At 38.2% G+C, this 125,071-nt stretch overlaps 2 protein-coding genes across 4 annotated transcripts in view; both read left to right on the forward strand.

Annotated features, from left to right (window-relative positions):
- Positions 1–6,420: 6,420 nt before the first annotated feature.
- odad2.S (outer dynein arm docking complex subunit 2 S homeolog) lies at positions 6,421–97,282 on the forward strand. The gene is made up of 20 exons (XM_041567398.1): positions 6,421–6,522; positions 11,628–11,918; positions 14,360–14,517; positions 19,352–19,547; positions 24,016–24,122; positions 27,526–27,662; positions 28,589–28,705; positions 33,765–33,982; positions 36,999–37,115; positions 40,466–40,613; positions 51,143–51,289; positions 52,540–52,749; positions 56,236–56,472; positions 62,183–62,293; positions 63,082–63,236; positions 64,844–65,086; positions 67,928–68,042; positions 85,948–86,136; positions 87,490–87,711; positions 97,110–97,282. Exons 2-20 carry the CDS (start codon positions 11,695–11,697, stop codon positions 97,221–97,223), a joined length of 3,165 nt encoding a protein of 1,054 aa, XP_041423332.1. The 5' UTR covers positions 6,421–6,522; positions 11,628–11,694; the 3' UTR covers positions 97,224–97,282.
- A 17,720-nt stretch (positions 97,283–115,002) lies between these two features.
- mkx.S (mohawk homeobox S homeolog) overlaps positions 115,003–125,071 on the forward strand; it is a 97,983-nt gene continuing 87,914 nt past the window's right edge. The window contains exon 1 of one of the 3 annotated variants that reach the window (XM_018268724.2): positions 115,003–115,357. In XM_018268724.2, the coding sequence (XP_018124213.1) occupies positions 115,102–115,357 (256 nt within the window). In that variant the 5' untranslated portion in view covers positions 115,003–115,101. 3 annotated transcript variants of the gene reach the window in all.

Below are 125,071 nucleotides of genomic sequence, written 5' to 3' on the forward strand. Positions count from 1 at the left end.
CATAACGGCACAGTCAGTGCATAATTGTTTCCCTTTTGCTTCTACAGTTATACTTTCGTTAGAAAATTTAAATGGGAATGTCATAACAGGAGTAAAGTTCGCTATAGTTTTAGGAACCCATAACAACAAATCAGCAGGTTTTATATTTGAAAGAAACCGCCTAATTGGTTGAACTACTGTATATACCTAGCCAATGTGGTCTCATGTCACTGAGGTTGTGGAAGTAAAAAGGTATTTGCCTGTTCCAATTCTGCAGGGTAACTTAATTAATCACATAACTTTGTATTTAAATATACACTGCATTAAGGAGTTTTTGATTTAGAAAAAAAATGTGGGGCGGCACATATATCAAGGGTCAAATTTCAAATTCTTGTGAGTTTTTTTAAAACTTCCATAAACTCGAAATCCAACAAATCGAAATCTATTAATAAAATTTAATTTCATCAGCTCAGACGAATTGAATGGACCCGAAAACTCGAATCTAATTTGATTCAAATTAGAAAACCTTTAATCAAAATTAACTCTGAAAAAAACTCGAATATCAGGAAGGCTGCAAACATCACCAAATTGATCCCTGGACCTCTCCCATTGACTTATACAGCAATTCGGCAGGTTTAACATGGCGAATAGTCAAATTTGAGTTCTTAAAGGGCCAGAGTATGATAAATCTCAAATTTAAAACTCGAATCCAATGTGGATAATTCAAATTTGAGTGTTTTGACCAAAAAAAAATTGAAAATTGGAATTTTCACTCCGACCCATAATAAATCTGCCCCTAACTGTACTGGTTTTCACACAAGGCAATTAATGTTCCCTACTGCTTATGTTTTTTTTTTTAGAAATAGGTATTTACAGATAATACCCTACCAGTCAGCAACATCCACTATTTGTTCAGCCAGGGCCGCCATTAGAAATCACGGGGCCCCGTACAACAACATTTTCGGGGCCCCACCCACCCCACCCACCCTGGCGCCCAAGCCCTGCTCACTCCACATCACAGTTAAAAGACCACACAGACATCAGCGCTAAATAAAGTAACCCCCCTACAAGTTTTTAAAAAAACATTGGTGCCAGAGTCGCCCATAAAAGATTTTTGTAAAAAGCATTGGTGCCAGGGCCCCCCTTACAAGTAAAAAAAAAATTGGGGCCCCAAAAAAATATTTTTTTAAAAAAACATTGGCACCAGGGCCCCCCTTACAAGTTAAAAAAAATTGGGGCTCCAAAAAAATATTTTTTTAAAAAAACATTGGCGCCAGGGCCCCCCTTACAAGTTAAAAAAAATTGGAGCCCCAAAAAATGTTGGCAGGGGCCTATAGAATATTAAAATAATACATTGGTGGCCAGGGGATTAAAAAAAAAAAAAAAAACACAAATTGGTGTTCAGTGGAATCGAACTCATGGCTTCAGGACTTCAACTTCGTCTCCTTTCGTGACTTTGTGTCTTTTCGCCTCTTCAGGACTTCAATTTCGTGACTTCGGGTCTTTTTGCGGCTTTGGGAGTTCGGCTTTTCGGCACCTCCTCATTTTAGGCTGTTCGGGATGGCCGCAAATCTTCAGCTCTGGCAAGGGGGGCCCGGCTCTTTCTAAACTGCAGCACTGCCAGGCCCCCCTTCATGCAGGGCCCAGGACACTTGTCCCCCCTGATGGTGGCCCTGTGTTCAGCATGCTACTCTTACCAGCATTTCTATATATATTCAATATTGAGCTTAATTTTGTACAATGTGGAATTAAGATATCCTCAACAATTATAGGGTAACGCCATCCAAATAAAGTAAATTTTGCGAAATCCAAAGAAAAATAATTTCTTAAATCTAAGCAGGAGACACAGTGCAATATCAGGAGAAGCAATGCAGATAATAGTAAGGGACAGGCCAATACTGCATCCAATAGCTATTACATTTCTAAATAACTTCAAAAACACTGAATATGTGTGATTAAAATATTATGGAAAGCTGCTTAAAATTACATAATCTTTCACTATGCAAAATGTATTTATTTTTTATGTTTATGTGGAGCTCTCTTTTGTGAGACCGTCGTCCCCACACAAGGAAACTTCTTTTAGTTCAAGGCACTGTTATTTCCCCTATGAACCCCTAGGGTGAGAGAAGTGATGGATCTACACAATCCCATTCCCAGTATAACTTGAATGCTGGCCCAGATTGTCTCCAGGGTTGAATAGTAAAATTAATTTATTTGAATATAAAGTGATTATTACCAGATATTTACTTTGCGAAAGTGATCAGCCAGCTGGCATTGGGTTGTATCTGCTCTTCTACATAATAGGTTTGTGATAAATAGAAACATGATTATTTAAAAGTGGTTTAATGTGAACAACTAACTTTAGAGAGTAGAGAGTTATATTCTGAAATAATTTGCAATTTGTTTTCATTTCTTCTTAATTGTGGTTTTTGAGCTATTTAGCTTTTTATTCAGCAACTCTTGGTTTAACAAAAAGTAGCAATGACAATAAGGGGCACATTTAGTAAGGGTTGAATTTCGAAGTTAAAAAACCTTGAAATTTGAATTTGATACTTCGATAGGGATGCACCGATTTTGGATTCGGCCGAACCCCTGAATCCTTTGCGAAAGATTCGGCTGAATACTGAACCGAATCCAAATCCCAATTAGAATATGCAAATTAGGGGTGGGAAGGGGAAACATTTTACTTTCTTGTTTTGTGACAAAAAGTCACGTGCTTTCCCTCCCCACCCATATGCAAATTAGGATTCGGCCGAATGCGAATCCTGTTGAAAAAGGCCGAATCCTGGCCGAATCCCGAACCGAATCCTGGATTCGGTGCATCCCTATCGAAAACTGCTGTTTTCGAGGGAAGTCAAAATCGTTTGATCGAACGATTCGAAGGATCGTACAAAAAAAAAATTTGACTTCTAAAAACTTAGCCAAAGACTCAAAGAGGTTCTAGGAGGTCCCCCATAGGCTAAACAGCAATTCGGCAGGTTTAAGGTGGCAAATTCGAATGGTCGAAATTGTGAAGTATTTTCAATTCGAATTGAATTTTGGCCTATTCGATGGTCGAAGTACCCAAAAATTACTTCGAAATTCAAAGTTTTTGAATTTGAAAATTCAGTAAATGGGCCCCTAAATGTGTAGTCTTATAGAGCATTTGTTTTTTACATGGGGTCAGTGACCCCTATTTCAAAGAGTCAGAAGAAGGAGGCATTTCAATTTTGAAATAATTCAAAAAGTATAAAAAAGAAATAATGAAGGCCAATTAAAGTTAAACACATTTTAACCCATATTTTGTCTTCCTGCCAAAACAGCAATACTTTGTTCCACATTGCCCAAGATAATTCTTTAGTTTCTAATTAAATAGTAAATTCACTACAAATGTTTTGTGTGACTGGCAAGGATTTCTCTGATCCCCATGTGTGTGTCACTATCTAGTATCTGGATCTTGCATTTGGTGGCTTTCTTTATACTTCTCATGCATCTTAAACTCCCTTCCATCTCTGTTCCTCATCACTGCCAGATATATTTTCACTCTATTTTAGCACTATCACAGTTTATTGTGCAATGCTTAACAAGAGCAATCATGAGACTTTTGGCATTTTGCACTTTTATATTATGGGGCAAGTTCATATTACCGTATACATTAGTAAGAAAACGATATTCACTGACACTGGAGGAGAACAGTTTCATAATCAGAAAATAAATATTTAATTTTATTGTAAGGGCACTATTGTTATTGATTTCCTGACTTTCCTGAGATGTGATTGAAGTGGTTCAAAATGGAACGGATGTCTCTCTCAGGCTAGAAATGGCATATAACCTAATCAAGGTTAGATAGCAGTTTAGAGGCCAAACAAGTGGTCCTGTGTTTTCTCTTATCAAGACTAACTTTCACATTTGTACTTAACTGATGTATTTTTTTTTTTTTTAAAAAAAAAAGTAACCTAGCTATTGAGTATTATAGTGAGTATTGGACTGCTGTCTGCAGGGTACCATGAGGTTGCTTTTGGAGACTCGTTCTAACCAATGTATCTATTTCCCTAGAGAGTATACAGCATTTCCCCTTTGCCTATGATAAAATCAACCCTGCACTGCAGTAAAGCTTTAAGGGCTTATAATGCTGGATATATCACTTGATGATATCAGAGAGGTCAACCTCTCAAGTTGGATTAAGACTAAATGGTACCACAGGCAAGGTGGTGTTTTCGGGCCTCCCTTCCACTGGGCCCCAACTTCACCGACTTTGTGGTCACACACCCACAAATAACATGTCCATTATACAAAAATCCTTTTCAAGTTTGGAATGTCAGTATAAGAAGCACAGAGCGCACCAGAAGACCGTGACATATACCGTGCTCCCACCACCATTTCATAAAATATGGTGGCCCAAAGAATTCTACAACACACTGTGGCACTTGCATGACAGTAAGATCACTGCAGAGAAGGAACTCCCTCTCCTCTCCTTCCTTCTCTGAACCTGGTCCCGCTGATGCGCTGGAAAGAGGTGCGTTCGCACTTGGGGGGCCCCTTAGGCTGCAGGGCTGTGGGCCCCTCAATCCAACGCTGCCAGGAAGATCATTTTTGTTCTGCTCAGTTCAGCTGTAGGCTTGGCCCTGCCATCTGCCTGCACTCCTTCCTAGAGCTAGTCAGCTAGTCCCACTTTCAGAGAACCATTACAATAATTTTGCACCCAGATGAGAATCAAATTGTGTTTTGTTCAGCTGTATTCTTGGTTGGTACTGCAGCCTGTCTGCCCCCTTCTTGCAGTCCCAATCCCAGAGACCCTTTACAATTATTTTGTACCCAGTCCAGAGAATAGTTTTGCTCAGTAGCAGCCTTGGTTGGTCCTGCCTGTCCCCTTCCTGCACGCCCAGATGGACATTCCCACTCCCAGACACCCTATACCAGAGGTCAGCAACCTTTACTATCAAAAGAGCTATTTTTGCCCCCACTTCCACTAAAAAATAATAATCTGGAGCCGCAAAACTTAACACAGCTTTTGAAAGTTTTAACCTTCCTTTAATTTTAACTGCTACAATACCAGAATACAACAAACAGAAGCGCAGTGTGTATGTGTAGGCCTATTTTGAAATAAATTAAAAACTGAATAGCCTATTTTAAATGCTAGTGTTCTCATCTGTTTAATGTGACTTCTGTTTCTGAAGCTCCATGTTTATCTTCCCTCTATTGTCTTGAGTGTGTGACCGTGGTAAGGACCATGGTGAATCATCTTGCTGCGGCTCAGTCTTGCCTGTCACTCCTGGGATGTCTATACAGCCCTCACACCTGCTGGTGGCTTCCTGAGTGTGGGACCCTGGTAAGCTAACCATTAGCTAACAGTGGCCGCACACTCAAGAAGCCGCCAGCAGGTGCAAGGGCTGTATAGACAACATGACGGGCAAAGCAGCCAGACCGAGCTTCAGCAAGCAGGATGAAGAGCCGCGGGTTGCCTACCCCTGCCCTATACAATTATTTTCCACTCAGCCAGATCACAGAATCCATTTTTGTTTTGTTCAGGCAGAGTGAAGCATTAAAGCTCGCCATAGACGTGCAGATTTTAGCCCTGTATCCCATTAAACGTCACAATCTTCCAAATTGCCACTAACAATTCATTCTAAATACAGTAGTAAAATAACAAAATACCGGCCAGGTGGCAACCCTACCCCCTTGTCAAGCACAGGGGCTGTATGGGCCCGTGTGGGATGTATAGGCCCCTATGTGGGCTGTATGGGACTCTGTGTGGGCTGTATCCTGTATGGGATCCTGTGTAGACTGTATGGGACTCTGTGTGGGTTGTATCCTGTATGGGCCCCTGTTAAACTGTATGGGACTCTGTATGGGCCCCTGTGTGGGCTGTATGGGACTCTGTGTGGGCTGTATAATGTATGGGCCCCTGTGTAGACTGTATGGGACTCTGAGTGGGTTGTATCCTGTGTGGGCCCCTGTGTAGACTGTATGGGACTCTGTGTGGGCTGTATCCTGTATGGGCCCCTGTGTAGACTGTATGTAGACTCTGTATGGGCCCCTGTGTAGACTGTATGGGACTCTGTGTAGACTGTATGGGACTATGTGTGGGTTGTATGGGTCTCTATTTACCCAAAATGCCAAGGCCTTTTATTGAATGTCAGTCCAGACCTGCTCTAGTTCCCCTAAATTGTCAGCAACACTAATTGTTTCAACTAAATGGGTATTTGGCCCTTCTTACAGGGACGTCCCTTCTGAAACTCCGTCAAAGCCCCGGACAGCCAAACGTGGCTGGAAGGCTGCGCGTCTGTTTTATGTTAATCCACCTCCCAAAACCGGCTTCCCTGACTTTGAGTATTGCCAGGGTCCCCCATCCGCCAAAAAAACCCCTTATCGTCTGTCTAAATAACTACAGAAGCTTAACATACTTCCGGCCCAAAACCCACGTGAAAAAAGCAGCTCCATGTCGGCGTCTGTTGCCTAGCAACCACATAGGCGCATTGCGCACGCGCCCCCGAATCTCCATAGCAACCAGCAACATTCAGACGGCGGATGTTCCAGGCGCTGAGTGAGGAGAGCGCAGCAACGGTGGGTAGAAACTCGGGGGGTAAAGTTATAATTTAGGGTTCCCGGTGATTCAAGTGAAGCGATATAGGGGGGGGTAGCAGCAATCTCACCATCCAGCTACGTGAGACTTGTAGTTGTACAATTGCCAGACTTTAGCTCCTACTCTGCGCAGGTTTCCCTACGTCTGAATGGCGCAAATGTGAGTGATAATCTGGCCCCTTCATTCAGTTCATCTCTGTTAGCTGCTGCAGAACCTCTTTGTTTATAGATAACTTTGTTGGGTAAACTGGTGGCAGGTACAGCCAATGAGGTGTGAGGCTAGTGACTGGCAGTTCCTTACAGCTTGTGCAGCAGCAGTCATGTCCTTATTTATTTATTCATTATTATATTCATTATTTAATCCTGCCCCCCCCAGGGGATTCGGCCGGGCAGAAGGATTCTGCCGAATCCGAATCCTGCTGAAAAAGGCAGAATCCTGGCCGAATCCCGAACCGAATCCTGGATTCGATGCATCCCTAAATAAAACACATCATTTGTCATTGTACCCGGCTTTTCCCACCAATGAGCCCCTGCAATGCTGGGGGGGGAGGGTTCAGGTAAATTCCCATCACCTGGGGGGCAGGATTAAATAATTCATATAATAATTAATAAATAATTATTATGAGAGAACCCTAATTTGCATATGCAAATTAGCGGCAGGGAGGGAAGTTGCATGACTTTTTGTCACAAAACAAGGAAGTAAACAATGTTTTCCATATATATATATATATATATATAGATAGAAGAATGAAGCAGCACACGATTCTTTGCAAAAGTGTATATTACAGATATAGCATCAATACAGCGACGTTTCGGGCAAGCTATATGCCCTTTATCAAGCCATAATAAAATGAGCATTACACAAGTGATTTTTAAAAGCAACACACAGGAAATGACTTCATAATTTGCATAATGGTTAGTCCACATCCATCACCATTTCATTTTAACCCTATACGCGTTTTCAGTGGATTTAAAGGAATAGAAATAGATCATAGTCCCTATTGAGACCTGAGGGATATAGAGATCCAAGTTTTTTAATCCACCACACCTCTCTCTGTTTTAATTTTAATTCTCTATCACCCCCTCTTTTCAGAGGCGGTATTGTTTCCAACACCATGAATTTCAATTGGTCTGCAGTGTGTCCTTTTTCTAGGAAATGTTTGGATACAGGATACCCTCTGAAAAGAGGGGGTGATAGAGAATTAAAATTAAAACAGAGAGAGGTGTGGTGGATTAAAAAACTTGGATCTCTATATCCCTCAGGTCTCAATAGGGACTATGATCTATTTCTATTCCTTTAAATCCACTGAAAACGCGTATAGGGTTAAAATGAAATGGTGATGGATGTGGACTAACCATTATGCAAATTATGAAGTCATTTCCTGTGTGTTGCTTTTAAAAATCACTTGTGTAATGCTCATTTTATTATGGCTTGATAAAGGGCATATAGCTTGCCCAAAACGTCGCTGTATTGATGCTATATCTGTAATATACACTTTTGCAAAGAATCGTGTGCTGCTTCATTCTTCTATCTGAATATTTCTAGTGGGGACGTGACGGGGTCCCCCACAGGAGCGTGCACCGAGGTCAACGCTGACTACACTATTGAGAGTGCTGGGGCGCATTTCGATACTATATATATATATATATATATATATATATATATATATATATATATATATATATATATATATATACATTAAACCAGTAGAACTCCAGCACAACTGCAGCTCCCCACATCCCTCTGATTAGTGCCATTATGGGTGTTGTAGTATAATAATAAATGAAGCTACAGGTTAGACATCCTTGCTATATGTAGTTCCCAGGGCCGCTTCTGCCACGAGGCAAGGTGAGACCCATGCCTCAGGCAGCAGCGAGCGGCCAGATACAAGGGGCGGCAAAAAGCCGCCTCTTGTAACTTTAAGAGCCGAATTTCTGGGGTTTAACCGGGAAATTCGGCTCCACTAGTGCAGAGAGCGCCATTGCGCTTACTGCACTAGCGATACTGCCCCATTAGACCCGCTCCGACGCTAATTTTTAAGCGCGGAGCTCAGTGTCGGACTGGGACACCAGGGGCCCACCCAAAAGTCTTAGACCAGGGGCCCACACTCAGTACTATTATTCTTTCTCTTCTCAATCAACTCAACACCTGGGCCCACAGGGAGTTTTCCTGATATCCCAGTGGGCCAGTCCAACACTGTAGTTCCCCACACCTGCAGAAGGGGGCAAAGTTTTTTTTTTGTATTTATATGGTCAGTGGTGTAACTAGATATTACAGGGCCCCAAAGGAAATTATTTTCCAGGCCCCCAAAATGTTTAGAGGTTGACCTGTTATACCAATATTTATTGAAACTGTATAGGAAATAGAGCCTTGTGGGGCCCCTATACTTCCTGGGCCTCCATTGGCCTGCACTGGAAAAACTGGTTTGTTTGCTTCAGCAGAAGCTGCTAGGGGTAGCCATTCAAACAGGATTGGACCCGGGGCCCATGGGACTGCTGTCCATGGCCCCCCCTCTGGCCCCCCTAATGTGACACGCTGGCTCAGCTTCAACTGAAAATGTCTGGTTGTTAGGGTTGCTGACCTTGGCAACAAAAAAAATACACATTAACTGTTGGGCTTTAATTTAATTGTTATTCTAATTTTTAATTGCTTATTTGTATTCAGTTCCTTTTCTGTTCGGCTTTCATTCTCACAGCCCAACTGGTTGCTAAGGCTTCTAAGCCACAGCAGCTAAATAGCTGTTAACATTTCAAGCCTAAGGGCTGCACAGCAACATAAATAAAAACAAAAACATAAAGGCCAGTTTAAAATACCACTATCTATATTAGTGTGGGACAACTGTTTCCATATAGTGGGCCAATCATTTACTATAATGCATTTCTTGGGGCCAAAATAAAAGTCATCCAAATAGATCAGTGGAGCTCTTAAGCATTTTTATGGCTATACAATCTCTTGGAGGGTCACAACCAGCCCATGGGACCCTAGTTGGACAGGCTTGATCTATATCATGCTCCAGTTGAATTTTAAGGTGACCTATACCTTTAGGGGCAGATTTATCAAGGGTCGAATTAAAAATTCTTATTAGAATTTTCAAATTTTTTTATGCTCGAAACGCCCAAATTCGACTAGGGAGTTATTCAAATTCGATTCGAGTTTTTAAAAAAATTCTTATTTGATTTATTTTCGAGATTTATTATACTCTGGCCTTTTAAGAACTCAAATTCGACTATTCACCTCCTAAAACCTGCCGAATTGCTGTTTAAGTGAACGGGAGAGGTCCAGGGATCTATTTGGAGTTGTCTGCAGTCTTCCTGACATTCAAGTTTTTTTTTTGGGAGAAAAAAACTTGAATCAAATTTGATTAGAATTCTACTAGAGTTTTCGGGTTTATTTAATTCATCCATGTTAAAAAAATTGATTTTGTTAATAAATTTAGAATAGTCAAATTTATGGGAGTTTTGGGGCATTTTAAAAAAACTCACATGAATTCAAAATTTGACCTTTGATAAATGTGCCTCCCAGTGTTCTGGGCATTATCCACCTTTTTGCAAAGTCCTACCAAGCCGGTTCTATTTTATAAAATAAACACATTTCCCAATGCACCTGTTTAAAAAAAAAAATGCCTCCTTTATGTAGCACAATTTTTTGCCAACCAATGCTGGGGAACCCTTGGAAGGTGTCACTGTATAGGGAAAAAGACTTCGCAAAAAGACAGACAATACCTTTAAGGCATTTTCTCTCATTGTTTTTGAAATCTTCACAATCTGGGTCATTTCTGGAACCATGCTTCCATTTACATAGTCACAATCCTACATTGGTTGTGACACATAAGATTTTAACAATTATTACAGGCATGGGATCCGTTATCCGGAAACCCCTTATCCAGAAAGATCCAATTACAGAAAGGATAGTTTCCCATAGACTTAATTTCATCCAAATAATCCAAAAAATTTTTAGAAGGTTTTTATTTAACATTTTCCTAACACAACAACACATTTACACGAACTTGCATTGCTATGACTGTCTACATGTTAAATAATCCAAAATTTTAAACATGATATCCTTTTTTCTCTGTAATAATAAAACAGTACCTTGTACTTGATCCAAACTAATTAAAGGGGTGGTTCACCTTTTAGGTAACTTTTAGTATGTTATAGAATGGCCAATTCTAAGCAACTTGTCAATTGGCCTTCATTGTTTATTTTCTATAGTTTTGTAATTATTAGCCTTTTTCGTCTGACGCTTTCCGGCTTTCAAATGGGCGTCGCTGACCCCATCTAAAAAACAAATGCTCTGTAAAGCTACAAATGTATTGTTATTTGCTACTTTTTATTTATCATCTTTCTAGTAAGGTCCTATCCTGTTCATATTCCAGCCTCTTATTCAAATCAATGAATGGTTGCTAGGGTAATTTGGAACTTAGTTACCAGATTGCTTAAAATGCAGATTGAAGAGCTGCTGAATAAAAAGCAAAATAAAGCAAAAACCTTAAATAATAAAAAATTTAAATCAATTGCAAATTGTCTCAGAATATCACCCTCTACATTATACTAAAAGTTAACGCAAAGGTGAGTAACCCCTTTAACTAAGTAATTAATCCTTATTGGAAGCAAAACCAATCTATTGGGTTTATTTAACGTTTACATGATTTTCTAGTAGCTTTAAATGAAGAGGTAAATTACGGAAAGATCCATTATCTGGAAACCACCAGGTCCCGAACATTCTGGATAACAGGTCCCATACCTGTACTCATGTTGAGGTTGATCCATTGTGTCTTTATCTTTGTTAAATGTTTGCAAATCCTTTTCAGTATCAGTTAAAGGTAAAAGTTTGCCCGGCTGAAAATATAAATGACGGACATTGTAAAAGTTTAATTAAGGAATCTTCGCAGGAGAAAAGAAATGGAATTTGAGAAAAGGAATAAAAAAAAAGAAAATCTCTGCCATTTTAGACCTTCCATAAAATGTTTATTATATGAACATTCTTACATTCTGGCCATATGATATAATAATACATTTTTATGTGTTCCCCAGTGGTAGGCAGCATAATTGACTATAACCATTGTTTATCTTTTTAAACATCTTAGGTGGATCCACTTACTGTGATCGTACTCTTATTTTAAAAGGTGACATCCTTGTAAAACAGCTGTTACAATGGGAGTGGCCCTAACGAGAGCGGCTCAGTGGACAACGGCGGGCTCGGGAACTGGCAAGTTGGAAATCACACCTCTGAATGAGTCTCTGCTAAACGACATTATAAAGTATGCCGAGGCTTTTAGCTCCAGGCATCCAGAGGAGGCCCAGTTTGTCTTCCAAGAACCTCTGGAATGGAAAACCAATTTGGAGCCATCAGCATTTGTATCTGGTTATGATATTAGGTGAGGAAAAAAAAAAAAAAGAAATGATATTGCAAATGTAAACTAATAAACCCAAATTACAGCTTTTTCTTGTGGTGAGAAATGGCACATTCTTGAGCTCAAAGAGATATTTATATTCTGTAAAAGTCTAATTAATCTTTATCAAGATGGTATAATAATGATAATAATTATTATTGTCTATTGCCAGCGTTATACAATAGACAAGTATAATACATTGAACATATAAATTACATTAAAATATTGACCAATACAGAAGGTAAAAAAGGCACTGCTCAATAGAGCTTGCAATCTAAAGGATGCTGATTCCAAAAGGTGTTGCATTATGGTTGATCCAAAGTGTAACCATAATGTTCTTTCATTATTTTTTTGTTTGATTTTGCTCCATTCCATTAATACAAGCTGCTACATTCATTCACCTTCTTATGGTTTTGCCTAGACCCTGGCTAGATCTCTCCAATTGTCAATCACAAGGGATTTTTTTATAGCCAAATCCCAGCATCTTTTTCAAGATTCAGGGCCTTATTTATCAAAATCCGAGTATTTAAATAAAAAAAGTCAGACCAAAAAAGCACGATTTAATCGGATCGGGGACAAACTCGATAAAATCGTGCGAAAATTCTATTCATATGATTTTTTCCCCTGAATTGCTCGGTTTCTCCGGCTTTTTCCCAAAAAGTCCAAATCTTTCAGATTTTGGCCGAAAAAGACCAAAATAATCTGTATTTTCAAGATAAATCCAGCTCTGTCCACAGAAACGTCCACATAGGATAGAGACCTCTCCCATTGACATATATACACCCTCTAAATCCAGCACAGACCACAGAAACGTCCAAAATAGGAAAGGGACCTCTCCCACTAACTTATATACAACTTCGGCAGGTCGGAGATGGAGGATTTTTCCGATCCTCGGGGTATAATAAATTTCGAAAAGTTCAAGTTTTTTTCCAATAAAAAATGTGGATTTTATATTAAAAAACACACAAATTTTTCACGTTTTTTGCATTCAGACTTTAGTAAATAACCCCTCAAACACAGTCTTATCTTTGGTAATCAGCCGATTACCAAATGTAACATATTTTTGTTGTTAATATGTAATAGTCTTCCGTTTTAACTTTTAATTGGCCTTCATTTCGTAAAAATTATTTGCCTTCCAATTCTACCAGTTTTATTGTTAATTGTTACTATTGAGCCACTTTTCTAAAGTTTTCAACTGTCATTGAAACCGCTGACTGGTTGCCTGGCTAAATGGGACCCTAGCAACCAGATAGCTGAAATTCCAAGCTGAAAAGCTTCTGAAAAGCAGTTTTTTTAAAACTCTAATGAACTTGAAATTCAACCACTCGAAATTTATTATAAAAATCTAATTTTTTAAACTCAGGTGAATAGGATCGACCTGAAAACTCGAATCAAATTAGATTTAAATTTTAAGAACTCGATTCAAGTTTTTTTCTCCCAAAAAACTTGAATGTCAGGAAGGCTGCAAACAACTCCAAATTTATCCCTGGATGTGTCTCATTCACTTAAACAGCAATTCGGCAGGTTTTAGGTGGCGAATAGTCAAATTTGAGTTCTTAAATAGTCAGAGTATGATAAGGTGGGAGTGGCTAACACAAGGTAGGCAGACTGGGGGGGGAGAGACTGTGGAGTCTTTTTTGAATGTATTGACATAAATTTTTGCTGTGAATAAAATGCACAAATAAATGTTTTAAAAGTAAGAATCTGTGCATGTTTCTAATTCATATGTATTATTTGGAAGTGGACCCGTGCACAGTTCCTGCTATAAAGATAGCTTATACCCCAAAATTCTATAATTAAATTCAGAATATGATAAATCTCAAAAATCTATATTCTACGTTTTTGAAAAACTCGAATTAAATTTGAATAACTCCCTAGTCGAATTTGAAAAAAACGTGAAATTTTGAATTTCGAATTCAAATTTTAAATTCGACCCTTGATAAATCTGCCCATAATGTAAGTGAAAATATTTTCACTTTCTGGTTTAAAAGGCCCTTTAATTTAACATTCATACCCACCAATACTATAATAGTTTCTAATGTTTGTAACGTTTGAGACAAACAGTAGAAAAAGCTTCATCCCTTGTTGTATATTTGCAAAAAACTTCTTAAATGGAGACACAGTGTTTACAAATGTCTGTGTTTAGACTGAGTATTATATTGGGATTATTAATGTGGCAGGAAAAGCTTTATTTGTAACTGAAAGTAGATGAACATAAAAAGCACATGGGAGAAATCAGTTGCTTAGAATTACATTTTCTTTCACTGGGCAAAGACTGTTTTTGGGTGGAGGACCTTCAGGCTGCCTGTTTCCAGTCTGACACAGATTCCTCCCTTGGGAGAGTTTGGGATATTCCCCGGTGTTGTTAATATTCATAACTTTGTTGTTTTTGAAACGAAACATTTTGCTTTGTTCTCTTGTTTTAGCGGCTCTACTGTGAAATCACAAGAAACAGACCATGATGGGCATCCCCTGCTTCTCCTTTCATCATCTTCAGTAAAGATTTCTAGCTTTGGTCAGATATCCCACTTTCTCCAGCTTGCCAGAGACAAAAAACTGAAAGAAGCCCAGGCTTGTTTGGAAGGTAAGTTAGGTTTAATTAAACAAAAATGTGCTTTTAAAGGAAAACTATGCTGCTAAAACAATGTAGGTCTCTATGATATTGCATAAAACAACTCATATGTAGAACGCTGCTTCATGTAAATAAACCATTTTCATAATAATATGCATTTTTAGTAGTATGTGCCATTTGGTAATCCTAAATAGAAAATTGCCATTTTAAGAGCTGCCCCCTGGGATCCTTTGATTCACGGTGCACATAAACATACCAAACAAACTATACTTGTTGAGTGATATGAGCCAATTAACAGACAGAGTTCTATCTTTTGCTCCGACTCTTCTTCCTGTTACAGTTAGAGCTGTGTTATTTCTGGTCAGGTGATCTCTGAGGCAGCACACAGACCATCACAAAATGGTGGTTCAAGGCAAGAGATGTAAAAGGGCAATATTTACTTAAATATATAGACCAGTTTGATAAGATTCTTTAATAAGCCACTTAATTTGATATAAACTATCTGTTGCTCAAGTATTCATATTGGGGGTATAGTTTTCCTTTAACAAAAATTGTAAGAGTTTATGGCACGTTAGATAATTTGTCTGTAGTATGAATTCCACCAAATCTAGCATTTGGTTTGGTATTCAGCCAAATCCCAGAACTTTTTGAAGGATTTTTCACTTTTTGAAGGATTGCGCCAATCCTAACTGATCTAAACCATTAGGGGCAGCTTTCTGACATTCAAGAGAATCCTTTGTTTTTGTTTAATTCAATTTATTTAATTCAATAAGAACAGCTTACCTCATAATTCAATTGCAAATGTTTTTATAGACCTCAATAAAATTTTAGGGGATTAGTTATCAAAATCCGAAAATAACTCATTATTTTCTAAAAGCTACTCCGAACCAGATCCTCACGGGTTTTTTCCCCTTATTTATGATTACGTTTTTCTGAAAATTTTCTGTGCGGGAAAAACTTGACAAAATTGGGAAAGATTCAAATGTACGAATTTTTGGATATAACACCCGAAAACTCAGATTTTTTTAAAATTTTTGCCAGAAAACCGCAAATCTTCATATTATTGCCAGCACAGATCAGGATATCTTCCGGACTTCTCCCACTGACTACTACATGAACTCGGCAGGTCTGAGTTGGAGTACTTTTTTATACTTAACAACCTCGGGTTTAATGCATTCCGAAAAAAAATCAAGTTCTTTTTTTCCACTAAAAATTTGGATTTTACAGTAAAAAAACCCTCAAATTTTTCACGTTTTTGGCATATGAACTTTAATAAATAACCCCCTTAAAGGGGTGGTTCACCTTTATGGTAACTTTTATTATGTTATAGAATGGCCAATTCTAAGCAACTTTTCAATTGGTTTTCGTTATTTATTTTTTATAGTTATTTGCCTTTTTCTTCTGACTCTTTGCAGCTTTCAAATAGGCATCGCTGACTCCCTTCTAAAAAACAAATGCTCTGTAAGGCTACAAATGTATTGTTATTGTTAATTTTTATTATTGATCCTTCTATTCAGGCCCCCTCCTATACATATTCCAGTCTCTTATTCAAATCAATGCATGGTTGCTAGGGTCATTTGGACCATAGCTACCAAATTGCTTAAGATGCAAATTGAAGAACTTCTGAATAAAAAGCTGAATAACTCAAAAACCTTCAATAATAAAAAAATTAAAACAAATTGCAAATAGTCTCAGAATATCACTCTCTACATCATACTAAAAGTTATCTGAAAGGTGAACAACCCCTTTAAAGTCTTTGGTTTTTTCTGAGCTCTTTTTTATCATTTATAGCTGGGATTTTCTCATGGATGAACAATTTTTATTGCAATGTATAAAGTTACCATGACATTAATTAATGGTAAAGCCACTCAAGAGTTCTTGAGATATGTTGAGAATTCTTCAGTAAATAAAGTATCACTGGATTTAACAGTTCTACAATTTTTTAGCCAAAAAAAGTTTTTTATTGGAAATTCTGTTTGTATTATCTTACAGAAGGCAAACAATTTTAAAGAAGATTGCTTTCTCTCTCTTACATGTGTATTTACTTATGCTGCAAATTATGTATTTTCCCTATCAGGTCTTTAAATAGCTTAATTACATTTTGTAATTCCTTACCTTTAAATAATTTAGCATTTTTAATATAATTTTGTTTTCATTATATTCTGGTTTAATTCAAAAGTGTAGGACAGCTGGATTCTTGCTTTTTTTTCTACAGCATGTTCAATAAATGTACCTTTTAAACACATACACACTCTACTGTCCAGGGATGCACCGAATCCACTATTTGGGATTTGGCCGAATCCCCAAATCCTTGGTGAACGATTTGGCCGAATACCGAACAGAATCCAAGTTTTAATTTGCATATGCAAGTTAGGGAAGGGAAAGGAAAAAAATGTTTTGCTTCCATGTTTTGCGACGAAAAGTCACGTGATTTCCCTTCCTGACCCTAATTTACATATGCAAATTAGGATTTGGTTCAGCCAGGCACAAGGATTCGGCTGAAAACTGCTGAAAAGTTCGAGTCCTGGCTGGATCCCGAAACAAATCCTGGATTCAATGCATCCCTACTACTGTCACACTTGTTTTATTAGTAATGGGTCACATGGATTTTCGTTTAAAGAATAATATTGCACTGAGCTTTATTTTGTCACAACTCCCTAATGATATTTTATGAAATGTCTACACTTTTCTAACTGATGTGAAATATAGTGAATGTGTATGCCAAGGAATTTGAATGCCAGACTATTTTAATAGACACGCTGTAGTCCATACACATCAGCACATTTTTCCTTAATTTTCCCAGCAGTCAGCTCATTTAATGCAAGTTTTATGTGCTACAAGTCTCCAGTTTTATACAGCCACTGGTATATAGAATTGTCCATGTAATATTCAATATACATTAAATACAGGATTCAGCTCGGAATTCAGTCAAATCCCAGCACTTTTTGCCTTTGTAGGGTTTGAATTCACATTAGCTGAAAACTTAAAATCGTGTTACTTTAAAGCTCTGGGTAACTGACTGTCACAACAGTTTTTCCAAAAATGATGCCATTTTTAAATGTATCTTAAATTCAAATATGCAAATTAGGGTTCCGATTCAGTTCAATGTTTTGGACATTTTTTAAAAGGATTCTGTATTCTTTTTTTTTTCTTAATCTAAAAAATATGCATTTGGCATGTCCCTAAAATATATGATAATCATATCATTTTTAATATCGCTCCGATATACAATTTGAAAATAGAATACAGTGATTTTTAAAGATCCAATGTTTATTGTCCTAAGGGCAAATTTACTAAGGGTCAAATATCGAGGGTTAATAAACTCTCGTATTCGACCCTCGAATTTAAATCCTTCGAATATTGAATTCGAAGGATTTAGCACAAATCCTACGATCGATCGATCAAAGTCAAAATCATTCGGTCAAACGATAAAATCCTTCGAATCAAACGTTTTTAAGCGATCGATCGAAGGATTTTTCTCCGATCAAAAAAAGCTTAGAGAAGTGATGGGGAAGGTCCCCATAGGCTAACATTGTACCTCGGTAGGTTTAAACTACCGAAGTATGTAGTCAAAGTTTTTTTTAAAGAGACAGTATTCCGACTATTGAATGGTTGAATAGTCGAACGATTTTTAGTTTGAATCGAAGTCGAAGGTCGTAGTAGCCAATGCGATGGTCGAAGTACCCAATAAAATACTTTGAAATTCGAAGTTTTTTTCATTCAAACCCTTCACTCGAGCTTAGTAAATGTGCCCCCAAGTGTTAACCTTATTCACCTTTCTCTATACAATTAATTGTTTCATCCCATGCATGGGTTTATGATAGGGATGCACCGAATCCACTATTTTGGATTCGGCAGAACCCCCGAATCCTTCTCGAAAAATTCAGATGAATAACAAACCTAATCTGAATCCTAATTTGCATATGCAAATTAAAGGTGAGAAGGTGCAAATTTTGATTCAGATTCGGTTTGGCCGGGCAGAATCCGAATCCTGCTGAAAAAAGGCAGAATCCAGAACTGAATCCTGGATTCGGTGCATCCCTAGTTTTTAATAATTGTGATGTGTAATATTTAACTAATGGAATATTGCAGCTTATCACACTGTATAAAATGAATGGAGAAATTCTCAAATTCCACCACAGAGTTCCCCACAGATTTCAATTCGGTTAATTGACTAAAAAGATAAGTTTTTCTCATTAAAGGGGACTGTCACCCAATTATTCAAAATCCTATTTTATCACATTAGTCAAGTAAAATGAACTTTAATTACACTGTATAAATTATTTGAATCTTCAGTCTGGGAATTAATAATTATAACAAGCAGGCAGGAGCCATTTTGTGGACACTGTTATTAAGGCAAGCCTTGTATCATCTCATAATCTTGTTCTAGTAATTGCCTAGACATAGAGGAGGGGCAGACAATATTTGATTGACAGCTAGGATTTTTAATTGAGCTTGCAACAGCTATGAATGCTTTAATAAAAAAATAGAAATCGGATTTCATGTTTAATTTAAAAAGTACTTTCATTATACAGCTTTTTTGTGTCTGGGTGACAGGTCCCCTTTAAAGCTAATCTGGCCATTATCCTTGAGGCATGTGTTCTAAGTCCCCTGAACAGTTGGTGTAGAGCGATATAGGTTAAGGCTATCTAACTATGGTTGGCTGCATTTGGGAAGAGCTGACTGATCAGCAGCTGAACTATACATCTTCAGATGTTTTTCTCAGAAAAGTAAAGCATTTTATGATGTGTGAAGCCTTGACAAACATGTAGCACTTTGGAACAATTCTGAAGAATCACACCCGTCTCAGTCTCATTTCTACAGTGTCTTTACTGTGTCCTTTCAGCAAACAGGGATCCGGTTGCATGTATCCTTGGTCCTGGATTCGCTACCGTGGAAGGAGAGGACATGTCATTGCTACGGCTGTTGGATAAAATGCGCCAAGATGATAGCGGCAACACAGAAATAAAAATGAAAATCTTTCTCCTTCTCCAGCAACTTGATATGCAGCTGCTTAACAGCTCTTTAAAACAGGTTTCACAGTAAGTACATTTACAAACTGCAAAAAAATGTCCAGTTCTTTCTTTCTTTTCTTTTTTTTTTTTAATGAGCATCAACATCTGCTTTTTATGTGCTAGGAAAAAATAATGAAGCGAAGGTGAAAGATATGAAAATCATTATATTTATTGATTTTAAACTGTAGAACCAGGGAAAACTAATTGAAGTGGAAAAAAAGATGTTTTCCAACTCTTCTGTGGGATGCAGGCATTGTACATATGTTTCACATTTCTGGTGAGGTTTTAAAATATTTCACTTGACATAGTCAATTGCCAGATGCTAAAAAAAGAATCGGTTTCCAGTTGTTAAATTGATGCTACCATCTACAATGATCATGAAAATGCCACACATACCCCAAGATGCAGCTGGTCGTCCTGTTGTGGATGGAATTCAATTCCCAGTATCCTTGTGCCAATTTGCCACAAGGGCTAGTCCTTTTTTTTTATTGTGTATCTTGGGCACAAGACATGATGCCAGCCTTGCACCCTGGAGTTCCTGTTTATTCCCGTAACTGATCACATATGTGATAATATAAACGGAGGTTGTTCCTGTGTATGAAGAAAATACTTTCCATAGTTTAACCCGTGTAAATTAGTGTAAATAACGGCCTGCAATCAATTCATTCAAATGCATCAGTTGTTCTTAAATGTTTAACCTCTTCTGTCCAGTAGGACATGTGCCACATTCTCTGTTTCATTTAGGTGTACTGGGGGCTTCCAGTTGGTTAACTGGATCATCGGGTGCAGGCTCAGAATAGGGGACTCTCTATACTGCTCATACCTGTTAATAAAATGCTGAGTTATTTTCCCAGCTCTCTGGTGGCCAAGAACTATTTAAATTGCTTATCTGGTTGTCACATAATTGTGCATGTTTCTAATCAGCAATCACTGCCATATATCTAAGATAAGATGTTATACACCGCCATGGAGGGAGGCCTCTGCAGTTATATAAATGGGTTTTTCATTCTCAGTTTATTGCCAACAAATTAGTGCTAAGTGTAAGACTATATTTATTCTGCAGAATGCTTTACCATACCTGAGTAAACAGCTCTAGAAGCTCTCTCTGTTTATTTAGTATAGCAGCTGCCATATTAGCTTGGTGTGACATCACTTCCTGCCTGAGTCTCTCCCTGCTCACTCACAGCTCTAAACTCAGATTACAGCAGAGAGGGGAGGGGGGAAAGGGAGGGAGAGAGGAGTTTACTGAGCATGCTTAAAGGAGAACTAAAGCCTAACTAAAGCCTAACTTAAGAAGTAGGCTAGAAATGTTGTACATTATGTTTTTGGGTTTCTGTACCAGCCCAAGGCAACCACAGCCCTTTAGCAGTAAAGATCTGTGTCTCCAAAGATGCCCCAGTAGCTCCCCATCTTCTTTTCTGCTTATTCACTGCACATGCTCTGTGCTGCTGTCACTTACTGAGTTTAGGGACCCACTCACAATACACAGTACACATAGAATAGAAATGTCACCATATAAGGCTGATTAGTAATTAATACAGATAATTACTACATGGCAGCACAGAAACCAGTGCAACTAGCATCAGAATTTAATAATCAGTCCTGTAGCATCAGCTTATATTGCAGACCAACCTCATTTTCTGCTGGATAATTAGTGACGAGCCCTAAGCTTAGCTTCTCAACAGCTGCTCAGAGCCCACTGAGCATGTGAGTGTCACAGACACTTTCCAAGATGGTGACCCCCTGTGACAAGTTTGAAGTCCTGGATCATTGCTGCTATTGACAAGCTGAAACTTAGGGCTGGTGCAATGAGTTCAGTATATAACATATGGCATTTTGGCCTTATCTATTTTTAGGGTTTAGTTCTCCTTTAAGCCCCAGCCCTGGAGGTTTATGCTGAAAACAGGGAGCCTGATACAGAAGTCCAAGTGTACACAACAGAAGGAAATAAATGCTGTGTTTCTTTTGACAGAGCAGCATTACTTTGAGGGTTTACTGGTATATTCAAATAGACCTTTCTTAGCTTACTTCGTTTGGGCCTTTCCTTCTCCTTTAAGTAAGAATGCATTGTGTCACAGCACAGTGATATGTAAGTAAAAGGTTTGAGTTACAAGATTAATAAAGGCAATGTCAAGACTGCTTATTCCAACAGTTCCTTTTACAGATGCCAAGGAACTGGATCATATTGATACATGCGGTAGGATTTAGGACCTATTTATAGTGCCTTGAAGTCAGGAAATTGGTTCAGGTTTTCCAGCTTTGCCCATATGTCAACGGAAATACAATTACAGTGCAACACTGACCATTATTTTTCACTTTAACCTACTTTTAGAGAACATGCTCTTCAAACAATATTTCACTGACATGTATTCACCATCTCAGTCATGGCAAAATTCCACTGTTTCCTACGTGAGCATGAATTATATCTTTTTGGTGTAAAGAGAGAAATCAGTATTTTACTACTTGACAACCATTTTTTTCAAAGCTGTTAAAATGCCATTGTAATAATGGAAGCTGAGTTATATTTCAAAACCTTGATTAATTTCAGGCAAATTTTCTCTCAGGCAAACGATCGTTACTCATCGTTACAAATTCAGTAAAGTGCGAATTTTCCAGAACGTTACCCCTTTCGCCAGAATTTCCTTCGCCAGCTGGCGAACTGATAAGATAAAGCTACATCCTCCTCAATCTTATGTCAGTGACATTATATCCTGTATGCAGAAAAGGTTTAAAAACAATAAAAAAACGCTGGCGTTTTTTTCATATTTTAAAGTGGGATTGTCTTTAAAAGTTGTAACTGTTAAAAATTTTTGTTATAACATTTTTTTCCCAAACATTTGAGTGGCATGCCACATTTGTTTTAGGATGAGCTCATGTCTAGGATATTAGAGGATCTCTTTTGTTTTTATTTTGCTTCCTTGGACATTTGTAATAATAAGTGGCCACTTCAAGCAATTTCCACAACATCACTAATAAAGACGTCTATACGATCTCTATGTACCCTCCCTGTTCAAATTGACCTAAACGTAAGAGCACTAACGAAGTTTCGCTAGGCAGAAATGAACGTTAGCGAAAGTTCGCTATGAAATGCTCGTGCTGAAGAATTTACAAAACTTTTAGAGACTCAACTTTGCATTTAGTGAATTAGCGTAGTGATAGCGAATTAACATCTGATGCGAAGCCTTCGCAAGAGAAAATTTGCCTTTTCGTGAATTTGCCACATGATGTGCAAGTAGCGTCAGATTCGTCATGAATTTAAGCTGATAAATGAACATTTAATTTTCTTAAAACCAGAAATGAGAGATTTCAACTCTCACTTAAAGGAACAGTAACACCAAAGTGTTTTAAAGTAATGAAAATATTATGTAGTGTTGCCCTGCACTGGTAAATCTGATCTGTTTGCTTCAGAAACACTATTATAGTTCATATAAACAAGCTGCTGTGTAGCAATGGCGGAAATTGAAAAAAGACTATACGGCACAGGTTAAATAGTGGATAACAGATAACACCATTATGTTCTACAGAGCTTATCTGCTTTGTAACTTGAGCCTTTTCTCATTTGAATGGCTGCCCCCATTGCTACACAGCAGCTTATTTATATAAACAATAGTAGTGTTTCTGAAGCAAACACAGCAGTTTCACTAGTGCAGGGCAACACTGCATTATATTTGTATTACTTTATAACACTTTTTATTTTTTATGATGTTTAGTGATGCACCGAACCCAGGATTCAGTTCGGGATTCGGGCTTCTTCAGCATGATTCGGATTCAGGCGAATCCTTCTGCCCAGCCGAACCGAATACTAATTTACATATGCAAATTAGGGACGGGGAGGGAAATCGCATGAATTTATGTCACAAAACAAGGAAGTAAAAAATTGTTCCCGTTCCCACCCATGATTTGCATATGCAAATTAGGATTCGGAGGTTCAGTCAAATCTTTTGCGAAGGATTCGCAGGTTCGGCCGAATCCAAAATAATGTATTGACTTGCAGAATGCCTCTGTGCATATAGAACCAGAGAAGATGGGGTGCTAAAAAGAGACAGAAAGTAATTTTCTGCACTTTGGCATAATTAGTAAGTGCATCCTAATGTATTTTAGTTTTTTCCAGGAAGGCTGCAAATAGAAAAGAAAATTTGCAAATAGGTTTCAAGTAAAGTTCTTTGTTCCTTGTTAGCCAGTTGAAAAAGTTATAGGGTAGATCTTTTGATATGAAGCATAACAAAAGTAGTGTAAAGGCGGTGAAAGCTTGCTATTATTAGCCAATAAAGGTATAGTCTTTACACTGCTTTTGTTATACTTCATATCAAAAGTTCTACCCTATAACTAATAGAATTAGCAAAGCTAATCTTTAGGTGAGTATTCTCTTTAACAAGTCAGCCTTATCACAGCTGTTGCAGACACATCCGGTGGTTCCAATCAGTTATATAAACTGTGGTAAGAGAAATAGGTCCTTTGAGGTGAAGGTGACTTTCATTTCTGTTATTAATTTCAGGGAAGTACGTGTAACCCCGACTGCTGTTAAGAATGAGGTTGATCTGCTACGTCGGTTCAGCGGTCCCGAAGAAATATCTGTGTTAAAATCAATTGAATACACATCAGGTTTCTATTTTAACTTACTCTTTCATTTACAAAATACTGTCCTTTTAAAAATAAACGTTGCTAACCACCTGAATAAATTGCACTCAATAAAATGCAGTATTTGGCAACTTACAGAGGGACACTAAAATCCCTGAGCGGTAGAGGAATTTATTCTCCTTAAATTATTCTCCTTATTTTCTTTAAAGGAATACTAAACTTGAATTCTCTCTGTTTGTCCTTTAGTGCTCAGAAATGCTGTACATTTTTTTCAGAACATTTTTGTTTGAGAAGGCTACCAATAAAAGGCTTTCTAATGGATAACCAATGGTGAATACAGTCAAACCCCGATTTTATGTTTGTTTGTATAAGGGACTGTACAAAAATAAAAAACGCAAAATCTGGGGAAAAAAAATATCGGGGTGTAAAATTGGGATTTGACTGTAATTACAATATATATGGATTTGCAGCAGTTAAAGGGGTTGTTCACCTTAGTTTTCAAGCTAGTTTCTAGTATGTTATAGAATGGTCAATTATAAACAACTTTTCAATTGGTCAATTTCAGCTGTCAAATGGGGATCACTGTCCTGCAGCGGGTCGTGTACCCGCGGGTTACCCGCAAAAAAAAACGGGTACCCTGTGGAATGAGGGAAGGCTTTTCAGGTGAGGGTATAGATGCGGGGTCGTGGATCTGCGGGACGTGGGTCGAGTTGCGGGTCCCTTCCTGCTGCACCTCTCTCCCTGCAACTTTCCCTCCATTCATCTCCCCCTCCCATCTGACTTCCGGCACGGCTCTCTTACATCACGTGCTTCTCTCCCTCTCGACTATCCTCCCTGTTTACAGCAACATCACTTTGATGGTGGTCGGCGGGTTGGGTGGCGGATGAGGCAGTTGCGGGTCTGGGTCGGGTAGCGGTTCAAATTGGGTAAATATGCGGGTTGCGGTTCAGGTTGCGGGTTTCGGGTCTTAGAAATTGGTTCCATGCAGGGCTCTATCACTGACCCCATCTAAAATACAAATGCTCTTTAATTTTACAGATGAATTGTTATTGCTACTTTTTATTACTCATTTATTACTATTCTGGTTGTTTTATCATCATCTGGACCAATGAGGGTAGTTGTAATTCAAGCAATTGCTGCCTAAAAAAGCAGTAGTCATTGTTATTGAGGCCGGACCTGTGAGTGCCACCATAGGTCCAAACAAATGGAAATCAATGGGGAGGGCAATTCCAAAATATATGTATTTTGCTTGAGCAACAAAATGCCTCAATTTTCCCCATATACCATTTGCCTGGGAGCTACAGGACAAACCAAACCTGGCACACAGATGCAATTTAGCAAGGGAAATCCAAGGTGTTTATTGCGTCAAAACCAGATACATAGGGGGTTTATTTATCAAAAAGGGAAGCTAGAGATCACCATAGTCCACTAGAGTGAAATACTGCCTTTCTCCATTCATTTCTATTGGATTTTTAAAGGCGTATTTATGAAAATTTATGAAAACTTTCATTTTCACCCTTTGATAAATACGCCTTTAAAAATCCTGTAGAAATGAATAGAGAGCGGCTGAATTTCACTCTGGGACTGTAGTGATCTCTAACTTCCCTTTTTTGATAAATATACCCAATAAACACAACATTTTAGGGGTATGCTCTGTATCAAGATGCCTAATGTATATGGTTCCCTTTTTATTACTGAGGGATCACAAGAGGGAGAGGCTTCCAAGGTGTGCATGTACATAAGGAGTGTTCATAAGGTAGATCGGGATCTACCAGTAGACCTTTAGATGGTGATCAGTAGATCTCAAGACACTCAACAAACCACTACTTCAGATATGTTTTATGTTATGGTTACATAATAAATAGATGTTTAAATATAAGAATATACATTTTCTTATAAATCAATATTTAAGTAATACTTTTCACTGAACAGAATGCTAACCATGCTTTTATAGATATAGATTATTATAGGACAATATCACTAAGGGGCAGATTTATCAAGGGTCAAATTAAAAAATCAAATTAAAATTTTCTATTATTTTTATGGCCAAAACTGTCAAATTCGACTTGGGAATTGTTCAAATTTTATTCGAGTTTTTTTTAAAAATTTGAATTTGATTTTTGAGATTTATCATACACTGGCCCTTTAAGAAATCAAATTCGACTATTCGCCACCTAAAACCTGCCAAATGGCTGTTTAAGTCAATATGAGAGGTCCAGGGATCAATTTTGAGTTGTCTGCAACCTTCCTGACATTTAAGTTTTTTGGAGAAAAAACACAAATTGAGTTTTTAAAACGGATTCAAATTCAAATTTTCGGGTGGATCGTATTCACCCAAGTTTTGGAAATTCGTATTTTTTTTAGGGATGCACCGAATCCACTATTTGAGATTCGAGCCAAGTCCCCAAATCCTTTGTGAAAGATTCGGCCGAATACTGAACCCAATCCGAATCCTAATTAGCATATACAAATTAGGGGAGGGAAAGGAAAAAGTGTTAACATTTTTTTCACTTCCTTTTTTTGTGATGAAAAGTCACAGGATTTCCTTCCTTGCCCCGAATTTAAATATGCAAATTAGGATTCGGCCAGACTCAAGGATTCAGCTGAATTCGAATCCTGCTGAAAAAGGCTGAATCCTGAACCAAATCCTGGATTCGGTTTTTTAAATACATTTCGATTGGTCAAATTTCGAGCTCATGGGAGTTTATGGGAGTTTTTAAAAACTCACATGAATTCGAAATTCGACCTTTGATAAATGTGTAGGGATGCACCAAATCCAGGAATCGGTTCGGGATTCGGCCTTTTTCAGCACGATTCGGATTCGGCCGAATCCTTCTGCCAGGCTGAACCGAAAATGAATCCTAATTTGCATATGCATATTAGGGCCAGGGAGGGAAATCGCATGTCTTTTTATCACAAAACAAGGAAGTAAAATGTTTTCTCTTTCCCACCCCTAATTTCCATAAAAAAATTAGGATTTAGTTTGGTATTCGGCCGAATCTTTCACTAAGGATTCTGGGGTTCGGCCAATCGAAAATAGTGGATTCGGTGTTTCCCGATAAATGTGCCTCTAAAAGTAGACCCCGCATTCATAAAGTATGGGCACTCGTGCTGTACATGGAATGCATACAGCAACTCAAAAACACAAAGAAAGAATCAAAAACAACAAAAAAAAAAGTATGTATAAAACTACTGTGCGGCTCATTTACTCAGTTTGTTTCTTCACGTTGCAATGATGTAATGCAAGCATGAGTGATGCCCATCTTACTCCACATATGGTGTAATGGAGTGTAACTTGGACAATGTAACTCAGATTCACATATATACATGTTGTATGCATAGGCATAAGCATATTTCTTCATAATCATTTCTTTTGTGTGACGTCTTATGAGTATTGTGACACAGAAGTCTTGTATATTCATTACAGAGTACGAGTTCTCAAATGGTTGCCGCGCTCCACCCTGGAGACAGGTTCATGGAGAAATCTGCTATTTGCTGGCTACACCTCATGACACCGATCCTCTCTCTATCACGTGCAGCACCTCAGGGGCATTTTTAAATGCAGTAAGTTATTTAAAGGTACAGTAAAACCAAAAAAATGAAAGTGTTTTAAAGGAATGATAATATAATGTAGTGTTGCCCTGCACTGGTAAAACTGACGTGTTTGCTTCAGAAACGCTATTATAATTCATATAAACAAGCTGCTGTGTAGCCATGGGGGCAGCCATTCAAGCACAGGACACACAGTAGTTCTGAAGAATCCCATTGTTTACTATAGCACTCATCTGTTATCTGCTGTGTATCCTGTGCCTTTTCTACCTTTTCAGCTTTGAATGGCTGCCCCCATTGCTACACAGCAGCTTGTTTATATAAACTATAGTAGTACTTATCTGTTATCTACAGTGTATCCTGTGCTTGAATGGCTGCCCCCATGGCTACACAGCAGCTTGTTTATATAAACTATAGTAGTACTTATCTGTTATCTACAGTGTATCCTGTGCTTGAATGGCTGCCCCCATGGCTACACAGCAGCTTGTTTATATAAAATATAGTAGTACTTATCTGTTATCTACTATGTATCCTGTGCTTGAATGACTGCCCCCATGGCTCACAGCAGCTTGTTTATATAAACTATAGTAGTACTTATCTGTCATCTACTGTGTATCCTGTGCTTGAATGGCTGCCCCCATGGCTACGCAGCAGCTTGTTTATATAAACTATAGTAGTACTTATCTGTCATCTACTGTGTATCCTGTGCTTGAATGGCTGCCCCCATGGCTACGCAGCAGCTTGTTTATATAAACTATAGTAGAGTTTCTAAAGCAAACACACCAGTTTTTCCAGTGCAGCACAACAGTACATTAAATTTTTATAACTTTAAAATACTTGAATTTTTTGGTCTTACTGTTTCTTTAACAGCCTGTTTCTATTTTCTGTCTACTCAGTGAGTTTGTGTTGCAATTTGATAACGCACGTTTATGCATTTTTAGGGTAAACAAAAGGAGAATGATGAAATGAATTACGAGAGAAAAAGTGAGATATATAAAGACCTCGGAACACTTTTGAAGGCAAAATCGCACACATTTGCAGAAAATATCACAAAACAGGTATGATTATGTTCAAGTTCTAAATCCACTATTTTGAATTTGACCGAAACCTTTGTGAAAGATTCGGCCAAGTACCGAACTGATTTTGATTCCTAATTCGCATATGCAAATTACAGGCAGGAAAGTTAAAAGTGGAAAACACTTTCTTGCTTAGTGACAAAAAGTCACGTGATTTCATTTTCAAGTAAATGTAACAAATATTACAAAGAATTCCATTTTCTTTTATTAGACAAAAACAGTTTTTGGTTAAAGATCCACTTCAACAACATAATTCTTTAAGGTGCAGATGTGAATGTCTTTCTCTCCTTTCTGCGTATTTTTCTGTGTGCCTCAGTACTGTTTGTGTGTAGCCTTTCCTGCAATGACAGACTTGTTTATAGTCACAAGGACTAGAAGCCTTTCTCAGCTGGAGCACACGCTTTTTTAAACTGACACATCATTTGTCATGTAAAATAGCATTTTAGAACCAGTTTTTCTCTCTGTATTAAATTGCTGTAAACATATGTCCAAGTTTTAATAACCAAGTGGTGTTTAGATTGAAAGTATTATGGCCCATTAGGCTGCTTCTAATAATGTAAAAGAAATACAGGTATGGGACCTGTTATCCTGAATGCTTGAGACCTGGGGCTTTCTGGAAAATGGATCTTTCCGTAATTTCGATCTTCATACCTTAAGTCTACTAGAAAATCATGTAAACATTAAGTGCGGTTATTTATCAAGGTCCGAATTTATCTCAGTATTTCTAATATCAAACTTCGAGCAACTCTTAATTCCGGAATGGACCTTATTTATGAAAAAAAAGCCGGAAGGGGCAAACTTCTGAGCTTTGCCTGAAAAGTAGGGATGCACCGAATCCAGGATTCGGGGACGGGATGGAAATCGTGTGACTTTTTGCCACAGAACAAGGAAGTAAAAAATGTTTTCCCCTTCCCACCCCCAATATGCAAATAAGGATTTGGTTCGGTATTCGGCCAAATCTTTCGTGAAAATCTTTCGTGAAGGATTCGGGGGTTCGGCCGAATCCAAAATAGTAGATTCAGTGCATACCTACCGAAAACTCTGAATTGTTCGGAGATTTCCTCAAAAACTATGATTTTTTCTGGGTTTTCTGAGTTTTTTGAGTCGAAACCCCCGAAATCATCGGATATCAGTACAGACATCAGCGCTGACACTGGGACCTTCCCCATTGACTTATACAGGACCTCGAGAGTTTTTAGATGCCGGGTTTCGGATTCAGAGATTTTAGACCATCGGACCTTAATAAATTTTTTGTTTTTGCTCTGAAAACTACGAATTATTCAAAGGTCGGATATTCGGACCTTGATAAATAACCCCTTTATAAACCCAATAGGCTGGTTTTGCTTCCAATAAGGATTAATTATTTCTTAGTTGGAATCAAGTACAAGCTACTGTTTTATTGTTACAGAAAAAAAGGAAATCATTTTTAAAAATTTGGGTTATTTGATTATAATGGCGTCTATGGGACAGATTATTTCTGTTATTCAGAGTTTTCTGGATCTCTGGTTTCCGGATAATGGATCCCATACCTGCTTAGAAGAATGGAGGGTGCTGGAAAGTTGAGAAAGGGCATGTATTTGATTTGATATTTTTTTACATAGTGCTACTGTACATATGAACACATAAGCGGCTGTGTGTGCTTAGATTTACACAATCAGACCTGACATATTGTTACCCAAATCTCAGGCAAACTGACTGTCAAAATCTTAACCCTACTGGCATTCAGTCTTGGGTCTCCAGGCCACTTCTTCAGACCCCTATAGTTTTAGAACCGCTTGCTTAGGGGCATGTCACTTCCACTATTTTTGATACCCAATCCTTTGTGAAAGATTCATCCGAATACCGAATCTGAATCCTAATTTGCATATGCAAATTAGGGTGGGAAGGGGAAACATTTTTATAATTGTTTTGTGACAAAAAGTAACACGATTTACCTCCCGCCCCTAATTTGCATATGCAAATTAGGATTCAGATTTGATTAGGCCAGGCAGAAGCATTCAGCCGAACCCTAATCCTGCTGAAAAAGGCTGAATCCAGGCCGAATCTCTAAACCGAATCCCTGTATATATGCATCTTTCTGCTGACACAGAGTCCTAAATATCTGCTACATTACTAGAATTCTGCATTTCCCCATGAACATTCTTTTTGCTGTTTAAAGGATTTTCATTTGCAGAATTAATTCGAAATGAGTCATTTATTAAGCTCAAAAATTTTCTAGTCTGACTTTTAAAGGGGAAAGTAAAAGATTTTCGGAGAAAAAAAATCTTGATTTTTCCGGGATTTATTAAATTCAGATGGTGTTAAAAATCAGTACCCCAACTCAGACCTGCCCGAGAACATGTAAAAGTCCATGGCAGATGTCCTGTTAAAAATTGCGCTAGGTTTCTGAAAAAAATCGTAGCTTTCTGGTGCAAAATCCTAAAAAGGATTCTGTTTTTTTATGGGAAAAAATGTATTGTAAAATACAGTAGGGGGAAAGAGGTTTCAGAAAATAGTGAGAACTTTTCGGATTTTGATAATTAACCTCCTACCAGACAATCAAAACTTACATATTGAAGGAATGATTCACTACCCATGTTTCTAAATCTAGCTTTAGAAATATTTCTCATATCATAACTGATACTGTTACGATACCTACAGGATCAGGCAAATTGTACCTATTGATCTCTCTCTCTCTGTTCCCCCTGCTAACATTGCTTACCTGTTTTGACTTCAACACTCACCACATATTTTATCCATCATAAATTCCCTTCCCATGCAAAGAATCTGTTTCATACATCACAAGTTTAATTGAGAACAGGAACTTTTAGAACGGAATGAGCCATTCTCCCTGATCTCTGGCTAAAATACTGGCATCTCAAGTTTCAGATGAACAGATTGGCTTCTTGCTGGGAATATTACACTGCAGTTTAGATGCAAAGTGATGCCTTCTGGAATCAGAAGGTATTTACTTGTCTCATGCCATACACACAGCACTGCCTAGATACCAAAAATGAGAGTTTTAATTCTCCCATAAGGCATCATGGGTGGAGACATGCAAATCACTCCTTTGTGTCCCTTTGGCCAACTATTCATCCAGAACCGCTGGTTTATGGCACAGATACAGCCTAATGGTTCAGAACCATATATCCAAACTTGCAGACAGCCTGTTTTGGTCTTGTTAGATCTCATCAGTGCAAGATATTGGAACATGGCTTCTGAGAGGTAGGACTTGGAGAGTAGCACAATGGTGAAACAAATCTGGTTATTGTGAGAAGGGATGAAAGGAGCCAAAAAGCCCTTAGCTAGCAATTATATGAAAAGTGATGCCTTCTGGAATCAGAAGGTATTTACTTGTATCATGCCATACACACAGCACTGCCTAGATACCAAAAATGAGAGTTTGAATTCTGGATTCTGGACACTGGTTCTGGATGCATAGTTGGCCAAAGGGACACAAAGGAGTGATTTGCATAGCTCCGCCCATGATGCATTATGGGAGAATTAAAACTCTCATTTTTGGTATCTAGGCAGTGCTGTGTGTATGGCATGAGACAAGTAAGTACCTTCTGATTCCAGAAGGCATCACTTTGCATATAATTGCTAGCTAAGGACTTTTTGGCTCCTTTCATTCCTTCTCACTGCAGTTTAGATAAATCCAAATTGAAGGAAAGTCTTGCTCCTTTGTAATTGTTTGAGATTGCTCTTTCATTTAAAAATATCTTGGTTGTAAGCTTTACTGATTCAGCAAATGCGTAACATGGGAATCTACTTCAGATATGAAACCATGAAAGTCGGTCATCTAAAGTGGTTATCTAAGACATGTAACAAACACAGTGTTAGGGCTTATTTATCAAATTCTGAATGTATCTCATTTTCTGAAATATAATCCAACCAAATCCGCACAGGTTATTTCCCCTTATTTATCAATACATTTTCCCCAAAAATTCCAGTTCTGGTAAAAACTAAAATAAAAACGTGAAAATCGTACTAAAATTCAGATAGTACGAATTCAGATTCAGATTTTTGCCCGAAAATCATGAAATCTTTGGATTATTGCACAAAACCCAACGCAGATCAGGATATCTTTGGGACTTCTCCCATTGTCTTATATACAACCTCGGCAGGTCTGAGATTCCAAATATTTGGATTCAGACTTTTTCCATCCTCGGGTATAATGAATCCCAAAAAATGTGAGGGTTTTTTTTTCGCAAAAAATTGGGATCTTACAAGTCAAAAAAACTAAAATTTTTAGAGTTTTTGGCATTCTGACTTAAATAAATAACCCCATTAGTGTTATGATGCAAATAAGAAAGAGCTAATGCAGTTTCCTGAACTGGGACCCACTACTTGTCAAATATCGTGTAGCTTTATTTATAGGGATGCACAGAATCCACTTTTTTGGATTCAACTGAATCCCCAAATCCTTTGTGAAAGATTCAGCTGAATACCGAACCGAATCTGAATCCTAATTTGCATATGTAAATAAGGGATGGGAAAGGGAAAACATTTTTTTACTTCCTTGTTTTGTGACAAAAGGTCATGCAATTTCCCTCCCCTCCCATAATTTACATATGCAAATTAGGATTCAGATTCAGTTCAGCTGGGCAGAAGGATCCAGACCGAATCCTGGATTCGGTGCATCCATAGTTATTTATGAAAATCCGAAAAGTTCTCAGTATTTTCTGAAAACTACTCTGACCAAATCTGCACTGACTTTTCCCCTACTTATCAATACATTTTCATGAAAATTACTTGTGCGGAGAAAACTCAGATTTTTCCGGATTATCGTCCGAAACCCAAAAAATCTTCGGATTATTGTATGAAGCCCAGATCAGGATATCTTCAAAATGTCAACAGGACACCTGCCATTGACTTCTACATGAACTTGACACGTCTGAGTTGGAGAACTTCTTTATTCAGACTTTTTACTTTGATAAATAACCTCTTGAATGGTCCATACAGAGGGCAGTGTGACTCAGGGACAGACCTAACCTCGTGCTAGATGTGTTTGTACAAATATGGCAGTATAACTGATTAAAATACTTTTTCTCTTGTGTAGGATTTTCAGTTTTCTGAAGAGCCAAAAGTCACTCATAAAACTCATTATGTGGATGTTATCGATGCAGAGGAGCATAGCCAAAACCATCGGTCTAATGGGCATCCAGAAAAGAAAGCAGAGGAAAAGACAAGACAGCCCCTTGTGAAAAGGAAGCCTAATAAGCAGAAATTAGAACCGTCTCCTAAATGGAAGAATTTTAGCCTTAATGATCACCAGGCGTATGTTGTCTTCTTACATATTATTATGATTCGCATGGTTTATGGACATTTTAAACGAGCTAGAAATGTACACAGAACTTAGATTATTTCAGCCAGGCTTGGCATTTTGGAAATGGAAACATTTAGTGGAAACTTTCTATTGAGTCTTGTCATGTGTTACTGCAGAGCTCCACTGTGAAAGGAGCCAGTCACACACAGCCTCTCTAGTTATGTATACTATGCTCTAGAATTCAGTAGTACATTTTTTTGCTAATTACCCTGCAAGATTAGATCTTGCCTTTTTGTGGGTTTGTGCTGTGTACTCAAATTCTAAAAAGGTCACGGCAGTAAGAAATCATAGAATTAAACATTCTCATATATTTCATCTGTGTGTGTGGAAGTCCATGATTCAAGCACTCTGCTTTATCAATGGCCCACTCATTCTTATATTGGTGCTCTGAGATCTATACTCTTTGGGGGTTATATATCAAGGTCCAAATTTATCTCAGTATTTCTTTTTTTTTTTTTTTTTTTAAACTTTTTTATTGTATTTTCAAAAAACAAAACAAACAAATAGCATTATTTAGCAAAGAAACTGTGCATAATATGGTATGTTCGTTATGACAGATTGGGTATACAAATATCATTGTTCCATGAGTGTACCAGTCAAATTCAATCACTGTCAACAAGGTTTCTTGATATCTGTATAACACAATAAAATTTGAGAATAGACAGTTGGAGTAGGAAACAGAATAGAAAGAAAGATGGGAAAAGGAAAGAGTAAGAAACATTGGAGAGAGGGAAAGGAGGGGGTAGAGGGAGCTTCTTTATCATGTCATTTGCGACAGTTAGGAGGTAGTTGTCTTCAATACAGATACATGAGTTGGGAAGAGAGAGGAGGAGGAGGGGGCGAGTATCTTTTTCTTTTTTCATTTCGCCTTCTTGCTTTGGAGGTGCTAGTTAAGTTCACCTCTGAGGGAGCTTTCTGCCCACCATTTGGTACATCTGAAGGGGGCCAGAAATTTTTGCTGTTTTTGTCCTTCCAATGTGTCTAGGTATTTGCTCCAAATATCAAAGAAAAGTGAGCCTTTGAGTTCCTTATCTTGTAATGCCAAGACCCATTGGAGTTGCATTGTATACAGTAATTTGCGGTTCCAAAGTTGTGTTGGAGGTGGTTGCGTGTTAGTCCAATATTCCAAGATGGTCTTAACTGTTGTTAGTACCATTATATCTGCGAGTCTGAGGTTACCTTTGAAGGTGTTGTCAATGGGTGTGGGATATAAACCCAACAGAATTCGTGGGTCTGCTCGGGTTACTATGATTCCACACCAACTTGCAATATGTTATCTCAGTATTTCTAATATCCAACTCCGAATTCCCGAATGGACCTTATTTATGAAGAAAAAAAGCCGGGTCGGGCAAAACTCCCAAAACTTCAGCGCTTTCCACAAGTTTTTTTGCACCGAAACCCCGAAATCATCAAATGACAGTACGGACATCAGCACAGACACTGAGAGCTTTTAGATGCTGGGGTTTCGGATTCAGAGTTTTTAGACTATTGGACTTAAATAAATCTCGAAAATTGCGTGGTTTTTTTTTTTTGCTCCGAAAACTACGAATTATTTGAGGTTTGGATATTTGGAGCATGATAAATAACTCCCTTCATGTTCACATTTGCTTTATTCATATGATAAACCTTTTCCTTATTGTATTTCAGTCATTTTGTACATTTGGGGCATTATTTATCAAAATCCGAGTACTTATATTAAAAAATGACTGACCAAACTAGAATCCACGATTGGACCTTATTTATTATTAAAAAAGCATGATTTAATTGGAATTGGATTGTGCAATACCACAAAGTTTTTGAGCAAAAATCAAGCAACATTTTTTGGGGGTTATTCCGCGAAAAGCCAGAATTTTTCGGATTGTTGCCCAAAAAGTCCAAAATAGTAGGATAGGGTATAGGTATATACAACCTCGGATTTTCAGATTTGGACTGTTTCCATCATCGGGGTATAAACTATCTCGAAAAATTTGAATTTTTCAGGTTTTTGGCAGTTAGACTTTAATAAATCCCCATTGGTGCTCCTGTAGGGATTTATTAGTTATCCTTAATATACATTTTTTTGCTGTCATTTACTAGTAGGGATGCACCGAATCCACTATTTGGGATTCGGGCGAATCCCCAAATCCTTGGTGAAAGATTCGTCTGAATATTGAACCGAATCCGAATCCTAATTTGCAGGGTCAGGAAGAAAAAGTGGAAATAATTATTCTTTTGTGATGAAAAGTCAATGATTTCCCTACCCGTCCCTAATTTACATATGCAAGTTAGGATTCGGATTTGGTACGGCCAGGCACAAGGATTCCCGAACTGAATCCTGGATTCGGTACATCCCTATTTACTAGTGAATAACTATTATTCACCATGTTTCTATGTGACAGACCATTTTATACAGGCAGAATTTGATGGTATGGTTACTGATTTTTTGATGTGTGCTGGGTTTCGTGCAATACCGCAAAGTTTTTGGGCAAAAATCTGAGTTTTCGGGTGAAAAATCATGAAAATCAGATTTTTTTTCCCCCCGCAAGGCTAATTTTTGGGAACATGTAATAATAAATAAGTGTAAAAAACCCGAGTGGATTTGATCGGAGTTTGTAGCAGAAAATATTGAGGTGAATTCGCACTTTGATAAATAACCCCCTAAATTTCATAGACAAAAAAAAAGAGAAATGAAACAGTCCATTTGGATTACAGTGCTGACCATTGTCATCTTCAGCATACGGAACATGAATTTAAAGCTGAATTTCACCCTTAACTGATATTATTACTGAGGCTGTAGAGATGCCCATCATGACAATATCTGTCTATCCTTCATATGCCAATTATTTCTTATATTAAATTGCAAACTGGTTTGACTTTCCTTTTGGGAAGCAATAAGGAACAATCAAAATCACACTGGATTTGGCTAAAATATGATTTTGCTTTTTTTAAGTGTCCAAGTGGCTTACTTTGCCTATTTGCTTGTTTTAGAATTCAGAAGAATTCCAAGGATGATAAAAAGGAGCAATTCAAATCAAAACCCACCAGTTCGCAGAGCAGACAGAGAACAAATGCAAATGTTTTTGCAAGACACTCAGCCTTGAAAAGGTAAGAATTTAGTTCAGTTCCAACAAACCATATATACTATGGTCTGTGTGTGTAGGAGGGATTCCATAAACAATTGCTATGGCTGACCAATTGAACTGTTTTCCAACGACCCCTATGAGCTTATGTATGGGGTTGCCAACTTGAAACTTCACTGGTCACACTTCTTTGTAGCAATTCACTTGCTGCTCACATGTGTTCATCCAGATGTGTTAGTTTATGTTTTAGTTTACAGAGCCGATATCTCACGATACAGAGCTGATATCTCATGATTTTTTCAGATTTTTCATTAAAATTTCAAGATTTTTTCTGAATTTTCACCCGAAAACTTCGGGGTATTGCACGAAACCCAGCACACATCAAAAAATCATTGGGACTTCTCCCATTGACTTATTATATGCAACCTCGACAGGTCAGAGATGCCGGATTTTCAGATTCAGACTTATTCATCCTCTGGGTTTAATAATTTCAAAAAAATTGTGAATTTATAAAAAAAATTTTCGCAATTTTTGCATTCAGAGTTTAGTAAATAACCCCCATAGTGTTTCAAAATGTTCCCTATTAAGCACCCACTGCAAAGTAACATATTGGCTGCAGTTTCCATTACTGATCTCTAAATGGTTTCTCATGAGAAATATGTTGCTCTACCCTATGCTTTGTTGCTTTAAACAGATTCACAGCAAGTGCTCATTTTTTAAGTGCCAGGAGCACACAATTAATTTTCATGCTTGGATACCCAAACACACGTATAGCTAATCAGATGATGCCGCAAGCTGATAGTTTCATGGGACCAGTACATTATAACATTTCTTAGACAATAATAAGAGAAGGTGTTGAACAACATGTTGCCTGGGAGCCACCAAACTAGAGCAATGGTTCTTAAACTGTCGGGTGTGAAGCAGTGGTAGGGGGGCTCAACCTAAAGGCCAGTTATGGTAAATTCTGGGGATAATCTCCATTTGCTGTTCAAGATAACCCTGAAAGCCCAGCAAGAAGATCAACTAAGACAACATTTGGAACTGAAATATTAAAGGAACAGGTCAGTATAAAAATAAAAACTGGGTAAATAGATAGGCTTGTCAAAATAAAAAATGTTTCTAATATAGTTAGCCAAAAATGTAATGTATAAAGGCTGGAGTGACTGGATGTGTTACATAATAGCCAGAACACTACTTCTTGCTTTTCAGCTCTATAACTCTGAGTTAGTCAGCGACTTGAAGGGGGGCCACATGGTACATTTCTGTTCAGTGAGTTTGTAATTGATCCTCAGCATTCAGCTCAGATTCAAAAGCAAGTTATGTCCCATTTGCCCCCCGAACACTCCAGCCTCTATAGATGACATTTTTTATAATTAACTATATTAGAAACATTTCTTATTTTGCACAGCCTATCTATTTACCCAGTTTTTATTTTAATACTAAACAATTCCTTTAAGGAAGCCCTGAATATACACTGGAGCTCCATTTTTACAACCACTGAGCTAGAGTATTGCAATAGGCACGCCTCTTCCTGAAAACTGCCAAAAGTTAGTCAAACAGTGAGTACAATGTTTTAAGTCCAAAAACTCTTGGACCATCTTGAATTTTATCATATATAACGTCTAGCACAAAGTTACCAGACAAAAATAAATAGGTCTGATTATTGCTGATAGATTAACATTGAAGTGAAACAAAAACAGATGTTCTTATATTGAACAGATAATGAGCTCCAGTCTGGGCTTTGTTTAATTCTTTTACAAGAGTATTTTGGTTCTCCATAATGAAAATTGGGAGTTTTTTTTATAATTTGGAAGATTCAAAAATACACTTATTTTTCGTAGACATCTTGCAAAAGATTCATGCTGGTTTCAACTCTAAAACTGATTTAAATGTAACTTAAAGCAGATGTGACACACGATGGCACGTTTTCACTAGTCGGCATTCACATCATTATGTTTTCTTTTATTTAATTTCTCATGTAAACATTTGATTCTTCCAGTCACGTTTTGCAACCCAGGAATACTGAGTTTCCCAGAGCAGCAGTTCACAGTATTCAATTCAGAGAATATTAGTTACAAAAGGAGTATTGTCATTTTATAGCCAACATATTAAAAATTGATTGGATCTGATGAAATAATTATAATAAAGTGAATTTCTAAGCATGACAGACCTGCTCAGCTGCTTTAATTTCTGTAAGTTTATTAGCTTTACTAGTGCATTTATTTTATATATGCAAGAATGGTTATTTTCTAGATACAGTACATTTTGATCTATGAGCATACCCATAGGGTATATGGTTCTTTGTCAGGTTCAGAATAAGTATAAAAATAACTATTTATTATTGTTGATCTTATATACAGGTATGGGATTCGTTATCTGGAAACCCATTATTCAGAAAGCTCCGAATTACAGAAAGGCCGTCTCCCATAGACTCCATTTTATCCAAATAATCCAAATTTATCCAAAATGATTTCCTTTTTCTCTGTAATATTAAAACAGTATCTTGTACTTGATCCCAACTGAGATATAATTAATCCTTATTGGAAGCAAAACATCCCTATTGTATTTATTTAATGTTGCTTGATTTTCTAGTAGATTTAGGGGGTTATTTACTAAACTCCGAATGCAAAAATCACGAATTCTTCGGAATTTATTAAACCCCGAGGACCTCAGACCTGTCGAGGTTGCATATAAATCAATGGGAGAAGTCCCAATGATTTTTTGATGTGTGCTGGTTTTTGTGCAATACCCAAAGTTTTTGGGTGAAATCTCTGAAAAAAATTGTGAAATTCGTGAAAAACGAATGAAAAAAACGAAAAAAATTTGGGAAAATGTAATAATAAATAAGTGGAAAAAACCCAAGCGGATTTGATCGGAGTTTGTAGCAGAAAATATTAACATAAATTTGGACTTTGATAAATAATCCCCTTAACATATGAAGATCCAAATTACAGAAAGATTCATTATCCGGAATACCCCAGGTCCCGAGCATTCTGGATAATAGGTCCCAAACCTGTATTAAGCTGTCATTACACAGCTAAATCTGTGGCCAGGCCACCAAACATGTGGATCTTTGCGAATGTTGCAATCGTAGTAGTGGGCCAATTGGGTTGAGCCAAATAGGTTTGATTCTTGGGACCTGCCTTCTTCAGTCCTTGGCTCATGGGATTGTCTTCCCATTCATATAAAATCTGATGGAACCCCGATCGAACATTAATTAGGTACAGGAGAGATGTTCTGGTTTTCACATGTGATAGTGGACTGCTGACTTGGAGGCGTCTTGGCAATAAAAGGTGTGAAATGTATTATTGTATCTGCCTTGTCACTTTTTAAAATGCTTAAATTCACAGAAATATATTGTGTTCTTTTTTCAAGTAAAACACCTGGTGCAAAATCCGATGAATTTAGTGAAAGTTCAACAGAGAGTGAAGAGGATGAAGAGCAACCAGAGAGACGCCAAGAGGGCAACACTGATTTACCATCAGAATACTGGCAGATTCAGAAATTGGTAAAATATTTAAAGGTAAAAGAAAAGGCACTATTATATTTCAGATATTAAATCATGGTTAGGAAATATAACAAAAATGAGTAACTATGCAGGCAGAGATTTTATGGCGCCTTTCTGTACAGGCTTTAAAGACATGTAAACCCTCCTCACAAAAAAATTAACCAGTGAACAGCTTCTTCAGATAACTGCCACTCTGATTGTTAAATTTTGACAGTAAGACTGCAGCATCCCCATAATCACTTAAAAATCCTCCTCCTCCTCTAACCCACTCTGCCCCCTCCCTCAGGAATTTACTTTGGCTATTAGCTCATGAGCATGCTCAGATCTTCTCAGCTTAGATTAATAAACACACCCTCCAGTCTAACAGCCAATGAAGAGATAGCATTGCTGGTTGCCATAGAAACTCATCTGATCCTATTTTTTTTCTCCTAGCCACCTCTCCTTAGCTCAGCTTAACCATTACAGTGCTGAACCCCAGCAGAACTTTTTATCAAAGTATTTTGTGCCTGTGTAAACCTTCATTCTGTATTGCATGAACAGCATACATGTCTCAATGTGATGATGTGTCAGTGGGAAAATGACGCCGGGTGAAAGCTGCTATTTGTTTTAGGAAAATGTGATGGCGCTGTCAAATGGAGGGGATATATGCAGTACAATAATGTGACTTGTGTGGGGATGATATGTCCAACTTATATACATGGTAGAAAATGTAGGCTTTACATGTCCTTTTTCCTACCCCTAGTTCTAACCCTGGGCTAATATTTCATGCTGAGCAGGTAATTAAGTAATTGTATATTTGCCTTATACTATTTCCATATAATACAAAGGGGATATATGAGGCATAGTGGCCCATTTAGCCACTAATAAATAATGTAATGTTAATATTTGGGAATAAAGTTAGTACAACATATCTAGGATCTAGTAGAATTTGGACAAAAACTTTCAAATCAGCATTATAATTGAACTGAAACAAATATTTCTCTTGTGTAGAAGATCAAACATTTTATCAAAGGAAAGTATTATTTGCCCTGGGGACTTCTAACTGACCCATTTCCTCTCATGTGCGTTAAAAGTCTGCTTTCTGTGCTGTTACACAACCTATTAGTCCAAATGAGTCACTTGCGTAGGTATTTTGTAATTAGGATTTAATGCATTTAGCTTTAGATGATTACAAAATCAAAAGTTTTGTGGAGAATGGTCTTGACTTGTAATGAAATTATGCATTATGTTGATGGAAAAGTCTATAAAGAATGGCTTCAGTATTTAGCTGATTCCATCAGTCTCATTTTGTGAATATGTGTATGCTTTGTAATTAGATACTGTAATAACACAATGCGATGGCCAAGAATGGTAGAACATTTTCAGGATACCATACAGCATTTACAAATGCCTATGGGGCCATTGTTGTTGAACTAAACCAGGCAAACCAAAGGCACACATGGCTGCCGCAGCATGGTTCTTTTTGTTTGCCAATGGCTGGAACAAAGGGTCCCTTGGCTGCAGTGTCCCAGGTTCCGAGCATTCTGGATAAGAGGTCCTATACCTGTACCACTATTTTCGCCAACAGTATTTTTGGCTTATCCAGGCTACTGAAATACCCTTATAAAGATACAGCAGACACTTTAGCATCTCATAGCTTCCATGACAATATGCTACATACCCGTCTTACTTTAACGCATTCATTTTCTAGCATTATTGCCCATTACTCCCATTTTCTTCTTCAATCAATATATAGTATAATTGCCTAAAATAGTTTTTATGCCTATATATTGCTATATAAGTAAAGCATAAACATGCATACTGTACATACATACTTCAAGGATTAGGCCAGACAACAACACTCTTATTTCAGTGCAGGTATGGGATCCGTTATCCGGAATCCGTTATCCAGAAAGCTACGAACTACGGAAAGGCGGTCTCCCTTAGGGGCAGATTTACTAAAGGGTAAATTGACTAACGTTAGCGAGAATTCACCAGCGTGGCGTCATTTTGTTACTTAGCCGATTTACTAACGGTCACTGTCATAACTTTGCTAGCGTAGGAGATAGACTCTAGCGGTACTTCGCTCCCTTACGCCTGGCTTAGTTGTGCTCTGTCGAAGGGACTTAACTGCGCAAATTCACTGAGATGCGGATTTTACTGAACGTTACCTCTTGCGCCAGACTTGCCTTTGCCACCTCAGACCAGGCGAAGTGCAATAGAGTAGATAGGACTTCCTCAAAAAATAGTTGAAAATTTTTCTAAGTGCCAAAAAACACTGGCGACTTTTCATTTTTTAGGATGATAGGCTGCAAAAGATTGTAATTTTTTTCTGGGGTACCCTCCTTCCTCCTACATTTTTATAACTTAAGGCACATAAACTATACACTGGGCACATGTGTAGGGCAGTAACGCTAGCGCTACTTCACCAGCGTTTGGCGCCCTGGACCCAGTGGCTTAACTACCGGAGGAGCAGGGGGTGCGATTGTGCCAGGGCCCGAACCCCCTCAGGGCCCCCCCGGCAGCTCACGCGCCACGATTGGTTCTGGGTGTACGGAGGGGGTCAGGGGGGCCCGGCAGCGCATCACGCACCAGGGCCCGCCCCCCTCTAGTTACATCACTGCCTTTGGATTCTAGTGAATTAGCGTTGTCCTGGCGAATCTGTGACTGGCGAAGTGTTGCGATGTGAGCAAAGCCGTCGCTGGCAAATTTTCGGAGGTTAGTGACTTTGCCCCATAGACTCCATTATAAAATTATTCAAATTTTTCAAAAAGATTTCCCTTTTCTCTGTAATAATAAGCCAGTAGCTTGTACTTGATCCCAACTAAGATATAATTAATCCTTATTGGAAGCAAAACAAGCCTATTGGGTTTATTTAATGTTTACATGGTTTTCTAGTAGACTTAAAGTATGAAGATCTAAATTATGGAAAGATCTGGATCTGGAAAACCCCAGGTTCTGAGCCTTCTGGATAACAGGTCCCATACCTGTATACAATGTGGTGGCAATTAGGTATAGGAGTCTTCAACAATCAAAAAACTGGTGTTCCTATTCCCTAGCGTACTGTTCTGCAAGTGAAAGATTTGCTTCTCTTTTGTTAGTCCATTGTCACAGAGCCCTTTCTCAGATTATATCACAATTTTCTTTAAATAGCAGCCATTACATTTGCTTGTGTAAAGACCTTGCTTATGCATTTGGTAATTTATGAATGTGGAAATGAATAAATGTAAAAAAACGTGTGTATGGTTGGAAAGAGATAGTGCCATACCACAAGCTATCAAGCAAGGCGTATTGATGAACTGCTATATCAGCGTGCATATGTTTCTCGTTATGTATGGAAGACTAAGTGGTGTAACTTTGCCCAAGCTAACAAAAAGATTTGGCTCGCTTTTCTCCAGCAAACAAGTTCTTTTGAAATATGGAGTTAAAAATACATTTTTCAAAAACGATGATATTTTTTTAGTACCCATTGACACAACATTTTTCCAAACTGTGTTTCCCAGTTTTGTGGTCATACATTTTAGAGGAGTGTTTGCGGCACGGTGATGCAAATAATACCTAAAGTTTAATAACAAATACATCAACCAGCAGGTCATAATAATGTCTCCTCTAAGCCTTTAGGGTCAGGGCACACAGGTAGATTCGGGGGCAACAAATATCCTCTTCTTTGTGGCAATTGATCTCCCCGAACTGCCTCCCCTTTCTTCCCGCCGGGTAAAATGCAAATCGCTGGTGGGATGGCACTGGAAGCAATTCGTTTTCTGAAGTGGCCCGAAGTTTCCTTGTGTGGCAACTTCAGGCGACTTTGGGAAATTAATATCCAAGTGTCATTCCGCCTGCAATTTGCATTTTAGCCGGCGGGAAGGCAGGGGAGGCAGTTTGGGGAGATTAGTCGCCCTGAAGAATAGGATATTTGTCGCCGGGCAACTAATCTCCCCGAATCTGCCTGTGTGCCCTGAACCTTAGGGACAAATTCCCTAAGAAGCGAGAATTCGCTAACGACCGATTCGCCCACTTTGCAAGGTGTAAATTCGCCAGGACAACACTAATTCCCTATAATGCAAAGTGGCGTCCAGGGTGCCGAACACTGACGAAGTTGCACTAGCGTTGGCTAATTTGCATACGACTGGAAGTGAAAGTTGTATGTTGCAGCAAATACATTACAGAAGTCCAGGGAACCTTAATAAAATAAAATAAAGTTGTTATAATGCCCTACACATGAGCCCAGTGTATAGTTTATGTGCCATATGTTAGGAAATGAAGGGGGAACCCCAAAAAAAAAAAAAAAAAAAGACGGTCTTTTGCAGGCTATCACCCTGAAAAAAGCAAAAGACGCCAGTGTTTTTTGTGACTTAGAAAATTTTTCAACAAAAAATTGAGTAGGTCCTATCCACTCCATTGCACTTCGCCTGGTCTGTGGTGGCAAAGGCAAGTCTGGCGAATGAGTTAACCTTCAGTAAAATCCGCATCTTAGTGAATTTGCGGAGTTACGTCCATTCGCCAGAGTGAAATTTCGCCTGGCGTTAGAGTGCGAAGTAGCGCTAGCTTCTATCTCCTTTGCTAGCGAAGTGACACCTGTGCCCTTTAGGAAATCGGTGTAGTTACGAAATGACGTTGTGCTGGCGAGTGTTCCCCATAGAAGCGACGATTCTTCTTGCCGAACGACCGATTTTAGGGAAGTCCGACCAATCCTTCGAAATTATCGTGCGGTTAGTGGGATTGGAACGATCGTACATCTTACGATTTTTAGGCCGACATCTGTCAGGAAATTGATCGGCCAGGTCAAAAAATCTTTGTCGGCCCCAGTGCAATCTATCTATGTTTGCAGGGCCAAGCAGGCAGCTCCCCTTTGTTTTCCTGGCAAATTGGTCTTTTTAGTTGATGGTAAATTCGTACGATCGTACGATCGTTCTGAGAAGATCGTGGTCTCACGATCAGGATCTGATCTTTTAAAAATCTCAACAACTATGGCCAGCTTTAGTCTCTTCACCCTTTAGCAATCTGCCCCTTAGAGTCCAAGGTTTGCTTGTGACGTTCTTGAAGATTTTGTATGCACACAAATAATTAAACACTGTGCATTAATGTTAATGGGGGTTTTTCTTGTGATGACTTTTTTGTCTTGCCAATTTTTTTGTCCAAATTGGATTTTTTTTTCTTATGGTCATTTTTTTGTTTCAGCTGCAATTTTGTCTTGGGGACTTTTTTGTAGCAGTAAAATTTTTCATGGCAGATTTTTGCAGCAAAAAAATTCTCAGATGGTGAAATGCTGGAATTTCAACATAAATCCATACCTTCATCGCTAAAAATAATCATATATTTAATATTTACCATGTACAAGTTAATTAGTGGTTATGGTAGTCATGTATTCAGGTATTTTTGCCTGGGGTATATAGGATCTGCCTCTCTGGACCCATTATTCATATCCTAAATGAAGGGGCAGATTTATTAAGGTTCGAATGGCAAATTTGAAATCAAATTTTCAGATATTTTTGTTGGTAAAAACTTACAAATCCGAATTTAAAAGCACCAATTTGAATTTGAATGTGAGATTTATTACACCTCGACCCTGAAAACATTTCTGATTTGAATATTCGCCACCTAAAACCTGCTGAGTTTATTTATAAATCAGTGGCAGAGGTCTATTGAACCATTTGAATATGTTAATTTCCTTCCTGACATTGAGGTTTTTTTTGGAGGAAAAGACGATTTGATTAAAATTCAATTTGAATTTTTGGGTCATTGGTATTCGATCAAATATAAGAAGTTAAATTTTTTTCATAAATAATCTCCCATTTGAGTGGTGAGTACATTTGAATTTATTAATGGCAGAGGTCTGGTGAACCATTTGAAAATGTTAATTTCTTTCCTGACATTGAGGTTTTTTTTTGGAGGAAAAGACGATTTGATTCAAATTCAATTTGAATTTTTGGGTCATTGGTATTCGATCAAATATAAGAAGTTCGATTTTTTCATAAATAATCTCCCATTTGAGTGATGAGTACATTTGAATTTATTGAAGTTAAAAAAATTCACATAACTTCGAAATTCGACCTTTGATAAATCTGCCCCGAAGTGTTTGCTGTTGATGCTAACTTTTAAGCACGTATGTACATTGCAGTCAATCTACTTGATCAAGATTTTTCTGTGATTGAGTTTTTTTAAAACTCAAACATGCATATTTACAAAAAAAATGAAATTTGAAAATTGAATACATTTAATTGCTGGTAAAAACTGGATCAACTCAAAAATCACATTATTTCACATATTTGTATTAAAAAATGACTGAATTCTGAAAACACACACCTTCCATGGACATCCTTAGAAGCTCCCTGGGTTTTAGCTGCCAAATTCTTTCATTCGAGTTTTCAAGATCTTTTTGATACATAAACCTTAAAAATTTGTGTTCAGAAAACATTTGACTCAGATCAGTTTCTCAGTATTCAGTTAGGGCCAAAACGATATAATGATGATACTAAGTGGTCCATGTAAGATTGCTCGAGTCATCATAAATGATAGAAATGTAGTCCGACCTATCCCCCATAGACATGAATGGTATATTTTGTCATCAGATAGATATCACAACCATTTCAGATTTCACACCATTTTTTCTATATTTTAATCCATATGTTTTTACCACTTTTTTTCCTTATTGCCTAAAAAAACTGCAAACGTAATATAGGACAGAATTAGTACTTTGCTTGTTAGAAAACAAATTGTGATCAGCTGGGTTTTCACTGATCAAATTTCAAGCAACATATTGTTCATACTGTGTGAATTTAATACGGATCTAACTATTTCCATGTTTAGTACATGTGCAACTGGCAGAAACAGTCCATTAAGCTGTTCCGTAGAGACATGGCTTTTCTGACAGTTGCAGTAATGTCTTCGATGTAGACCCCATCTTGGAACACATGCAACTGTTTTATTGTGGTTTGAGTCAAAGAGGAATTCTAAGCTGCATAAACTATTTGTAGCAGAAGACGAAAGTATTAGATTATTTTTATATTTTGGATTTGAAGTAGGGATGCCCCGAATCCAGGATTCGATTCGGAATTCAGCCAGGATTCGGCCTTTTTCAGCAGGATTCGGATTTGGCCAAATCCTTGTGTTCAAACCTATAATCCCCCCTGTATTGTTCACACCGGTAAAGCCCTGTACTGCCCACACCACAGACCAGTGTCGGGCTGGCCCACCGGGATACCAGGAAAACTCCTGTTGGGCCTAGGAGTGGGCCCTCTTGCTTCTAACCACATGTCCTATTTAATGGTCATTCCCTATTTCTTTATGGATGAAAAGTAAAGTAATGGAAGAATATAGTAAGTAGATATAAAAGACTGGGAGAATAAAGAGGTTGAGTGAGGAGAGGAGGAATAATAGTTTGGAAAGTGGGCCCACGGTCTAAGGTTCTTTGGTGGGCCGACAGTCTAAGGTTTTCTTTTGGGCCCCTGGCATCCCAGTCCAACACTGCCTCAGACCAAAACTGTAAGGGCGTTATTTATTAAAGTCCAATTGCTAAAAACTAAATTTTTTGTTTTTTTACTATAAAATCAGAATTTTTAGTGGAAAAAAGACTTCTCAGACCTGTTGAGGTTGTACATAAATCAATGGGAGAGGTCTCTATCCTATTTGGAAGTTTCTGTGGTCTGTACTGGAATTAGCACAGAAATCTCACTATTTCTGTGCAAAGATCCATATGACCCTGCACACCACAATATCTAAACTGATGGTTGGTGCTCCCTGCTATCCATATATTCCAATTGCTAAAAACTCAATTTTTTGTTTTTTTACTATAAAATCAGAATTTTTAGTGGAAAAAAGACTTCTCAGACCTGTTGAGGTTGTACATAAGTCAATGGGAGAGGTCTCTATCCTATTTGGAAGTTTCTGTGGTCTGTACTGGAATTAGCACAGAAATCTCACTATTTCTGTGCAAAGATCCAAAAAAGTCTGACTTTTTGGGAAAAAGCCTGAAAAATTCGAGTGATTTTTTAGAGTTTTCCCCCGATCCAATTAAATTGTGCTTTTTTAATAATAAATCAAGTCACATTGTGGATTCTAGCAGACATTCCACTAAAAATATCCTTTAAGTTTTTTCCTCTGAAGTCACCTGTCCTGTCTATTCAGATTTCTAATCCTTGCTTCTGTGCTTTCTTAATTTCAGTATACAAAAAGGCATTGCAAAAAATTACCATTGAAATATTTCTTAAATTATTTTTTAGAGCAAGCTCAGATAACCTGATAATCTCAAGTGTTTCTTCTGCATTTGCTTTGAAATGGTATTTCTTCAAAGGTTTCTTTAAAACCTTTCGAATCGAATTAGTTCACTCCCTATTTGTAGCTGGACGCTTAGGGGGTTATTTACTAAACCTTGAGGTTTGCCCAAATTTCAAATTATGAAAAGACCCCTTTATTTGAAAAACTCCAAGTATTCTGGACAACAGGTTCCATAGAGCTCATTCTGCAATGTGGACAAAAGTCTTAAGGAACACAGCGCTGAGGAGTTCTTTAGTAACCTGGGATGCTTTGTGATCCCATAAAGAAAATCAGCTTTTCATAGTGACTTCAGACTTAGTAATCCATTTTTTTCATAATTTTTTTTCTACTTTATCCACTACCTTGATGCTAAAAACATTCCTCAGAGAGTATTTCCTCTAGGGTTTCAAGTTACGATTTTTATTGCTCTCCCTTTTCCCCTCTGGATATGTTGATGGGTGTATTTTAGGTTTCATATTGGGCCTCTCATTCCTTCCGCTCTCTTCACACAGTGACCTTACAACCTTATTGCATCCATTAGCTGATAATTATTTTGTTCTCCCACACTTTTAGCTTAATTTCAAATTAATTTATTGGTTCTTCTAAAAGACTATGAATTTCCCATTTGGTACATATAGTTGTAAGAATATTATAATCTGAGACCTGATACATCTTCATGTAGCCTTTGTTTTGTGTTCACTCCATGGTGTCAAGGGCACAGTTCCCCTTTGTATTGCTTTTTTGGCACATAGGAATTCTTCCTGCTAATAAGCAGTGCAGTAGAGCAAGCCTTTCTCTCTAACTGGCTGGCTAAAATGTCAGGTCTACGGTAAGCTAAAGAATGAGCTTCACAGTCCTGGGGAATTGAGGGTGTTCCTATTTAAAATTAGTGCTATTAGTATATTACATGTGCAAAATATAGTTTAGCCTTTAGGCTGGCTATAGCTGAGTGGCATCAAACATCACTCATATCATCAGGCCATGCTCCTTTAGTGATGGGTACTCCACCATGCTCGTTTTTGTAGAGGGTTTATATTCTACATTGTCCCCTCCCATAGCCCTAAACAGGGCAATGGAAGTGGGGTAAGCTTCAACTACAAGAGAGAAAGCAATGTGGTCTTCATGTAAAGCTGAATCTGCAAAAGTCTAGTAACAACTTGGTAGAAATTAGTAATTTAAATGCTTCATGAAAACTTGGGGTACACGTTTATTACATGATGGTCTACCAATGAAAATAGAATACATAATATATTTATATATATAAGTTCCCAGTTAGAAAGCACTCACGGGAAGTCGCTCACATCAGCTTTAGAATAAAATTGTATACTTTATTTTAATAACTCATTAAAATATATCGACGTGTTTCGATATATATATACAGATGAAGTATCAGCACTCTCTGTTCTGTGATTTGTGAAATTATGCTCTTTTATTGATACAGCATCTCATCCACATGGAGACCTTTCTCAAGGATATGAGAAACGTTGGACGAGATCCTTTATCAATAAAAGAGCTTCATTTCACAAATCACAGAGATTGGTGATCCTTCATCTGTTTATATTAATGCTAGTGCCTGCCCTGTAGATTCTATTTTTTTCGGGCAGCCCCTTTATCTGTTTAGCACATTTATTAGCACAGGGGCATTACATGAAAGGACCAACCGGTGCACTGAAAAGGTTAAAATTGTATTTTGTAGTTCATAATTATTAAAGGGGTGGTTCACCTTTAAGTTCGAGGGGGTTATTTATCAAGGTCCGAATTTATCTCAATATTTTCTGCTTCAAACTCCGATCAAATCCGCTCGGGTTTTTTACGCTTATTTATTATTAAATTTTTGTGAAAATTTGCTTTGTGGGAAGAAATCCAATTTCACAATTTTTTCATCCGATTTCACAATTTTTTCATCGTTTCATCCGATTTTCAAAATGTTCACGATTTTTTCAGAATTTTCACGTGTGAAAACTTCGGGGTAATGCACGAAACCCAGCGCACATCAACTAATCATTGGGACTTCTCCCATTGACTTATATGCAACCTCAACAGGTCTGAGATGCCGGATTTTCAGATTCTGACTTTTCCATCCTCTGGGTTTAATAAAATCCTGAAAAATCCGTGATTTTTTAAGTCAGATTTTATTAAAAAAACATTTTTTTCGTGATTTTTGCATTAGGAGTTTAGTAAATACCCCCCTAGTATGTTATAGAATGGCCACTTCTAAGCAACTTTTCAATTGGTCTTCATTGTTTATTTTGTATAGTTTTTTAATTATTTGCCTTTTTCTTCTGACTCTTTTCTTAATATTTCTATTGTAGGGAGGTAACCAGACAGCCACAGTCATAGCACTGTGTTCTATTAGAGACTTTAATCTGGCACAAGAAACATGTCAGCTGGCTATAAGAGATGTCGGGGGACTAGATATTCTCATTAACCTACTTGATACTGAAGAAATCAAGTGTAAGGTAAGACGTATTATTTTTATTTATACAGTCCAAGTATCTTACACATATATCTAGTGCCTGATGTTAAAGGAGAAGGAAAGCTACCAAAGCAGTTTATTGTCAATAGATTAGCCACAATAGTGCGAGCTATAAGACTATATTTATTCTGCAGAATGCTTTACCATACCTGCGTAAACAACTCTAGAAACTCTCTGTTTGTTTAGGATAGCAGCTGCCATATTAGCTTGGTGTGACATCACTTCCTGCCTCTCTCATACCTCTCTCCCTGCTCACTCATAGCTCTGGGCTCAGATTACAGCAGGGAGGGGAGGAGGGGGGAAAAGGGAGGGAGAGAGGAGCAAACTGAGCATGCTCAAGCCTAGTGGAGTAACTAGATGTTACTGGGCCCCACAGCAAATCAATTTTAGGCCCCCCAACATATCCAGAGATGGTGCTGTTTTACCAAATATATGTTGAAATCGCTCATTGTTTGGGCCTCATGGGGCCCCTTACACCTCCTGGGCAGCCGCAGGGGGGCCCAGAAATTTTCACCCAAAAACTTTGGGTTATCGCACGAAACATCAAAAAATCATTGGGACTTCTCCCATTGACTTATATGCAACCTTGACAGGTCTGAGATGCCTGATTTTCTGATTCAGACTTTTCCATCCTCAGGGTTTAATAAATTCCGAAAAATTTGTGATTTTTTAAAAGTCCGATTTTATAAAAAAATCACAAATTTTTAGTGATTTTTGCATTCGGAGTTTAGTAAATAACCCCCGTAGTCTACTATAAAATCATGTGAATATGAAATAAACCAAATAGGCTTATTTTGCTTCCAATACGGATTTTTTATATCAAAGATTGGATCATATAAAATGTACTGTTTTATTATTACAGAGAAAAAGGAAATCATTTTTAAAAAATTGGATTATTTGGATAAAAATGGAGTCTATGGGAGACAGCCTTTCCGTAACTCAGAGGTTTCTGGATAACTGGTATCCGGATAACGGATCCTATACCTGTAACCGTTTAGCCTTTTGAGTGCCACAACATGGCACATATATTTCGGCAGTGGCATGACGGATCTATAGACTTTACAGTTAGCAGCACTTAAAGGGTTAAATCCCAATCAACTATGTAGCTAGATCTACCTATCACCTCTTTATATGTCTGCCTTTCTCTGTCTGTCTTTAATATAGAATTGGAGTTCTATATGCATATCATTGTGTTGTAACACATTTTATGATTTTTTCCCTCATATTAATCAGATTGGGGCATTGAAGATTTTAAAGGAAATCAGCCACAACTCACAAATCAGATCGGCTATTGCTGACCTGGGAGGATTACAAACCATGGTTGGAATACTCGACTCTCAGGACAAAGATCTGAAATGTCTCGCGGCTGAAACAATTGCAAATGTGGCAAAATTTAGGAGGGCTAGGCGGACAGTTAGACAGCACGGTGGTATCAGGAGACTGGTAAGTTTGGGATTCCTTTTTTTCTCTTTGCTATTACAGGTATGGGATCTGTTATCCAGAATGCTAATTACAGAGAAAAAGGAAATCATTTAGGGCTCTTACACACGGGCGTTCTGACCTGCGCTCCCCTGCGTTCCGTTTTTTGGCGTTCAGCCGCAGGGGAGCGCAGGAATAGACGCAAGTCATTATTTGAAATGGGGCTGTACTCACTCAGGCGCGTGTAGGCGCCGAACGCAGGAAAAATGCAGCATGTTGCGTCTGAACCTGCGTTCGGCGCCTACACGCGCCTGAGTGAGTACAGCCCCATTTCAAATAATGACTTGCGTCTATTCCCGTGCTCCCCTGCGGCTGAACGCCAAAAAAATTAACGCAGGGGAGCGCAGGTCGGAACGCCCCTGTGTAAGAGCCCTTAAAAAAATTTGGATTATTTGGATAAAATGGAGTCTATGGGAGACAGGCATTGCGTAATTAACGGGTTTCCGGATAACTGATCCCATACCTTTATTTCATTTGTCAGTTATTCCAGAAGTTTCCCCTAAGGGGGTTATTTATTTAACTCTGAATGCCAAAAAACAGAAAAAATCATGTTTTTTTTAGTATAAAATCTGAATTTTTAGTGAAAAAGAAAAACACACATTTTCGAGATTTATTATACCCCGAGGATGGAAAAAGTCTGAATCCAAAAATCCGGCATCTCAGACCTGCAGAGGTGGCATATAGATAATAGGGATGCACCAAATCCCCTATTTGGAATTCGGCCGAATCCTTGGTGAAAGATGCGGCCGAATACCGAAACCAAATCGGAATCCTAATTTGCATATGCAAATTAGGGGCAGGAAAGGAAAAAAATTCTTCTTTAATAATGAAAATTCAAGTGATTTCCCTACCTGCCCTTAATTTACATGTGCAAATTAGGATTTGGATTTGGTTCGGCCAGGCACAAGGATTCTGTCGAATCTGAATCCTGCTGAAAAAGGCCGAATCCCGAACCGAATCCTGGATTTGGTGCATCCCTAATATATAATGGGACAAGTTCCAAAGATATCTTGATCTGCGCTGGGTTTCGTGCAATAATCCGAAGATTTTGTGGTTTTTGGCCAAAAATCTGAAAAAAAAATCAGAGGTTTTGAGTAGAAAATCTGAAAAATTTTGTACGATTTGGTGTTTTTTTCAGGTTTTTTTCCCCCACAGAAAATTTTTGGGAAAGTCTATTGATAAATGAGAAAAAAATGTGCAAATTTGGTCGGAGTCGTTTTCAGAAAATATTGAGATAAATTCGGACTTTGAGAAATGGGCCTCCCCATATAACTTTAAATTACCGTCAATATTTGTGGGTATTGTAGAACCAGAAGAACTGCATTGTAGAACTGCATTTGCAAATGACTTTTGGAGTTAAAGGGGCTGTTCACTTTAAATTAACTTTTAGTATGATGTACAGAGTGATACAGTATTCTGAGACAATGTGCATTTTTTACTATTTGTGTTTTTTGAGTTATTTAGCTTTTTATTCAGCTCTCCAGTTTGCAATTTCAGCCATCTAGTTGCTAGGATCCAGATTTCCCTAGCAACCATGCATTGATTTAAATAAGAGACTGGAATATGAATAGCAGAGGCCTGAACAAAGAAAAGAGTAATAAAAAGTAGCAATAACAATACATTAGTTGCCTTACAGAGCATTTGATTTTTACATGGGGTCCCTGACCCCCATTTGAAACCTTGAAAGAATCAAAAGAAAAAGTCAAATGATCCAAAAACCATAAAAAAAAAAAAAAATGAAGGCCAATTGAAAAGTTGCTTAGAATGAGCCATTCCATAACATACTAAAAGTTAACATAAATGCGAACCTCCCCTTTCATAATGTAGGAAGGTATCTATAAAAGAGAAAAATATGTCCTATAGGCTGTAAATATGACTTCCTTTTTCTGCAAAACCAATAAAATTGTTAAATGTCCTTTACATAGAGATAATGATGTGAATTGTCATTACCATCATTATAATTAACCAAGTCCAATAATAAAGCTGTGTCTTGGCAGTTTTTCGGTTCACTGGTAATTTCATTACCCTCAAATTTATTGCAAGTCAATTTATAACCTGCAAAGTTTATGAGCAGAATTAATTAATCACTGGGAACGGAGCACTAACCAGCACAAACAGCAGCTCCCCTTTTTGGCTTATTAAAGTGCTTTATTAAGTCATTTTCCAGGTGAAAAATAAATTAAATTCAACCTTTTATAATGGAGATTAAAGCTTTGCGGGAGATTGGGAATCTTTGATTGCTATGCAGATTTTCATTGCTGGCCATTTAAAGGGGTGGTTCAGCTTTAAGGTAACTTTTATTGTTATATATGTTATATATGGCCAATTCTAAGCAGCTCTTCAGTTGGTCTTCATTATTTATTTTCTATAGTCTTTGAATAATTTGCCTTCTTCTTCTGACTCCTTAAAGTTTTTAAATGGGGGTCACTGACCCCCATCTAAAAAAAAATGCTCTGTAAGACAACACATTTAGGGGCACATTTACTAAGCTCGAGTGAAGGATTTGAAGTAATCGAATTTCGAAGTATTTTTTTGGGTACTTCGACCATCGAATAGGCTACTACGACCTTTGACTTCGATTCGAACGATTCAAACTAAAAATCGTTCGACTATTCCACCATTCGATAGTCGAAGTACTGTCTCTTTAAAAAATACTACCTACTTCGCCAGTATAAACCTACTGAGCACCAATGTTAGCCTATTGCGCTTATTTATTATTACATTATTACATTTACCTGAAAATTTGCTTTGAAGAAAAAAAAAATCAGATTTCTCACTTTTTTTTTATTTTTTCATCCGATTTTCACGAATTTCACAATTTTTTTTCAAACGTGAATAACCCCTTTAAAGAGATACTGACATCAGAAAATAACCTTTTTTATTATCTATCATAACATTGCTTTTGAATTATATTTTTAATTTTGCCATAAAAGTATTTGCCTGATGCTCTTACATTACCTTTCTTACGCCCATGTTCCTCAGATTCTGGCAGCGGACTTCACGGCATCCATCTTCCGGGTCCTCGGTAAGCTGACTGGGAGATCGGTATGTCAGCACATGCGCAGTTGGAGCAATTTGCCAGTTTTCGAGGACCCAGAAGATGGATGCCGTGAAGTTCGCTGCCAGAATCTGCGACGAGGGGTTTGTATAAAGTATGAGGCATTTTCCCTGGGGGGGTCAGTTAGCCTGGGGGAGGAGGGAGGGGGGTCTACGTGGGGTACAGGGTTTTATTCTACAGGGTTTCCTTCTCCTTTAAGAACTCAAATTCGACTATTCACCACCTAAAACCTGCCGAATTCCTGTTTTAGTCAATGGAGACGTACTGGGATCAATTTGGAATTGTTTGCAGCCTCGAAAATTTCAGATCGAAATTAGAATTTTCAATTTCGACCCTTGATAAATCTGCCCCATAATATATTAACATGTTTACTTCTCTGTTTCTGTCTGCAGGTTGGATTGCTGGACTGTGCACCTATCGGTTCCTCTAACCTCAGTGCCCAACAGGAGAAGGATATTGAGGTGGCACGCTGTGGTGCTTTGGCTCTTTGGAGCTGCAGCAAAAGCACTCGGAATAAGGAAGCAATTCGCAAAGCTGGGGGCATTCCTTTGTTGGCCCGACTGTTAAAATCGTCCCACTCCAACATGTTAATACCAGTTGTGGGCACTCTACAAGAATGTGCTTCAGAGGTGTGTATCTGAGACACCAAGGGGTTATTTGCTAAACTCCGAATGCAAAAATCATGAAAAATTCGTGATTTTTTTTATAAAATCGGACTTTATTAAACCCAGAGGATGACGTGTGAATCCGCATCTCAGACCTGTCGAGGTTGCATACAAGTCAATGGGAGAAGTCCCAATGATTTTTTGATGTGCGCTGGGTTTTTGGCAATACCCTGAAGTTTTCTGGCAAAATTCAGAGTTTTCAGGTGAAAAATCCGAAAAAATCGTGAAAATTAAATGAAAGATCCAGAAAAATCGTGAAAATTTGATGCTGCAGTTCATTTTACACTTAGAAACATTTAGTCGGGAGCAGGTATTGTATCTGAAGCAACATATACACTGTATGGTTTTTTGCTTGGCATATTATTAGGGATGCACCGAATCCTCTATTTTGGATTCGGCCGAACCCACAAATCCTTTGCGAAAGATTCGCCGGATTACTGAACAAAATCCTAATTTGCATGGGAAAGGGAAAACATTTTTTACTTTGTTTACCTTGATCTGTGACAAAGTCACGGGATTTTCCTCCGCACCCCTAATTTGCATATGCAAATTAGGATTCGGATTTGCTTCGGCCGGCCAGAAGGATTCAGCCGAATCCGAATCCTGCTGAAAAAGGCTGAATCCCGAACCAAATCCTGGATTCGGTGCATCCCTACTTATTATATGAAAATCATACTACATGTAAACATCTGAGCAGAAAGATATTGAACACTTCCTATATTTCTTTCTACAACTTATGTTTTTACTAATCCCATAGAGGGTATTTTTTCCCCCTTATTGTTTTGAAGGGAGGTTGTTGTCTATTTGATTCTGAGCCAAGGTATGAAATAGACTCTGGCTGAAGGTAAACATAAACAGTTTAGTAGTAGCAATTGCAGTAGCAATCAGCTATATGGCATGGATCCTGAAAAATGTTCTTTCCAACACTGATTTAAATACTAAGTGCTGGCAGCCGTCTTAGGCAGACTGAACCCTATTGCAAAGAGTCCAGATTGCTTCCGTCGTTTATCATCTCCATTCAGTCATTTCTCTGAGTAGAAGGAACATGCCTGTGAGCAGTCTACAGCTACATTTAAAAAAAAACCCTGGATTGAAGGGTCTGCATATGTTAAATTACTCTGTTAGTATAGCTAGTGGGTGCACATTAGAGGCATTAGCATGAAACCCAGACTCCTACAAAATAGGAACACACAACCCATCCATATCTACATCATCATGTATATTCTGCAGCTGCTATAGTTATGTACATGGTATGATAATGTACTTTTAAGCATGTGCTATTCCTGTGCATCAATGTCAAATCCTAGCTGAGGCTACCGCAATTTTTATTATCATCAAATTACTATTATTTTTCCATATTTTCATATAAATTGATTACTTTTAGAACAAATGATCTTAAGATCCATCTCACCAAGGATATTCAAGCTAGTCTTCAGTTAAAAACCAAGCCATGAATTCCCAGGTATAAAAAAGTGCTGTAATTCATCATATACAGGTATGGGACCTGTTATCCAGAATGCTCGGGACCTGGGGTTTTCCGGATAATGGATCTTTCTGTAATTTGTATCTCCATACCTTAAATCTACTGGAAAAGCACTTAAACATTAATTAAACCCAATAGTCTGGTTCTGCTTCCAATAAGGATTAATTATATGTTAGCTGGGATCAAGTACAAGGTAAGACAAGGAGTCTATGGGAGATGGCCATTCTGTAATTTGGAGCTTTCTGGATTACAGGTTTCTGGATAACAGATCCCATACCTGTACATATATACATATATAATACACAAAAGCAATGAATATCTTGTAAATTATATCCTTATAAACGGTGAGTTCTGATGTCATTTCTGTCACATGACTGACTAAAACTTGTGTATTATAATAAATAAAGTACCCCCAGTTGTAAAATATGAGGATATTAAAAGTTACCTCGGAGTTCCATGACCTGTATAAAAACACTAGGCCTTCATGAAACTCCTCGGTAACTTATAATATCCTTATATTTTACAAGAGGGGTACTTTATTCACTATATATAATACACAAAAGCCATGAATATCCTGTAAATTATATCCTTATAAACGGTGACTAGTGCACAGAGCATGTGCAGCGAATCAGCAGAAAATAATATGGGGAGCTACTGGGGCATCTTTGGAGACACAGATCTTTACAGCTAAAGGGCTGTGGTTGCCTTGGGCTGGTACAGAAGCACAAAACATAATGTACAATATTTCTTGCCTACTTTGTTAGTTAAGCTTTAGTTCTCCTTTAAAGGCTAAAGGGATAAGTAGTAAGGATACAAACAAAACAAAGGTCCTAGATTCATAATTTAAAGGAAAGAAAATGTGGATTTTTAAAAATAAAATAGACTTAATTGTGGATGTATCTATATGAATGTTAGCCTATATTCTCTTCTATCATTGTGTAGAGTGAAAGCTAAATCTGGGAGTGGGAGACAAGGAGTGCTGTAGCTGCAATATCCATTTTTTGCTAAATTGGAAAAAACGTGTAAATGCCAACTACCTGATATAATTTTATGGCTTTATTGTAGACAGTGATAAATTGGCAGAATACTTCAAATTAGTTTATGGAAAGATTTAGGCATTGGAAGGACAATATGTATTTAAAGATTACCGTTGAATTTGTAATGTCTACATGTAACACTCATATGTATACTCCAAAAAAAAAAAGCCAATTATGCTGCACCCTGGTTACTCCAAAACAATTTACTAATGAATCATTTAGACTGACATGGAATTATCAAACAAATTACGTTTTTCTGGAAATTCTGACCAAAAAGTCTTTTTGTTATCCTCACAGGGCATTGCAAGATTTTTTTTTTTATACAAAAACACAGTTTAATATTCAGCAGCTATCTAGAGTGTTACATTGATTTAAAGTATAAATCATTTTCCATAGAGTCGTGCAAATGGTAAGAGAATATAAACACACCCGAGAGACAGACGGAACGGTGTCATTTTGCATTTATAAAAATTTCCATAAAACAATTAATTGTTTCCACTTAATCTTTTGTGATTGGACTTTAATTAACATACGAAACAGGAGAATACTCCATCTGCTAAAGAAGTCTCTCTGGAATACAGATGTTAAAATATCGGTAAAGTTCACTCTCGTATCAGCATTTCCCTCTCCTCAGGAAATATGAACAGTGCAATTTTTTTCTGCTCACACCCAAATCTGAATATAATAGGCACACTGCTACTTTCATTCAGCTAATTGTTGCTCTGTTTTTCACATGATTCTAAAATATTGTGTCTTTTTTTAATATCCCTTGATAGGTCAGGCTCCCACATCTGTATGCAGTTTCACTTAACCGTGCTCTGGTAAATCCTCCATCCATGTGCTGTATGGAGGTCAACTCATGCTCTCTATGGCGTATGGTTAAATGTTAGCATTGATTTTATACTAAAATTATAACAGCATCCACTATTCAGATTTAGCTGCTAAAAACAGGCAGCACAAGCTTCTGTGTGCAAATACAATTATACAAAGACTAACAAAAAGGTATATGAGTAAAGGATTTGCCTTGACTTCAACAAATGCCGGTGATGATCAAAACACCTAAGGGGTCATTTACAATGTGCCACACAGTGTGCAAAGTAGAGTCCTGCAACAGGTCGGGTACCCACGGGTTACCTGCAAAAAAAGCGGGCACCCTGTGGAGTGAGGGGAGGATTTTCAGGTGCAGGTATACCCGCATGTCTGCGGAGTTGTGGGTCGCGGGTCTCATCTAAATTTCTTATTTTATGTAATATTTAGGGTTGCCACCTTTATTAAAAAATTTTATTGGCCAGTGGGGGGCGGGCACCAAAAGGGGGCGGTCCGTGATGCTAAAGGGGGCGGAGCTACGCAACGGGCCGCTAAAATGGGCGGAGCTACGTGGCGTGCCGCAAAAGGGGCGGAGCACAGCGCTGGTAAAAAGGTAAGTTATTTTCGAATTGGCGGCAGGCCAGAGGCTTTTTTTAAAGGGTATTTCAAATTACCGGCAATTGCATTGCCGGTAAATTTGCAATACCGCCCCCGGCCTTGGCAGGTGTTTTACCGGCTAGGCCGGTAAAATACCAGCCGGGTGGCAACTCTAGTAATATTGTCTATATTTTACTCCTTTTAAAGTTTTACAAAACTTGTTTCTGTCCTGCCCACTTTTGATGAAGTTACTTCCGATTTGCAGCATCATCACTTCCTGTTTGATAGTGGTCGGCGGGTTGCGAATAAGGCAGTTGTGGGTCCAAGTCGGGTAGCAGATCAAAGTGGGTAAATATGTGGGTTGCAGTTTGGGTCGCAGGCTGCGGGTTCGAGTTGGGTCTGAGTCTTAGAAATTGGTTCTGCACAGGACTCTAGTGCAAAGTACAAAAAAAATCTGTAATTTTTTTGGACTTTGCCCATTTTCTGTTGCCTTGTGTAGCTACAGGCCTCTGCACTCGTTTTCTGATTGTAGAGACCCACTGCATGTGCCTAAGAGAAGTGGGGGGCCACGTAGGCATCCACCTACCTTCCCTCTAGGAAGGTACTAGAAATACAGTGTACTGTTATATATTAAATAATGATTAAATAAAAAATGGGATCCTAATAAAAATATTTTAATTTATATGCAGAATACATATGAAAGCATTTTCTGAAAGGTGAGCCACCTCTTTAAAGGAGAAGGAATCCCATTTTACACTTGGTGCAAAAAACCAAAGTCACCCCTACAAAGAGTGACCATATAATCAATATACCATATAGTAGGTTATGCTCTCTCAGAAATAAAATTCAATCATAAACTCCGGTGGTGTCAAAAAAAATAGTTTTAACAAAAGTTCAGTTTACATAGCAATTATCTACATAGCAATAATATACATACCACCCAAAGGTTTGTGTGAAGCAAAAAAAGGAAGCAACAAGGAGCAGATATACTTGCCACAAATGAGAATAACCCCGGTGGTGTCAAAAAATCTTTTACTGTTTAAAAAACAATTTGTCAGTTTACAATAGTTTTAACAAAAGTTCAGTTTACATAGCAATTATATACATAGCAATAATATACATACCACCCAAAGGTTTGTGTGAAGCAAAAAAAGGAAGCAACAAGGAGCAGATATACTTGCCACAAATGAGAATAACCCCGTTTCGGCACAAATGCCTTTGTCAAGAGAAGAAGAGGCACCAGGTTTTTTTTCCCGGTGTCCCGCCGGCACAGTCCGACCCTGCTTTTACTTGCCTTTCACATCGGTGCTCCTTTTAGCTGAAAACTGCAACAACCCGTGGTTCTTCTAGCGAGCACCATGGAGCGATCCTCTTCCTGCTTCTTTGGGTCTTCTAGCGCTTGTGCGGTAGAGTGAAAAGCCGAACTTTAACAAAAAAAGCTGTCTATTTCGCTCTACTTCAAATGCGTCTGCCCTGGGAAATTTAAAAACCGAAGAAACAGGAAGAAGGTCACTCCGTGGTGCTCGCTCGAAGAACCCGGGCCGGTGAGGTTTTCTGCTGATAGGAGCACCGGCCCAAGGTGTCAGGTAAGTAAAAGTAATCACTTCTGGGTGCCTAACTTTTGGAACCCCCAAGTGTAAAATGGCATTCCTTCTCCTTTAAGACTGTCCATTGGCGTCCAGCACTATAATAATAGCACTAGTGAACCCGTGTCATTATTCATTTGTTTTTATGTTTTTTCGATTTGTAGCCAAGTTACAGACTTGCAATCAAAACAGAAAAGATGATTGAGGATTTAGTGAAAAACCTCAGAAGTGAAAACCCAGAGCTGCAGATGCACTGCGCTAGTGCTATTTTTAAGGTAAGATTGTCCTCTACCATTGAACGGAGAGCTTTTGTATTTTAACATAATGATAATAATAATTAAAGCATATTTGCAAATTATTTCCACCATCTTCTTTTTGTGTTGTATGTATTGGTATGTTGCGTCTGCTAAAAATGTAAATTTTGCATGACATGACATTAATTATCTTCTCACATAATTGACCCAAAGATGTCGGCACATCATGTTTTTATGCAATTCTACAGCAGACATATGTTGTGGTTTAAGTGACGACAAAGCTGCACGGGCCAATTATTTTCAGAATCTACAACATCGTTTTCAGCATGCTTCTCTATGCTTTACAAATGCCCTGTTTTTTTTATAGCCTGACTTTTTTAGTGGTTACCATTCATTTTTGTTACTGCCTGGGCATTGTTTATGACATCAGTTTTTTTTATGACTAACTCTGCTGCCAGCATTCTTTTCTATATAAGTCATCCACTTCTGTATAAGTCTTTGAAACGAGACAAAAATAATTCAAGTGGCAGTAGTGTTTTTTTGTAATTGATGTCATATTGAATGTCCATGCATTATGAAATGGATAACATGCTCTGGGATGTGTTGGCAGTAATACAGCAGCCACAAGCAAGCCATAATCACCAGTCCCCTGCTCATAAGGCAATTCGTATTACCCAAGCCTGCGAATCTTATTACTTGTGCCGTTTGTTCTCAAACCGAAGATGATGATGTTTTGAGCTTGTAGAAAATGTATGTTTTGTGTGTGATGAGAAATGTTTCTCAAATTCCTCTTTATTTATGATATACAGTGTGCGGAAGATGAAGAAACCCGGGATTTAGTCAGGCAATATGGAGGCCTTCAACCTCTTGCGATGCTCCTTGGCCAGTTCGAGAATAAGGAACTATTAGCAGCAGTGACAGGAGCCATCTGGAAATGTTCCATTAGCAGGGATAATGTGACAAAGTAGGAGGAACATTTTGATTTTGTCTAGTTTTTTTTCTAATGTCATTTATGTGTGTTTAACATTATCCAAATCCCAGACGGTGATAATACTCAATCTAAAAGACATTTTTGGCTGTTAATGACCAGCTGGTAAAGTTGAAAGTAGGTCATGTGCAGTGTAAGGACTTTCTCTCAAATGGAGAGGACAAGATCAATGAGTAATGGATGTAGCAGGAAAGCTAAATGAGTTCTCTGGCATAGACAGCAAGTGCATGGACTGCAAATATCACCTAGTCTCACACAATAAGCATCCTTTCAGCAGTGCCTGTATACATCACAATGTCTCCAATGGGATCATTTACCAACCAGACACAGTGATAAACATCCATTGGATAAAAATCAAGGGTCTTAAATATCTCCATGCACCATCACCTCTAAGCTTAAATATCTGCTACTTTATGCATTCTTTGAATCTACATTTCTTTTCTCAGTTGTTGGATTTATTTCAGTGTTTCATGTATTAGGGATTACATTTGCAGATCCAGTAATCAGATAGTACCCTTTACCAATATATCCTTTGTTTTTGCGTATTATTGAAGAAGAATAAAAGCCATCTTCAACCCCAGGCCCCCTTCATTGCCCCCCCCCCACCTGCTCGCTTCTGCACCACCTGTTTCTGTCAAATGCGTCCCTGTGTGTGTGCCTGATATAAAAATCCAGAGTTGATACCTCGGTTACTCTTCTGTGTCAGGGGGCCTACCAGCTCCCAGTGGGAGAAGTCCGGACCAAGGAGGAAGCTTAGGGTTAAAGTCCAAGTTTGCGGTATCCAAAAGGCGTCAGGCGTAAGCGTAGTCAAGTTCAGGCAAGTGTTCAATAAGGCAGGCAGCAAAAATCAGAATCAGGGTGAAGCCAAGGGTCAGGAAGCCAGAAACCAAGAATTCAGGAATCCCAGGAACACGATTCAGCAATTCCTGTAATCAGGCTTCGAAGCCGTGACCTGGAAATCCTTTTATGTTCAAAGTTTGCGCCGGGCATGTGACGTCAACGGTCCACATGGATCATGGGCACTGCAATTTTGGACAGGAGCGCCAACGGCGGCTCCTGACATTCTGTAGGAGCTGCCAGCAGGAGCATGAACAATTGAAAATAGGTCCAGGATTTGCTTCAACTATACATGCTACTCTATCTTCCATGTTGGCCATCTGACAACTCTGCATTTTTTTTTACCTGGTAAACCGATAGGGACACTTTTGACAGTAACGGGTGGTGCGGGAAGGGGGACGATGTAGGCTGTTTGAGGAGACAATTTTGTTCTCCCTTAAAAAAAAGACTAAAATATGTTTGTTTGCCTAAAATTGCCCATAACGGACAGATTCACCCATCTGGCAGGATCATTTTGGCCAAATACATTGCAAATTGTCAACTCAGTTTGAAATGTCCAAGTCTGCAACTTATTTTGGCCCATTTATGGACATTTGAATGTAGTCTGAGTTAGAAGCAGCAGCTAGTTACAGACAAAACAGAAAATTAGCTTTGTGTGTGAACCATATTTATTCAGACTAAAATCATTTTCTGTTCCTTATGAAATATCATGACTTTCTCCATTTCTTGTCTGCCCTGATCTGAAGGTTTCAAGAATTCAAGGTCATTGAAACGTTAGTAACTCTGCTAACAAACCAGCCGGAAGAAGTCCTTGTTAATGTTGTTGGAGCTCTGGGAGAATGTGGGCAAGAACCAGCCAACCGGGCAATCATTCGCAAAAGTGGGGGCATTAATCCTCTAGTCAACTTACTGAGCGGCACCAATCAGGCATTGTTGGTGAATGTAACAAAAGCCGTGGGGGCCTGTGCATCTGATCCAGAAAACATGTCGTAAGTTATTTGTGTTTATTTAAAAGAATATATAGTCATTTCTTTCACAGATAACCTATTCCAATATGGTGACTTCTAGAAATGACTGGAGCTGCTTATTTGTATAACAGTAAAATTAATTATGGTTTTCACCTAAGATAAAAACTAGTAATTATCTGTGGGAAATGTTTCCCACACCTTTAAATGCAGGCTGTTGATTGGCTGAATGCAACCTTATAGTAGAACAGCAGTAACCTACTAACTAAAGCCCTTTGGGCGCAGGTGCAAAATGTGTAGTTCCACCTCTGCTCCCTAGCATCATTCTTCTAATATGTTTTTTGAACTCAGTAATGGTGCGGAACCTGCTATACTGCAGACTAGAACTGTTATACTGTGCAAGCCTGTACTAGGAATACCTGGGGGATGAGAAAAGATGACGGCAGCATGCTCCTCAGCCATATACCCCAGGCTGCTGCATTTCTTTTAGTTTTAAAAGAAGGGGCATGCCTCCCTAGGGCAGAAGGTTAGCATTTTGGCTTACTGGTATTGTCTGACAAATTGGTTCCCCCCATAGATTTAAAGGAGAAGGAAAGGTTAAATCACTGGGAGGGTTAGGGTACAAAGCAATGGTATTCTTCTGCTTCTTTGTGCTTCAATTGCCCTGGGTTGACACAGTAGAGTTAAAAAGTTATCTTTTTGCTTAAAGTCTGGCTTTTTACTCTATTGGACATGTCCCCACATTGCAAAAAAAGAAGTGGTGCTGATTGAAAAGTAAGGGCTGGTGTCGTTTTTTTGGTAACAGGCAGGAGCACTGGCCTGGAGTATCAGGTAAGCAGTTATCATCAAAGAGTTGCCTAACATTTGGCATCCCCTAGTAATTTCACCATTTCCTTCTCCATTAAAATGTTATCTTTTTTCACTGTAATAGGTGTTGTTTTTCCTCCTTTCAGTTTAGACTGTCCCACTTTGAGAAACATTACATGGCAAAATATTTGACATAATATAAAATAATAGAATTTCTCTAACATACCAATTCAGTGGAAGAAAAATGACAAAACAGCTTCTGCGTCAACATTTGCCTAATACCACCCTTCCTGCTTTTCTGTTAGAATCCATTCCCGATCCTTTTCCTTGTCATTAATGCACATGTACTATCCACATATCCATCAAACATTTTGCAGTTGGCTCATTTCCTCTGCAGCTTTTAATCTGGCCCCAGGTTACAGTTTGAACTTTACCTATTACTGTAACATAAAGGTTTCATAGAAAGCTCTGCAATGTTTCTTCCAGCAGCGCCTAATTAGTTATATCTAATCCTTTTGCCGTCGAGTGTCAGGGCAAGGTATATTTATTCAGCGATTAAAGCTTTCTGTTAACATGACATGCAATCATTTACTTGAAAAGCTGCATAAATGGATGTCAGGCTGACTTCATGTTTGTTCATATGCGTTGAGTTTATTTTTCATGCAGAAAGATAGTGTTGCAAGGGATACTAGAGGCCGTCTGGCCTTTTGCTCAGTTTAAGGTGCTCAGTGGACCCTAATGAAATCTTTAAACACAAGACAGATGGTGTAGCGATGACTCTGATGATAATTCATTTTTCAGTCACTCATAAAGATAGTTTGATTGCAGTTGTGTTTAAGTAATTAGAACAGTATTTAATGTTTGTCATGTTGGTAGGAAGCACATGGAAAACAAGTTAGACACCAAGCATTCCTAACAAAGGGTGTACTGTGGTAGGAAGAGAAATGTGTATTAATTTTACTAGTGAATGGTACTTGCTCTTAAAAGCACTGCAGGAATGTCCACTCATAACCCAATGGAAACTGTACTTTCATAGATACATCGGACTCTACACAAACATTGAAGGGAACCTTGCATTTATCTGTGTGCAATGAAAGTTTCCTATGGAGAGTGTCTCAGCAGAAGCAAACAATATGGTTGTGTAAAAGTACATGGATTTCACATTTTTATAACTTAAAAATGTATTTATATTTCCCATTTGACTTATTGTCCTATAAATAGTGAAAAAGGACTGAGTAGTTTTATTTATTAAAGTCCAATGCCAAAAACTCGAAAAATTCAAGGTTTTTTTTCACTATAAAATCAGATTTTTTTAGTGAAAAACCCCCCTCAAATTTTTCGGGATATTATACCCCGAGGTAAAAGTCTGAAACTGAAAATCCGACTGAAAAGACCTACCGAGGTTGTATATAAGTCAATGGGAGAAGTCCCGAAGATTTCCTGATCTGCGCTGGGTGCAATAATTCAAAGATTTCGTGGTTTTCAAGCAAAAATCTGGTGGAAAATCAAAAAAATTTGCACAATTTGAATTTTTCAAGATTTCTTCGAGTCTTTTCCCGCATAGGACATTTTCAGGAAAATGTATTGATAAATAAGGGGAAATAACCCGTGCGGAGTAGATTTCAGAAAATAACGATATATTTTCAGATTTTGATAAATAACAAGATCCATTGTACTTTCATATAGGTTTTCAGACTTATTCAGCTGAGGACTTGCATTAGGAGCGATCATTTGCATACATTAGTTCATTAAAATGTTTCTGATACACTCCAATGGATATACAGTACATGCCAGGAGCATTGACACTCAGATTTCACTGGTGTTCAGACTGGGCCCCTAAAACCACTACATTGGGGGCCAGTTTGCAAAACATGGTTTTCACATTTCTATATAAAAACTTAAATGATGTAATGTTGAAAAAAAATATATTTTTTGCAGTAATTTTATTATTTAATGTCATATGCTAATATGCTTAGAAATTGTTTAATTTCTCAAATTTTAACATGATTGCAATCTAATTTGTTAATGTGTTTTCTTAATTTCTTCATCCAATTACAGAATAATTGACCGTTTAGATGGGGTTCGTCTGCTGTGGTCTCTGCTTAAAAATCCACATCCAGATGTTCAGGCAAATGCCGCCTGGGCCATATGTCCCTGCATTGAAAATGCAAAGGTAAGAGCATATCATCCAGCTGTGTATATCTCACATGTCTGGAATCTGGTTCTACCTCAATTACAGCATAGGTGGCTCTGTGGAAATAAAGAAGGATTTAAAAGGTGAAAAATGAGGGCGACTGTTTATAAAGATGGCAAAGAAAAAAAAACCGGCTTAAACCTTAGTCACATTTTATTGCAGAAATTGTAGCACAAGTTTTTGGGGTTGGTCTTCCGAAAGTTTGTGCTATTTTCTGCAATAAAATGTGACCAAGGTTTAAGCCGGTACAAGTTGGTGTGCTTATCCCTATATACAACTTGGATGTTGTTTGACTTGGAGGCGGTCAGGGAATTGAATGCAGCCTATTAAACAAGTAAGTGGTGTGCGGCAGATTATATTTGCTTTGCTGAAAGAAAAAAAATGGGAAATTAGCATGCATATAAATCACCTATTTCCAAATGTTTTATTTTGAAACATCAGAATTTTAGAAACTGAAATTGTGCCTTTACATTCTGACCTTGAGAGGACTAATTGTAAAGATGGGAAGAACGTGTGCAATATGGTATAAACTGGGAAACTCAGATTTGCATAAACCCAACTATTTGGTGCTAAATATCAGGAAATGTATTGTGTTTTTTTTTCTATTAAAATACTAACTTTCTGCATAATGATCCACATTATACCTGCTTAGGCAGATATTCCAATTTGTGAGTTTGAGAAAAAGAAAAAAAACACCATAATGGGGAAAAAAGAGCAACAAAACCTCAAGGGCTAGCATATTTAAAAACTCTTGAAAAAAATCTCTTCTAAATCATAACTTCGAACTGTCTGAAAAATATACTTTGTGTTTTTCTGTTACTTTTTTTTAATCGAATTGAGAAAATGTCAAATATTGATAATCTGCTAAATAATTGTCGAAAGTGTTAAAAAGCTGGGCTAATTTACATACTGCTCTCTACACTTGGGCTGAAAAAAATAACCCCATGCCAGTGCCATCAATGAAAATGAAAGCAGTTGTGATGAAATCACAGTCTCCACATGTAAGTGATGATATTGTTCCTGCTAGTTGGCGAAGCAAAGAATTTTGGATGCTTTCTAATTCTCCTTTTTTCCTCCATAAATTTGGAGTAGCCACTTGCAGAAAATAGCTTTTCTCAACCTCAGTATTGCACAAATTCCAATGTTCACATCATACTGCTGCTGCTGCTGCTGCTGCTGCTTGAACTGTGGAAAGCTTCTACTCTGCATTTAACTTTACCACTACACTATTTTTTATTTATCCAAGGTTTAGATTCATTTTTCAGACGTAGTTGAGAATTTTAGATTTGATTTACCATTTAAGGGTAAGAGCATACCTGGCAATTCCGTGAGATTTCGCCTCTTCTTTGCGGTGACTAATCTCCCCAAATTCCTTCCCTCTGCCGGCTATAATGAAAAGTCGGCTGCGGCATGGCACACAAGGCGCTTTGTATTCCGAAGTTGCCCAAAGTTGCCTCACGAGGAAACTTCGAGCGACTTCGGAATACGAAGCGCCACTTGTGCCATGCTGCAGGCGACATTTCATTATAGCCGGTGAAGACAGAGGGAAGGCGTTCGGGGAGATTAGTCGCCGCAAAGAAGAGGCGATTAGTCGCCAGACGACTAAATCTTCCCGAATTGCCAGGTGTGCCCTTACTCTTAGGGAGTGTGGGAAGATTAGCTTTTGTAATGGTAGACAAACGGGTACCTTATGCAGAGAAGAGACAGGGACGCACAAAAATGCAGAAAAATAAAGACATTGCCTTTAATTTAATTGGCAGAGACACACCCTCAGATTTGCCATCCCGGTTGCCATCCCGCCGGTGATTTACATTCTAGCCGGCGGGAGGCAGTTCAGGGAGATTAGTTGCCCCAAAGAAGAGGAGATTTGTCGTTGGGAAAGTCTCTCATGTATGAAAATGTAGTCTTTCTGACTACCCCACGGCCTCTCCCAGACTCTGGTCAGCACCCTGTTACTCACAGTTCCAAGTCAGCTTCACTGCTGCACATTCAGACACAGTCACCAGTCCATTCTCTCAAGCTCAGGTACTCTGTCTCTTTTTATCAGACACTCTTTGTGTCTCACACTCCACTGGCCCCTTGGGGGTAAATTTATCAAAGAGTGAAGTAAGAATTAACCACAGTCCGCTAGAGTGAAACACTGTCTTTCTCCATTTATTTCTATGGGATTTTTAATGGCGTATTTATCATAGGGTGAAAGTGAAAGTTCACCCTTTGTTCCCACACCGGGAACACACAGGACAGTGGGGGACATTTATCAACACTGGGCAAATTTGCCCAAGGGCAGTTACCCGTGGCAACCAATCAGATTGCTGAATTCATTGTTCTAGTTGCAGCTGGCTTCAAAAAGCTAAGCACTAATTGGTTGCTATAGGTAACTGCCCATGGGCAAATTTGCCCAGTGTTGATAAATGAGCCCCTGTGTCTCCTCCAGACATCCAGGGAGGAGCCTATAGGTATGGGAGCATACCCCTTTTACCTGCAGTAGCAGCTTTGCTCTCAGCTGCCACCTAATTACTTGATTGGGAGGGAAAATAAACCCTATCTGGAGTAGGCATCCGCCTTCAGCCCATATCATACTGCTTAAAGTCATGCTTTTCTGTACATTTTCAAGCAGTACAAATGGGTTTTCTAAACACACTGTCACAGTGTTATCAAAAACCAAATTTTTCTGATTTTATTTTTTCAATTCAATTTTTCTTTTATTTTTCAAAAAGAAGGGGATTGAGGTGGGTACAGAACAAAGAAGGGATGGGGATAAGTGGGTAAAATAAAGAATATTAACATAAACATAATAATTTGTTACATATTACATACCTAGGGGCACATTTACTATTGGTCGAATATCGAGAGTTAATTAACCCTCAATATTCGACCCTCGAAGTAAAATCCTTCAACTTCGAATATCGAAGTCGAAGGATTTACCGCAAATGCTTCGATCGATTAGAAGGATTTTAATCTATCGATTAGAAGGATTTTAATCCATCGATCGAACGATTTTCCTTTGATCAGAAATTGCCTAGAAAGCTTATTAGATTTTTAGTTCGAATCGTTCGATTCGAAATCGTGGTCAAAGTAGCCAATTCGATGGTCGAAGTAGCCAAAAAAATACTTCGAAGTATTTTTCATTCTAATCCTTCACTCGAGCTAAGTAAATGTGCCCCCTAGTAATTGTAAAAAAATAAATAAATAAAAAGCCACATTTGCTGATAAATGGGAAAAATAACTAAATACGAATTTTTCTGATATTCTAATTAAAAAAAAGAAGTCTGACCAAACTAGAATCCACAATTTGACCTTATTCATTATTAAAAAAAGCTTGATTTAATCGGATCGTGGGAAAACTTTATAAAACTGAGCAAAAATCCGAATCGTACGATTTGTTCTGAGTTATTTCCTGAATCATACGTTTTTAGTTGGATTTTTGGGCTAATTCCAGCTCAGACCACAGAAACTTCCAAATTGGATAGGGCCTCTCCAATTGACTTATATACAACCTCGGCAGGTCTGAGGTCGCGGATTTTCAGATTCAGACTTGATGTTTTATAGGTTTATGAGGCTTTTACACTTTTTTTAGCATAAATCCACTATGTTAAGATAAGTATTTTAGAATTTAGATTTAGTATTTCTAAATAATATATTAAAGGAAATGTCAAGCCGTTTTTCACTTTTATCATGCCTGTGTAGCCTACCTTAACCCCAGCTCAACCGCATTATTTTCGCTTCAAAAAACGCTTCCACTTCCCTGCACTGATGCAATGTTCACCTCCCTGCGCATTCATTAACCCGGCGGCCATTTTTTCTGGGTTGCACTCTTCCTGTTAGCATTGCGCATGTGCCAATAGTCCCACCCGTCTGACCTCTACACTGAGGTTTCAGATTGAATAAAACTTTATACAAACTTTGTACAAAAATAAAAGGAGGATTTCATTAAGCAAATTATGATGTTTTGGACTTGCTGATAACTTACATAGTTATCCTGGTGGCAGTGTGATAGTTAATGTCTCCGCTCTTGCTCACTCGCTGCAGTCAGCATGAAGAAATATGTGCTAGAAGCGAGGGAGGGGAGAGTTAAAGCTTGCCAGAATCAAGTCCCTATAGCAACCACCAACGCTATTTTTCTATTGGAGGATTGAAGACACAGGCGTGTCTTCAGAGGTCAATGATGATGCGGCTTGATGATTTTGCCGAAGCTTATTCAGCTCAACTGCGCATGTGCTAGATTATTTTACACAAGTGCGCATGTGCGTATCGCCAAACTACAGCACGCATTCCAAAGGGAGGGGGGAGAGACGCAGATAGTGCAGGAAAGAAGCAGGAAGCCGAAATCAACAGAGCTGCTTTGCGGATCTCTTTTCAAGGACTGGAATTCTTGGTATGTGAACAATGTTATGAGGCATTTCACTGATAACATTTTTGTTGTAGGGGTTGACATGTCCTTTAAACATTTCCTTTTCACAAAGTGGTACATAATGCAACATTGTCGGGAGCAAAATATATTCAACATTGATCCCTTTCTTTAAATTAAATACATCTACAACTTTGACAATTAGGGGCCGATTCACTAACTTCGAGTGAAGGATTCGAAGTAAAAAAACTTCGAATTTCGAAGTGTTTTTTGGGCTACTTCGACCATCGAATGGGCTGCTTCGACCTTCGACTACGACTTCGAATCGAAGGATTCTAACTAAAAATCGTTCGACTATTCGACCATTCGATAGTCGAAGTACTGTCTCTTTAAGAAAAAACTTCGACCCCCTAGTTCGCCATCTAAAAGCTACCGAACTCAATGTTAGCCTATGGGGAAGGTCCCCATAGGCTTTCCTACGTTTTTTTGATCGAAGGATATTCCTTCGATCGTTGGATTAAAATCCTTCGAATCGTTTGATTCGAAGGATTTTATCGTTCGATCAAAGGAAAAATCCTTCGATATTCGAAGTCGAAGGATTTTAATTCCCAGCCGAATATCGAGGGTTAATTAACCCTCGATATTCGACCCTTTGTGAATCGGCCCCTTAGTGTTACCAGCCACTTTCTGGGGCTCTTTGTTCATGGAAAATAACCTGATTTGGCAATGCCTTGTGGGAACCATTTGAAAGTGGCTTTTACATTACACTGTATATAAACTGCTAATTAAAAGGAAAAGCAGGTTTCCTCCATTTTTGTTTATTACATTTTCACCTTTTCACATTCACCAAACGTTCCAACATTTCAGTTTTTTTCCACTCTAAAAATTACAAAAAAAAAAAAAAAACCCAGCCATCTAGAATAAACTGTCTAATTTGATGGTTCAAATGTTTTACGAATTTGCAAAACAGATTTAACATGAAACAGCTGCTAGACACATATCTAGACATAATAAATTTTATACCGTATAGCAGTGCCGTACGACCTGCTCAAATTCCATCACTTAGCGAGAGCTACTTTCCTTCTCAGTTTTTTTGGCAAAGGGGAAAACATTTCTGAAGTAAATAAACATTTGAAGATTTACATTAACAATAGGAGGATTCTTTTTAAGCCGAGGGATCGGCACTCTATCCACATATTCAGCTGTTAGACTATGAGCACCCAATGGCAGCACAACATACCAATAAATATATAATAATCATGTCTACCAGCTTCAGTGCAACTTTGCAATATATTTCTAAACGTTTCAGGGTCCCTCTCTTAAAGGGCTAGTAATACCAACAAATAAAAATGACCCTAAAAGGACAAATATTCTCTTTAAGAATTTAAAGAGAACTTTCCCAAGTTTTGAATATTTTTCTATTTATTATTCTAACTTCAAACAATCCCTTAAAACCTTTTTTTTATTTTACAGTTTTCACATTCTTTTTTACATTCAGCTTTTATTTTGACTAATTTTAAATTGTCACCAAAATATATTTTCTATGATATATTCTTACCTGTAAAAGTGGATGGTTTCAGTGTATTTTCTCCCTGAGTAGAATTAAGGGAAGATTTTCCTCAAATGTTAGCAAATGTTTAATAATTTTTGCTGTTCACGAAAAAAATTACGATCATGAATAGAAAAATTGCAACATATTCTTCGAGTACTACCTTATCTAGGAAAAAACTGAATATTCATATTTGCATTAAAAAACTTGCATTGTTTCAATAGTTTTCAAGGAGGATAAAAATCTTGAATATTTCAATAAACTCGAAAATAAATAAACTGATTGAGACAGTTCCCATTGATTTCTGTAGAATCTCACCAGATCCGACTTTTTTATGGCAACTTTTTTTTATGCTTTTGATTGATTTTTTTTTATATATAAATTCTTGAGCATATTTGTATTTGTTGTTTTTTGCCACGTCTTTTCTTGAATCAAGGAAACATGCAAACTTAAGTTTTAACAAATCAGAACCTTAGAGGCCTATTTATTAAATAATCGAGAAGAAGAGGCATGTGCCTAGGATGCAACTGTGAGGGGGCGCTAGGTACAAACCTCCTCTGCCTGCATACCCCTTATTCTGGCCATTAGTGCTGCATGTGGAGGAGGAAACTTTCATTGTGAGTTGCCAATAAGGTGCACACCAGCATTGGTTAGGTTACAAGTAGGGGATGTGCCAGAGTTGCCTTTACCTATTGGCCTGGCTATGATAGTACTCACTAAATGTTGTGACCAGGTTTTGTGCTAGACAAATTAGGTGCAAAATTTTGCAGCAGCTAGTAAATTTAAAAAATAATTTAATGTGCATTGACGCAGGTCCAGTGTCGGACTGGGACACCAGGGGCCCACCCAAAAACCTTAGACCAGGGGCCCACCAATTAATTTTAGACCAGGGGCCCACTCTTAGTACTATTAGTCTTCCTCTCCTCACTTAACCTCTATGCTCCTAGTATTTTCTTTACACAATATAATCTATTTTTACATCTATTTAACCTCTTTGTTCTCATAGAAATAGGGAATGACCATGAAATAGGCCAAATGTTTAGCAGCATGAGGTCCTCTGACACCTGGGCCCAACGAGAGTTGTCCTGGTATCCTGGTGGGCCAGTCCAACACTGCGCAGGTCTCAAAGGAAGTTCTGTACTTCATGTCTGGTTACTGGTAGGTGCAAACAACAAGGCACAGTGGGAACATTGATGATACCTGGAGGGGCAATTTAAGATTCATGAACAATCTTTAAGGAAACCCCAAGTCAGGTTACTAATGACACAGGATTTTGTGCCAGGAAAACCTTGGCAATTTTAATGGAACTGGCTTTTGAAATGAAGAAAAACTCATTGCATGAGCAATCTTAAATTGGCCTAAGTGTAAGAAAACCATTTTCTGAATGCACCTAGCACATTAATTTGTATTATGCCAGACACATTCAGTTTAATTGTATGCTATTGTAGAAATGCGTTGTGACCCAAAAACTGTTCTATATTTGATTGTGTATGTTGCTATAAATGACTTTTGTTTGTTGCAAGAATGCATATGACTGTATTAAAAGTGGAGACCTAGAAGTATGGGCCAGTTTTTGGATCCTGACTCATAGGTTAAAAATCTGGCTTAAAGGGAAACTTGTCCTGCTCGTTACAAACACTAATATACAAATGGCTTCCAGATTAAAACAGAAGCTGATGAAGTGATAAACCACGAAGTGCTGTTAAAGCCCTGTAGTGTTCACCAAAGAGCTTTATTACCCTGACAAGATTTATTAGAGTGTACTCCCTGCCTGCTCCCATTTTTATGTGCCCTAACCATCCAGTAGCAATGATCAGATAGATATTGCATATGACAACTGTTCTTTGAATGGCTGGAACAGATCTCCATTAAGAATGATTGCTGTGGCTTGGGTTTTGGTTCCACAAAGTGTTACTGGCAGGAAGTACATCTGAAGGAGCAATTTTGGGACCAAAATTGCAGCTGTTTTGGGGATTTCAAACTGGTATAGATGTAGCCCCTGGCTAATCACTTGATTTGCTTCTGTTTAAAGCAGACAAGTGATTTTTAACAAGGGATGACAGTATCCCTTTAACTAATGTGGTAGCTCAAGAAGACTCTTGTTGATAATCGACGTTTATTTCTGCAATCGTACCATCACATTTTTGGGCACCGGTATTCTTCCTTGACAAATTATGTTTGACAACTTAAGCTTTCTAAGATGTCCAAAAAATGCTGCAGATAGACGTATGAAAAAGGGTTTATCGGCCCTGCATTTTGCTGTGTTTATTTTGTTGTAATCTATGAAATAAGAACAATACTTGGTTTTGGAAACAAATGAGAAACTGATTTAGCTTTGGGATTATTTTTTTTCCTGGCCGAGTTCTTTTTTTCTCTTTTGCTACTTTTTTCAATTGATGAACTCGACATTCTCGGGAGAGCTGGAGTTTCTCTTTCTGGAAAATAGATCTCCCTAAATTTAATTTATTTTATAATGCTGAATAAAGTCTTAGCGCTTATCCATATGCCCATTTTCAACCTGTTCCAGATGCCTGAACATATCGGTTGGGGAACGGTGAAAATATATTAAATATTTATATATTAAATATATTTAAAAAAAAAAAGAGCTATCATGCAAATGATCTGAGGATTATATTCTTATGCTAATGCTTTCTAATTAACTTTTTAATGATTTTTTTATGATAACATGTTGAGAATCTGCCTCCACACAGAGGACTTTAGATGAAATGGAAGATTTGATAAACATACTGTATATGGAGAATGACTGATGGTTATTTTATTAATATATACCATTGCTCTTCTTTTACATCTCTGTCTTTCTATCTATATAACCCTGCATGCACAGGTATGGGATCCGGTATCCAAAGACCCATTATCTGGAAAGTACTGAATTACAGGATGTCCATATCCCATAGGCTCCTTTTTAGTTAAATAATTCCAATTTAAAAAAATTATTTGTTTTCTTCTCTGTAATCATAAAACAGTACTCTGTTCTTAATCCAAACTAAGATGTAATGAATGCTCTCTGGGGGGCAGAACAATTGCATTGGGTTTCCTTAAAATTTAAATATTTTTTGTAGACTTAAGGTATAGAGATCCAAATTACAGAAAGACTGTTATCATGAAAACCCCAAGTCGCTAGCATTGTGGGTCCCATATCTGTAATAAAGAGCACTTCATTAAACATATGCATGAATAAATATTAGCCAAAATAGCTATTATATGTTTCCATACACATGTGATCATTTACATCAGGGATATCAAACTCCCATACCTTCAACCAATAACTGGATGGAAATACTTTGAGATGCATTCCTCAAACCCTGCACAGGCTTCAGTATAGATCACATGAAAAAAAAATCATGATTAAAAACCTGATTACCTTGAATATGTGATTTTACAAACAAAAAAAAGCTGAAAAACTTGCATTGAATAAATAGTATAAATTTTTTCCTAGGACCATTCTCATTGATTTCTACATGACCTTGGAAGTTTGTAGATGTCAAAGTTTTCCATTCATGTTTTTTGAGCTTTTAAGATTAATAAGCACTTTATTTGAAATTATAATTCAAGTTTGTAAGTTTTAGCACAAAAAAACGAATTTGAAAGTTGTTAAATCAGCCCCATAGTGTACTATCTACTTAATTTGGATTTTCTTTTGAAAGTTTTCTGAAAAATGAAAATGAAAAAAAAAGCAGCAAATGTCCTGCAAATCCAAATTATTGGATGGAAAAAAAAAAAGAATACTATAGTCGTAACATAAATAAAGGCTTCATTAAATTAAATTATGGTTTCGTATTAGAACATGTATATGTTGGATCTGTAGAAGAGAAATAGATTTTATTTCCACTTTCATTTCTAAACTCTGGTTTTGAATCTGGAAGTGTTTTGGTTCAAATGCTGTCTAATTGAATTTACTTAATTCTGTTTACTTTAGTTTTCTTTTCCAGGAGTTTTAGGCTAAGTTTTAGGCTAAGCTATCTTGTATATCGAGGTGACAGAGCATATATATAAAAAAAATAGTTACTGCTTATAATGTTACATTTTTGCTTTATTCATCAACATTTAAAATCAAGCAGGTTTCCCCATACCGAGGGTGTGTCTGAAGGACATGGATACTATGGAAGCATCATTCCCCTTCCAACTACAGGTATCGGAACATTTATCTGGAAATCCGTTATCCAGGAAGTTCCAAATTATGGAAAGGCTGTCTCCCATAGACTCCATTATAATCAAATAATCCAAATTTTTAAAAATGATTTCTTTTTTCTCTATCATAATAAAACAGTACCTTGTACTTGATTCAAACTAATATACAATGAATACTGATGGGTGAATAAATTCGCCTGGCATGAATTTGCGGGGTGAATTTCCGCGTTTCAGCGCCGGCGAAACTCAATGTCGAAAATTGGCCTGCGTCAAAAAAATTTGGTACGTGCGTCTGAAAAGTTGCTTGCGGCAAAATTGGCGCTTGTCAACTCTATTTGGACGTCCAATGACTTTAGTGCCAGTGTCAAAATTGACGTGAGCAACTTTTCGGACGCGCGTCCAATATTGATGACAATTGGCGTCCATTTTCACAAATTTTTCGTGAACTTTTTGCCGTTTCTCGAATGGGAGAAATTCGCCCGTCGCTAAGAATGAATCCTTATTGGAAGCAAAACCAGTCTATTGGGTTTATTTAATGTTTGAATGATTTTCTAGTAGACTTAAGGTATGAAGATCTAAAAATCCCAGGTCCCGAGCATTCTGGATAATGGGTCCCATACCTGTAATTAAGTGCTAAGGGCCTTATTTATCAAAGTCCGAATTTATCTGATTATTTTAATCAAAAAAGTCTGACCACAGGATTGGACCTTATTTAGTCTTAAAAAATCGGATCTGGGACAAACATGAAAAAAATTGTACGACTTTTTCTGAGTTTTTTCCCCTGAATCACTCTTTTTGCCTGAAAACGTCCGAAATAGTCGTATTTTTGGTCTAATTCCATCACAGACCACAGAAACTTCCATTGGCTGAAATACAACCTCGGTAGGTCTGAGATGCCGAATTTTCTGATTCTGATATTCCATCCTTGGGGTGTAATAAATCTCGAAAAATTAGATATTTTGTTTTTTCCACTACACATTCATCATTCGGACTTTAATAAATAACCCCTAATAGTATTAATAATAACTACCCCCCAGTGAACTGTAGCAATAGATGCTGACACCTGGGCAGATTTCCGATGTTTTTAGAGCATCACCAAAATTTCACCAATTGTCCTCCTGCAACCTTTCATAGATTTAAAGGTGAACCATCTGAATGTACAAGTCTGAAAATGCACAGTAGTTTGTATTCAGAATGAGAAGTTCCTGACAGTTCTTTCTGGCACTTAACATTTATCTGTGAAGTGGGACGACTGAGGTCATTTCAGGCACTTTGGTGCATGTCAACCCATGTACCATAGGCTTCAGATGTGAAACAGGTTCTTTGATGAAGGCATATGTAAATGTTGAACGATAAATTTAGTTTTGGTGTTGCTTCTTATAAAAACCTGTAAATTGCATTGGATTGAGTAAGGGGGGATTCCTTTCTGTTTTTCACAGGATGGCCCTCTTTTCCCTTTCTCCTACTGACTGTCAGTCTCAAAGCTCTATCTAAAGTTGCCCTCTGCTTTATTATGATCAGAAATATAGGGGGTTGGGAACATTGTCCTAGACCAATTAAATTACTGTGTTTGGACATTCTCCAACATTTACTCCACCCCAGGGCATATTTAAGCATCACACCACCATACGTACCTCAAGACTTGAATAAAGAAAAGCAGAAGCTGTTCTAAAATACTATATTATATTCCGTGCAGAACAGCAGTAGACTGTACATTAGAACCCGGCGCTTAGATATCAAGGGGTACTTAGAATAAGCAGCGTCTCTTGCAATCAGCCATAATTATTACTATTAAAAATTTAGAACTCATTATAGATCGTTTAAGGCAACAGATTAGTATTGGGCGCAAATGGAACTCATTTCCTTTAATAACCATCCTAAAAAATGCAAGGCAAGTAGTTATTTACTCAGTCAAGGTCTAATGATGGTTTTTCAAAAGTGTTCTGACAGCCACTTGTTCCATTGGTTGTTGAATATTTTTTCTGAGGTTACGCAACATTGTATGTACCATTTCTGAGTTGGAATGCAATCCATGTATGATCTGTTTAATATCTTCCAGGTTTACATGGTTAAAAATAGACGCAAAGTCTGGGATCATGATGTGAACTTATCATTTCTAGCGAGGATAGAGGATAATGTATGAGGTGCAAGATCACTGGATAGCATAGCATTTTCATTAACATACCATCTTGCAATGTTGCCATCTCACATGGTTTAACGGGTAATTGGGCACAGAGATGGCACTATAGTGGTTTTGCCATTATGCAAAATGTATATTACAATACTATGTATTTATATACAGCTATCAATAATTCAAAGGGGCTGATTCACTAAATTCGAGTGAAGGATTCGAAGTAAAAAAACTTCGAATTTCGAAGGTTTTTTTGGGCAACTTCGACCATCGACTACGACTTCGAATCGAAGGATTCGAACTAAAAATCGTTCGACTATTCGACCATTCGATAGTCGAAGTACTGTCTCTTTAAAAAAAACTTTGACCCCCTAGTTCGGCAGATAAAAGCTACCGAAGTCAATGTTAGCCTATGGGGAAGGTGCCCATAGGCTTGGCTAACTTTTTTTGATCGGAGGATATTCCTTCGATCGTTGGATTAAAATCCTTCGAATCGTTCGGTTCGAAGGATTTTATCGTTCGATCGAAGGAATAATCCTTCGATCGTTCGATTGAATTTTCTGCGCTAAATCCTTCGACTTCGATATTCGAAGTCGAAGGATTTCAATTCCTAGTCGAATATCAAGGGTTAATTAACCCTCGATACTCGACCCATAGTGAATCAGCCCCATAATGTGTGTACCTGCCTTTTATAATGCAATGTACAGTCTCTTGCCTCCATCAAGCCAATTTAAAACATCTGTTTTATAGTATTAAGACTGTGGTTTTTGTACTTTGTCATTAAGTCGCATTTCATTGATGCCAAATTAAATGTTTACATAGGGGAACATGTTACTTTTTGCAAAATGGTTCTTTACCTGGCTTAATCTAGAAAAAAAATCTACCATGCACTAGACAAAATAGAATTAAAATATTTTGCTGCAATTAACACGGAAGAATAAACCTATAATATAACATGCATTCAAATTACAGTTGTAATAATGACCTGGGTGCATTTACGATAAAATGAACGTGTTCATTAAAGGTACTTGTCTCCAAACACATCCTTTGTACTTCCATATAGTTGTGTTAAGTGCAAATTTGTTTTCCCTGCAACTTCTGCTTAATCATGGGGAAGTGCATCTAGTGATGCTGGGGAACTTTGAAGGTACTGCCACCTTGAATGTGACAGTGATTACATGGTTCCTACTCCGGGTTGCGTCAAAATGCAAACTCGGGGAGGCCCATTTATCAAAGGTCGAATTTCGACTTCAAGTGAATTTTTTTAAATTCGAATATACTCACAATTCGGCTGGGAGGTTATTTAAGAAAAAATTCAAATGGCTAATATGGTTCCAACCCGAAAATTCAAATCGTATACATTTCATATTTGATTTATACAAATCAAATTTTTCACCCGAAAAAAAAAAAACTTGAATGTCAGGAAGGTTATTAACATCTCCAAATGTCTCAACGGACTTCTGCCATTGACTTGTACATGAACTCGGCAGGTTTTAGGTGGCGAATATTCGAATTAGGACTGTTTCCATGGTCGAGGTTGGATAAATCTCACATTGGAATTTAAATACAAATTGGGGGATTAAAATTTCAATGTGTGAATTTTTAAACTCAAAAATTTGAATTTGAATTGACTATTCGACCCTTGATAAATCTGCCTCTTAAAATCATAGAACTTTAAAGCTTTGGACAGTAAAATGCAAATTTTGGACAGACTTTAATATGCAAAAGGTTTCAGATTCGGTTCAATATTCAACTCAATTCTTTGGAGGATCCAAATCTAAAAATTATAGGTTTTCAGAGGATTCATACTTTCTATGCCAGTTTTCATTTCATACCTCTCTTTGTTATATTTGTGACAAGGAAAAGTTCCTTGTAGATTCAAAATAAACCATTTGTACCTGTTAAACACTAAAAAGAGGAAACATTAAAGGAATTGTTCAGTGTAAAAATAAAAACTGGGTAAATAGATAGGCTGTGCACAATAAAAAATGTTTCTAATATTGTTAGTTAGCCAAAAATGTAATGTATAAAGGCTGGAGTGATTTTATGTATAACAAGTCAGTCAGAAACTACTTCCTGCTTTTCAGCTCTCTTGGTTTACACTGACTGGTTGCCCTGGCTACCAGGCAGTAACCAATCAGAGACTTGAGGGGGGGCCACATGGGTCATATCTGTTGCTTTTGAATCTGAGCTGAATGCTGAGGATCAATTACAAACTCACTGAACAGAAATGTACCATGTGGCCCCCCTTCAAGTCGCTGACTAACTCAGAGTTATAGAGCTGAAAAGCAGGAAGTTGGATTCTGGCTGTTTTATTAGACATCTTATCACTCCAGCCTTTATATATTACATTTTTGGCTAACTAACTATATTAGAAACATTTTTTATTTTGCACAGCCTATCTATTTACACAGTTTTTATTTTCACACTGAACTATTCCTTTAACTAGTACCTGTTGTGGACTAAATAATCAAATTACACATGTTAAATATACAGAGATGTGCTTTCTGAGTTAAACCTGCGGTGAACCCTGTGCTATAGTACTTCTCTCTGCCTTTAACTACTTTAGCAGCAGTTGCTTTTGATTGTTTTTCATTACATTTTTCTGATTTGTTGTGTCTGTTTGTAATTGGGGAGGGAAGAAGGTTAGATAAATATTTTTGCATGGGTTTTGAATGGAACTCTTTAAGACTAATTCATTAAAAAATTGTCATTGTGAATTATTTTTGCTGAAAAAAGCACATAGCAGAAAACTTGATCAACTTCAATTAGTACATTTTCCCTCTATTGGAAAAAAAAATTATTAAACGTCTCAACTGAGGCCCAAACGTTTCTGCCGTTGCTAGTGATGGGCGAATTTATTCGCCAGGCGCGAATCCGTTGCTAATTCATCTGCAAAAGTAGACTTCATGCTTTTGCCACATCATTAGCTGTATTTAAATTTCTCATAATAAATAAGCCTGCACTGTGGATCATATATATTATACAGGTATAACATCTATTATCTGGAATGCTTGGGAACCGGTGTTTCCAGATAAGTCATCTTTCCATAATTTGGATCATCACATCTTAAGTTTATTAAAAATAATTTCCAATATTTTTAAAATTTATTTAATTATTTGTATAAAATGAAGTCTATGGGAGATGGCCTTCCCATTAATTGAAGCTTTCTAGATTATGGGGTTTTGGATAAATGATCCCATACCTCTACAAAGAAACTGTTAAAAGTAGACACTTAAAGGTGTTATTTATCAAAGTCCGAATTTATCTCAATATTTTCTGCTACAAACTCAGATCAAATCCGCTCAGGTTTTTTACGCTTAATTATTACTACATTTTCCTGAAAATTTGCTTTGCGGGTAAAAATCAAATTTTTTGGATTTCTTCATCCGATTTTCACGAATTTCACAATTTTTTTGGAATTTTCACCCGAAAACTTCGGGGTATTGCACGAAACCCAGCGCACATCAAAAAATCATTGGGACTACTCCCATTGACTTATATGCAACCTCGACAGGTCTGAGATGCCGGATTTTCAGATTTAGACATTTCCATCCTCAAGGTTTAATAAATTCTGAAAAATTCTTGATTTTTTTTAAAGGTCTGATTTTATAATAAAAAAATCACAAATTTTTTGTGATTCTTGCATTCGGAGTTTAGTAAATAACCCCCTAAGTCTGGGATCATGATCATTAGCCAAGAGCCAAGAGGAAGGGGAATCCCTACAGGAGCTAACCTTGATTATTTGAATGCTAGTCATGTAAAGCATTCAAGGGATACTCACTACTTTTAGCTCCTAGAAATGGGGACCTTCTCTTTGAGAGCTGAGTAGCTCAGTTGACTTTATCTCCAGGAAAAAAATTAGACCCTAAGTGGCAGACTCTCTAAAATTCAGCTACCAGGCTAATCACTTTAATAGCTCGGAAAACAAATCCTGAAGGCAAAATCAATGACAATATCCTTAGCCATCAATATTGATCTAAATAAGCAAGCTGCCCCACACAATTGTTTGGTCCGTTGTTTCAGTTCATGAAAGTTCCATAAATGTCTGAAATCTGCCCCTAACTCAATCTCTTCAGCCATTGTTTTTTCCTGCTCAGAGTTATGGAAGTGTGTTTGCTGTAGTGGCAATTCAGAGGAAGTACAGAAATTTGTTTATTTTTACGAAAATAAAAATGTGGTAAAAATAAAATCCTACTTGTGGAATAAAAATCCAATGCCCGATTGTACACGAGCATTTTAGAGAACTCACTCATATTTTCTGAAGTGTTTCAGCTAAACCCGAAACTTGGCTAGTAATAAATTAGCCCCCTAGTATAAATGCATTTTGTTCATTTCATTGGCCCTTTAAAGACTACATAATTTGTGTTGGGGTTTTGCATTTATAACTTTTGCATGTGTCCCTGTATTGTCAAATGATTTGGCCAACTCTTGAACCAAATCCAAGCCCTAATTTGCATATCAACATTTGAGAAAAAATTTTCAAAAGTCATCAGAAAATTGTCATGTTGAGTTGTTGGTCAGTCACATCACTTTAAGGGGGTTATTTATCAATGTTTGCCTTGTTTTTTCCACAAAAAATCAATATTAATTAAGGGAGAAAAGTATGTGAAACTTGTGAGGTCATGTAGAAGTCAATGGGAGCTGTCCTAGCCAGAAATGAAACTATTTATTCAATTCAAGTTTTTTAATTTGTTTGAGTTTGTAAACTTACTAAAATGATGAGTAGAATGTTAATTTGAGGTATTTTTTTCATTTTTCTCACGATTTTATTTATTCATTTTTTTTAAATAAGGTAACATTCATTTTTTTTACATAGTGAGTTTATTCAAAGTAAAAAAAAAAACCTAAAAAATTACACAAATTTGAATTCGGGGTTCTGATGAATCCCAATACCGCCAATTGTGAAAGGATTTGCCAAATCCCTATCCGAATCCTGGATTCAATACATTCCTAGTTTTCATGGTTATCAAAAAAATATGCAGAAAAGCTCAATAGCCCAGAGCCTAATGTCCAGACACTGCTCCACCCAAAACCTATAACTGATCTTGTCATTCTTTTTCTACAACCATGTACATTTAGGGGCCTATTTATTAAGACTCAACTTTTTCTGGTCAAGTTGTAAAGGGGAAAAAAATCTAAATTGTTAGAGGGCAAAAATCTTTAATGTTTCTATTTATTATGCTTTCAAGCTGCTAAAAATCCGAATCCCAAAATACCCCAGCTAATTTCGAAAAAGTCATATGATTTTAATTGTCTCGACTTTTTCCTGCACCAACTTTTTAGAACATGCTTATTAGTAAATTAAGGGGATTCAGGTTTGGGAGTTTGGTCAAAAAATTTTTATTATAAAAAAAAGTCGAGTTTTAGTAAATACCCCCCTTAATGTTTGCTTTTTTTCTATAGTTTTTTTTTTCTTTCCATTTTCTTCCTTCTTTTTCAGTTGTACCAAGATGCCTTGGCTATATATATATAAATATATATGTCAATTGTATCTGAATAAAGCACTTTCATTTAAAAAAAAAAATGCTGAAAAGCTTTTGACTTTTATTTCTTCAGGCTGTTGCATTTGAAATTTAACTCCAATTAAAAAAAAAACCTAACATCAAAAAATTGCAATAATTGTAAATGAGCAAAACAGATTTAAAATATTTTGATATTAATTTGTGTATCATCACAGTTATGTATATGGTTTTCTTTTCAATAGGATGCCGGAGAGATGGTTCGATCATTTGTTGGAGGCTTAGAACTTATTGTAAATTTATTGAAATCTGAAAAGAAAGAGGTTCTGGCAAGTGTCTGTGCGGCTATCACTAACATAGCGAAGGATGAGGAGAATTTAGCAGTTATAACAGATCATGGAGTAGTTCCACTGTTATCTGCTTTAGCAAATACGGTTTGTAAATTTATTCCTCTATTACATTCTGGTAATGTTTGACTAGAAGAGATGCTGTAAGGTATTTGTGTACAACATTTTATTTTGTGTCAAAAAGAGTGTGACATGAAGCCTCCCATGAAGCTACACAGTGTTTTCAATATGGCAGACCAATTATTAAATCTAACACAATTTCAAACTGAAAAATGTAAACTGTATGATGTCATACAAAGATGACTTCTGGCTTCTTAGGTAGGCTGGAGGCCATAAGCATCTGTTGGGAGGCCACAAAGACCCCCAATTTAGCAGCTGTATTGTATTAATCATTTAGTCCTGCCTTTGCCACCTTCTGTATTTCTCGTTCTTACATGTACAGTAAGGGGGTTACTTATCAAAGTCTGAAGTATTTTTAACATAAAAATCCGATCAACTGCGACTGCCCGAATGGACCTTATTTATCATTAAAAAAAGCCAAATAACTTCAGAGCTTTGCACGAAAAGTATGAATTTTTCATACTTTTCAGTAAATACCACAAATTTTTTGGACATTTTGGTCCAAAATCCCTGAAATTAGTGGATATCAGTACGGACAGCAGCGCAGACACTGGGAAAAATCTGGTTGCACTCGCACACCCTGGCCTTCTAGAGTGGTGATACCCGGTGCACAGCAATGGAGGAATCGGCGTCCCCCCTTCACTGGCATACAGGTGATGCTAGCAGGATAAACCTTGCTAATTTATTAAGTGTATTGCAGCATGCAACGTTTTGGGGTGACCCCCTTTATCAAGCATGCTTGATAATGGGGGGTCACCCTGAAACGTTGCATGCTGCAATACACTTAATACATGAGCAAGGTTTATCCTGCTAGCATCACCTGTGTGCCACCTTCCCCATTGACTTATACAGGATCTCGAGAGCTTTGAGACCTTTTAAGACCATCAAGCTTTAATAAATCCCGAAAAATTTGTAGGTTTTTTTTAGTCCGAAAACTACGAATTATTTGAATTTCGGATATTCGGAACATAATAAATAATCCCCTAAATGTCTTTTTCCTATAAATCCCATGATAGCTAGCTATTGAACATTTATCAACATACCAACCACTTTTCATGTGGTGAAGAAAGACAGAATGCTGTGAATTGCAAAAAACCAAGACAGCGCTGCTCTTAGATGTTTCCGAGGACATCTACACATGACAATCTTTACCTTTTTAGTCATGAAAAACCAGTAATAAAAATCCTCTCTTTATTGGACTGTGTATATATGTGAAACATTAAGAAAACTTAAAAAAAATCATTGTTCCCACTTTGTATGGAACTGTTTAAACTACTATGAAATGAGACCTATTATATTATCTGTCTTATTTTCTGCCAGACTGATGATAAATTGAGGCGCCACTTAGCTGAAGCAATCTCTCGTTGCTGTATGTGGGGAAACAATAGAGTGGCTTTTGGAGAGTCTAAAGCTGTAGCACCCTTGGTGCACTACCTAAAATCCAGTGATCCTTTAGTCCATCAAGCCACAGCTCAAGCCCTGTACCAGCTATCAGAAGATGCCAACAACTGCATAACAATGCATGAAAATGGAGTGGTAAAGGTAAGTGGCGCTAAAGAGGTCACTAGCATGCAGTCAATTGCTTCAAGGTCTTATATGCTAAATTATTTATATAAAAACATAATTACCCACCTTGAAATTGTATCCACATTAAGGGGCCCAGTTACTTTGCTCGAGTGCAGGAATACGACTTTGAATCGAACGATTCAAACTAAAAATCGTTCGACTATTCGACTATTCCATAGTCGAAGTACTGTCTCTTTAAAAAAAACTTCGACCCCCTACTTCACCACCTAAAACCTACCAAGGTGTAATGTTAGCCTATGGGGAAGGTCCCCATAGGCTTCCTAGCAATTTTTTGGTCGAAGAGAAATCATTCGATCGATGGATTAAAATCCTTTTTCGTTCGATCGTACTATTTGCGCTAAATCCTTCGACTTCGATATTCGAAGTCGAAGGATTTACATTCGGCAGTCGAATATCGAGGGTTAATTAACCCTCAATATTCGACCTTATGTAAATCTGCCCCAAAATGTGTGATGTATTCTTTGCTACCGTAAAGTCTTTTTTGATTTTTGCACCTGGAATGGCTTCCAAAAAGGACTACCCTGCACCTAAATGTAATGTCTATTTTATTCAGTTCCAGTATTTTTTTCGAATGGCTCATTGCTCAGTGAAAGACATCAGGATATAAAGGCAGAATATTCCAAGCACTTAAGTGATCAGACACTTAGGGGCCGATTCACTAACTTCGAGTGAAGGATTCAAAGGTAAAAAACTTCGAATTTCGATGTTTTTTTTTGGCTTCTTCGACCATCGAATGGGCTACTTCGACCTTCGACTACGACTTCGAATTGAAGGATTCGAAGTAAAAATCGTTCGACTATTCGACCGTTCGATAGTCAAATACTGTCTCTTTAAAAAATACTTCGACCCCCTAGTTCGCCATCTAAAAGCTACCGAAGTCAATGTTAGCCTATGGGGAAGGTCCCCATAGGCTTGACTAACTTATTTTGATCGAAGGATATTCCTTCGAAGTCGAAGGATTTCAATTCCTAGTCGAATATCGAGGGTTAATTAACCCTCGATATTCGACCCTTAGTGAATCGGCCCCTTAGAAATGTTTATAGACAGAGCAAAAAAAATGAACCCTGTTTAAATCTTAAGCTCAACAATCAGTGCTTATTTTATTAAGGTTTATCTTTCATTTATTCCTTCTTAATTAAAAAGTAAAAAATGAGGATGTAAGGTACTCTGTGCACAGAATGTTCTTTCACTGCATATTTGTAATTTCATATTTTAATGGGTGTTGCCAAAATGCATGCTTTTATTATAGAAAACCTTGATCATATCCCAGAAACAGCAGGAAAAACATCATTAGAGGTGTTATTGCTAAGCTGTCTGTACTGTATTCTTACTTTTCTTTTAACTGTAAAACAGTATGGCAATCACGTGTATGTATGCAAATATGCAGAGAATAAATGTTCAATAAATACGTCCTTTCATTCTATGGATGTCAAACCTTACTTTTGATATTCTAAACAAAAGCTACAAGGTATGGTCTCAGTGGTGTATTCAGTAGAGAGTAGGGGATGTATAAACCCATATAATTTTAGAAAAAATTAACCAAACTGGAGAGCTACAAGATAGATTTGTTCTCTTTGGAGAGAGGGTCCGGTTCTTTGAAACATGACCAAGTAAATAGTGACACTAATACACTTCCACCAATGGTGCAATCCAGACTTATACCAACACTTCTTAACTATAAAGATTTGAACAGAGCTTTAAATGAAATAAATATTTCCTTGATGTGGACATCATACTGCAGTTTCCCTATAGAGCGTTGTATGGTGGCAATTTTATCAAAGTAAAACTGACCATTTACTTAGCTCGAGTGAAGGAATAGAATAAAAATAACTTCGAATTTCAAATGATTTTTTGGCTACTTCGACCATCGAATTGGCTACTTCGACCTTTGACTTCGAATCCAACGATTCGAACTAAAAATCGTTAGAATATTCGACCATTCGATAGTCGAAGTACTGTCTCTTTAAAAAAAACTTCGACCCCCTACTTCGCCACCTAAAACCTACCGAGGTGCCAGGCTTTCTATCAATTTTTATGTCGTAGAAAAATCATTAGATCGATGGGTTAAAATCCTTCGAATCGAAGCGATTTTTTGTTCGATCGAACTATTTGCGGTAAATCCTTCGACTTCGATATTCGAAGTCGAAGGATTTACATTCGGCAGTCGAATATCGAGGGTTAATTAACTCTCGATATTCGACCCATAGTAAATGTGCCCCTAAAAGCTACTAACTAGAAAAAATATTAAAGTACATTAAGGTAGTTATTTACTAAAACTCTACTTTTTCTCAGTTTATTTAAAAAAAAATGTAAACAAACTCTCAAACACGAATGTCCTTTATTTGCCAACAAAAGTTCTTGAAAAAAAAACGATGAGACAAAAGGTCATGACCAAACAGAGCCTCAATTCCAATTGTGCAACTTTTTGCCCTAAAAACTCAAATTTACCAGGTTATCGAATGAAAACCAGCGCACGCAGCTCAAACTATTAAGAATCATGAAGGTAAAAAACATGTTCTAATTGTTAAAGGGACCATCTGCCATTGGCTTCTACATGAATTCGACATTTTTTTAGCTGGAGTATTTTTGGAATCTGATTTTTAGCAGCTTCAGAGCATAATAAATCTCAAAAATTCCCCCCAAAACGTTTTCAACCAGAAAAATTTGAGGTTTAATAAATAGACCTCAAAAAGTTACCTATAGGTTGATCTTTTTTTGCTGATAAGTCTACTTTTGAAAGTAATTGTTACTTTAAGTTCCTAAACCTGATTGTGGCTTGCATTGTATATTATTTAGGTTACTGGTCATCAAAAATTACTCTAATATGGCTTGGCCAAAACCCTACCAAGTTGGTCAGTCCTCTTTCTTCCCTTTTAACTGCTGATTTGACATCTGGATCTTGCCTCTGACACTTGTATAGCATCTTTAAACATATATAGTTTATTTGAATAAGAACAAGTGATACTTTGGGCAACCAATTTAATATTACAATAAAACCATATGAAGAAGATAAAGAAATAACACCTGGGAAAGCAACACAGCTACTACTGCAAATTTATTGGGTAGAAAAACAATTCATCTTCTGGTTTCGGAATTATTTTACACAATTCTGAACCTGCACTAACATAGTTTGTATTATTCCTGGAAGCAACGCTGTCTCCTGTGCAAGATAAGTATAAATTAAAGTGATGCCTGTCATTTGAAATGAATTAGTTGCTAGCGAGAGCCCAAATAACTTGTATATTCATCAACTCTAAAAAAACATCATAATCCCTTGCTTGTAGTCTGTATCAGTCGTGTCACAATCACAAAGTTCATAAAGACAAGTGAATCCATTTTTCATGCAGTTTTTTAATCGCTACTGTAACTTAAATGCCTTAAAAATTAAAAGAGCGTTGCAAATGGGATGCCAAGAGCTAACATTCCCCCCCTCCCTACTCTGCTGGGAATGGCAAACCTAGAGTTCACATTAAGGGTGCCGCCATGTTTGAGCAGTTTTTAATTTACAGCTGCCAATTAAAAAATGTGGTTTTATGTCTACTTTTTGAGGTTATGAAGTTTTGGAACCTTTATTCAATCCATTGACAAGAATAATACTATCAAGTTATTTGACATTTGGAATACATAATAAGAGCTCGCTGCTTGCGTTTCTGATCCCATCAGGGCAAAGACCTCAGAAAGGAAGATTGACCAATATTTACTTATCTATATATGGAGCAAGGCCTCTTATTTAGGGGCACATTTACATAGGGTCGAATATTGAGGGTTAATTAACCCTCGATATTCGACCGTTGAAGTAAAATCCTTCGACTTCGAATATCGAAGTCGAAGGATTTACCGCATTTCCTACGATCGAACGATTGACCAATATTTACTTATCTATATATAGAGCAAGGCCTCTTATTTAGGGGCACTTTACATAGGGTCGAATATCGAGGGTTAATTAACCCTCAATATTCGACTGTCGAAGTAAAATCCTTCGACTTCAAATATCGTTATAATATTATAATCCATCGATCGAATGATTTTCCTTCAATCAGAAAATTGTTAGAAAGCCTATGGGGACATTGATGTTCGGTAGGTTTTAGGTGGCGAAGTAGCTGGCCGAAGTTTTTTTTAAAGAGACAGTACTTCGACTATCGAATGGTCGAATAGTCGAACGACGTTTAGTCCAAAACGTTCGATTCTAAGTCGAAGGTCGAAGTAGCCAAAAAAATCATTCGAAATTCGAAGTATTCTTTCTTCTATTCCTTCACTCGAGCTAAGTAAATGTGCCCCTTGGTGTTCTAGATTTGGAGTTCTATTTATTAAATCTCACATTTTTCTTGTCAAGGGAAAAATGTTGAATTTTTAGAAGGAAAAAAAACTAATTTATTGAGATACTTTGAGAATTTTTCAAAAATACTCCATCTTACATCTATCAACTCAATGGCAGATTATCTCTTTAATAATTGAAACATGTTTTTTGTCTTCATGGTTTTCATAGTTTCAGGCTGTTTGTTTTGTTTGACAAAGTTTCTGGCCAACAATTTGCAAAAGTCACACGTTTCGAATTGTCACGCGATTTTGTCACTACTTTTTCCTCAGATTTATTGATAAATTAAGGGGATTATGGTTTTTTTGAGTGAGAAAAAGTCACGTTTTAGTAAATACCCCCCATAATATACCATGAGGTTGAATTAAGGGTTTCTCCTGATAAATGTGAATGTTGCCTTTTAAAGGTTTATTAAGCACATTTTACAATTATTTCAGCTATGTATGTATCTCTTGGAACTATAAAGAGAAGCATGAGTTTTTACTGATGGGGAATCTCCTAGTTTTTATGGCAGTGATGTGAATCTCATGTTTTTCCTAGTCCTACAACTCCATTGTTCTACCTTTCTCCCAGACATTTCTGTAGCTCCTCTTAAACCCTATTTTCAGTATTATTAATAGTGTCATGATCATTTCAGATTAGAATAACATGGGGACATGCCCTAGTGCCATGTGCGTGGACTGAGGCCACTGTGGGTGTGGACAAAATAATAAGGCAGAAAATGAGAAAGTAGATATAAGAAATGCAGATAAACAAGATTCTGATAAGATTCAGGACTACCTACCACTTACCATAATGAATAAACCACTTACCATAATGCATAAACCGCTTACCATAAATGAATAAACATGGGCACTTACCGGTCGGAAATTGTGCTCCAACGTGCTGCACAAACACTGGGATCCCACGCAGTCAAATTCAATATAGAATACGAAGAAAATGGAGCACCAAAGGAGCCGAAGTTTAGTCCATTAAAAAGTCGAAATTTATTGAAGAATCTTTTAAAATGATAAACGCATGCCTAGGACATACAATAGGCTTCCCGCTTAATGCGTTTCGTGGCTACCGAATCCAGAATCCCAGAAATTCATTATACATTCATGCCTTATAATTTAATTGGAGACCACAAAGGGAAAATGTGATAATAAAAGAAAAGATCTCGCTATTGTTCTACGGATTAGTCTGTTTGTGGGTTCTAAGAATTGCCACAAATGACTTCAAGCGCACATGTACATTGTCAGCGTGAGGAGGACTCATTATGACTTTAAATACATCATTAAACACTTGTAAGATTGACTGGAAATACACAAAGTGAGTGAAGCAAAATATATGCAGGTCGTTTTTAATGGAAAAGATTGCTACTGGATATATCTGCCAGTGGTGCGGCGTGCCAGAAAAGTGGAATCTGGCACTGTCCTCAGCTAGCAACTTCATCTTTCATCTGTATTTCTCTTCTGAATTTATCTTGCTTTAAGAATATGCCGGGAATGTCTTTTTCCTTCCGACTTGGCTCTTGCCGTTAACCACAGAAGCACTCAGAGCAGCCTCATGCAATTGTTCGGGTTTATATACTGTACTAGGCTGAGACTTTGCAGAATAACAAATGTTTATTTAATTTGACAGCAATAAAGTAAAGATAAAGTGCTACTGAAGACTTGTACATGCACATCATATAATCACTTGAAACTGTTAAATTGAAGCAAACGCATGATTTTTCTTCATGCAAAGAATCGAAAAGCCTTTTGCTAAGGCGAGTTATTTCGATGTTTATTTATATCTTTTGCACCGAGTTATTATCAGAATTCCCATGTAACTACAGTACACATGTTTTCAGGGGACCAGAAAAAAAATTATATAAAACCCGTAAAAAAATGTAAAATCAGATGGGACCACAAAAAACAAAAGTGAGAGAAAACCTAAAATCAGGGGATGTAAAACTGAGGTTTCACTTTATTCAAAGTCACCCAACATTGCGGGGGTTATTTACTATTTACTAAGCTTTTGGGGGCAAAACAGTCAATGGAAATATGACCGTTCAAGACTCACCCCACCACGGCATGTCCCTTCAGTCAGCTCCGTAAACTCTGTGTGCTCAGCCACCAGCGTTCCGGCTGTAATATGGATCCAAATTAGCAATACACTCCGGGTGAATATGAGGAGGTTTATTGTAGCATATCAAGGTAACAACATCGCCTTACGCGTTTCAGGAAAACATTCCCTTAATCATAGACAAAACTCAAAATTTTTTTTAAACTCAAATTTTTCGGAATGTATTAAAGTCTTATACTGCAAAAAGTCTGAATCCGAAAATTTGCCATCTCAGACCTGCCGAGGTTGTATTTAAGTCACTGGGAGAGGACCCTATCCTAATTGGAATTTATCGTGGTCTGCGCTGGGTTTAGCCCGGAAAAAAGTACGATTGGGGGCAAAAGCCTGAAAAAAACGTACTATACAATTTTTAGTCAAAGTTTTTCCTCAAAATATTCTGGATAACAGGTCCCATACCTGTACATAAACCAATACATATATCACTGCTACATGAACTGTTAGCTTTAATCTAGGGGTTCTAGTCTATACCTGCATATGACGCGTGCAGTTCCCTAGAAGTGGTGATTTTAAGTTAATGAAATCAAGTGTGATTTCACTGTCATTCCTCACAGATATCGATGGATCCCAGGTCTTTAGAATGTTAAACACGGACTGGCTGAATATGCACAGAGTTCAGAGAGTTCATCACATTTTCATGTGAAATACATTGGAATCAGTTACAATTTATACAACTCATAAAACTTGATATCCCAAACTGTTCCCTAAGAGTCCCCATTTCACCTTTTATTTTATGATAGATATGGTATCTGTTTTATGGAAACCCATTATCCAGAAAGCTCCAAGTTATGGAAAAGCCATAGACTCCATTTAATCCAAATAAGCCAAATTTTCGAAAATGATTCCCTTTTCTCTGTAATAATAAAACAATACATTGTACTTGATCCCAACTAAAATATAATCAATCCTTATTGGAAGTAGGGATGTTCTATCTTGGATTTGGCCAACCCCCCGAATCCTTTGCAAAAGATTTGGGCGCATACAGAATCCTAATTTGCATATGCAAATTAGGATTGGGAAGGGGGAAGAATTTTTACTTTCTTGTTTTGTGACAAAAAGTCACACGATTTCCCTCCCCCTAATTCGCATATGCAAATTAGGATTCAGATTTGGTTCGGCCGGGCAGAAGGATTTGGCTGAATTCGAATACTGCTGAAAAAGACTGAATCCCGAACTTAATCCTGGATTTGGTGCATCCCTAATTGTCCAGAAAACCCCAGGTCCTGAGCATTCTGGATAATTGGTCCAATACCTGGACAGTCTGTAGCATTTTTCAGAATAACATCTTGAATGTACCAGGTGGACTAATTTTTTTAAGAATTATGTATGGGTTGTAATATCAGTTCATATATGAAAAAAATCCATAGGTATAATATATGTATAGAGCAGTAATTTTAACTGCTGTTTCCTAGAACAATTCTTTTGAAAAGAACTGCTTTAATCATTGTAAACTGGAGCTGTTTCTTCAGTTAATAAGTTCTTCTTGCAAATGTTTCCATGCTCGTGTTTTCATTGTAACTCCTTCCAATAACTCCCAGTTGTATATGATATTGAAGTTCCATCCTAAAGGTCCGGTATCTCTATAACAGCAATGATCCAGTCTAGTAAATGTGTGCACAGGAGCTCTCCATCTTGGTTTTGGTTAGGAGTGTCAGTGGCTCTGCACATGCTCAGACGACTCTGGGAAGCTATTAAAAGGCTAAGTTTAGGGGTCAGTGGAAATCAATAAGTAGAAAATGAAGTTCACTATTTTAAATCACAATTTTCCATGTAAAATCCTTCAATGTTGAATATTACATCTAGGGATGCACCGAATCCAGTATTTTGGATTCAACTGAATCCTTCGTGAAAGATTTGGCCGCATACCGAACTGAATCTGAATCCTAATTTGAATATGCAAATTAGTGATGGAAAGGGGAAAACATTTTTTACTTCCTTGTCTTGTGACAAAAAGTCAAGCGATTTCCCTCCTGCCCCTAATTTGCATATGCAAATTAGGGTTCGGGCAGGCAGAAAGATTCGGCCGAATCCTGGTGAAAAAGGCCGAATCCAGAACCGAATCCTGGATTCGGGTGCATCCCTAATTACATCATTAACGCTATGCAAAGTTAGCCTTAACACCTACTCTCAAGTTTTGTTAAATTTTCTGGCGTAAAGAACTCTTTGCAATTGGGAAAATTATTCCATACACTGCATATGTTCCCGAATGCCATTTGTTTCGAAACGTTGTGAGGAAATGGGACGCAAACAATGAAAAACTTGGTCACTGACGTTTACTGTATGTAGTACAGGTATAGGATATGTTATTCAGAAACCCGTTATTCAAAAAGCTCAGAATTACGGAAAGGCCATCTCTCACAGACTCTATTATAATCAAATAATCCAAATTTAAAAAAATGATTTACTTTATTCTCTTTAATAGTAAAACAATACCTTGTACTTGATCCCAACTAAGATATAACTAATCCTTATTGGAAGCAAAACCAGCCTATTGGGTTTATTTAAAGTTTACATGATTTCCTAGTGGACTTAAGGGGGTATATTTATCAAAGAGTGAAGTTAATAGTGAAGTTTCCGCCACTAGAGTGAAATTCCGCCACTCTCCATTCATTTCTATGGGATTTTTATAGGCGTATTTATCAAAGGGTGAACTTTCACTTTCACCCATTGATAAATACGCCTTTCAAAATCCCATAGAAATGAATTGAGAGCTGCGGAATTTCACTCTAGTGGCGGAACTTCACTCTTTGATAAATTTACCCCAAGGTATGAAAATCCAAATTCCCCGAAAAACCACAGGTCCTGAGCATTCTGGATAATAGGTCCCATACCTGTGAATAGTTATATCTTCATAAACCAGTATAAAACAAACTTGCTTTTCTGGATCAGCTGCCATTGATCTATATCACGTTTTTATTCCTTCTTTTTGCAGCTGCTGATTGATATGGTGGGATCTCCAGACAGTAAGCTCCAGGAGGCTGCTGCCGGATGCATAGCCAACATTCGTCGACTGGCTCTGGCTAATGAAAAGGCACGATATGGCTAACCTAACCTTTAAGGATAATAATTGATATCAAGATAAATTGTTCCACAACTACCACTCTACTGGTTATGGATGTAAATCTCATTTTATTTCACAGCTAAATAGTAATGCTACCTATAAATATTGACAACAAATGAAAAATCTTTGTGTTGGGACAAAGTTGTCATAATAATAATATTTAAAAAAAAAGAAATGTGTATTAATTGTTCTTGTATAAATATCAGAGTGCTGTCATCAAAGAACCAAAAATATTCACGTACAGCAAAAAGCTTCTAGTAAGGGGATGCAGGCTATTGGTTTTTTGTTTTATTTTTGTTCCAAGGAAATTCTTAGGAATGAAGCCTGTCCGCCATCTAGATGCACCTTGTCTGGAGAAAGCAATAGTTTCCTAAAGTACTTGGTTCATTTGGAGGCAGCCTAGTACTCATGAACCCACAATGAATGGATCCCATTGGCAGAAGACTAATGAAAGACCCTGCTTTATAATAGCCGCACAAAACTCCATAAGTATAAATACTCCATCTCTGTAAAAAATACAGCATAAAAGGCTGTTGGATTGGCACACCAATAAGTCAAGTGTGCTTACTGTAAGGGGGTCAGAGCTGCCATCACAAATCATGGGGCCCCGTAGAACATATCTTATATACAGTATATATCAGGACATAGAACCATATATATATAAATTAAAAAAAGCACTAATAGGATGATTAAAAAATGTTCACACAATGTTAAGTAGCCCTAAGGCAATTTAATTTATGTTAAAAAACAACCCCTCTTTAAGAATTATTTCTACTAAAGACAATTCGGTGGACTTTAGCTTTCACTAACGTTCCATTTTATTTTAATGACACAACAGAAAATCTGATGAAGCAGGTTGGCACTTTCCTTACAGGTTAATCTGATATGATACATCACATGATCATAACATCCCATTTCTTGTGCTCTTGAAATCTAATAAGATTAAAAGAGTAATCCATAAATTGTATATGAGGCTCAACATACCGGCATACATAGTTGCTTAAGGGAAATTACATTGCTATCTCCACCCATCCTAATGCAGCGGTCCACCACCAAACATCATATGAGTAAACAAAGAGGTTGTTCCCCACATTCAATTGCTCCATTTTGCCAGCTTAAACATTTAAAAATCTTAAAACCCAGTATGCAGAAAGCTCTGAATTATGGGAAGACCATCTCCCATGGGGCAGATTCACTAAGATCCACAGTTGCGTCGGCGGTAGCTTCGCCACACTCCGCCGCACTTCGCCAGGCATAGTTTCGCCAGCTCTACGCAAATTCACAAAAATGCGAAGTTGCGCTCAGGGAGGCGAACGGTAGCGAAGTTGCGCTAGCATTAATTCGTCAAGCAAAGCGAAGTTACGCTAGCGATGCCTAATTTGCATATGATGCCAAGTTAAAGTACAATGGACGTATATGTAGCAGCAAATACATTAAACTACACAAGCCTGGGAAAGCTTCATTAAATAAAATAGAGGTGTTATTTTGCCCTATACATGTGCCCACTGTATAGTTTAGGTGCCATATGTTAGGAAATGTAGGGGGGAAAGAGGGTACCCCCAAAAAAATTAACGATCTTTTTCAGCCTATCACCCTTAAAAAAGGAAGCAAGCAAGCCCTATCTACTCTATTGCACTTCGCCTGGTCTCAGGTGACGAAGGCAAGTCTGGCGCAAAAGGTAACGTTCAGTAAAATCCGCTAGTTAGTTAATTAGCGTAGTTACGTCCTATTGCCATAGCACAACTTCTCCTGGCGTAAGGGTGCGAAGTAGCTCTAGAGTAGGTCCAATTCACTAGCGAATTTACACCAGCGCCCGTTAGTAAATCGGCGAAGTAACGAAATGACGTCTGGCTGGCGAATTTGCACTAGCGTTAACCACTTCGCGCTTTAGTGAATTTGCCCCCATCATGGAGTCCATCTGAAGCAAATATTTCTATTTTTTTCTCTGTATTAATAAAACAGTAGCTTGTACTTGGTGGTAACTAAGTTGCATGAATCCATATTGGAGGCAAAATAATCCTATTGAGTTTACTTAAGGCAGGGATCCCCAACCTTTTGAACCCGTGAGCAACATTCAGAAGTAAAAGTAGTTGGGGAGCAACACAAGCATGAAAAATGTTCTTGGGGTAGCATATAAGTGCTGTGATTGGCTATTTGGTAGCCCATATCTGGATTGTCAACCTACATTGAGGCTCTGTTTGGCAGTACACCTGGTTTTTATACAACCAAAACTTGCCTCCAAGCCTGGAATTCGAAAATAAGCTCCTGCTTTGAGGCCACTGGGAGCAACATCCAAGGGGTTGGGGAGCAACATTAATTTTCCTTATTCGGAAAACCCAGGTCCCAAACATTCAGGATAAAAAATCTTATATCTATAGCATGTTCCATTTTACAATGGTGATCATTTTTTTCTGAGTTTAGCCCACATTCTCCCAACTGTAATGCTTGGTAAAAATCTATATTTATAAAATATGTCTAACTTAATCATGGAGTTTATTTTTGCACAAGCACGTCGCCAGCTGATCAGTAGTGCTCACATATGGTATTATAGGAAACTCACAGACTGCTATGGTTTCAATAGCTGGAGCGTGCAGGTCATTCCAAAGACATGCTGTCATTCCTCATAATATTACAATCTTCAAAAATAAGAAAAACGTGAAAGTATCCCACAGCAGCTCATGTGTATGATGAAACAGGTTTATTTAGTTGAGCTCATATGGAACGAAACATTACAGCACATATACAGTAAAGCAAGACTAAAATATACAGTAAATGAATAAGTAGTGATCCACATTAACAATGTTTCCTGCCAATTACTTTGGTGAGGATGGTAGTACATAGTTAAATTGAGTCAAAAGTCCATCATACTCAGCCAAATGCAAAATGGGTAACAATGTCATTCTACTCCAAACTACTGAGTTAAGGTGGCCATACACGGGCCGATAAAAGCTGCCGACAGACCGTGTCGGCAGCTTATTGGCCCGTGTATGGGGGCCCCCGACGGGCTTCCCCGATCGAGATCTGGCCGAAAGTCGGCCAGATCTCGATCGGATGGGATTAAAAATCCCGTCGGATCGCGGCCGCATCTGTTCGTTGATGCGGTCCCGCGATCCGACCGCCCGTTTGGCGAACGCTAGGATCCGATCGTTGGGCCCTAGGGCCCACGATCGGATCAGCCCGATATTGCCCACCTCAAGGTGGGCATATCGGAGGGAGATCCGCTCGTTTGGCGACATCGCCAAACGAGCGGATCTATCCGTGTATGGCCACCTTTACAATGCTTTCCTAAGATTGATGGTTTTGATGAAATACCAGAGAATTGCCTAAAAGCTTCCATTCCATCTAGCATGTTATCTCCCACACCTCCCACAAGGTACAAAATATGAATGCCAAGAGTCCACTGAACAGTTTGATGCCCATTGTGCATAGGATTACCAAAGTGGTGCTTAGAAACCCAAAAATGGATAAAAAAAATGGAAAATTTCCCTGGGCAAAACAACAAGGTGGAATGCAAGAAAATCAGTAAAATCCAATAAACCAACAAAAATCAATGGGTTTTTTCTCACCTAGTATAATTAGCAGTCAGAATAAGTCTGATTTTTTTGGGTTGGCCAAATAATGTTTACAGACAGAAACAAGCAAACAACACCTAGGGGCCAATTCACTAAATTCGAGTGAAGGATTCGAAGTAAAAAAACGTCGAATTTCGAAGTGTTTTTTGGGCTGCTTCGACCATCGAATGGGCTACTTCGACCTTCGACTACGACTGCGACTTAGAATCGAAGGATTCGAACTAAAACTCGTTCGACTATTCGACCATTCGATAATCGAAGTACTGTCTCTTTTAAAAAAACTTCGACCCCTTACTTCGGGAGCTAAAAGCTACCGAAGTCAATGTTAGCCTATGGGGAAGGTCCCCATAAGCTTTCCTAAGTTTTTTTGATCAAAGGATATTCCTTCGATCGTTGGATTTAAATCCTTCGAATCGTACGATCGCAGTATTTGCGCTAAATCCTTCAATTTCGATATTCGAAGTCGAAGGATTTCAATTCCTAGTCGAATATCGAGGGTTAATTAACCCTCGATATTCGACCCTTAATGAATCAGCCCCCTACAGTCAATAAAATGGCTAAAAATGCACCTTAATCAGCAAAATTATAATATAATCACCAAAATAGCATACAGTACATAAGGTATGCATACATAGGGTATGTGCAGTCCGGTTAGCAAATATACAATTTGCAATGGCAATAAAACATTTTTTTCAGGCAAAAAAAAAAAACAGAATGCAGTAAAAAAAAAAAAGCTACAAAATTGTGTGCACACTTGGCAAATTGCAAGTTATGGGGGTTATTTATCAAAGTCCGAATTTATCTCAAAAACTCTGACCAAATCCGTACGGGTTTTTGGGGCTTATTTATTAATACACTTTCCCGAAAATTTTGTTTGCAGGCAATATACGAATTTCACAATGTTGTCTGATTTTCCTCCTATTTTTTCTGATTTTTTCACCTGAAAACTCAGAATTTTGCCCGCAAACTTCGGGGTATTGCCAAAAATCCAGCACACATCATGTGCAATCTCGACAGGTCTGAGATGCCGGATTTTCCGATTTGGACTTTTCCATCCTCTGGGTTTAATAAATTCCGAAAAATTCTTGATTTTTTTTAAAAGTCCAATTTTATAAAAAAAAATCATGAATTTTTCGTGATTTTTGCATTTGGAGATACTGTATGTGTGTGCAAGTGTGTGTGTGTGAGTACTGTGAATGTGTAAAAGCCCCCCTATCCCCAATGTATATGAGTATGTGTAGGTGTAAATGTAAGTGTGCATTTGTGTAAAATGTGTGTGTGAGTGTGTATGGGCACTTACTTGTTGAAAAAGGCAGGTAGGCCGGCTAGATGGTACAGGAGAACTGATGGAGCACAGGAGCTGAGCATCAGGAGGGGGGCAATCCTGGAGGAAGAGGAAGGTCTGCCTGCAGCAGAAATGTAGTTGGCACATGTCTGCTGCTCTATAGGGACCACTATTATATTACGGGGCAGATATATTAACCCTCGATATTTGACTGGCGAATTAAAATCCTTCGACTACGAATATCGAAGTCGAAGGATTTTGCGCAATTCGTTCGATCTAAGGAATAATCGTTCGATCGATCGAAGGATTATCCTTTGACCAAAAAAAGATAGCCAAGCCTATGGGGACCTTCCCCATAGGCTAACATTGACTTTGGTAGCTTTTAGATGGCGAACTAGGGTGTCGAAGTTTTTTCTTAAATAGACAGTACTTCGACTATCGAATGGTCAATAGTCGAACGATTTTTAGTTTGAATCATTCGATTCAAAGTCATACTCGAAGGTCGAAGTAGCCATTCGATGGTCGAAGTAGCCAAAAAAAGACTTAGAAATTCGAAGTATTTTCTCTTCTATTCCTTCACTCGAACTTAGTGAATGGGCCCCTACATGTATGTGTGTGCCCTAACATGGCCACTGACACGGAGAGCTCCCTCCCAGTTCGAGTGTCCTAGCGCCGGTGAGGGCAATTTTATTTTTTAAAAAACAGGTGACAACTCAAACAGTGAAGCGGAAGTCACAGATCGATTTATCAGAATATATTCCTGGAGGTTTAGTGTAGAAATGTGGGCAATTTACATCATTTGGTGGATGATCCTTTGTAACAAAATCAATACCTCGAAGAATGCCAAGTAGGTTAATCGCAGTACAACCATTTCATTCCCAAATATTCTGCTTTTTGGCAGAGTTTTCAAAGGAATAGCAGATGTTAAGCCTTAACTACACCATTCTTCATATAAATGACTATACTATTGCATACTATAATAATTGCACTGTCAGAGCGGCAGCTAAATTCCTTTCTGTTCTTTCACAGAAAATGACTCAAAAAAACAACTTGTCCGACTGAATTCCTGAGGGCAAAACAAGCCATTCTAAATGATCTCAATGATTGGACATTTACCTTAAAAACTGTGTGGACCCCTAGTGTCACGAGTGAATGTAAGTCACAGCTGGGAATGCTTGAGTGGATATGTTTCACTGTATCAGAAATAGTTCAGGGCCATATTTTTATATAGGTACCTATATAACAATTTAAATTTTTTTTAAAAAAAAAAACATTTCCCCATCTGCCACTGGAGGCTTGTGGGCAAATCCAATGGCTAAGTTAGGGGGGCGAGGGGATAGGACTGCACTTCTTGCACTCGTTGGCGTAGTGTGATATAATGTGTGCAATTTAAGGTGTTTAAGGTGGCACTGGACCTAAGTACAGCAGTGATCAAGGTGTTTGGGATAAACAGTAACACCATTCTCATTACTTCATAATAATAATCTCAAATGGTTCTAAATATGACAGCCAGGGGCCAGTATGTATTTTCATGAGAAGGGCCACTGCTCATAGATTGGAGTAGGGACCAAGGAGGAAGATGACCATGAAATATATACAGAGCAGGTGGGAGCAGCACTGGGCCAAGCCGACCAGGCTCCCTGGGCAACCCAGCCGCCCCCCCCCCAATTGAGACTGTGTGCATGCGAGGGGAGGGAGGCCGGAGAGACACTGGAGGAGAGGGGAGGGAGGCAGGAGAGATCATCGGAGGGGAGGGAGGCAGGAGAGATTGTCGGAGGGGAGGGAGGCAGGAGAGAGCATCAGAGGGGAGGGAGGCAGGGGAGAGAATCGGACGGGAGGGAGGCCGGTGAGAGCACTGGAGGAAAGGGGAGGGGGTAGGAGAGAGCACCGGAGGAGAGGGGAGGGAGGCAGGAGAGAGCACCGGAGGAGAGGGGAGGGAGGCAGGAGAAAGCCCCGGAGGAGAGGGGAGGGAGGCAGGAGAGAGAGCCAGAGGGAAGAGAGGCAGGAGAGATCGTCAGAATGGAGAGAGGCAGGAGAGATCTTAAGAGGGGAGGGAGGCAGGAGAGATCGTCAGAGGGGAGGGAGGCAGGAGAGATTGTAGGAGGGGAGGGAGGCAGGAGAGAGCACCAGACAGGAAGGAGGCAAGGGGAGAAATCACCCAGTCCTCCATTAATCTGTATGAAAACAAACCTGAATAATACCTGCAACCAGGAGAATAATCTAACAGAGATGTTTATGCACAATACTCTTGAGATCTACTGGACACAAACTGAAAATTGATTTATATATTTTCCAAAATTCCAAGTTAAAGGCCATGGCATGCCTTAAAAGTTTTTGGCTAGAATTGTAGGTTGGGGGGTTACTCGTGCCACTTCCCCAATTGGGATAAAATCTTATTGAGCAAAGGATATCTGAGCTATTGGTCCTTAGTCACACTCTTTTGGAATCTGCCGAGCCAACATAGAACAGGACTATCAAAAGGATAATTGACAGATTCTCATTGTTATCCCAGGCTGTTATGTGTTCCCCAAATCCAGAAGCAAAAATATAGTAGAGAACTAAGACTACAGGACTCAAACCATAGTATAGGATTTTACCTGGGAAATAGGTTCCTGAACTGTGGGGGCAGCTTGTGGGGGGGGAAGCAGTTGATATGGGCTGAAGAGTGAGATTTTGGGTGAGAATATTCCTTGGTGCATTTAAACACCTAGAAAATCTTCTAGTATGACATTGATTGATCAGTCCCAATAAATGAACTCTAAAGAGATGATGCTGTTTTGCTGATTAACAGAAAATAAAACCATAGTGGCCATGGCTTTGGAACATGCAGCAGTGTTGAAGCCATAACACCCATTTACAGTAATTAAAGCAGTAGGTGGACAAAGTCTCATTGCAGAAATTCAAACGAAAAATTGAGAATAACATCGGATTTGGATGCAGCTGATTATCTGAACAAAACTGGCCTTGACCCAGTGGAGAGAATATAAAAACATGATCCTTGGCCGTAACTTTTTATGGAATTCAATCTCCCAAACCAGTCCTTACATTGGCTGCGATAATGAATCCAGAAGGCTCAGATAATGATTTAAAACAAACATAGAGAAAAGCTCAGGAACTAATCCGGTGCTATGGAATGGCCAAATGAAATTCTAGGAACTGGCTAAATATTCCTGAATTGAGGCAGTTTCCAATGAAGAAATAAGTTGGAATTCCTACACAATATGGGGCCGATTCACAAAGGGTCGAATATCGAGGGGAATTAAAATCCTTCGACTTCGAATATCGAAGTCGAAGGATTTTAGCGGAAATAGTGCGATCAAACTATAAAATCCTTTGAATCGAACGATTCGAAGGATTTTAATCCACCGATCGAAGGAATATCCTTCGATCAAAAAAACTTAGGAAAGCCTACGGGGACCTTCCCTAAAAGTAGCTTTTAGATGGCGAACTAGGGGGTCGAAGTTTTTTCTTAAAGAGACAGTACTTCGACTATCGAATGGTCGAATAGTCAAACGATTTTTAGACTCAAAGTCGTAGTCGTAGTCGAAGGTCGTAGTAGCCCATTCGATTGTCGAAGTAGCCCAAAAACACTTCGCAATTCGAAGTTTTTTTACTTCGAATCCTTCACTCGAAGTTAGTGAATCGGCCCCTATATGTCAGTAAGTTATCACCAAACCTAGGGGCAAATTTAATAAAAGGGCGATGTGACAAAATATCTCCAGCATGACATCATTTTGGTACTTTTCCGAACAGGCGCAGGCGGAACTTCGCTAGATAAAGAGACTGACGTTGGCGCTCATTCGCACTCAATTGGCAGGCGAAGTTGCGCTCTGGCGACGGGACGTAACTGCTCAAATTCACTAAGATGTGGATTTTACTGAACGTTACCTTTTGCGCCAAACTTGCCTTCACCACCTCAGACCAGGCGAAGTGCAATAGAATAGATAGGACTTTCTAAAAATGTAGTTGAAAATTTTTTTAAGTCCCAAAAAAACGCTGGCGCCTTTTCCTTTTTTTCAGGGTGATAGGCTGCAAAAGAGCGGACTTTTTTTTTTTGGGTAACCTGGCTTCCCTCCAACATTTCCTAACATATGGCACATAAACTATACACTGGGCTCATGTGTAGAGCAATATAACAACTTTATTTTATTTTATTAAGGTTCCCTGGGCTTGTGTAGTGTAATGTATTTGTTGCAACATATACGTCCATTGAACTTCAACTTTCCGCCGTATGCAAATTAGCCAACGCTAGCACAACTTCACCAGAGTTCGGCACCCTGGACGCAACTTCTTATTTTAGTGAATTAGCGTCTTGGCGAATCTACGCCTGCAAGTGTTGCGATGTTAGCGAAGCCGTCGCTAGTGAATTTATGGAGGTTGCCCCTTAGGCTGGGGGGAGGAGGGAGGGGGGTCTATGTAGGGTAGGGGGGTAGGGTTTTTTTAACTTTAGGGTTTAATTCTCCTTTAAGTCCCCCATGATTGCCGGGGTCACTATTAGAGCTGGCGCAGCATAAGAAGAATGTGGAGCATAGGCTTTAGCTCGTTCCCGCAGCGCAACAGGTGCAAGGCAAATTCTTTGGTCAGATTCAGCTGAATCCTAAACCGAATCCTGGATTTGGTGAATCTCTACCAATCAGAGATATGGACCAAAATGTATAGACTAAATAGTGTGCACAGCTCCCTGACATTTAAATAATAATGCATTTACCAAATATACATCGCTATGAATTCACAAGCTGCTGTAGGTATATCAATGGCTGACTCATTCATCGGGAAACCCTATTTTTCATTCTGCACTTGGCAAGTTTATAGGCACCTTGGGTCCGGATTGTTTTTCATCCCTTGAAAACTTTTCATTTCGCAGTCACTGAACCACACAAAGCCCTCGCAAATCTGCCACACGAGCCCCCGCGGCGGCCTACGCTTTCAAAGTATCCCAAAAAAGTAGGGGGAAAAAAAAGCATCTCGCAGAGAGACATTCCGCAGGTTGGCATAAAACGTACGCAAATAGCGAGCAGGGCACTGAATGGTATTTTTGTGAACCCAACCGCTCTCAGCACAAATAATATTTTTTTTAAACAAAAACACCATAAAGCAATTAACATTATGGAATAGAGTTACACAGCCAGACATACAGTCCCCCCAACTCTTCAAAGCACACCTTTGACTTATTACATTTTACCAGCCGGCAGTTGCGTTGAGTAGAAAGTAATGACAATCCTACGTTTCAATGTCTCGGGCCACTTCCATCGAGACCTATGTGCAGAATGACATAAAACAATGATGCTGGTGGCAAGCCGGTGACATGTCCCAGAGCTCTCCTTGTGATGGCAGCTTAACCTGGAATGATCAGGGTTCTCCAGTTATTTATTATGATCATGTGGTTTTTATTTCATGAAGTCTACAGAAGCAACCAGCCCATAAAAACACTGGCATGTAGAGTCCTGTGTAGAACCAATTTTTGAAAACCGACTTGACCCACAATTTCCGTATCCACAACCCGATCCACAACCTGCTGACTACCATTAGACAGGAAGCACATTAGACAGGAAGCACTGTTGGTGCAAACTGGAAGTGACATCATCAGAAGTGGGTGTGGTGTTTATACAAATGGCCTGCAGGTGTCACTGTGCACATGAGTTATACTGTGTATACATAGTACTATCAATACTGCTTAAGAGTCATAGAGTTTGAAGTTACTATTGTGTAATGGCTGCATGGGTCTGCTAATAAAGCACTGTTATACTCTATTCATCCTCGGCTACCCACAACAGAACAGTGGGCAGGACAGAGAAAGTTTTAAAAAAATTTAAAGGAGAAGGAAAGGCTTGCAGCACTTGGAGCTGCCAAATTCTAGGCAACCCCAAGTGATTATATTGACAACCCCTCTTAATATTATTAACTCCCCAAAGACACACACCTATTAAAGGGGAACTATCACGAAAATGAAAATGTAATATAAGCTTCAGGATACTGAAATAAGAAACTTTCTAATTACAATCAATTAAAAATTCTGTACTGTTTCTGAAATAATCAAGTTTATGTTCACTATTCCTCTCTCAGCATCTGTTTCTCTTCATTCTCTCTTCATGCAGCAGTTGGGTGTCAGATATTCAGTGACACTTAGATCCAATATATCTTATGGGGGAGCTACAATAGAAAATATATTATAGCTCATTCTATTAAACTCACCAGACATCAAGGGGCAGATTTATCAAGGGTCGAATTTCGAAGTTAAAAAACTTCGAAAATTGACCATCGAATAAGCCAAATTCGATAGTCGAACTTTTCTTTTTTAATTTTTTTGGCCGTTTTCGGTTGAAGTAAAATCATTCGACCGCACGTTGAAATCGCTTGAATCGAACAATTCGAGCGATTTAATCGATCGACCGAATGATTTTCAAAAAAAAATATTTCAACTTTTTAAAACTTAGCCAAATTTTGGCTATAGGTTCTAGGAGGTCCCCACAGGCTTACATAGCAATTCGACAGGTTTAAGGTGGCAAAGTGTCGAAGTTGAAGTTTTTTAAAGAGACGGTACTTCGATTTTCGAATGGTTGAATATTCAAAGTATTTTCAATTCGAATCGAAGTTGAATTTGGCATATTCGATGGTCGAAATTCGAAGTACTTCGCCTTCGAGGAAAGACCGGAACGCAGGATCTGGTGAGATCAATCCAATTTTATTGGGGGGCATTTACAGCTGGAACAAAAAGAGGGAGTGGGGGACGCCCCAACGGGTTTGGAAACCCGTTTTTCATCTACAGCCTTGTACAAATTAGCTTTATAATCGACTGAGAGAAGTAGCTTGTACCCTATACCGATTTACTGAATTGGAGAAATATAACTCACACGCTAAACACAAAATAACTTTTCTAAGTTCGAGGAACTTTAACTCACAGCCTTCCTTGCTATTTCATAATTGGGGCGAGCACCTATCATAACCAAGGAGTATATATTGTGTTATTAAACTTTAAACGAGCGACTGCCCACCTGGAGTAACTTGACAATTGTTTTAAAGTAATTTGACCGATTATCTATTTATTGTGTTTCCTGGCCGGCCAGCTTTTAAGAATTCTGTTTGATAAATAAATGATATACTTTTTTGAATACATTGGTCTTAAAATACACCTTTTAATTTATTTATTTGACTTTGCATTATCTTCAATAGGACCTTGAGGATTGAGGGCGTTTTTTTGACCAGTGGGAACGTTTTTCCGTAATGCCACAATACCTCAAATAAGAATAGGGAAGATAAAATTCAGAAACAATGCAGAATTTTTAATTGATTGTATTTAGAAAGTTTCTTACTTCAGCCTGAAGAAGCTTATATTAAATGTTCATTTTCGCGATAGTTCCCCCTTTAAATATAACCCACCAGGATGTCACTTGGTGCACTGCAAAGCTCTAACACCCTCCTTACCCATTAGCTGATCTTTATACAGGTTTTAGAGAACACGGATGTCTCTGTAATAGTGATTAGGAGAATCCCCAGTATCCCAGCCCACAGTTCCTACTGCGTATATAAAAATTATCACCTCTCTTTCGCAGAATGTAAGATATTTGAAATCCATGTGCTCTCTCTTATTGGTTGAGTGGGAATAATCTTCCTTTGCAGCTGCCGCCCATAAAGAAAGAGAGTATGCAGGGGAACAATGTTGTTTGCACACAATAAGCTATGCCCTTACTATCTGTTGAAGAAGAAAAAATTCAATAGGTTACTGTAACAATCTCGTTATCGGGAACCTTGCTTAGCGATGGGTACACTCCGAATGCACACGGGATCCCTGAGGATTCCGGTGTTCACCGACGCCCTTTTGGGGCCCCAGGCTGCGGAAAACACAAGGGAAAGTGCGTAACAAAACAACAAGTCCGTAAACGAGGTACCGGCAAGGATTTAGAAGAGACGTGGTCGAGAATCAGGCAAAAAGTTCAAAGCAGAATCGAAGTCAGAAGTCGAGCAGGAATCAAAACCAGGAAAACAATCTCAGAGTAAACGCTTTGGCTGGAACAGAAAACTGGAACCTAGCTTAGGCACTTTCAAAATGGAGACTTGGCCCTTTAAAGAAGATTTGGCGCCAAGTTTAAATCAGGAGCCTCGTCATGACGCTCAGCTTCACAATGCCACGTCAACCCGGAAGTGCGAGCACTGAGAGCCCACGAGAGACCCCCGGGAGGTAAGAAATCTCCCGGTGTGTCTTACAGTTACATTCAGTTTACGAATATCTCGAAAAAAAATGTATCTGTTAATGGGGACATGTATCCTTCATTTAACATTGCTCAAAACACTCTTCTCAACACTTTTATTGATGTGAGTTGATTTATTTCATTTTGTTTTTTGGGATATTAGCAGTTTTATATTGCTAATATCATGAATTTGTAACAGGCTGAAAGTCAGATGCAGGAGGCATCTCCTAAGGCTTCTTTGCTTAGTTTTGTGAAACAGAAGGAGATGCTGATGCCTCATTAACTTGAACTTTTTTGGCATTTTGTCCAGCCAGGCAGAAGAGCAGGAGGCAATTTTCTTTAAAATTCATGATATTTTTTAGTGCAAAAACTGGTAATATCATAAAACGGAAAAGAAAAATTTAAAAAATGGTCAGAAGTAGTGTTGTGCAGGGCAAAAAATGTTTGAACAACACCAACTTACCCACAGGACGTAACCCGCATCTGACCTGGCCCGCCATGATGATTTATATAATTACACCTGCCCGCCCCCTTCTCTGATGTCATTAGAGGAAATAAGATAAGAGCAAGTATAGTAACAAGTGCTGCCTTGTCACTTTTGGGGCTTGGCACAGCATGGAGGCAGTGAGAATGGTTGGCTGGTGACGAATTCGACCCACCACCTACTTGCGACCCAACAGGTGGGCCTGAACCCATCTAACATGTGGATTTTGGGTCAACCCTCACATCACTTGTTCTTTAACTAGGTCGTTTTCAGTTCTCTCTTTTGCTCACACCATTGCTTTTCATTAAGTAGCAAATTCTTTTCATTTCCAGAGGCTATTGCTCTGCTATAGATAGATAATAGATAGATAGATAGATAGATAGATAGATAGAGAGAGAGAGAGAGAGAGAGAGAGAGACAGAGAGAGAGACAGAGACAGAGAGAGAGAAAGAGAGAGAGAGAGATAATAGATAGATAGATAGATAGATAGATAGATAGATAGATAGATAGATAGATAGATAGATAGATAGATGATAGATAGATAGATAGATAGATAGATAAATAGATAGATAATAGATAAATAGATAGATAATAGATAGATGATACATAGATAGATAGATAGATGACAGATGATGATGATAGATGACAGATAGATAGATGATAGATAGATAGATAGAGAGAGAGAGAGAGAGAGTGAGAGAGAGAGAGAGAGAGAGAGAGAGAGAGAGAGAGAGAGAGATAGATAGATAGATAGATGATAGATAGATAGATGGATAGATAGATAGATAGATGATACATAGATAGATAGATAGATGACAGATGATGATGATGATAGATTACAGATAGATAGATGATAGATCATCTATCATCTAAGGGGGGGCAGAGGGGAGCTGCAACCCGGGGGGTCTGAGGTTTCTTCGCCAGGGGGCCCAGGGGGGGGTTTGGGGGCTCGAAGCAGCAGCCCCCAGTCCGACCCTGTAGATCAGTGATCCCCAACCAGTAGCTCGTGAGCAACATGTTGCTCTCCAACCCCTTGGATGTTGCTCCCAGTGGCCTCAAAGCAGGTGCTTATTTTTGAATTCCTGGCTTGGAGGCAAGTTTTGGTTGTCTAAAAACCAGGTGTACCGCCAAACAGAGCCACAATGTAGGTTGACAATCCACATAGGGGCTACAAAATGACCAATCACAGCACTTATTTGGCACCCCAAGAAAATTTGTCATGCTTATGTTGCTCCCCAACTCCTTTTTCTGCTGAATGTTGCTCACGGGTTCAAAAGGTTGGGGATCCCTGCTGTAGATAGATGATAGTTTTGTGGTTCTGAAAGGAAATCATTTGCAAGTAGGAATGAAATATGAAAAATGTTACTTGGTTTAAAAATATAATCATTGACATACACACCATGTATACAGTATATATATATATATATATATAGAGTTCAAGAGGACCCGCACACCTTGGTTAGTGAACCAAAAATTTCTTTATTTTTCAAACTTGTGCATCCAACGTTTCGACCCACATTAGGGCCTTTATCAAGGACCTTGATAAAGGCCCTAATGTGGGTCGAAACGTTGGATGCACAAGTTTGAAAAATAAAGAAATTTTTGGTTCACTAACCAAGGTGTGCGGGTCCTCTTGAACTCTACATAAATACTTTGACCCAGCACCCACGTTCATGGAAGACTGGTTTAGAGTGCAAGCGTCTGATTCAGGTTATATATATATATATATATATATATATATATATATATATATATATATATATATATATATAAATACTTAAACTGAAACATTTTTTTGTGCCTCATTTAAGTAGTTACTGGAAAAGCTATTTATTTGAATGAATATATTTTAATTAATTGTAATTGTTGTTTTGTTAGTGGCTCAGCAGCAGTTGCAGATTTACCCACTCAGTACTCTCTTTATTTTGAAACATGGAGCCCCCTAAGCTGGCACAGAGTCATCTGTCAGTGGTTATGGTGTGGGATGATCCCACTGGTGTCTAATAAAAGGGCAGCCAAGTTTGGGAGTTTTACTTTGAAAGCAGCTAGTAAGTTGCAGGTAAAACGTATTCGTCCCTTTTATAAAATGTATAATGAAACCATAGAATTCTTAATGAATCAGATAAAATTGAGCATAGGACTGGCCAGATATGGGATGACTTTGACGTAGTTGGCCAGCTTAAATATATTGCAATATATGGACAAACAATCCCTGTTTTGTTTAAAGGGTAAGGCATTTTTCAGTAGCAGTATGCACAAAATGTCTCTGTCTTAAATATATTGATAATGGGTTGAGTGCAGAGGAATCTTGTATTTGTCTATATATATATATATATATATATATAAATACTTAAACTGAAACATTTTTTTGTGCCTCATTTAAGTAGTTACTGGAAAAGCTATTTATTTGAATGAATATATTTTAATTAATTGTAATTGTTGTTTTGTTAGTGGCTCAGCAGCAGTTGCAGATTTAACCACTCAGTACTCTCTTTATTTTGAAACATGGAGCCCCCTAAGCTGGCACAGAGTCATCTGTCAGTGGTTATGGTGTGGGATGATACATATGTGGCAATGCTAGTCAGTTAATAGGTTGATACTATGGGTAATGCACATTTCTATGTAGGAAGCACATCAGGTCCTGGCTCTCGGCCACATGACTGGCTGAGCATCCTGGGATTTGTGGTTTTTCTTGGTGTAGAAAGATGTAGATTAGTCACATGGCTGTACAGAGAAATGAGATAGAGACTGATGGATAGACAGACATATGATAGGTATATCAGTAAATGACAGCTAATAGACATAGAAATATACATAGAAATCAATGTAAGTACTGGGGGTCGGCAAGTGTGATCACATCCACTTGATTGTTTCCATGGGGGGGGGGGGTTAACATCCTGCACCCGGGCCCCCACTGTCACTAGTTACACCACTAATAGATATGAGAAATAAATCAATAGGCATATAGATGGATGCTAGAGAGATAGATAGATAGATAGATAATACTACAGACAGAGCTAATAGTAGAGACAGAGTTAATAGTAGAGATAGAGAGAGAGCTAATAGTAGAGACATAGCTAATACTAGAGATAGAGCTTATAGTAGAGACAGAGCTAATAGTAAAGACATAGCTAATACTAAAGACAGAGTTAATAGTAGAGACAGATCTAATAGTAGAGATAGAGACAGAGCTAATACTAGAGGCAGAGCTAATAGCAGAGATAGAGAAAAAGCTAATAGTAGAGACAGAGCTAATACTAGAGACAGAGCTAATAGTAGAGACAGAGCTAATAGTGGAGACAGATCTAATAGTAGAGATAGAGACAGAGCTAATAGTAGAGACAGAGCTAATAGTAGAGACAGAGCTAATAGTAGAGATAGAGAGAGAGCTAATAGTAGAGACAGAGCTAATACTAGAGATAGAGCTAATAGTAGAGACAGAGCTAATAGTAAAGACATAGCTAATACTAAAGACAGAGCTAATAGTAGAGACAGATCTAATAGTAGAGATAGAGACAGAGCTAATACTAGAGACAGAGCTAATAGTAGAGACAGAGCTAATAGTATAGACAGAGCTAATAATAGAGACAGAGCTAATAGTAGAGATAGAGAAAGGGCTAATAATAGAGAAAGAGCTAATAGTAGAGACAGAGCTAATACTAGAGACAGAGCTAATAGTAGAGACAGAGCTAATAGTAGAGACAGGGCTAATAGTAGGGACAGAGCTAATAGTAGAGACAAAGCTAATCGTAGAGATAGAGAAAGGGCTAATAGTAGAGACAGAGCTAATAGTAGAGACAGACAGAGCTAATAGTAAAGACAGAGCTAAACGTAGAGACAGAGCTAATAGTAGAGACAGAGATAATAGTAGAGACAGAGCTAATAGTAGAGACAGAGCTAATAATAGAGACAGAGCTAATAGAAGAGATAGAGAAAGGGCTAATATTAGAGACAGAGCTAATAGTAGAGACAAAGCTAATCGTAGAGATAGAGAAAGGGCTAATAGTAGAGACAGAGCTAATAATAGAGAGAGCTAATAGTAAAGACAGAGCTAATAGTACAGACAGAGCTAATAGTACAGACAGAGCTAATAGTAGAGACAGAGGGGCTGGTGTAAGCGAGCTCTGTCTCTACCTGTCTTTTCCCAAACTGAGCGCGACTCGCAGAAAGAAGAGCGAGTGAACAGAACTCTCCTCCCCTCGCCCGCTGCCCGCCCCGGAACCTGCATTGTATCAGCACAAGATGTTCAGAGACTGCTCCGCGCAGCTGGGAAACATGAGCCGCGTGGAGTATGCGCAGTGCAGGCCCCTCTGCCCCAGATCCCTAAATAGAACAGATGAGAGGCGGCCGCGCTTGTGTGGTTATTGCTGGAGGACACGGAGCAGAGGAAACATGTGCGGGAGGCAGCGGGGATGGGAATAGGCAGCAGGCGAACTGGATTATCCGACCCCCGTCTGCTCCGACCCCACTCTCACATGCACCGGCCCCCGGGCTGAGCCGGACTCAAGATCCTTTCTCTTGTGGTGGAGTCTGTTCTTCTTTATTCCCACTGGCTGATCGGGAATCCCAAGAAGCGCGACCAACTGCACCAGGTGCGACGTCTCATTAACCCCTTATCCACTGCCTTATCCCTCATGTTCATTATTAAAGGGAAAGCCAAACATTCCTAAACATATTTGTAGCAGTGTTTGTCCCTTGCTGCTCCCTGCACTGCTGCTTCTGACTTCTGAAACAATGTGGTAACAAACCTGCCTTAGCTGTACGAGAACTGACTTTTGCTACATTGTTTCAACAGTGAGAGGCAGCAGTGCAGGAGGGACACCGAACAATTAAACAATGAGTGTGTGTTGAAAAGCGGCTTTTTATTGCATTTTTTCATTAGGCAAATAATTATCTCTGGGTGTGTGTCCCCTTTGATGTCTAACCTGGGTTTCACCTTCATTAATACTTTAGAAAGTTATTTGTAATAATAGCTGCAGTTACAAGTAGTGTCTGTCTGTCCCTTGCTGCTCCCTGCACTGCTGGTTCTGACTTTTGAAACAGTATGGTAATAAACCTGCCTTAGCTGCTGGAGAACTGACTTTTGCTACATTGTTTTAACAGTGAGATGCAGCAGTGCAGAAGGGATATCCAACAATTAAATAAATAGTCAGTGTGTGTGTTGAAAAGTGGCTTTGTATTAAATTTATTGTCATTAGGCAAATAATTATCTTTGGGTTTATGTCCCCTTTGATGTGTAACCTGGGTTACACGTTAATTAATACTTTATAAAGTTATTTGTAAATATAGCTGCAGTTACAAGCAGTGTCTGTCTTTTGTTGCTCCCTGCACTGCTGGTTCAGACTTTTAAAACATTATGGTGATAAACCTGCCTTATATGCAGGAGAACGGACTTCGGATACATTGTTTCAACAGTGAGCTGCAGCAGTGCAGAAGGGACATCGAAAAATTAAAAAAATGAGTGTGTGTGTTGAAAAGTGGCTTTATATTACATTCTTTGTTATTAGGCAAATAATTTGCTTTGGGTTTATGTCCCCTTTGATGGACACCCCGAGTTACACGTTAATTAATCATTTACAATAAAGTTATTTGTTAAAATTGCTGCAGTTACAAGCAGTGTCTGTCTGTCCCTTGCTGATCCCTGCACTGCTGGTTCTGACTATTGAAACAATGTAATAATAGATCTGGCTTAGATGCAGGAGAAATTACTTCTGCTACATTGTCTCAGCAATAGGAACCAGCAGTGCACAAGAGACAATTTACCCTTTTTTGTCATTAGGCAAAGAATTCCCTTTAAGTTGATGTCCCTTTTAACATGTTTATATATATATATATATATATATATATATATATATATATATATATATATATATATATATATATATATACAATACAATATTTATCAAGGCAGGAGTTAAATCCAATTTATTTACAGGGAATATCTAGATAGGGGAGATAAAATAGCCCACGTTATCCTCATTAAATAGAGAGGGCTGAATGGATCCGCTGTGTAGCGAATGAAACATGCCTGGAATTCGCTGTGTTCTCCGGCAGATTTGGAACATTGCTATTAATATAAGTCATAATGTATAAGCAAATGAGCCGACAGTTGGGCCATTCATTAACGAACCCTCTAAACTGACACTTTGTGTATCTTAATGGCATCCAAATGTAATGCCCTGCAAGTATTATAACACACACGTGTCATATGTAGAGTCGGCTTGTTACTCAACATGTAATCAATCATTTGGGGGGGGGGAGCGAAGGGATGGAGCTGGCGGAGTCCTGGAAATTCTGTCTGATAAAACGTTTTATTTCAATTAAAAAAAAAACAAAGGAAAACGAGGTGGAATAAAGTTAAAACAATAAGAGAAATGGGTAGTGCAGGGTTATCTTTATTGAAGGCAAAGCCCAGGCAAAGCATGACAGGGCCTGGGATTTATTATGAAAAATTACTATCTACAATCTATACTTTCAGCTCTTGTTGAACTACATCTGCTTGTACTCCCAGTAACTAAAGACTCTCAAATGGTGCTGGGAGTTGTATTTTACCAGCAGTGTAAATGGCTAAACTTCTGCACTTGGAAGTGTTGGTTTTGAAATCTTATCCTATTCCTACAATTCCAGTGTCCCTTCCCAGAGACTATTATCCCGCTGTTACTATAGGCACCATCTCTCCCTACTATACCTGCTATCCCACAGCCACACTCCCTTCCCAGAGACTATTATCCCACTGTTACTATAGGCACCATCTCTCCCTACTATACCTGCTATCCCACAGTCACACTCCCTTCCCAGAGACTATTATCCCACTGTTACTATAGGCACCATCTCTCCCTACTATACCTGCTATCCCACAGTCACACTCCTTCCCAGAGACTATTATCCCACTGTTACTATAGGCACCATCTCTCCCTACTATACCTGCTATCCCACAGTCACACTCCCTTCCCAGAGACTATTATCCAACTGTTACTATAGGCACCATCTCTCCCTACTATACCTGCTATCCCACAGTCACACTCCCTTCCCAGAGACTATTATCCACTGTTACTATAGGCACCATCTCTCCCTACTATACCTGCTATCCCACAGTCACACTCCCTTCCCAGAGACTATTATCCACTGTTATTATAGGCACCATCTCTCCCTACTATACCTGCTATCCCACAGTCACACTCCCTTCCCAAGAGACTATTATCCGACTGTTACTATAGGGCACCATCTCTCCCTACTATACCTGCTATCCCACAGTCACAGTCCCTTCCCAGAGACTATTATCCACTGTTACTATAGGCACCATCTCTCCCTACTATACCTGCTATCCACAGTCACACTCCCTTCCCAGAGACTATTATCCTACTGTTTACTATAGGCACCATCTCTCCCTACTATACCTGCTATCCCACAGTCACACTCCCTTCCCAGAGACTATTATCCCACTGTTACTATAGGCACCATCTCTCCCTACTATACCTGCTATCCCACAGTCACACTCCCTTCCCAGAGACAATTATCCCACTGTTACTATAGGCACCATCTCTCCCTACTATACCTGCTATCCCACAGTCACACTCCCTTCCCAGAGACTATTATCCACTGTTACTATAGGCCACCATCTCTCCCTACTATACCTGCTATCCCACAGTCACACTCCCTTCCCAGAGACAATTATCCCACTGTTACTATAGGCCACCATCTCTCCCTACTATACCTGCTATCCACAGTCACACTCCCTTCCCAGAGACTATTATCCACTGTTACTATAGGCACCATCTCTCCCTACTATACCTGCTATCCCACAGTCACACTCCCTTCCCAGAGACAATTATCCCACTGTTACTATAGGCACCATCTCTCCCTACTATACCTGCTATCCCACAGTCACACTCCCTTCCCAGAGACTATTATCCACTGTTACTATAGGCACCATCTCTCCCTACTATACCTGCTATCCCACAGTCACATCCCTTCCCAGAGACTATTATCCCACTGTTACTATAGACACCATCTCTCCCTACTATACCTGCTATCCCACAGTCACACTCCCTTCCCAGAGACATTATCCCAACTGTTACGATAGGCACCATCTCTCCCTACTATACCTGCTATCCCACAGTCACACTCCCTTCCCAGAGACTATTATCCACTGTTACTATAGGCACCATCTCTGCCCTACTATACTGCTATCCCACAGTCACACTCCCTTCCCAGAGACTATTATCCCACTGTTACTATAGACACCATCTCTCCCTACTATACCTGCTATCCCACAGTCACACTCCCTTCCCAGAGACTATTATCCCACTGTTACGATAGGCACCATCTCTCCCTACTATACCTGCTATCCCACAGTCACAGTCCCTTCCCAGAGACTATTATCCCACTGTTACTATAGACACCATCTCTCCCTACTATACCTGCTATCCCACAGTCACACTCCCTTCCCAGATACTATTATCCCACTGTTACTATAGACACCATCTCTCCCTACTATACCTGCTATCCCACAGTCACACTCCCCTTCCCAGAGACTATTATCCCACTGTTACTATAGGGAGAGACAGAGAGATCAGGCTTTGGGCAGTTAAATGGATAGCTGGAAAGTAAGACAGGTCATGTTATTGTAGTATAAGGTAGGAGAGCCTGGGGAATTCACACAGCTGTTCATATTTTATGTAGAACAGACAAATACAGTCTGAATTACATCCCTGCAAATATTTATGGTGGCCGCCCTTAAATGCTGCTCCGCTTCAGTCTAAACATAGTAAAACCACACTGGGATCCGGGGCTGACGTTGTAGCAGCAGGTTGTTGACGGCAGTGTATGAAGGAGGATCACTGTAATGTATCAGTCCCTGTTACACTGGGAATAGTCTTATGTTCATCAGAGCGCAGGGATCAAAGAAATCGCAGGCTCCCGGTGTCTTCTGAGTGCAGCAAGTCGCTCGCTCCTGGAACTGCACAAAGTAGCAGCCTCCGGGCACAATCCCCTCTGCTGCTTGACATGAGGGATCAATTAATGGTGAAATCTCTGGATATGGATCATTCCTTGCGCTAGCGATAGTCACAGACGGCTACTGTATACGCTGTCATTCAAAGCAGCAGCCAGGGCTGGGGAATAGGGCAGAGTAGATTCCACACTGGTTTTAGGTTACTGAGTACACACAGAACATGTCCCGCTTGCTTACAGTATGTGAAATCTGGTTTTGATACACGGGGCAGACAAGTATAGCATTATAGCCTCTCCTGGACCACAGCACGGGGGGTTAATCACCCAGTTTCTTTGGAAATGTGTGTATAGGTGCTGCGGCCCATTCCCAAGCTGAGATCATTATTTAACATTCATCTGTTATTAAAAAATGAATCCTTTCATTTATTTTTGCCCCTCAGTTAAATCCATCAACACAAAAATTACAGATTTGCCCCGATGACTGGACATTCTAAGCAACTTCCCAATAGACATTCCTTACATACACTTGCAAATGAAATCGCTGCCTCCGTTTAGTTGTAAAGTTTTCAATAAAAAAACATAAAAACCCTTTCTGCTCTCTGCCCTGGTGGCTGTGACTTTAGAAACAATGTCGCAGAAGGCAGCCTATGAGTAAGTGCCCCAGTAGGCACCAAATGAGTTAGGCTGTCATCTCTATGTCCTAATAAATTATTTGATTTTTTTTATCATATTTTTGGTCTTTACTTTTGGAGAGAACTCTTTTTGCTGTTTTAGCCGATGAACAGACCTGTCTCTGCTGGGGGAGAGCTGACTTCTGCTACGTGGTTTGAAAAGTCAAGGTCAGGAGTACAGAAAGGGATAAGGGAATTCCATAACCGGTGAACATTTATAGAGAGTGTATCCTGCAGAGTTCCTAAGAATTATATTTTTTTTTTATGAGTTACATCTCATTTAAAGAGGTTGTTTACCTTCCAAATACTTTTTTTCAGTTCAGTTGTTTTCAGATTGTTCATCATAATCAAAGTTATTTTCCAATTGCTTTCCAGCTTTTATTTTTTACTGTTTTCCAAAAATTTAAGTTTAAAGTTTAGGGGCAGATTTATTATCTATTTTTTTGTGTACTTTGACTAGGGAATAGTCCAAATTTGATTCGAATTTGAAAAAATTTTTTAAAAATTCATATATCGAAATTTATCATGTACTGTCTCTTTAAAAATTCGACTTCGACCATTCGCCATCTAAAACCTGCCAAATTGCTGTTTAAGCCTATGGGGGACCTCCTAGAACCCATTTGGAGTCAATTGGTGGACTTTGAAAAATCGTCGTTTTTTGGGGAAAAACTTAGAATCGAATTCGATCTATGCGCTATTCCTTCGATTCGTACAATTCGAATTCGGCCGAATACGGACCTATTCGATCGAAAACGGACCTAATCGAAAAAACTTTGACTTAATTTTGGTTGCTCTTTTTGAATTCGAATTCCAAGGTTTTTTTCAATTCAAAATTCGACCCTTGATAAACATGCCCCTAAATGTTCCAGTCTCTAATGTCTCAGTCTGGCAGCTCAGTGATCCAGGAGCATATGAACTGTTACAATTTAGTTGATACAATTAGTTGATACATTTCTCAGCAGCATCTGTGGAATATTAGTAACTATTGTATCAATATATTTACTTACCTGAAACTCTGGGCCGGTGCTCCTATCAGCAGAAAACTCCACCGGCCCGGGGTTTTTCCAGCGAGCACCACAGATCGATCCTTTTCCGGCTTCTTCTTTCTTCAAATTGCACAGGGCAGACGTATGCGCAGTAGAATGAAGTAGTCGACTTTTTAGTTGAAGTTCGGCTTTTCACTCTATCTCTATATATATATATATATATATATATATATATATATATATATATATATATATATATATATATATATATATATATATATATATATATATATATATATATATATATATATATATATATAAACTATAGCAGTGTTCTGCTGATAGGAGCAGGTTTCAGGTAAGTAAATACATTCACTTGGGGGTGCCTTACTTTTGGCACCCCAAGTGTGAAACAACGTTCCTTCTCCTTTAATGAAACTCAGACATTCTTCTCAGCAGAGACAAAGATAACAAATTTATCAACTATATGTATCAATTTAGACCATTGAGTCGCCGACCCCCTCCCAGAGCTGCTTTAGAAGGTGAAAAATTAAACTTTACACTTTATTAGAAAAACAATCACAAATAGAAAATTGAATGTAATTGGAAAAAGTCTTTATTTCTGGTGAACTGTCTGAAACCAACTGAACTGTAAAAAGTATTTGAAGGTGAACCACCCCTTTAAGTTCTCCTGCAGTCCATTAACTCTTTCCCCTCAAGCTGTGAAACAAAGACTCCTATAAACCTACTTTATTCACATTTCATACACTTGCTAAAATATATATCCCCACTCCGTTTGTCTCATAGCCCTTTCTCTGTTTATTGTTAATGTAATCTGTATATTCAGCTTACACCCATCTATTGTACAGCTCTACAGAATATGTTGTCACTTGAGATATATATATATATATATATATATATATATATATATATATATATATATATATATATATATATATATATATATATATATATATATAGTCTTGATAAAGGTCGAAGATGGGGACCGAAACGTTGGCCTGTTTTCTTGTAATGATGAACTAAATAAAGTTTTTATTTTTCTAAAAATCCCAATTCTTGGTGAACTCTGAATAATTGGCAAAAGGATAGCACCTGGGTTAGTAAACATTTGTCAGCGTGGGAGTGCTTGATACATCACAACTATATATATTAATAATTATTATAGTTTGCTGTCGTCTACAATAGTCCTGTTTCTACAGAACACGTTTCTTGGAACTATAACAGAAATAACTGGCTCCCCTGTGTATGGGCTCTAGTGGGAGGGACTGGAGAACTTCTGCAGGCTCAAAAATAAGAAATATAATAAAATATGATTAGTATTATACATTTTTATTGTATTGTATTTGCTGTCAATCTATGCAGAATGCTCGGCTGCGACTGCTAGAGGGTGGGTTGTTCCATAGGCAATTGTGTTTTGGGGAGAGGAAGGGGTTGCAGGTGCTCTGAACCCCCCTTGTGTGCAAGAAATATGGAATGGGCTTCCTAAAATGTGAAAATGAAACCATCATATGAGCATTTCTAGATCTTTAGAAGTCAATGAATGGGGGGGGTAAAGAGATTCCTAGGGCACAGAAAGTTGGTTACATACTGGTGTTTTTGCATGTACTGGAAATATGTAGTTCCACCATCATTCCCATGCCTCGCTCTATGTTTACTCGGAATATTTGGAAACTGTTGTGGCTACGACAGAGGGGTCTTGTTTTCTCCCTCCTTGTACTGAACTTGCATCAACATGTTGAAATATTTCATCTAGGACGGTGTCACATTTGTGGCACATTTGGGACAAGCTTGCACAATACAGAGTCAGCCCCTGTCTTCTAGAACATCATGTAGTTCATGTGCTTCCACTGGGTAACCCTTTGCAAGAACCAGAACCATCCCAGCAGAGTTGTATAGAAGCTCGCAGCAGCCGTAGTAGTGTATGTACTATTCCCTCTGTGATGTTTAAACTCTTCGTTTATCATGTTCCACAACAGGAGCCGCTGTCCTGACACGGAGTGAAAAAACACACTGTGGTTACAGCTTAATTTATAAAACATGTCCTATTAAAACTAGTTATTCTTATTTTCATTGTAATAATAAGACAGGACCTTGTACTTGATGATAACTAAGCTGTATATGTTCATACTGGTGGCAAAACCATCCTCATTTTTTAAAACTCTTTTTAGTAGACCTAAAGAGGCAAAACTTGTCCTGAACATACATTTTGGCAATTGTTTTAATCATAAAATAATCTGTTTGTTATATTGTGAGCTACGACCGAAGGTAAAGTGAGCCACATTACATAAAGGCGCCCTATCTGAAAACACTGAATCCCATATCCGCGCTGGTCGGATTATGCTTTTCTTTTTAATATACAGGTATGAGATTCATTATCCCGAAACCCATTATCCAGAGAGCTCTGATTTACAGAAAGGCTCCCATAGCCTCCAAAAAATCCAAAAACTATGTCCTTTTTCTCTGTGATAATAAAACAGTTGCTTGAACTTGATCCCAACTAAGATATAATTAATCCTCATTGGAAGCAAAACAGCCTATTGGGTTTATTTAATGTTGACATGATTTTCCAGTAGACTTAAGCTCTGAAGATCCATATTATGGATGGATCAATTATCCTGAAAAACCCAGGTCCCGAGCATTCTGGATAACAGGTCCCATATCTGTACAAACAAAACAAGGAATAATTTTCTGACAACCTCTTGTTTGGCATTTCTCCCAAAGTCTAAACTGACATCAGACAAAAACCACAAGTCTAATGTGTGTAGATGTATAGCTGACTAATAGAGAATTAGATTGTAAGCCCTATTGGTGCAGGAACTGAAAGTGAAGCAAAGACTGGAAAAAGCTGCAGAATATGTTTCTTCTCTCTACAGAACAATAATAGCTTTTCTTTTTCAACGTATTCTGTAGCACTTGTACAGAGACTGTACATATTCACTCATACAAGTATGGGATCTGTTATCCAGAATGCTCGTGACCTGGGGTTTTCCAGATAATGGATATTTCTGTAATTCGGATCTCCATACTGTAAGTCTACTGTGAACATTGCATAAGCCTGGTTTTGCCTCCAAAAAGGATCAATTATATTTTAGTTTGGATCAAGTACAAGCTACTGTTTTATTACATAGAAAACATTTTTGGATTATTTGAAGACTATGGGAGCCTTTCTGTAAATCAGAGCTCTGTGGATAATGGGTTTCGGGATAACGGATCCCATACCTGTATATTAAAAAGTAAACCATAAGCCGACCAGCACAGATATGGGACTCAGTGTTTTCGGCTAGGGCGCCTTTTTTTATTACAGAAGAAAAAAATCGGTTTCAAAGATCTAGATTATTTGGATAAACTGGAGTCTATGGGAGATGGCCTTTCCATAATTCGGAGCTTTCTGGATAACGGGTGTCCGGATAACGGATCCAATACCTGTACTGCATCACTCAGGGGGGAAGAGATGAACTTCACGTTTGCTGAGATCAAATGGCAGATGTTGCTGTACTTTCCATCTAGATATAAATGTCTTCCCATATTTATATATTTATTAATCTGCTGTTTTACCCAAACTTCTTTTGTAATTCACCCCCAAATGACCAGGTACATTTTTGTACATACAATATCTTGATCAGCACGGAACCTGGAGTGAAGTGAATTAATTCAAGACGTTTAATCATTATTTTGT

The sequence above is a fragment of the Xenopus laevis genome, chromosome 6S, assembly GCF_017654675.1.
Source record: "Xenopus laevis strain J_2021 chromosome 6S, Xenopus_laevis_v10.1, whole genome shotgun sequence".
NCBI classification, from domain to species: Eukaryota; Metazoa; Chordata; class Amphibia; order Anura; family Pipidae; genus Xenopus; species Xenopus laevis.

What these genes read in the sequence shown, in the direction of transcription:
- odad2.S (XM_041567398.1), top strand. Translation starts at nt 11,695, where the DNA reads ATGGGAGTGGCCCTAACGAGAGCGGCTCAGTGGACAACGGCGGGCTCG. An exon ending in TACAAGAATGTGCTTCAGAG is followed by an intron (nt 56,473 to 62,182) that starts GTGTGTATCTGA and finishes TTCGATTTGTAG; the next exon opens with CCAAGTTACAGACTTGCAAT. An exon ending in GCGCTAGTGCTATTTTTAAG is followed by an intron (nt 62,294 to 63,081) that starts GTAAGATTGTCC and finishes TATGATATACAG; the next exon opens with TGTGCGGAAGATGAAGAAAC.